Below are 144,179 nucleotides of genomic sequence, written 5' to 3'. Positions count from 1 at the left end.
CCAGAAAGAGACTAGCTTGTGGAGCAGAGGTATAATGTGTGTTCTACTAGAAACACACTGCCTGCACTGCTACATTTTGCACCAGCTGAAGCTTCTGGATACTCATCAAGTGGCCCCGTGTAAAGCGCACTATAGTAGTCAAGCAGGGAGGTGATTCGGACATGAGTAAATATTGAGTAGTGCCTCTCAATCTAGGAACCGGCACCACTGGTGCACAATACAACATTGTGCAAAGACCCTCCTAGCTACAACTGATGCCTGCTCTTCAAGTCTAGGACCCCCAAGATTGTGCAATTATAATTCCCCATTTCTAATTCCCAGGCTCTGGCGCCCCCTTGATCTTCATGTCCCTTCTTAATGTAATGCCGTAGTCCCCTTCCCATATAGAGCTACAATACAAAGGCCCTATTGTGTGCTAGATAGCCTAAAGCAGGCGTGGGAGCAAACGCCAGCTGGATCCATTACCATCAAGCAGAGCATGCAAGATTTGAACATCCCCAAAGCAGAGATTGCTATGATTCCTGCTCACTCTTGGTTGGGTGTGTGCTTGCTTGGGAAATAGGGGAGCCTTTCCTGCAGCACTCTTAATAATGAATTGAACTGAATAGGCCTTCCTCTTCTGCCCTGGACATTTGCAATTTCAACATTTTTTTCTCTTCTGCGTAGGACCTTTGATTCCCTTTTAAATATAAAAAAACGCTCATCTCTGACTCTTCTTGTGCTCAATAGACACATCAAAACAACTGGCAGATGAGGGTGGTGCAATTACTCCTTTGCCAAAGTTAGCACAGGGGTCCGTTGCTCCAATTCCACTTCCATCCTGGAAACATTCGAGACAGTCAAGAGGCAGGAACTGCAGATTCAGTGATTCACGGTGCCCCCATCTCCAATTTCCAAGGATGGTCTGGCACTCCCAGGTTGCAACAACCAGGGCTGCCTTTCCTTCCTGATGCTATTGTGGATGGAAGCGAGCAAGCAGAAGGGCTGAAAAGGAAAGGGAGGAAGCAGCTGCTGCCACTTCATTTCCTGCTCTGCTGGTATGCCTAAAGGTAAATACTTGTCCCCACCCACCCCACATGCTAACCTGGCAGTGAGGAGCATCTGAGGACAGGGCCATTGTGCATTCCTTCAACTATAATGAAGCACCTAGCTGAAAGTGTGGCTGGACCAGAGATGACCTCACTCATAACTTGTTTTTACAAGACTTTGTGTCACTTGAGCACAAGACAATTAGGCCAAACTGCTAGGAATTCTGGTTTATTGGGAAGAAGAATATATGCTGGAACATGCTGTCCAGTGGCCTTGGCAACTACAGTACACAAATCAAGAAATTAAGCTTTTTTAATACTTCTAGAATCCAGGCTCTTGACTTCCCATTTGTTTAGGAACTGGTACCAGAGGTATACAGTGAAATGCCCAAAGGAGGTGAGGATCAAGAAAGGCCACGACCATTTCAGCAGTGCAGAAAAACCTAAGACAACTAGAGGTAGTCCTCAACTTACAATCACAACTGAGCCCAAAATTTCTGTTGCAAAGTGAGACAGATGTTAAGTGAATCTTGCCCCATTTTATGACCTTTCTTGCCACAGTTGTTAAGTGAATCACTGTAGTTGTTAAGTTAGTAACATGGTTGTTAAGTGAATCTGGCCTCCCCATGGACTTTGTCAGAAGCTGAAGGTGATGACATGACCCCGAGACACTGAAACTGTCATAAATACAAGTCAGTTACCAAGCGTCTGAAGTTTGGTGACATGGCCATGGGGATGCTGCAATGGTTATGAGTGTGAAAAACAATCATAAGTCACTTTTTTCAGTGATGTAACTTCAAAGTCACTTAAATGGACTGTTGTAAGTCAAGGGCTACCTGTACCAGACAGGCAAGGTTTTGTACGAGAATTATATCTGAGAGAAGGAGATGAGGTGGCAGATTAATAGGAAGTAGGAAATAACATGCTAGAACCAGGATGATAAAAATGAAAGAATAGAACGCATTTACTTACAGTGTAAATTGATATGGGGCACTATGTAACTCCTGTTCATTTCAACGAAGTTTACACATGAAAAAAATAATGCTATTTCACCTAAGAAGGGCATACAGGAGGACCCAACCATTTAAAGGTGCACTACCTGCAATCACAGCATGCAAACTGGCCTAATTTCACAAGGTCTCTCTCTCTCTCTCTCTCTGAGATAACAATCATCTTTATGGCAAAACAAGCTCTCCCTTCTATGGTAAATTATTGGACGGGGCATGAGGAAGAGGTGGGGGAGGAAGAGTGGGCACAGAGGGAAAGAAAGCAAGCAATGATTGAGAAGGCGGCAAAAAGAAAACCGGATTGGAGAAAGAATGAAGGAGGTGATCCTGCCCATTACTGCCTTCGACCCACCTACTGCTGGAATGCAGTTCTTAATAGAAAAGGAGCTCTCCACCCAAGAAAACATTATTTCTCCCTTGAGGCAAGGGTGCTGAGGCAAAAGAATACTCCCATTCCTTGCTCTCCTGACTTATCTTGTTCAGACTTACCTAGGAGAATAAAGAAAACTCCATCCTGAGGAAAACATGTACAGTTAAAACAGTACTTTGAGGAGTATTTCCAAAAGTGTTGGATAAACACTTATTATCCCAATAAGAAGCCCAAGAAAATGTTCAAGCAGCCTAGTCAAATTTATTCTGCAGATTCAGAAACAGGCATTGGGTGCTACTGGAAGTGCTTCTTGGAGATGGCACACAAATTATTAATGATCTGTTTTGGTATGCGTTTGTGGCAGTCCGCAGCTTTTTTTGAGGTGAGATTCTTCATTTAGGTCACTTTGCTTGACTACTTTTAACATTGGCACATACTTTATCCATCCTGTATTGAGAAAAGCTGTTCTCTTTTTTCCTTAATCTGAAGAGAGCAAGTCCTGTTATGGGTGGGTGAACCCAAGCTACATTTCTGGGGGAACCATAAGTATAATACTAGGCATTATATCCTTGCACCAAAGCAAACTAGGAAGTGACTTGGAAAACAGTTTCCAAGGGTTCAGCTGAACTGTGCACTGAAGATGTTATCTAGCTGGGTAATGAAATGTCTGCAGAAAAACAGCCAAGCTCAGAGAGCACCAAGGACTCCACAAAGGTTCGACTAAAAGTCAATTTGAATAATGCAGAGTTTACTCATCACTGATTTTTTCCACTCACAAAGCTCCACACTATATTCTTCATTTTGGTTTATGAGTAATTTCAGCAGGTACTGTGGTGAGAAAACTGTTTTAGCGTAGATCCCTTTAAGTAAATAGATTGGCATGTGGGTAGGCAGGCATGTAGTATCTGGAAGCATTAATCCTCCCAGCTTTCTGAATCTCACTTAAGTGATTCCATCACATGGGGAATCCCTAAATACTGAGACATCATACTGTTTCTGATATATTCCAAAATACACTATTCATTATTATGAAGCCAAAGCAGGTGAATTGCAGAAAAGAATTAAGATTTATTTATATAAATTAACTCTTTTACAGTCACCATCTTGAAGGCTGAAAATGACTTGCTTTGTTCTTCCTTAACTTCTCAAAGATTTACAGCTATTTCTTTCCCCTCCAGAATGCTCAATATTTAATTCTAGTGGCTTCTTGAAATCAAGGAAAGAAATCTCATTTAAAATGCTCAACATATCAACATATGCTTTAAGAAATGCACCACTCTCAAGTTGTGGTTTCTGGGCGTTCATATCCTAAGTCTCATCACACTAAACATCTTCATCCAACTAATCCTATTTTTGTCTTACTCACTTGAAAGGAGAAGTGGAAAAATTCAGCCTTACCCCCATAATCTATTGCTGTTCCTATTTTCACCATGTATGGTCAAATATCCTAGAGTCAAGAATTCCAAATTACTGCAATCTGACCTAGGAATTAAGAGAATCACGTGGGACTATGTCCTACGAATTAGATGTTTGTAATTGCTCATCTGACAACCTTTTGAACATTCCAAAGTTGGTAGCTGAAATAATGATACCATCCTATCATAAGGGAAACTTTTTTTAATCTTGTGCGTTATGTTTATCTTCTGAATTTGCAGCCTAATCAGGAAAGCCACTCTACAGTTGTAGTTTGGGTGTGTTTTCAAGACAAAAGTAGGCAATGGTGTCAAATGGGAAACTCTAGGTCAAGATTGGCAAATAGTATTTGTTTAGAATAATCCCACCTTTCCTTCTTTAACACCCTGTCAGGAAGGGAAATCTTCACTCACCTTCATCTGGAACAATGGCATTCTCTATTCTCATTCTTACCTATCCAGCTATCCACTTACAGGATTTAAACTGCAAAACACTTATTGCAACTCATAACTTCTACCATGAATTGAGACACATCGTCGAGATTGATCACATCTGAGGGTCACTGACATGAATTTGTAGTCAGTGGGAGTTGGGCACAATTCAAATGGGACTTTACTTTTACTTAAAGGCATCAGTTATCTTTTACTTCTTAGGTGACTTAGATGACACCAAAAGTGTGCTCTATCTTCCTGCATCTGTGGCCTTCACCTATCCAGTTTGTCTCCAAAGGCCTTTCTCCAGCAAATAACAAAAAGTTTCCAGTTTCCTCTAGGGCACCAATTCATGGTGCGTATGTATTGCCAAGCTTATTCATTGTTAAGCCACATATTGTTTGATCTCCTTCCGCCCTTCCACTTTGAAGAACAGTCGTCAGTAGTTACTATGGATACATTGATGTCACTGTGGAGGATGGGACTTGGTGATGTTCACAAGACAAGAAATCAAGCCAGTTTCTCTGGAATCAAGTCATATCTGTGGAATAACAGAGTGCTTATTCTTGACAAGGATTTGGAGCTGGAAATGCAAGTTCTATTTGATAAAGATTTGATAAATGGAAAAAATATTCTTTATAAAGGGACTCGGGGGAAGATGGGATAAAACTCAGTTTCAGAAAGCCTAAGTAGAGTTGGGTTTGGTATTATATTTTTGTAGGATATCAAGTCCCCTTAACTATATGTACAGGATGATGGGGAGGATGGCAAAATTATAATTTAGAAGACCAGTCAATTTAGAAAATATTTCAAAGTTTAATGCTCTTTTTTTTTGCTCTGAGGTCTAGCCATGAATTCAAGAACCTATGCATAATCTGCAAGTGCCAGGTCTATATATGTACTGAAGCTAATATGCAATGTTTTAAGGAGGAGATCATTTGAATACTCATTATAGACCTTTTAGGAAATGGGAAGAGGGGAGATATAAACAAAGTGATTCAGTTTAATGGGAACAACATCTAAAATATTAGCTTTGGCTTCTCCTAGATACTGTAGCTCTGCCCAGATGCAGGCCAGGGTTGATAATGTTTTGCTGGTCAGGGGCTATATGTGGTAGAATAATACAACAAAGTAAATAAAGTGGTCATACACAATGGATAAGAGATGTTCTGGATGTTGGTCCTTGGTGTGGGTGTTGGTGGGATTACTATTATTAATAATAATTATAACTACATTAAGCAAGTTTTGTGCTTATGCCAAATATTTTATAAGGTAAGATGTTCCTTACCTCAAAAAAAGCAGCAGCCGTACAGTGGCCTCCTGAAGGCTGCAGAAATAGCATCTGGAGCACCTTCAGGCTCTAGGACATGTCAGATATCTCTTCCTGGCCTGGGATACAACTGGATAAATGGCTGTGCTCTGTCTGCTGTCCAATTTAAACCAGCAGTGAATGGCAGGCCAGTTCAGAGATTCAAAGATAGGCCATCTGTTTCTATTCTTACCTGACTGACATTTCTAGCAAACCACTTTGAATTTCTTGAATTCCAAATTCCATTCTCTTTCTAAGAGTGACATTTCAACCTCAATTCTTCAATGTTCTCTTTTGGAGAAGTGACTTGTTCACTACCACCTATCTAGTAGCTGAGGCAGGCAAAGAACATCATCTAGACTCTCCACATTTATCCTCAATATCACAACGTCTGCACCAGACAGCTGATTTTCAAACATTACTGCATAAACTAGAAGGCATTTCCACACAATAGGCTCACACAGCTATCAATTGTAACACAATTTATAGCTATTTTGCATTCCCCAGTCTCTTAATGGATCTGCTGTAGTAGAGAAAAAGAATACAAGAAACTGTGGAAGTGTTACAAATGAAAGATGACACCTGCACTCTTCATAAAATAATGTGAACAAAGCAGAAAATTTTTATATAAAAATCTTTTCTGGAACACCTGATTAAAAAAATCAGTTTTAGGATCTTTTGCAGATACATATAAATGATTATTCTTTCTTCCAAAAAAAATAGAAAATATAGACTTAAACGTGAAGTTTTACCTGCCCATTGCCCCCAGCTCCCAAGATTTTATGGAGAAAGCCACAATGTTTAAGTTGACACAAAACAACAATATGTTTACAATGGAGTTTGCTGTCTGTTAACACAGTATTATGATTCTCTAGTCTACTTGCTAAGCTATCAAAATGTCATTTGAACAGTTTCTCATGGATACTGAATGTATATATATATTATAATGTCTTAATCAACTTTAGAAAGTTTGAACAGGCACAGTATCTATCTATTATGTGGCACATACTTTAGATAACAGCCACAATGTTATTGCATGTATTGGTCCCAGAAATGAAAGATGTGCTAAAAATAAAATATAGTAACATGTCTAAGGCAAAGCGACAACATTGCTTATATAAAGGCAAGAAGAATTTAAATTTATTCCCATTAATTTTCTACATTTAATCCAAGCTTCTTCCCTGGAAGCTGAGATTTTGCTCTGAAGGCAAGTGCCAAATTCAGAAGCAGGGATAGTTGTCTGAAAGAAAAGAAATTACCTCCACATTCTTATAGATTTTGTCTATTCTAGCGATATATATCGGTATTACATGCTACATATTTGGGTATATGATATCTTATTCAGTAGGTCTCATTCAAAGAAATAATAATTAAATACAATTAAACCTGCAATGTTAAGGGACAGTCACATGGGAAAAAAGGACATTGGCAACAATAGCACTTACTTCCAAGTAAGTATATGTCTGGAGCCACTTTTTACCTCCCTACAATACCAACAGTGAAATCTGTGGGATATACACCTTGTTGAAATTTCAGTAGGGCACTAAGGATGTTGGCACATTTAATTTACTCCAGATGCAGCCACCATTTTGTACTGGTTGCCCATAGCTCCCTGTGCCTGCAATTACTACAATATTGCTTTAGGTACAGATACTGCAGAGAACACTGCACTGAAAATGTTTAGATACTTTAGCTTCAGAATTGGAGAGTGTATGGCAAATCCTACTTTGAAGACCTAGGACCATACAAATTTTATCCCCAGGATTCTAGAATATGGTCCTGCCTGTATAATTTGATCAAGGCACTGCATTTATACACTTAGTTATGGGAACCATGGAATAAAAATCTTTTTTTAAAAAGATGAAGTCATACATGAATGGAGTCGTATGTTTGTATGTACATGTGCCAAGAATAATACCCTATTTTGCCCTCCTACATGAAGGCAAGCCTAGTTCTGTCAGTGAACTGATAACTTGTGTCTGGGATTTACAAGTATGGGTTAACACATAATGGAGTTTCTCCTGCACAGAAAAAGGCAATATGTCAGAAAGAAGTCTAGACTGGAAAGGTTCTTCAAAAAAAAAATCTCTCATTTTCTATAACCAGAGATTGTTTGCTTTTGGTATTATCAGGCAAACCCTCACCTAGAGTACAAGGGCCAAAACAAACACCTTAGCGAGAAGTAGATTAATACTCTATGTATGTGCCTACGTAGGCATTTATATTCAAAAGTTGCCAATCTCCTTTTGTAGTCTCAGATCTGGAGACTTGCTATTGAGTAGCATTCTAGTCTGCGCTAGTAATTACAAAGAGAGTATCAGGTAATGTAAAGATTTCTCTGCCAGTTTAGACCAAATTAATTCAACACCATTTCCTTCTCCAACTATCATAAACACATTTTGTGGCAATGAATTCTGCTAGACAGTTAAACATTACATGGGAGACAAAAAACTTGTCCTGAACCATGCTGGTAAATTAACTCCCTTGGGCAAGCCTTGAGTTCTAGGGATAAGCACAGTTTATTAAAAGACATGATCTTACATGTTTGGCACATTCAATTTGTTCAAGAAATCAGCCTGTCATATTGTCTTCAAATGAAGAACTCATCCAGAGCTGGGTCTTTCAAACTCAGGGGTGTCAATCATATCAGTAGTTAGTGTCAAAATTGGGAATCAGGTTTTCTGCCACTATTTAGGAACTGAGCCAAAAGGACATTACATACTGGTTAGATGGACCACGTAAAACTTTGATTTTATATCATCATCATCATCAAGTTGGAAGGGACCTTCGAGGTCATCTAATCCAACCCCCTGCTCAGGCAGGGAAACCCTATACCATTTCAGACAAATGGCTTTCCAGTTTCTTCTTAAAAACTTCCAGTGTTGGAACATTCACTGCTTCTGGAGGCAGGTTGTTCCACTGGTTAATTGTTCTGTCAGGAAGCTTCTCCTTAGTTCTATGTTGCTTCTCTCCTTGATTAGTTTCCATCCATTGCTTCTTGTCCTGCCTTTGGGCGCTTTGGAGAATAGCTTGGCTCCCTCTTCTTTGTGGCAACCCCTGAGATATTGGAACACTGCTATTATGTCACCCCTCGCTCTTCTCTTCATTGAATACATACCCAATTCCAGCAACCGTTCCTTATTATGTTTTAGCCTTCAGTCCCCTAATCATCTTTGTTGCTCTTCTCTGCGCTCTTTCTAATCTCAACATCTTTTTTACATCGTGGTGACCAAAACTGGATGCAGTATTCCAAGTGTGGCCTTACCAAGGCATTGTAAAGTGGTATTAATACTTCACATGATCTTGATTCTATCCCTGTTTATGCAGCCTAGCACTGTGTTGGCTTTTTTGGCAGCTGCAGCACACTGCTGGCTCATATTTAAATGATTGTCCACTAGGACTCCGAGATCCCTCTCACAGTTACTACTATTGAGCAAGGTACCACCTATACTATACCTGTACGTTTGGTTTTTCTTCCCTAAATGTAGAACCTTACTTTTTTCACCATTGAGTTTCATTTTATTAGATAGTGCCCAGTGTTCAAGTCTGTCCAGATCCTCCTGTATCTTAAGCCTGTCTTCTGGAGTGTTGGCTGTTCCTGCCAGCTTGGTGTCGTCTGCAAATTTGATGAGTTCCCCATCTATCCCTTCGTCCAAATCGTTGATGAAGATGTTGAAGAGCACTGGGCCTAGAACAGAGCCCTGGGGCACCCCACTACACACTTCCCTCCATGTAGATGCAGTTCCATTGAGGACCACACGCTGAGTACAGCCAGTCAGCCAGATATGAATCCATCTGGTGGTGATGCTGTCTAACCCACATTTTTCTATCTTATCAAGTAGTAGGTTGTGATCTACTTTATCAAATGCCTTACTGAAGTCCAAGTAAATTATATCCACGGCATTCCTCTGGTCCACTAATTTTGTCACCTGGTCAAATAATGCAATAAGATTTGTCTGTTTTTGACAAATCCATGTTGGCTTTTAGTAATGACTTTGTTTGCCTCTAGGTGTTTGCTGATTTGTTGTTTGATTATCTTTTCCAGAATCTTCCCAGGTACTGAGGTCAGGCTAATAGGTCTGTAATTTCCTGGATCCATATTAGCCAGAATTCTTTGGGAGGGGTTGATAGATAAAATTTTCGAACCTGGTGCCACCACAGTTGTAGTGTGGGGTTTATAGGCCAACACACCTAAAAGCTTCAGAATCAGAATTCAGCACCCTCAGAATAGAATTATCACATAGCTTTGCAAGGCAGGTTTCTCCTGAAAGAAAGTGGCTGGCTTGAGATCCCCCACACAGTTCCTACAGGATTGAATCTAAAGCCTTTTAAATATGTTTGTTTGTGTATTAAATGTGTATCCACTGAATCTGTACATATGCACCTTAGTCTACAGTAAAAAAAATGTATGCACAATTGAAATGCCCAAGAGAAATTAATCACATAATACAAATTTTAAAAATCACAAATAATTGTGACAATTTTGCTTTCAGAGATGACAATCAACCAAGACCTTTCAGAATAATTCCTTTACCTGTTTCAAAGATAGCCATCACCCTGGAGGTCGGCCTTACTTCCAAATGGAGGCCAATCCATCATGTTCCATTAAGTTCCCATTCACAACTCTACCCACCTCCACTAAAGACTCTCCAGAAACGCCAGACATATTAACAAAAGCAAGGATTTAGCATGCCTCCCATAATGAAACATGTGATGGAAGCTGTAGTACACAACACCTGGAAAGCAGCTGTTCGGGGAAGATGACAGCCAATTTTTTTTTGCTTTCCTTTGGAAGCAGATCTCAGGACCGGTCTGAAGTGTGAAAGAATATTATTTTAATGTGTGGTATATGTAGTCTCCGACCAGTTTCTCCCTCTGGTTTCACCTTGACCTGCTGAACAAAGAGCAGACAGTCAGTGGCTCAGCTGAACAGTTACTAGGGTATTTCTATGCCACATCTGTCCACATGAAACTTCCAGCTCTTGTTCACATGTATCACAAACCATTATTACCCCTGGTACCCCAAAGCTCCCAGAGTTACATTTCAAGACCTCTTCCACTTGAGATCCTCTGAGGCATATCTCTGATTTGTCCCATTATTCAAGGGTATACAGCATTACCTTCTCCATTGCAAATTTTATTTTAGCCAGAAATATACGGAAAATGTAATAGGAGTGCCCTGGATTTACACTACTGAAACTGCACCCCAAGCTGGCTGTGCATCAATATTTGAACAACCTTGCAAGTCACATGCAGCTCCTAGCCACTGGGTGGGGTTTAGCACAGGGGGAACGTACTGAACAATCACTTGTTCTTACTGCAGTTTATAGCCACTGGTCATAACAGTTGCAGGTGCCAATTCCTCCCTTAAGGTTTATGCTGTAGTTGACCAAACTGTCAGAGCCCCACCCAGTGGCAAGATTTATACCTGCAGAGGAGATGGCATTTGTTAAAGGTACTGTACTGTAGTTCAATTCGATGTAATCTGTGGAAGGTAAATAAAATCATCCTGAAGTCCAGCTTGACTTCTGGTGACTTTATGGACACTTCTTTATGAGAACAGCAATTACAGTCTCCATGGATGTTTCAATCAAGCCACAACCCTGGAATTTACTGGTGGTCTCCCATCCAATATTAACCAGCCCTCACCCTGCTTGGCTTTCCAAGATCAGTTGAGATAAATAACATAAATATGAGGGAAGAGAAGATAATGGGTGCAACTATTGATCTGATCAGGAATTTGGAAGAGTCATGTAAACCTATAGACTTATCAATGTTTTTCCAGGTAGGTTGTCTCATCAAGTGCTTCTTGAACCTTCCAAAATTGCAAAAAAAAATAACCTGTAACTTGCAATGTTTGGGACAGAAGCCAGAAGGAAGCCACTTGCGCTCTCTCTCTCTCTCTCTCTCTCTCTCTCTCTCTCTCTCTCTCTCTCTCTCTCTCTCTCACACACACACACACACACACACACACACACACACACACACTGAAGTCACCATCCACCAATCTGATCAACCTAAATTATTTTAGGAGAGCACTTTTGAGAATGGAAGTTGGAAGCTACTTTGAGAAGGCAAGGTTAACCCGAACAGTGTGTGCAATTAATTAAAAATATACAATATCCCTTCTACTGCTCAAGTCTCAGTTCTCTTTTTTAAATATGCTAGTGAAGGAAGGGGCTGCAGGACAATGGCCAGTTTGATGTCATGCTTGATTAAATAGGGCTGAGCCTAGTCCATGTGCCAAGATCTGAAAGAACCCTGAATGTATTTCCTGAGCTGCATGCATGATGCCACCAGCAGCAGCTTATTTTATTCAGACCACTCCATTATCAGCATACAAAAAGTGGTAGGCACAGAAGCTCCTATAATCTAAGCAGAGCAGGGCCATATCTTACCTAGACTTAGCTAAGGCTGCTCTTGAAACTCCATTCAAGTAGGTGAAGTTGCCCGATATTGAATCAGATCATGCATACCAACAGGTAACATGTTCTGTAGGGTCAGAAGCCAGTCTTACTCCTCTTCATTAACCGTGTGTGGTTTTTAACTTGGACCTTTCCAAACACAATTTGATCTGAGTTTCTCCATATTGCAGACATCCTAGGCCGCTTCCCAGTTTGAACTGGCCCTGGAACTGGGGCAGTAACCAGACCTCAAAACTATCCTGCCAAAGAAAAGCAAGTCTTCTTAATCATTACTTCTGTCAAGCATAGGAAGGAAATTGGGTTCAGTGCATAATTTCTATTTGGGACACATGAACCCAAGAAACCTTGACACACTGGGAACAGTTTGCTGGCACAAGATCAGAAAAGATGGAGGAGATCATGACTGATAGAAGGGCAGGGAGGGAGACAACGGGTCTGCAAACCCTACTTGGCTAAGCTTCCATCTCTGGAAATTCCTCTGTTCCTCTGGTTCCCAGGTCCAGAAAGGAAAAAATAATGGTTTTCAGAAGCACATTAGAAACTCTTGAAATCTCACAAAATGCCTATCTCTGAGACGGGATCTTGGCCAATGCTGTGACTGAGAGCAGGTTCTTTGCTCAATTATTAGAATAAAGCATGAAACCAGGGGTATACAAACTTGGCGACTAGATGACTTGATTTCAACTCCCAGAATTCCCCAGCCAGTATGGTTGGCTGGAGAATTCTGGGAGCGGAAGTCCACATGCCTTCAAGTTGCCAACTTTGGATACCCCTGCATCAAAACTAAACTGTGCCGCAGAAGAAAATGGGCCAACTGAATTCATTGGCAAGGGGAAAGGTCCTTTCAACACGCTGAAGGCATGATGAAAGAATAATTATTTCTGAGGGTGCACTTTGAATTGTCTAGTGAAACAGGTTTTGCAGCTTTCTGAAGCACAGCAAAAACACTTGCAGTATCACAGTGGGCAAAGTCTCCTAAGGCCTAAAAATGGCATCTCCCCTCAGGACCTGGGCACCAAGAAAATGCCTCTCAAGAGCCAGGTTCCCTTCGACGACGGTTATCCGAGGGGTGGGGTGTTTGCCTTCCCCATCCAGGCTTACTTTTTCTCTAACAGCCGCGGTTTTAGCGCGGTTTGGCCGCCTTTGATCTGGCGCACGCCACCCAGCAAGGCTTCCTCCGCCTTCCGTCGAACCAGCCCCGCGGAGATGCCAGGAGCAGAGAGAGAGAAGTCTGCATCTGGGCACCGCTTCCTTAGGCAAGGCCGTACTGCAGGGCTCTTCAAACTTGGCCCTTTTATGACTTGTGGACTTCAACTCCCAGAATTCCTCAGCCAGCTTTGCTGGCTGAGGAATTCTGGGAGTTGAAGTCCACAAGTCATAAAAGGGCCAAGTTTGAAGAGCCCTGCCGTAGAGGCTTGTGGCTCGGGCCCAGCATCCTGAATTAAGAAAGCTGCGAGACCGGACGGAGAAGAAGCGAGCCGATTCTCCAAGAGAGAGCTAGAAGTCTCCGCTCGCTCAAACGCCCCGCCCGCCCCCCCCCTTCCTTTCTTTCCCGGATGGACGCGGTTTCCCTATTTATCCACAATGACTCAGCCCTCCACCCTCGTGATTCGACTCTCGTCTGTAACCTTAAGCAAACAGAAGCCAGGCGGCCGGAGAAAGCTGCCGTTTTGATCTGCCAGCTCTTTGTACGCGGCCCGGGGAGAGAGCGAGGCAGGGAGCCTCCCTTTTTACCCCCAGTTGCCGCCTTGGTCGATTCAGGAGACTGTTCGGCCTATCCCGGCATGGCTCGGCTGGCGATGTGATCGTTTAAAAGCAGAGATGGTGGCCGATCGCGGTTTCTTAGTGGGTTGCACCCGTTTCTCACCTTCTTGTCCGTAGAGGGCCAGCGTTAGGGCCGGCATTGGGTTTTTTTTTAATTAAAGAGTTTTACAAAAACAAAATTTTACAATATATCCCCAAATCGCTCCCACCCCAAACCCACCCACTTCCCCCCCACTTCCCAGAGCTAAATACAGGATTATAGTTACAATAATCATATTCTAAATAAAAATTATGCATAATATACAATTAACCAAATTCATAATGTGCTTTAACTCCCTTTTAACCTAACTACAAACAACGTACCAATAACAATATCCCACTAAAATCTACTCATAAGCTAAATGGAACTTTTTAGTCCCATATTTATTCTGAATATAATCTATCCATCTCCTCCAAACTGAAATATATCTTTCCTGTGAATGATCTTTCAAATAAGCAGAAATCTTAGACATTTCTGCAAGATTCGAAACTTTAAACACCCATTCTTCTACAGTGGGCAAACTATCCTTCTTCCAATATTGTCCCACCAGTAACCGTGCTGCTGTTATCATGTTCAACATCAAGTTAGTTTCTTTAACATCACAATCTACAACAATACCCAATAAGAACAATTGCGGAGAAAACTTTTATCTTTCTCTTAAAAATCTTTTGAATGTTCCACCAAATTTTAATCCAAAAAGCTTTTATATTTCTACAAGTCCACCAAGGGCCGGCATTGGTTGACCCCTTCCTTAAAACTGCGGGACGGTGCCATTCTCAAGCATTTCCAAAGGATTTAAACCCGTGCAAATTTCTAAGCGTTACTTAAGATTTGCCATTGGCCTAACGCTGCGTTTTGCTCAGAAGGCAGGATGAAAGCTACCCGAGGAAGTTGAACGTGCCCTGGGTTCTCCTTTTTAGAAAACGGGTCCTGTGCACATTGGAGTTTGTTACAACTGCTTGTGGGCAGCTGTGCAGGCTGGGTTCCCCTTTTTGTTGTTTTTATATACATAACCATTTCAGGCCTATTCAACATGGCTTGTCCCATCGTGCGTTATTGTGTGTGTGTGTGCGTGCGTGCGCTTACCTTGGTGTGGGGTAAAAAGGCAATGGGCAAGCGGGGAGACCATCCAGCATAGCTGACAGGAATGTATGGGTAGATCTTCCTTCTTGGCAGAGGAAATAAATAGGACCCCAAACCTCAAAACTGGGAACTTGGTCTTTTTTGCTAGTGGTGAAGCAGCTGGTGGGAGGGGATACTTTGGGCTAGAAAAGGAACATCTGATGTTTTCTTCAAATCTCTTTCCCAGTTCACATCCTCTTTTCTCATTCCACATCAGCACTTGTCCTATCATGCTGAGAGGTCCTGACTTTCTACCTGCTAATACCCTGGAACAGTGATAGCCACCAATAGTAGCACATTGCAATATAAAGTGAATTTGCTGACCTGCTCCGTTCAACACCTCCAGTTGTCTGGAAGGAGAAAATCACAATGTCTCCATGCTTTCATTGAAGGCAATCTAATTTAGCAGGATCAGTAATCGTAGCATTCTTGTGATATAAAAATACTTGGAGACACCTGGGAATAAATGTCCCATCCCAAGGGAATCCCTGCTTTTGGTCCTTTGTTGTAGGATGTGGAGCAGCACAATAGCTGGAAACCCTGCAGCATCCGAGAGGAGGAAAGGTAGCCTCATTTAACTGAGCCTAAAGCCTCCTCTGAGTCCATTTTAACACTTTTTGACCTTGTAGTTTTGTTGGAAGTGGTTTGGCATTGTCTTTTTTTTCAAGTTCCCTCTCTAGCCTACAGGAAACCTTTTATCTAAGTTATGATCAAGTCTAATTCTGCTTAATTTGTGAGTCACAATACTGAGGGGAAATTGCTGGCCAGCTACTCCTATAATTCTTGATTTTTAAAAAAAAACCACACATACGCTCCAGAATTAACAATATTTTTGGACTTTCTTATTTGATTGCTAATTCTAGGTGTTGGGGTTAGATTCTCTCCAGACCCTCTGGTTAGGAGAAAAGTTGCTTTCAAGGTGAAAGGGCTACTGTCAAATAAAATGTAAACAGCCCTTGAATTGACCTCAGTTCATGACCGACCAACAGCTGTAACAGCCCCCAAGGCCCTGTTAAGGAGACAATTTGCTGTTGTCTTCTGTTAGTCAAGAACTATAGAATTCCTACATGGTCCCCATCCAAGTAGTGATCAGGGGTACCCCGCTTAACTTCTGAAATGTACTAATCAAATACTAAATGCTGTTCTTCCAATAATACTCATTGTGGGAAATAATAGTGCTTTCTATTTATTCTTTTGTCTAAACGATATTTATAAGGAGCCTTGGTGGAGCAGTGGGCTAATGCCTCCTTAAGCAACACCAGCTGCCTGCAATTAGTGCAGGTTCGCGTCCCACCAGGCTCAAGGTTGACTCAGCCTTCCATCCTTCCGAGGTAGGTAAAATGAGGACCCAGATTGTTGGGGGCAATTAAGCTGACTTTGTAATAATGCCGCTTAGGGTGTGTGTGAAAGCCCCAATAAGCAGGCATATAACATAGAATGAAGGCTACTGCTAAGCACATTGGTTTGTGCTTCTTAGATTGTAAGCCGCCCTGAGTTTTCAGAGAAGGGCGGGATATAAATGGGATTAAAATAAAAAAAAATAAAAAATAAATTTCTTTAACAACACTGCCCTTCAGGCAGTTTTATATTCAGCCGCTTCATCTATGGAATTTTGGATGGGATTGAGGGAGACAAAGGGGCAGAAAACAGTATTCCATAGCTGCTCAGAGAAAAATCTAGTAGAGTTAGGCTTTCTTCATCTAGAAACTCGCTAGGACACAATGGCACTGCTTTGAAATGCACAATACAACAGGGAATAGTTCCCAGCTACTTTTGTTGTTGTTTTCTGAGTTTCTTTAATCTGCAGAGTTGTCCATGAGCTTCCTCATCTTTTGTCATCATTGCAATCCAAACTAACCAGCATTAGGAAAAGCAAAACTGTATTTTTATCCTTTAAAAGGAGATGTCTAGGATTGAATGCTGCTTCTCTGCTGCCTCCTTTAAAATGACCCCAGGGGACCCACACTGGCAACTCAGTTCTAGAGAGGGTCAGACTCCATGAGCCTGGTTTGGATACCTCCTGTTGCACATGGGATTATTCCAGCATTTTCAGTCCATCACCAGTAACCTCCTGGCTGCATCTGCACTACTGTGTATTTGGGTTCACAAATCATCATATTTGGGGGGGGGGTGGTTTCACTTACTACAAAGCGTATCTCCAGCCATTTGTGAACTCTTTTATGGCTCAGGATCACGTATGAGCCAGCCACTGTGAGTTAATCAGTAACGGTAGTTTGACAAGCCATCTTTTAATTTGTAATTATAAGGTTACTTATAATAAGAAATGTTATAATAATACATTGCACAAAATAGCTGCTTCATCGTAACACATTACATAAAATAGTGTCTATATTTCACAATCCTATAGTAAGCTGATTCAGTTTTTTATACATCCTGAATATTCAAAATGAATATTCATTTTGTCATTTATAAAAGAGACAAAATCTTGCAAATCAGAGTTTAATTATGACTTCTTACTTTTGTTTTTTTTATCAGAGACTTTCCCAAGCAGCATAATTGGTGAAATCTTACTAAACCATTTTTTAACAGAAAAGATAATAGATAATTTCCAACAACGGGTAGTTTTGCTCTAAAAAGCATTTCTTGCTTTATAACTTTTTATTCCTTCCACCAAATATATGTAATGATTCTAAAGTTGGTGAGATTTCAGTCCTTTATTTAGTTATTGGTATCATAAACGGGTTCCTTTTATTGCATTCCTACCAAAGATAGAAGAAAGGTGTTGTTTTTTCTTATTACAACCTTTAGCATGTGGTAGAACAGTTATATGGGAGAATCTTACATATAAAATGCCTGTGATGTAACAGCTTAAAATATAATTCTCGATTAGGAATTGCCACATTGCATCATCCCACTGCTTCCCTAAATCTGACTCCCAAACTTGTAGACCTCCCTCTGTCTATTTCCTTGCAACAAGTAGCACTGATTTTTTACGGACATATCTTTGGGTTGTACAAAATAATTAATTTCTTGAAATTGGACTGTGTATTAGTGAGTGAGTCTGAAAGCTTTCTGTCAAATCAACCCTTCTCAGTTTGAATTATCCCAATATGTTGGATATCTAACTCTCATATTTTAGATCAGGATGCCTAGTGGTAATGTTAACTGGGGCTTCTGAGAACTGAATCCAGGAGAGAGAAAGATTGGGGAAGTCTTCCTGGGATCCAGTAGTCGTAAGATTGAGTCAGTATGCCAAAAAATCAACTTACTCAATTTAAAAGGAAAACAATATTTTTCAAGCTATTTAATCCCTGATCCTCAGACTAAGTAGTAGTTTACAGGGACAATTTCAACAGGGAAATAAAAAGTTAAAAAAACTCCAACCATATGGAATTTTATATTGGATCAGCTATGGCTTTGCACACCGCCTTTGGCAGTATCATTTCAAATTGTGAGAACCAGTGTGACTGAAATGAATGTGATTATATTTTACCTTATTGTGATATTCTCAGCTGTCAATCCTGATTTTCTTATATTTGTTCTGCATAAATCATTCCTCCATCTTGAGTTGGCAGAAGACTTGGGGAATTGCCTTATTATTCTTGTTTTTGCTACATTCCTGAAGTCTTCAGAAGCAGCATGGCTTTTACAGAGAAATTGTACCATATTTAGAGAAAGCATACATTTAAGTCAAGATTCCTCAGGCTTAGCCCTTCCGGTGGTAGAATTCCCCAGAAAAATATCTGAAAACCAAGAGAATGTGCAGCTCTTCCAGAAAATAGCAATGCTTATCCTTTATCAATTGTGTATAAGGTTTTTAAAAATTAAATATGGGGTGGAGGGAAGAGAAATTGAGGTTTCATATTTTGCTCCCTTAGCAGTCCAGATCTGGATTCTACTCCTCCTCCCACTCTGTCTGCTGATTCCTTTTAACAAGCCATTTCCACAAATGCTCTTTGTGAGAAATGTATTTTATTAGCTTGGTGCAGCTCATTCCCAGGGTCCAGAGCAACATGAAATCAATTCTCAAATAACATAAAATAAAAATAAAATAAAATATATAAGCATTAAAGTATGCACAATTTAAGCCAAGAGGGAGACTGGCACTCCAAGATCAAAGTCCTACAGATTTATGGCTGCCCTTGTGACTTTTTGGATACTCCCCTCCTCAACAATGCTCCCCTCCTTCCCTATTTTCTTTCCTAAAACTTAGAGATGATACATAATTGTTCAACTAAGAAACCATTCAAATTTATTTGGGGGTGTCTGTATTCTCATTCACCCAACCTGAACAGCATTTGCTGTTCAAAAATGAGCCTTTTATTTTAGAAGTGTTTGGAAAAAGAAATTGCTCGATATCACATTATAATGTTCCAGACTGCCCCACACTTTCAGTGCTTTTCAAACATAAATAATACATTTTAGACGGAGAGTGGGCCCTCTGATGGAATAGCTTCCATTGCCGTAGAAAAGGGTGGGGAGAATTAAAAAAGCACTTGGAAAAGATTGTATAATTTATGGGCAGCTCTTCCTGTCTTCAGACCTATCCCAGAGGCCTTGTCAAAGGCCATTGTGCACAAAAGAAGAATAATCTTTTCCTTTATAGGATATTCCCTCACACAATTAGACGGTGCTCCTTTTCCCCCTTGTAATGTTTGAGGTATTCAGACATTAGCCTTGCCTTAGCTACTCATCCTGACAGTTTTGCAAATTTGAGGGTTGACAAGATCACAAAGCTGCAGTGGGCTTTCAGCTTTTTGCATGCTTGGAAGAAACATATAAGGCAAGGCCCTGTTAACTAGGATCAGTCCGGTTTGGATTGCAGACCAAAATAGGCAGTCAACAAAAGAATATTTCATCAACTTGGACCTCTTTCGATTGAGTGGATCCTCCATCCAACAGAAGGGGATAATAGGGCTTGGAGTTCAGTGGATACCTCTTAAGCCTAACACGTGTGGAAGAAGGCTGAGCTATCTGGACATTGAATCAAATGCAGGGCGCCCATTCAGTTGTTCACAAGGGATGGAAAATTAAATAGAATTCTGCAGGAGAACAAGGTATCAGAGAAAGGGACGACACCCACACTTGTGACATTACTCCAACCCATAAAAATGTTTTGAACTCCAGCAAAATTAAGGGGTTGCCCATTTTTGGTTTTGAGAGAAGGGCTTTTTGCCTTTATCTGAATCTGTCCCCTCTGCAAAAGGTGCTTTTGAAAAAGAATCACAGCACTATGAGATACTTGGGATGGAAACCTTATAGCTGTAGGACTGCCAGGCCTGAAGGTCCATGTTTTGCTCTTTTAAAATATCCATGAAAAAGATGGAAAGCAGCTTCTGCTTCTGTCTATATTTTCCCCCCAGACTTGAGGTCTGACTGCTACGTGGCATGTCTGCGCTTGACGGAGGTGAGCTGGAGAAGTTGTTCACGCTGCAAGGGATTATTTAAAATACAACAAGCTACAACACAGACTACAGCACTTTTTGATGTTAAGGCTCCTTGAAGAGGCTCTGTGAAGGGCTTAGATAAGCCTGCATCCTAAGTCCTTGCCAGCCATTATGTCACAGCATTGTAGTCCTCACTCTAAAATCTGATGCATTGGGTTGTGACTGCAGATCTTCTGCCTTTATGAACAGCCATTTATTCATTATGGGTTACCTGAGCATCAGTTGATCTCTATGCTAGCATTCTCCAAACTGGTGTCTTTCGGATGTATCAGTCATGCTAATTCAACATGTTTGGAGGGCAATAATTGAAAATGGTGATCCGGTGCTTGATGCTGTAGTTACTACTCTCATAAAGTAGATTCTAATTAAAAACTTTGGAAGAAGACACTGCATCAGAATGCCTCCCCACCCCCCAAACACATTCCATCTGCCCACAGCAGGATGCAATCCTAAAATCTGCAGACCGGATTAGAGATTGAGGTCCTAACTATGGAATTCTCTTGACGCAAAGCCAAAATGCCTGAGAACTGGAAAATAAATTAAGAGTGATTCTGGGCTCCATTAGAGGCGAGCAGCTCTGCCTCGGAAGTGGGGGCAGCAGGCACTGCCCGCTCATTCCACAGAGTGCACCGTCTATTTTCAGTTGATTGTGCCCTGTCGTCAATCAGAGGGTGCAATTGGTAATAGAGTCAATAAAGAGGAAGTCACAGGCAGGGATATGATGGGAAATTACACTGGAACGAGAACACTGCGTAACTTTGAAGAGGCTGTGGTTTTGCAACCTTCTTTGTGCTCCTGGCCTCATCTAGCTCAAATATCACAGAGGTTTTGGTTCAGAAAGTTCCTAGTTTAGCTGAATCAGTGAAAGCAAACCCAGTGCCTGCTCGAGCATTGCTCCCATTGATAGCCTCACTTGGAGCACTTCAGAAATAGCGACATTCCCACAATGCGTGGCACCCTGTTCAACAGACTGCTATCCCAATATATACAAGCTTTGCTCAACCCAGTTGGGGAGGCAGTTGAGAAAGCATTTTTCTCTCTCAGGTCTGCCATGCCTGGGTTGACGCACCTCTGTAACAAACCGAAGCAAGTAGCAGCTGCAGGGAGAGAGAGAAAGAGGCCTGGGAGGAAACATTCAAGCTGTTGAATGAGCTGAACCCTCTGAGCCCCACCCAGCTAGGAAGCGAGTTTCCGGTGCTGCCACACAGTCTTGGTGCTTTTGAAGCCTCTATTTTTAGGGTTGCTTTTAACTGATCAGGAATATGCTGCTTGCCCTTGACCCACTATCCGGTTAGGCTGGAGTGGTGGGTCAAGAGAGAGGCAGGGCCACCTCCCCAATTCCTGTGCTAGCCTCCCACAGCCTTGGAGACAAATTCGCAAGGGAAGAAGGGACGGAGCAAATGCTCACCTTCCCTCTTCTGCGGAGGAACTGGGCATAGGAGCAATGCTGGGCATAATATCTCAAAGCCTGAACCTGTCCCACTTCGGGTGAGTCTCATTTCACTTATTAACCTCTCCTGCTGTGTTAATTAGCATTATTGCTAAGGAACAAGGAGGGTTGAGGAAGCCCTCTGGGAGACCTTCCCGCCCCCCCATCTTCTTTGATGGTTCTCTCCTGCGGACCCCACCCCACCCCTGCTATTTTCTGTATTTCCAAGGGGGCTTTACTGCAGGCAGTTGGCTCAGCAATGATGCTCCCCCGGGAACAGCAAGGAGACATTAATTTCCTTGAGTTGTCCCTCCCGCAGTGTTGAACTGCATCAGGAGTTTTGTGGAACAGGACAATGTGGACCATCTTGTCTTAAGTGCACGGATGTAGCAATGATGTCAAGCTTGCTAAAATATTTATATGTCCCCTTGAATTCATCAGAATTTACAACACTGTATTTAGAGAGAGGTGCAGGGTGTGCTAGGTGCAAAACTTTCCTCCCTCAAAGTTTGGGAATTGGGGAAAAAAGTAATTTCCAAACTATGCTGTACCCCGATGAAGTGGTCTTTCTAATACTTAAAAGTTGCAGTTGATGTTACCCTTCTTAAATGTCATGTTGGAGTATCATGAAGAGGGTGGTCTTGCATCATTCATTCATTCATTTATTCTCTTTCTGTCCCAGCTGTATGTTAGCATTTTAATATTATTAATCAGCGAGCAGAAAAGGGGACAGATATGCAGAAAATGCTAATACAGCGTTTTCCAACCTTAGGAACTTGAAGATGCGTGGACTTCAACTCCCAGAATTCCCCAGCCAGCATAGCTGGCTGGGGAATTCTGGGAGTTGAAGTCCACGCATCTTCAAGTTCCTAAGGTTGGAAAACGCTGTGCTAATACATCAGATTTACATTTTGAAATTATCAGAAGTGGAATTGTGTGGGTTTGATCCTAGTGTGCAGATAACATTATCTACATGAGCTGGGTGCCTACACAGCCTGGTGCTTTCACTTTTCATATTTCTGTACAAGCAGGCAACCTTTATATAGTACCAGGTAGTTTTCGACTTACCGTAGTTTGTTTACTGACCATTCAAAGTTACAGCGGCACTGGAAAAAAAGGACTTATGAACATTTTTCACACTTATGACTATTGCAGCTTTCCCCATGGTCATGTGATCAAAATTCAAATGCTTGGCCATTGGTTCATATTTATGACGGTCGCAGTGTCCCAGGGTCATGTGATCACCTTTTGCGACATTCTGACAAGCAAAGTCAATGGGGAAGCCAGATTCACTTCACAACTGCAGTGGTTCATTTAACAACTGTGGCAAGAAAGAAAGGTCATAAAATGGGGCCAATTTACATAACCGTTTCACTTAGCAACAGAAACTTTAGGCTCAACAGTGGTCATTAGCCAAGAGCTATCTGTACAGCTCCAGGGCATCTACCTATCCTTTCCCTATAACAAAGAAATCCATCTTCATATGCATGTCCAAAATAATGGCTTGAAAGGATATCCAGATTGAGGATTCACCTAATGGAGACAACTGTCTTCTATGCTCGGAGAAAGCGGAAAGAGCTTCCGGAGACACAGTGGGCTGAAATTCGGAAGTATCCAGTTAATAGTCTTATTTTATAGGTCAGGAATTAGGTCTATGGAATGTTCCAGATTCAATTTAGGAAAGGTGTTTTAGAGATGCTGAGAAGGTGAGCACCGCCTTTGCATGTAGCTTGTTTAAGCAGCCCTCTCTTCTGAAGCACTTCCTCCAGATTGGATTGGGAGCATTGCACAGGCCTATTAAAAGCACCAAGGCTGAGAGAAAAGAATAAATGTAAATTAATTACCTTACTATTCCAATCATTGAAATTTCTGGATCTCTACTACAAATCTTGCCAGTAAATTATAGTCTACTTTCTGATTACTCCTGAAATAGAGAACATATAATTTAATAGGACACATAATCATTCCAATATTTAGAGCAGGCAATATATTGACTGTTTGAATACAATTCCCATAGACTTAATTGTTGACTATTCTGGAAGGGACAGGTGCTGGCCAAAATAAAGAGGGCTGATTGGAAAATCCTATTTATATTATTTTTTTTATTAAAAACCGAACAGGTCCCTAATGTAGGAAAAACTACTCTGAGATCAACAGTCTTAGAAATGTTATAACTAAGTTTTAAAAAGGACTGCTTACCATCCCTCTTCCCTAGGTGTAAACGTCTGATGATTCTCTGCTGAAAACATGGACTGCCTCCATCCAAATAATTGTATTTTGAGCTTACATCAGAGATAACATAGTGCTCTTTCTGATGGGTTTGTCAGATTGCCTAACCAATAGTGATTCTTTTCCAAGCAAGATCCTCAGAGCAAGCAAAGTCTATAGCAAACAAATCTTGTAGCAAGACGCATTGAGGTGAAAGGGATGTCAACGACAGAACCATTTCCATTTTGAACCAATGCAGCCCTCTGTACCTCAGGGTGGAGACCCTTTGATGTTATTTTTAACAGCTGCCCAGGATCCAGGGACAAGGCAGGTCTCATCACTAATCATGGGGAAGCATGTTTACATAATGGTTGCCAGGACTTTAATCAGTCTGGGAACCAACTCTTGCAGATCCCTCACGCATGCAGATCAAAGAGTTGATCAATTTTAATTTGACTTTCTGCTGTTATCATTGTTCCACTTTCTCCTAGAAAAAGATGGGCTAAGGTGGAGGCTGTTTTGCTGAGAGCACTTCGTTTTCAGAGATGGCCTAAGTCTCTTCAGGAAGCTTTCCCTGCAAGTTTATTAGGACAACTGCTTTTTCCACAGTGGGTCTGTGGGCTCACTATTGGGCTTTGGGGCACAGAGAGCCTATCTCCTCTCTTCTCTTGTTACCCAATATGTAATTTAGTCTCCCTCCAAGAAGTCCATAGTGCTCTGACAGTAACTTTCTCAGCCATTCTAAGGTGAATCAGCCCATGTTTACCCACATATGCGTACACACCCTTTCCCTCTTAGGTTAGTATGACCTCTTGGGGGAGAGGGGGAGGGTTGTTTCATAAGTTGCATCCCAGGTCACGGTCTATCAGCATCCGCTTCTAGTATGGCTTCTTGTACTTTTGTGGCTTTCTTGAATCTAGTGCTGTCCAACAGCAACCAATCAGACCAGGATAGGATATGTAGCTGTTTCTTAAACAAGAACTACCCCATGCGCATCAGAATCCAAAGAATATGAACAGGAAGGAGACAGAACCCTTTCCTGCTATGTGGTGGTTTGGGTTAAAACTTTCCCATCACATCTCATTAATGGGAGTCCCCGCAGTCCACCCCACTATTGGTTTAAATAACAGCAGGACATTGTTGTCTAGATTGCTGTATAGAGTGCTGAATTCCCTTCTAACCATCTGATGCTTATCCTGATTCCCTGACCACCAACTGTATTGGCTGTACAAAGTTTTGTTTTAAAAGAAAACCCAGCCACGGGAACACTTTTAATGTAATCTGGAAATTAAGTCTATAGAGCTGCCTAAAAGTACCCAAATTTCTTGCAGCGTACCGGTAGATGTAAAGTGATTTTCAAATGTGTATCCTGATAGGAATGTTGTTGAAGAAACTTGGGGGTCTGCAAAATGGTCTTTCCTGTTTGTTGGTGCCCCTGACTGGACTGGATTTTATTTTATTTTTTAATCCCATTTATATCCCGCCCTTCTCTGAAAACTCAGGGCGGCTTACAATCTAAGAAGCACAAACCAATGTGCTTAGCAGTAGCCTTCATTCTATGTTATATGCCTGCTTATTGGGGCTTTCACACACACCCCAAGCGGCATTATTACAAAGTCAGCTTAATTGCCCCCAACAATCTGGGTCCTCATTTTATCTACCTCGGAAGGATGGAAGGCTGAGTCAACCTTGAGCCTGGTGGGACGCGAACCTGCACTAATTGCAGGCAGCTGGTGTTACTTAAGGAGGCATTAGCCCACTGCTCCACCAAGGCTCCTTATAAATATCGTTTAGACAAAAGAATAAATAGAAAGCACTATTATTTCCCACAATGAGTATTATTGGAAGAACAGCATTTAGTATTTGATTAGTACATTTCAGAAGTTAAGCGGGGTACCCCTGATCACTACTTGGATGGGGACCATGTAGGAATTCTATAGTTGTTGACTAACAGAAGACAACAGACTCGAACCTGCACTAATTGCAGGCAGCTGGTGTTACTTAAGGAGGCATTAGCCCACTGCTCCACCAAGGCTCTTGGATTGGTGGATTCTTGTGAATGGCAGATAGCCAGTCAGTCTGGGCATCTAAGATCCCTTTCCTTTCTGCAGGTGGCAGACTGTTTTGCAAGCTACAAGCCAGACATCCATCCTACCTTAACCTCCTTTTTTCTTTCTACAGTGGTGCCACTGGTGTTCCCCGGCTTCTCCTTCCTCCTCCTGCTGCTGCCTGCTGGGGTTCCTGGTGATGTGATTTTACCTTGATGTTCAGAATCACATTGCCAGGGATTTCCAACTGTTGGCAAGCTCCTCCGCCTGGATGGAAACTCCATAAACTGAGGCTCCGGATGTCGCTCGCCAAGGGGAGTCCACCTGGAGAGTACAAGGAGACACGGCAAGCCATCAGCTGCAGAGACAAGTGTGTGTGTGTGTGTGTGTGTGTGTGTGTGTGTGTGTGTGTGTGTACAGAATTGTTGGGCAGGGAGGAGGGAATTCCTCAGACTGCATAGGGTAGGGCTTAGCTCACTTGTGAACAGCGTTTGGTTCAGCCATGTTCACAGTGGCTAAGTTCCGCCACTTGGAGTCCATTCTCTCCTCTGCTCATTCAGTCCTATCTCAGTAAGAGGGGATCCCAGGAGAACCAACTGAGCAGAAAGGAAAACACAGACATAGTCTTTCTCAGAAGATTCAAAATGGCCAAGAGTTCCTGCTTGATTCTAACAGAGAGACTGGGCCCTGCTTCCTCCATAGGGCCCAAGCCTCCCGTGCCTACTGAGCTGATACTCAGTTGTTTTAGAAAAACTGGCTCAGTTCAGCAGGAACAGGAGTCCTGCCCAAGTTTCGCCAGGAGCCCAACGCTGGGCCCATTTGCCCTTCAGGCCCTTCCGTGGAACTGGGACTGGTGGGGGGGGGGGTTCTCCACACTTAACAACTCTATAATAGACGGCCCTGTCTTCCACAGCCTATATTGGACTGGATTGCCTGTGTTTTTCCCCTACCACAGCCTGGCAAGAGGGTGGGAGGTATGGGGGGGCAGGGGGAAGACAATGGAGGCTTTTCTCCAAACCTCTAGAAGAATGTGGGGGGGAGGGGCGAATACGGAACTGGAAAAATTCCCACACCTTCCCTTGCCCACCCTGACTTCTGTGCTTTCTTCAGGTAATTCAAAACTTATGTGAAGTATTGTAAATAAAGAATAGTGGCCAGATCACTTCTTGCTGTGAGCTTTTCACTTCTATCCGTGAAATAAAAAGAAGAAAGAGGTTTGCCTGAAGATGAAAGTAGAGGATCCAGAAAGTGTGAATCTAATGTTTTAATATAATTTGTAAGGGGTGGACTTGATTTGAATCTAAACTCATGCAGTGATTTTGCTGGGCATATCTATACAACAATCTGCTACAGCTGTGGAATCTTGAAGGTTTGGCTGCAAGAAAGACATAGTTGCTTTTCAGCATATGGAATGATAAGTAGTTGGAAATCATGTTTGAGTGGGAGCTTTGGAGAAAAAGTTTAGAAAATTCAAGAGTCCACTGGGAATTTTTCTGCTGTGTTAAATGCACAGGAACAAAACAAGTAAAAAGTGGGCATCCGTAAATGTTGCCACGTTTGGATTTGCTGTGCCATTTAAACGGAGCTGTTGATAATGGCCGTGATCCCTTTGCTGTGAAAAGTATCACCTGTCACTTTCTCCAAGTTAGACTACAGTTCATAGCAGGCAACAGTTCCTAAGCTGACCTTACTGGATTTCCACAAAGCTAAGCAGGGCTGGACCTTCTTGGTTCTTGCTTGGGACACCACCAAGTCGTCCTAAAAGAACAGCTTTTTTGTTACCAAGAAAAGAAGACACAGGTGTCCATGGAGTTAACATTAAGTTCCACCCAACTTAAAGGTTTCAGCTTTTTATAGGAGGTGACCAGACTCCTTTTATTTCCTCACTGGGGAAGCAAAAGCCATTATTCATGAGAAAGCAAAATCTCCCTCCCAGAAACCAGAGTGCAGGGCCCACAGCGAAAAATCCCCTTTCCACCCCACAGCCACCCCATACTCTTCCACTGCAAGTCCAGGCTTCATGGGCAATTAAAGGATTAGCAGGGAGGAGTCATGCCAAAGACCCCACCCCTCTGAGTCATATCAGAGTCAGCACTCTACCCATGAGGCCCTGGATCCACACCCCTGCCTGTAGGTGTGAATGGCAGTGATACTGGAATGGGAATGCAGAAATGGATCTTTTGGGGAGCCAAGTGCCCTTTCCTCCTCCGCGCGCGCGCACACACACACACACACACACACACATTTAGTTGAAAGCATTAAGTGGCAGGCCAGCACCGAATGATGGTGGGCTGGGGGACTTTAAAAATAACAACACACTGGGAGGAGGTTGGCCTGCCTATTGAGATCAAGGACAGGCGCTTCAGCTTTCAGCCAGCCCAAACACTGACCAAAAAAAGTGATCTTTCCTGCCCTGTGAGGTCTTAGTTCTGTCCATGGCGAAGCTGAGAGACTCCACTCCCTCTGCCTTTTCCTCCACCCAGGAATTCAGGCAAGAGGCCTGATACAAGGTGGGGGATGATGAGTTATTTTTCTTGTTGAAATCACAAGGCAAGGGAATCTTCTGTTTTATTCAACTATGATGATTCTTTATCCCAGTTCCCTCCTATCATGCCTTCTGGTATTTCGGGAATGAATGAAAACTGGCTATTTCCTGCTCACAAGGGAAAACCCAGGGAAACAGACTGGGAGAAGCTTTAAATCCGTGTAGGTGGGTGGGTGTGGGGGAGTCCACGTGCGCTCCTGTGTGTGTGTGCGACACAGACATGCTTTCAAATCAGGCTTGATTGCTGGTGACTGGGCCAGCCCCTGCAGCATTATTCTTGGCAAGATTTCATAAGTGGTTTGCCATTGCCTCCTTCCCAGGGCTGAGAGAAAGTGAATGGCCCAAGTCACCCAGGCGGCTTAGAATGCAGGGTCCAGAATGCAGGCTCTCCCACTTTCTAGCCTGGCGCCTTCCCCACTACTCCAAACTGGCTCTCCCAGTTCAGAAATCAGAGGCTCCCAGACCATCTCCCTGGAATTTTGCAGGAGTTTCAGACAAAAGTTCTTCTACTTGGAATCCTCCTGTGCTGTCCCGTGTTGTTCACCCAACAACAACAAAATAATTTGCTGAAGTGGAAAAAGACAGCCAAAGCACATCAGGATGACTTCCATGGCAGATGGAAGTCCCCTTGATCCTGAAAAAGGGTTTCTGAAAATTTTCTCTGCAGGAGAAAGCAGGATGGAAACGTTTTAAGATGTCTTGCCCCTATGGTCCAACTTTAAGATGGCCTTCCCTCACCAGAGGTGTTGTGAATACAAACTCCCAGACCTTTTGTCAATGCATCCTGGGCTCCCGGCCACATACTTGTCTCTCATGATGTGGGCAGCAGGCTGACCCTGTTTAGCAGTTGTAATTCCATGGAGGGAGGGGGGAGGCAGGGAAGGACAGGCATCCGCCCAGCAGCTGATACAATAGCCCCCCCTTCAGAATTCTTGTCTGTTCGGAGTCCTTTGATGTATGCCTTGTCTATAAATAGGCCTGCAGAAAATGGAGCTATCCTGTAAGCAGTTTCCCCCCTCTCCAAACTGAATCTATCTGCTCTCACTACAGCAACCAGAGCAGAAATCTAGCAGAACATGGGGAGGTGGGTGGAAGAAGAAATGAGGCTTTTGACAGAAGGGGCTGAAGATCAGGGCAGAACAACAGGATCTGGAACCTTGAGGAGTTTCACAGCTTCAGGAAGTAAATCTCTCCCTGAAACGCTGTCGGAAGATGACTGTAATGAAGTCCATCTAGAAGTATTAAACTCCTAATGATACTGTACTGCCAAACAGCCAGAGGGAAACCAGGCACTTTGCATACCTCTCGGAGCACTCTTTCCTTCCACACTAATTTTTAGGCTAATCCAAACACCTCATGATCAAAACAGGTCCTGGGATGATGCCCAGCATTCAAATAAAATGTCCAGCCATATGTCAAGGGCCTGGCCCAGGAACACAGGCCAGAAAAGAGCAGGTTTGTGGGCATGCAGCTTTGAAGACAGATATTCAAGGGGCTTCCAGAGGGACCCCATATATCGTGCAGCAATTCTGCCCTTTCTCCTAGCCAGCTATCGGTAACAAAAGGGAAAGATGAAAAAGGAGGTTTACAATTGGAAGATAAGGTCATCTAGAGTAGCGGGCCCCGGCCTTTTGGGCACCAGGAGCCGGTTCCACGGAGAGATTTTTTCTGTGGACCGGAGGCGGCGTGGGTTTGCATACTATCTGCATCCACGGATGGGGCTTCTTGTTTGCACGGGCCGGTTTCTGGCATGCCGCAGACCGGGGCCAGTCCATTGACCAGGGGTTAGGGACCCTGATCTAGAGACCTGCTAAAATTCCATGAACAAGGAAGTGTAATTTCACAATAAAAACTTGGATGGGTACACATTTTTCTGGGAAATGTGGAACACTGGGGAACACAGACAGACTTGGAGAATCTTTCAGCACCCTCTTCCCCACTATTAATCCATGCTGTAGAATTTGTATTTATCAATCACTGATAAGATTATTAATCAATTTGCTTACAGGGCCTCCAGGGTTGGTATACATGAGACTAGGCTATTTTAACCTAAATAAATAAACCTATGTTACTGACACTGCTGAGCAAGAATTGACTCCAGGTCCATGCTATTCCAACATGCAAAGCTTTCTTTCTTTCTTTCTTTCTTTCTTTCTTTCTTTCTTTCTTTCTTTCTTTCTTTCTTTCTTTCTTTCTTTCTTTCTTTTTCTTTCTTTATTATTGGGACTTATATGCCGCCCTATCTCCCGAAGGACTCAGGGCGGCTAACAACAATAACATACAATAAATACAAGTTAAGATAAAATTAAAATTAAAGGCCTCTGTACAATAAATTAAAATTAAAATAAATTAAAAATTAGAGTTAAAAATTAAAAACATAATTAAAATCCCTGCCAGTCCAGCTCAGCCAGGTGGAAAAGGAGTGTTTTGAGGCCGCGGTGAAAGGACTGGAGATCTGGGACCATCCGAAGCTCATGGGGCAGCTGGTTCCACAGGGCTGGCGCTCCCACAGAGAAGGCCCTCCCCCTGGGGGTCGTCAGCCGACATTGTCTAGCCGACGGTACCCTGAGGAGGGCTTCTCTGTGTGAGCGTACTGGGCGATGGGAATTCGTTCCCGGCAGCAGATGGTCCTGCAAGTATCCTGGGCCTAAGCCATGTAGGGCTTTAAAGGTAAGTACCAGCACCTTAAATCTCACCCAGAGGACAACCGGTAACCAATGCAGCTCACGCAGGAGGGGTGTAATATGGGAGTATCGGGTTGCTCCCATCACTACCTGCGCAGCCGCACTCTGCACCAGCTGAAGCCTCCGGGTGGTCTTTAAGGGCAGCCCCATATAGAGAGCATTGCAGTAATCTATACAGGAGGTAACGAGTGCGTGGGTGACTGTGCGTAGGGCATCTTGCTCCCGAAAGGGGCACAACTGGCGTACCAGGCGAATCTGGGCAAATGCCCCCCTAGCCACGACTCCAATACGATCTTCAAAACTGAGTTGTGAATCCAGGAGGACGCTTAGATTGCGTGCTCTATCAACGGGAGGTAACATCTCTCCTCCTATAACCAAAGATGGAACCTCTTGGACTAAACGAGATGCCGGTACGTAAAGCCACTCAGTCTTGGCCGGGTTGAGCCGGAACCTGTTCTTTCCCATCCAAATCTGTATACTTCTCCATAGGTTAAAAATAGTTAACAAAACTGATCATATGATTAGCTTGACCCTTTTCTCATCAACAATGCATAAACCGCACATTCATGTTGATTTCATACCAAGTTAATCCTCCTGGTTTTCTCCCAGGATGGTGTTTGGTCTTTGGTCAGGAATGGTGGAAATGATTTCTTAGGAAATTCCCTCTCCCCATCCCAAATGCAACTGCCAGGAATCATATTCTGCAGGGATGGACTGAGAGCAAAATTTTAGAGCTCAAAGGGCAAGACAGGCTTCAAAGATAAGCAGCGCCTTTTTAGGAATGATTCATTCCCTGCTAAGACCTACACAGACTTATCCCAATATGGGCAACTCAGTTGATAGGTCAATGCCTCCTACACAAAGGCCAAGCTAGCCAGTGGACCCTTTGTTGCAAAAAATCTGAGAGGCATTTTTATTATTCAAAATAGGCTTATCTAATTTTTCAACTTGCAAGTCCCGTGACAAAGAGGGGGTTGCTTACATCTTTCCACGCAACTTCCCCTTCTGCCTCTTGTCTTTCAGGGTCATCTATAAACTGAACAGCTCTGGAAACTGTCAGGAGGAGAAAAATTAAGCTCCACACTGCACGCTCTCTACTACAAACCACTTCCTACCACAAGCGGAGGGCAATGGGAAGAGGACCTTACTGACTCTACACAACAGCTGTGCAGCATGACCTTCTGAGGCACGCAACCTGTATCCACCGCAGTGACACACTGTCCAGAGGCCCTGCGCTCACCAAGGTTGAGACACTTCTGCAAAGGGTGGTTTGAGACACGGTTGTCCCCTCCGGAGAGGAAAGGCAGCATTGCCCTCTACGGGGAGGCCCAGAGCCCCGGAGCATGGAGAAAGCCGAGGCAACCATCAGCCCACCTTAGGCTGATAAGAGAAAAAATAGGCCCTGGATGGGGAAGCGGCCGCACTTGTGCTCTAACGGGAAATATCTAAGGGAAGAGGAAGAAGAGCCCAGCCTGGCCTGCATCTCTTGCAACAGGAAGGAGCAGCTGCAAAGACGTTGCAACCCCACCTCCCCAACCCAACCCCCAGCCTTCTTTGCTCCGGGGCAAAAATGAAGGAAGTCGCCAGCTGGGGACTAAGGCAGCGTTTTCCAACCTTAGGAACTTGAAGATGCGTGGACTTCAACTCCCAGAATTCCCCAGCCAGCATAGCTGGCTGGGGAATTCTGGGAGTTAAAGTCCACGCATCTTCAAGTTCCTAAGGTTGGAAAACGCTGGACTAAGGAGGAAAGCGGCCTCCGGAAGCCAAGGTGTTTTCTGCTATCCGTCCGGCTGCTCTGAATCGAAGAGACTTTTTCCTGCCGGAGAGAGAGAGAGATCAAGGGCCACGTCGGAATAGAGAGCCTCCCTACGGCCGCGGCCGCCCACGGCCCGGGGAATCCGTACTCCTCGACCCAGCCCTGGAGTGACTTCGGTATCCATAACAATTCAACCCCCCCTACCCCCGCAGCCGTCGCCCTTGCGTGCAACTCCGGCTGCCCCGCCCCAGCGGCGGATGAGACGAGCCCAAAGCGTGGGCTGAGGGAGAGCAAAGCGGCTGCTCGGGGACAGCCGCGGGCGAAAGCAGGAACCGCCGCACGTAGCGCACGGGCTGGGAATTTGTGTGGGAGAGGCGCCCTCTGGCGGTCGATCTCCGCCACTCCTGCCAAGACACAAAGAGCCGCTCTGGCGTCGCCCGGCATCTGGCGTTGTGCGGTCTGGGGAGAGTTGGAGGGGAGGGGGGGAGAGGCGGGGGGTGGGTGGGATTTAACCAGAGGGCTCTGGGTTTAAAAAAAAAAAAAGGAGGGGGAAAGACTCCTTCTCGCGAGGACTCCGTGCCCTGCCTAGCGTGGGACCTCCGGTTCGCTCCCTTGAAGTTGAGGCGAACTAAGGAAGCGCGGAGCTGCGGGTTCCACGTCGCCTGCGCTGCCTCGCGGGAAAGAAACAAAGACTCAGCCTTGGTGGCGCAGTGGGCTAATGCCTCCTTAAGTAACACCAGCTGCCTGCAATTAGTGCAGGTTCGCGTCCCACCAGGCTCAAGGTTGACTCAGCCTTCCATCCTTCCCAGGTAGGTCAAATGAGGACCCAGATTGTTGGGGGCAATTAATAATAAACCTTTATTGTCAAAGTACAACATGTGTACATTGAGATTAGCTGAGCCTCCCCCTGTGCTCTCTCCCCCCAACACACAGTGACAGCAAACCCTCCATCCCACCACGCTATGGGTGTGTGACTTTGTAATAATGCCGCTTGGGGGTGTGTGTGAAAGCCCTAATAAGCAGGCATATACATAGAATGAAGGCTACTGCTAAGCTTGTAAGCTGCCCTGAGTCTTCGGAGAAGGGCGGGATATAAATGGAATTAAAATAAAATAAATAAAATATTAGCCTGAAACGTTCGTGGCCGTGACAGATCTTTTCCCCCCCCCTCCTCCTCCCCCTCCGCTTTCTGTGTCCCCTTCACAGCACCGGAGGAGGACCCCGGGGTGACAGAGCGAAGACGCTTAGTTGGAGGTGGCGAGGATGAGAGGAGCCCAGCGGAGACTCCTCGCCTCCAATCGGAGAAAACGATTGCACAGCGTGTGCGGGGAGGATCCAGGAAACCTCCGCCAGCCTTTCCTCAGCTTGTTGAGAATGGTCAGAACTGATCAGCGTGAAGGGAGATCGACCCCTGTCTGAAACAGAGTTCCTGGCTAACCCCAGGCCGTTTAGACCCGGGTTTGAGACCGAGCCCCGCGCAATTAAATAGTCCGAGGGGGAGGATGTCATAAATACCCGGACTATCTCTTCTAAACCCACGTGCAATTAATTGCTCTTAGATCCCCCGGCATGCAGCGAATGGGTAGGCAGATCACTGGCACGGCTACCCTCCTCCCCACCGTGCATAGACTGATGCCCTGAAGCCCTAATCTGCCCCCCTTTTGTATGACGTGCTGCTGAATTTCAAGACAAACCATTTGGAACAGTCACTGGTTTCCTCCCACAATTTTGGCTTCTGTTCAAGTGGCCCAGTTAAAAAGACAAAATGATCCAGGATCCTCAACTTTATATAGATAAATACATAGACCTGACTCCTCTCTCCATTAAATACAGGAAAAAACAAAGAGATCCTTGTCGATTTCAGAAAAGGCAGGCACAGCCACACTTCTCTGTGCATAAATGATTCACCTGTGGAGATGGTTACCAGCATCAAATTCCTGGGTGTGCAGCTAACGAGTAGGCTGGCTTGATCGCTCAACAGTGAGACACTGGTAAAGCGGGCACAGCAGCGCCTGCATTTTTTGCGTTGCATGAGAAAAGCACATCTTCCTTTCCTTGTCCTGACCACTTTCCACAGGGGGATGATCGAGAGCATCCTGTCATACAGCATCACAGTCTGGTTTGGAAGCATCACTGCTTCAGACAGGAAGGCGGTGCAGAGAATGGTGAGGATGGCTGAAAAGATCATTGGCAGTTCCCTCCCTCCCATCCAGGACATAGCACAGAAGTGTTGTTTGAACAGGGTCTGTAAGATTATCTGGGACACTACACATCCTCTTCACAACCTGTTTTCCTTGTTACCTTCTGGGAGGAGGCTTCATGGTATCCGCAGCAGAACATCCAGATTCAGCCATAGTTTCATTCCATACAGCATTAACCTTGTGAACTCTCAACCTTCCTCCTTCCGTTATATATTCAAGACAGACAATATTTAATATTTATTTGTTATGTATATGTAGGGTGTGGGTCTATACATATGTGTATATAGTATGGTTAGGTGTGTGTCATGTATGTGTTTTACTTTGAGAGCGGGCAACTAAATTTTATTTTTGATGCGTGTCATTGTGCCCACAGTAAAAAAATGACAATAAAGGTTATCTTATTCTAATCTAACAATCATAAAGGGAGTGTGGCTGTATGTGTTTGATGAAGCTAGTGAAAGCTTACTCTAATAAAATAGTTTAATTGGAAAAGATGCTACTAGAATTAATTTTTAATTGAGTGGAAGATTGGCTTTGCTCATCTTTTTAAGAGTGCGCTACTCTTCAGTATATCCTTTAACTGTTAATATGCCCTTTAACCATAAAGAAGGAAGAGCGCCTTTAACATGGGTAACTTTAGCAAGGCTTTGTGGCATGGGAGTCTCAAGCCCTTTAGAAGGTTTCTAGCACTGTGCAGGTTTTGCCCAATTGTATAAGGCATAAAAAGTGAAAAAAGGATGTGAGCTGTCCCTGTCATATGGGTTCCATGTGCTCCTCGCAACCCTACAAAAAAGATGTTGAGACCTTGGGAAAAATTCAGAGAAAAGCAACTAAGATGATCCAAGGCCTGGAGACTAAAACATATGAAAAACGGCTGCAGGACTTGGGTTTGGCTAGTCTAAACAAAAGAAGAAACAGGGATGACATGACAGCAGTGTTCCAGTATTTGAGGGGGGTCAAACTATTCTCCAAGGCACCAGAGGGCAGGACAAGAAATAATGGTTGGAAACTGACCAAATTGAGTAGCAACCTGGAATTAAGGAGAAACTTCGTAACAATGAGGACAATTAACCAGTGGAACAGCTTGCCTTCAGAGGTCGTGGGCACTCCCATCACTGGAGATTTTTAAGAAGAGGCTAGAGACAATCACTTGTCTGAAATGGTAAAGGTTCCCCTGCTTGAGCAGGGGGCTGGACTAGAAGGCCTCCATAGTTCCTTCCAGATTCTATTCTATTCTATTCTATTCTATTCTATTCTATTCTATTCTATTCTATTCTATTCTATTCATTCTATTCTATTCTATTCTATTCTATTCTATTCTATTCTATTCTATTCTATTCTATTCTATTCTATTCTATTCTATTCTATTCTATTCTATTCTATTCTATTCCTGCAGGTGATCGTGCAGCCTTCAAAATGGGAATTGGAAGGATGAACTGAATTTCCAGCCCAGTAGAAAGTTTGAACCCAAGACATTTTCTTTCACACAGCTGTTAAAACCATGCTCAGCCTTCTTCAGCGGTGTTGCAAGGAATTGAATAACCTATGTCCCATGCTTCTACATTAAGCCCAGTCTGTAGAGCCCTGGTGGCGAACCTATGGCACGTGTGCCACAGGTGGCACGCAGAGCCCTCTCTGTGGGCACACGCACCATCGCCCCAGTCCTAGGCCTTCAGATGGGTTTTATAAAACCTTTTCACTTTAGGCCTCCACTGCAGTATGCAAAAAAAAAAAGGTTCAATCAATCAATTTCAACTTCTCGCGGGGGAAAAAAGAGATCTTGCAAAGTTGGAATTTTTTGAACTTTGTAGTCTCACCCAGTCTGCCATTACCATCGCAGCCACACCCACCCAATGGGCCACGCCCACCCGACACCTGACGATACATAAGTGGGTTTTGGGTTGCAATTTGGGCACTTGGTCTCTAAAAGGTTCGCCATCACTGCTGTAGAGGATCCTCACAGCCACATCTTTTGGTAGTTGGAGTGGGGAATCTTGATCTTCCTCACTGCGGGAAGATTTATCGGATCACACTACGTGAAGGTTTTAATTGGAATAGGAAGACTTGTAGAAATACTTTTTTTTTAATCCTGATGGGAAATGGTAGTTTTTCCTTTCTACATGGCCTGATCCTAGCAAACAATCCATTTTTTTCCACCCAAGTTCAGGGAATTGTACGTATCACCTAAACAGAACTGCCCTTAGTAAAGATACGGCCATGCAAACACTTCCAAATGGAACCACAAGCTAGAATCAAGCCTGAATTGGCCAATCAGGGCATGAATCCTGTGGTGTCACAGAGCATCTAGAAAAGTGCATGGCATCCAGACTCACCTGCTCGCTTCACTTCTTTATATCTATCCAACTTCCTGGCATAGATGCAACCATGCCAGGAAGTTGGTTAGGTATAAATCTCAGAAGGAAACAGCATGAGAGAAGTTTTGCCTAAAAGATGTGTATCTTTGTTCTAAAAATTTAGAAATAATTTGGAATGGAAATGCACGTACTATGGAGGAGAGATGAACTAACTAACTTGGGATTTCAATCAACTTTTCCAGCTCTCAAATGCATAATCATATGCAAAGGTTTATCCCTCACCCCACCTCACCCCATTCAAATTGTGTTTTTCAGTGGTTCTGTAAATGAATAGAACCAAACTTCTCTATAATTCAGCGTTAATCCCCCTTACTTTTCATCAAATTTTAATGGGTATCCAGTCTATGTGCAATTGGTTGCAGATTCAAAATAAAAAATAAACAGTGAATATAAAGAAAATTCAGCTGCGTGGAGGAATGGGAAGAAAATCCACAAACAGAACCAGTTTTTAAGCAGGACTACAGGAAATATTGGATATCCTTACTTTTTGCCAGAGGAGGTATTACAAGATACTGAGCACTTGCCATATTCATTGATGTCATATTTGAACTTGTAAACAGTGGTACAAAAATAGTAAGTAGTGAAACTTGCAGGAAGTTCTTACATTTAATTTTCATCATGTAGAGGGTGTGTCAGTTTCTGTTGACTGGGCATTCGTTGTTGATTTTGCTCATCAATAACCTTTCCTATATACACGTCATCACTCAAAAAACTGTATATTCTGTGTCATAGAGGCAGCGCAATATGGCATACTTAATGGGAGCTTTGTCAACTGTACCATTTTTATTTTCTCTGTTTTAAACTTTAAAATACTTTTAATTGTCCAGGTATGTTTTTGAAAACAGACCTGCTGAAAGAGATATACTGACACTGGATTAAGTTGCACTGGATCTACCTGCCTGATTGGTCAAAGCCTGTTGCCAAAACATGGAAGAGTCATATTAATAGCAATTGTAAATGTTGTCTAAGTTGTGTAACCTTCTCCAGAAATGGTGCTTTTAAATCAATTAATTTACTATTAACTGTGGCTTCCGTAGGTGAAAGAAAATAGAATAGCTACATAATTATGATCACAATTGAGTCCAAAATTTCTGTTGCTAAATGAGACAGTTGTTGAGTGAGTTTTGCCCCATTTTACGACCTTTCTTGCCACATTTGTTAAGTGAACCACTGCAGTTGTTAAATTAGTAACAGGATTGTTAAATGAATCTGGTTTCCTCATTGACTTTGCTTGTCAGAAGGTCACATGACCCGAGGACACTGCAACCTTCGTAAACATGAACCAGTTGCCAAGCGTCCAAATTTTGATCATGTGACCATGGGGATGCTGTGACGGTTGTAAGTGTGAAAAACAGTCACAAGCCACATTTTTCAGTGCTGTTGTAACTTCAAATGGTCACTAAATGAACTGTTGTAGGTTGAGGACTACCTGTAGTGCTTTCCAACCAAAGTTATCTCAGGCAAAAAAAAAAAAGCAACACTAGGAAGTTTATAAACAGATAACAATAATATGCGAACCCCACACCAAAGTTCAGAGAATAAGCTATGGTGATTCTGCAAAATACATTTTTGCCCAAAGCAAATATTTTCAGACTGCAAAATCTGTTTTAGTGTATATATGTGTATGTGTTTGTATATATATTGACCTTGAATGAACATTTTAAATTAATTCTTTAGTGCAGACATGTCAAACACAAGGCCCGGGGGCCGGATGCGGCCCACAAAGTGGTTTCATGTGGCCCGCGAAGCCATCCTGGAAACAGTGAGGGAACGCCCCCCACTGCCTTGGCCCTGGCCCAGAGACCCTCCTCCTGCCAGAGACCCTCAGATCTGTCCCACTCCTGCCCAGGCCCCCATAGGCACCCTTGATGCAAACGATGTAGAACTGGCCACGCCCACCCAGTAGGCCATACACACTCTAGCCACGCCCACCCAGTAGGCCACGCCCACCCAGCCCCCTGAGGGCAACCGCAATGCTGATGCGGCCTTCAGTGAAATTGAGTTTGACACCCCTGCTTTAGTGCCTCACGGAAACCCATCGCAGTTCCAAGAGTCACCATTTGGAAAAAACCTGCCCCAAAGCATCAGAAATTTGCAGTAAATGTATCTATCTCACATACTATGCTCACTCATCCTCCACAGACTCACAATTTCTCTCTGCCCTTCAGCCGCATACATTTTTCTTGGTGGACTAAGAAACAGTAACATCATGGAATCATGAAGGCTTCAGGAATCTGATGCTTCATTTGGGCTGGAGACAACAGCACACAGGAGAAGAACTTGGACTGAAGAATTCATTAGTCTAAGATTCTTAAGTGTTCAGCCTTAAGAGATACTTGACAGATTTGGTTCAAAGGAAGGAAACAGCAAGACGTTGGCTCGTTTTCCTTCAACCTGTTTTCTAGGAACGGCCATATGCAGTAAGTCTTTGGAATGAAATCAACACTGGATTTATGTTTGTAAGCTAAGTTGGGATGGTAATTTTGGTGGATAAATCTCTGAAAAGGAACAAGAAATGTAGGCAGATCTGCTTGGTCTAAGCATCTCGCTTTTATAGATTGGCTTTCACTACTGTTCCATTACCCCCACATAAACACTTTGTGCATGCTGTAGGAACAGAAGAAGCCACGTCAAAAAGGTGATCAGAGTCTTAACCAAATGACTGAGAAGTAATAATATGGTGGTAAATGGGGAGGGAGAGGAGAAAGTCAAGACTTGTAATAACACCATGAAGGAGACAAGATTATTGCATTAAATAAGCCTTACTAGAAAGTAATCCTTTAATTCACAACCCGTCTACTGTTTCTTTCAAAAACCAAAAACTATTGAGAGGAAAAGAAAGAATAGTTGGGAAATGGTTAGTTCTCATCTAGAAGCAACTAAAGTCAATGTCAATTCACAAAACGAGACTTTTGAATATTCTTAGTAATGGCAAGGGAACAGGAGTTGTGTCTTAACATCGCACAAGCCCAAATATTGACTGAATTTCTTTGGGAACTTGATAACGGAATTCTCTTCCCCATTCTCACTCCAGTTCCATTTTTTGAGTTTAAGATTTATATATTTAATAAATAAAACAAGCCAATCAATAGAAGCTGTTGTGAGATGTTGAAAATAGTAGTTAGTAAAATTAGATGGTGGGACTGTTTGATTACAAGCCGTACTTGTTAGTTGGCAGACATTCCAAATTTATAGATTTAAGTGTTGATTTTACTTTGACCACGAATACAATATCCTATTGTATATTGACATCACTGCTTTTATTTAATTTTAACTTTCTAGTTTTTGCTTGTTTTTATTGTGGTTGGATCATACTCTGGGGCTGTTATTATTTTTTCTTTGATTTAAAATAGTAAATTGTTTTTTTCCCAATTGAGAGTATATGGGGTATAGCAGCCGTCACATAAAAATGGATGCACATTACTGTTTAGGAAATTATAATTATTAGATACTACCAATGCAATTAGGCAGCATTTGAAGCATCCTAAAAACCATTTTAAATGATTTTAAAGTAATGTTTTAATTAATTTAAAATAGCTGATTCACTCTTGTCCAACTGCTTGTTTTCTCTGCCCAAGCAGCTCCCGGTCCACCTAATAATTAAACTTGGGTACTAATCATTACCTGCTATATCACTGTGACTAAGGACCATGTAACTTGGAATTGTTGAGTTTCACTCAACTGGAATTGTTGAGTTTCACTCAAGAGTATTATTAGAAACAAAGAGCGTGTAGTTTCAGGACATCATTGCAGAATTGACAGAGACCTCACCCCCAACCCATTTCCAAAGGAGCCAAAATCTTGAGGTAGGCAGTTACTTAGCTGATGAAACCAGTCTGGGCCAGGTCTGGTGGGTAGACTTAACAGAGAAGACTTCGTGGTACAATCAACCCATGATCCAATACACAGGGGCAGTTTAAGTGACCCTTCACAAAGTAGCTTCTGCTTAGCTTCTTCTATGCTGACTTGTCCCAGGTGGGCTTTCTGGATGGTGATTGGAAACAATCTTCTAATTTTTTCAATGACCTGAACCAATGTTTTCAGGGCCATTGTGATAAACAAAAATGGCAGTAGCCTTCTGTGGGGTGCCCCTGACCTTGCTGCTGCCCAAGAGCCTCAAATGCAGGTTCCCACCTCTATGATCACAGCAATGATCCACGGATAGCAGTTACAATGCATTTCTTAAGGGAATTCTATACTTTCACCTATTTAGTTTCATGGTTGCCAGATCCTTCAAGATACAGGTTTGAGAGCAGACCTCAAGTTACAGGTTTGAGAGCAGAGCATGTGAGAGACAGAACTCTGTCTCATAGGTCAAGAGAGGAGGCAAATTGTGAGAACTGTCCCATAACAACCTCAAATGAGAGAATCCCATTCAATTTAACTTGGCACAGCTCTCCAGCCCAGCAGAATATAGAATCTCAGCCATAAATCTATCCCTTCACTTGGAACTTGAAGCATCTCTTCTTAAAGAAGACTTGAGCACTGTAGATTTAAGTTGCCTATGATGCAAAGGTTGACACTCAAAATTGTGGAAGCCAAAGTTTAAATAAGAAGATCCTTTTGTTTACATTCACATAAGCCTTACCATTTTAATCACCTCCTTAAAAAAAACCTTTTTCTTAGATTATATTACGGTAGGATGTGATGGGCTGATGCAAACTGAGCATTTAAACAAATAATGAAATATTTCACTATTGCAAGCCCAGCAAATGGAAAGTAGGCAGGATCTTTTCTGCTGAGGTTATGGAATATCTTCCTAAGAGATGTCCACCTGGCTTAGTAGGTTCTGGAAGGAGATGAACCTTTTAAAATTCTCCCTTTGAGGGTGCACCATTATACTGATGCTAGGTTTCCATCAATTGAGATGGGCAACTCATACAATTAATAAATAAATAAAAATAAAAGAACTACTGCTGTTGCATTTAGCATCCTACAACTTGGATAACATTGTCACTTTTGAGTATATATCCTCAGTGAAATGGTTAATATTTCTGGCAGGTAGAAGTGTGTATTCAGGGGAAATTCAGAACAGAAGGCAAGTAATCCTAATCTAAAAAAGAGGCGCAAAGGACTTTCTCCTCTGAAAAGTTCCATGGAAAGCAGCAAAAATCGTGCAGGTTTTTTCAGCAGGTCCCATTCAACTGGTGGCAGCCTGTGGAGGAGAAATTACCTCAGCAGAAGACTGCATGAACCCAGAAGCATTTCACCTGGACTTTGTGCCACACAAAGCACCTTTGTCAGCCTAGTCTCCCTTGCCCTTCGTCCCTGTCTCTCAAGAATTTTCTTATGTCTAGGGCAGGGGTAGGCAACCGTGGCTCTTTTATGTCTCGTGGACTTCAATTCCCAGAATTCCTGAGCCGCCATGCTGAGGAGAAAGGAAGAGTTTCCAAGGCTCAGGAATTCTGGGAGTTGAAGTCCACGAGTCATAAAAGAGCCGAGGTTGCCTACCCGTGGTCTAGGGTGTGTAGCAGTAGTCCCGATGTGCAAGAAGTTATTAAAATTTATTCTGTTCCAGTGGTTCCACATTAAATCTGCAGTACCTTTAAGAAGAAAAGGCTGCATGGTATCTAGATACTGTAAATACTTCTCTGGCAGGGAAAAAAAACTACCTTATCTCAAATACATACTGCACAATCTTGGATTTTCAATTGAGAGTTAATGCCTAACCCCATGAGTGTATCCAGCCTGTGTTTTCCCTGCCCATTTGTTAGGCTGAAGAAATTACACATGGGCTGACTTCGAAAAACAGACTTTCCGGTGACCTCTGAAAAGAAAGAAGCAGAAACAAAGACCACACTGTATGTCCAAAAGAGAAGCCAAAAGAAAAAAAAAAGTTGCCGTTTATGTTAAACCTTTACAAAATAATACAATAAATGATTCAATAAATAGAAAAAAATTACAAAATTACAGGATTTTTTTTTAATACAGGAAAACAAAGAAATAACCTCCCCCCACCCCCTTTTTCAACTAACTGACTAGCTGGCTCCAAAGTGGAGCTGTGCAACACACCAACATCTCCACCAACACTAAGGACTGAGAGGTGCTGAGCACAGGACGCAGCCCCACGCGCACAGAAAGGAGAGCCGCCTGGACCCCTTGCCTCTTCATATAAGATATATATATATATAGAGATAGATATATATATATTAACTTTTTAAACATAATCTTGTCTTCACAATAATCTAATTAGTAGCATGAGTTTGTTGTGGTTTGTTCCTGAGTAGGTTTTATCCAGCAGAAAACAAGTGGGATTTTGGAGCAGGATGTTTGTGGAAGTACGGAGTACCCTGCTAGTGGCCACTTAGAACTCCCCCACCCCCACCCCCACTCCACGGGGAACATCAGTCATTTGTGAAGAGGCAGGCCAACTGCATTGGCAGCCCAACCAGTTGCCTAAAGCAGCAACGTTGCAAGGATACCAATACGCAGATAACAATCCAAAAGATGCAACCAAAAGACCCTCGGCACTTCCAAGGAATATGGAAGATGCACTTCTTGGATTGCCTGGTAGAGTTACTCAACGAGTGGCAAAATGTCTCATGTCCCATGGTCTTGGCCCAAAAAGAAGGGAGAAGTTTTGAGGTATGAACTGCCTATCAACTAGCAACTCCGGAGGAACGGGTTGCTGGAGAAGACAGGATAGGAATCCTTCAGTTGTAGGAGTCTGAGGGGCATTAACTGGAAACAAAGCGAAAGAGGGACAGCTACATAATAGGACACTAGCCCCTTTGAATGTCCTGGGTCCCCCTCCCCCCAGTGCAAGCCAGGGTCTGGAGCCAGTCTGTGACCCTTGAGCACAGTTGAGAGAAAGCTGAAATACTGACAGATTTGCGAGAGGAACGAACAGTGTTCGGGAGACACATCTGGCATAATGTGGGAGAGTGGAATGGTTTCTGTCTGTACAGTCAAAACAAAAAAGTGAGTGACTGAGTCACTCGTCTGCCCTTATGTGATATTGACATCACGGTTTGGAGGGAGGGGAGGAATGTAATGTGCAACTGAGTCCATACTGAAGACTGGGTGTTCTTCTGGTCTCATCCAAAGCTACCTTCCATGAAGAACAAGAAAAGTCCCTGGCTGAGGACATCTAGTCTTATCTACCTCCTTCGTAGAATCCAGCCAGACGAATCTTAGAACGTATCCCATTTGAGCGAGCAAATATTAACTCTGCTGCTGATTCTTCCAGCAGGAAATAATGTCAGCTCGCTAGTCTCGTCTGAGGAATTCTTAAGACATGAGGGATTTGATACCAGCTGCTTGAATGCTAGGGATGCAAAAAGGCAATGGGGGGGCCTTAGGTAACATCCAGTACTGTAAAGGTATTCTAGGCTCCCAGCTTCTTCTATACAATCAGAGGTTGTTCCTTCAGGTGCACAGAGGTGTGGGACCGTAGAGAAAAGAGAGAGAAAAGAGAAAGCTTTTGGAATTTTAACTAGAAAACAGGAGGTACGATCCTACCTGTCGCCCTCTAACTTGCACACCTAAGTCAGACCTCCACCATTACTGCACTTGAAACAGAAGATCAGAACAGCAGCTGTGAAATTTCACGGGTTTTTCATGCCCACCATCTGCAAGACCATACTAAGTCCAGAGCCTTCAACCAAGGTGAGGAATTACTCCTACCATCCTACAAGTTAATACTGAAATTGGCAATCTTATAACAAGTTCAGCCTCAGATCCTTCCTGCATTACTGACAGGGCCAGTGAAAGAACTCGAGAGACCTTCTCACCAGAGTCTGTGCCCAGCACCAGAGATGCATGCCCCCCTCCCTCACTTCTGAGGCTCCTGCCTGAAGCCCAGCCCCATCCGCTCAGGTCTCCATCTGGGGACGGGAGGAGGATGCTCGTAGACAAAGAGTTCCTGAACGTAGGCAGCAAACTCAGGCTCTGCCTGGCCACAGATTCAGAACACTTGTGCCCCAAGGAAAACTGATCTTTCTGCCCCACCCCTCCAAGCCAAAGTGCTTCTGATCAAGGGGGAGAAATGTCCCTCTGATTGCTCCCCCTTAGTCAAAGCATGCTTTCCCAAAATACCCCCTAGCCAAAGCGTTCCCGTACAAGCAACATAAGTTTCTTCTTGCCCTTGTAAGTTTGTTTGAGATTGTCAAGGAACTGGCTAAAGCGTAGGTGTCCTTCGTGGGCCATCAGGAAGGTCTCACGGGCTTTTCCCAAGAACTCAATGAATTCACCATAGTGCCGTGGACTGATGTGGGTGAGGCGTGAATGGGTGGTGCTGATGTAAGCAGCCATGGCGGCCTCCAGAAGCTGGCAGAGTGGGGCCTTGTCCATGGCAAAGAGCTTCCCACCAGTACCTGTGCTGCCTGCCCCACGGCGCCCTCCGCCCATTGAAGCAAGACCTGGGGGAGGAAGGCTCCAACGGTGCAAGATGTCAGAGAGCATGGGGGCACACTGCACGCTCTTGATGACAAGCGGGACAATGGCAGCCAACTCGTTCTTCCCCAGGGACTGGCTAAGGGAGCAGGCCCACAGGACATCGTTGAGTGCTGGGTGGGTGTCCTGGTTGAAAGCAATGTTGAGGTGTGAGAAGGCCAGAGTAGCCAGCTTGTAGGCACGAACAGGCAGCCCACGATGCTCCATGTACCGGGCTATGGTGAACAGGTGGGAGTGGCCCATGCCAGCTGAGGCTGCAGAATCTAGCACAATCTGGTAGGCTGCCTCGAAGGCTGCATGGTTCTTCTCACATAGTGTCAGGGCTGGCAAGGCACAGTTTTGTGGGTCCTTCATGGCACACTGCAGTGCCAGTGTCCGGGCACAACTGCACAGTTCATCCCGTTGCCCAGTACTCAGGCTCAGCCTCAGCAGCGTGGCATGTGTGGTCCCGGTCACTGCCACAATAGTTGTAGCCTCGATAGGTGTGAAGAGTGTGTACCAATTCTGCATAATATTCATCAGGGCCTGAACTCCTAAGAGAAGAGAAAGTGAGGAGAAACCTGGGATTAGCCACAAAATCATCAAGTACTCACATTCCAAAAGGAAAACCCAAAACCAGCATGGGAGTTAGGTGGAGGTAAGCAGAAAAAAAGCCAGACTCATCCTAAATTCTGGGAAACCTCAGAACAATCTAGAAGAGGCGCATACACCCAGTAGTCCCTTTTACTCACCTATCTCAGTGGCACAGCTGACCAACCAGCGCACCATTTCCCTACGACGCCAGGTCATGGTGTTGAGCGTCATGCGCATCACCTAGGGGAGAAGCAATGGAAAATGCTAAAGTGATAAAGAAAAAACAAATCATGTAATCCCTTCTGCACTGGGTCCAAACAGTTTGCTGCTTGTGCAACCCAGCATGTGTGTCCATGGGTGGCCCTCATGTAAAACAACTTCCTCAACGTTTCTCAACCTTGGCAGTTTGTAGATATGTGGACTTCATTCCCATAATTCCCTAGCCAGCTTGCTGGAGGCTGGGGGGGGGGGGGCGGCTGATGCCGGGAGCTGAACTCTCCATATCTTCAAGCTGCCAAGATTGAAAAGCACTGCCGTAAGGTGCTATCTGGAAGGAGAAGTGGATGAATAAATGGCTATTGCCTGGTAAGAAATGGCCTGTCTTCTCCCAAGAGAAAGACACGGTAAAACGCTGCGCTTCATCTGAGTGCCAAGCAAGTACATGAACAAATAAGAACTGGAAATTCCCAGGAAAAACACAGCAAAAAGCAAACTACCAGGGATTCATTTCAATAATCATTACTTATCATAAGGCAGAAGCAGAAGCCATTAAGAACAAAGACCTTAAGAGGCACAGAGTTAACGCACCTCAAAATTCTCATTTATTTCAAAAAGGCATGAACAGAAGAACTTGCTAGAAGATTTTACCCTAGTTTATTGTGTGTGTTTGGGAGGGTGATATATTGCTGTATGAAATGGAATCTATTACAGAGCCATGTCAGATCAAAAATGGTTCTAACAAAAGAGTGCCTGTCTAGTTTTTTGTTACACATCCTCTATTGCAGTTTTTCCCAAATGTGTCCCCCAGATGTTTCGTTCTGTCACCTTCCTCAAACAACACCAAAGTAGCCCTAAGGAACCCCTCCCGAAGAATCAGAGTCCCAGATGTACCCTCACCTGCAGGCCAAGCTCCAGGGAGATATTAAGTAAGGTGGTATCTGGAGGAGTGTTGGCTGGTGTGGCCGTCTTGCAGGCATCTTGGGCCAGTTTGAACAGCAAGGCTGGTGAATGAATATTCTGCTGGATGGAGCCCAGGACCATGCGCAGCCAGTTGGGATCACCTGCAGGGAGTCATAATAAAAGTCCACAGGATGAAAAACCTGCCTCGGAGCTAAAGACAGGCCCCAATCTTCCAACTCGCTATTCTGAGGAACAAGGCCTTTTTGCTTTCAGAAGGGAAGAAGTTGTGAGCCCTAGACCTCTGACTTCAGCTCTCCTCCAGCACTGGACCTACCTTTAGCAGCTGTAAGCATAGCTGAGGCTAGCTCGCACTGTCGAGTCTCTAGGTGACCAAGGGTAAACCAGCGGGGGAAGCGATTGGCCATCATGGAGTCCAGGGGATTCTGGTGCAGGATGTCATTGGCTGGTAACACTGTCTCCAATACAGGAAGCCTGTGGAGAATGGGATGGAGACATGTTAGGCTGTCACCATCTAGAAAACAACCAACAGATGGAATGAGCAGGCTCCAGAAAGGGAAGATTAGCTCCAAGCAGATCCATGGGACAAAATGGTTAATGAGAAGGAAATGGGAGTCAGACCCAGGATATAGCCCCACAGAAGAAATTCTTTGCCAGGCAAGTGTGACTTTTAGGACTTTGATCTGCAACATTAAGAAGAAGCTGGAAATAGCAATCTGGAGGAGGAAGGCATGCAGTGGGGGAAGGCATAACCAAAGTGGTACATATGCAGCAAGGAAAGCAGAGAAAAGGAAAGCACAGCAAAAGGAGAGGAGGGGATATGAGTACCTCATGGCTCTCAATGCCAAACGGTAAGCCAGCTCGGGATCATAGGGCAGCATGGCAGTGAAGAGGTAACGGGCAAAAGTATGCATGGGAACGCTCTCTCGGAACACCACCTCGCCAAACCCACTGAAAGGCCCTCCTAGGAGGAACAGATACGTAGATGATGAACAGCGACTGTACTACAACCCAACTCAAAGCATTCAACCAGATGCCTGCGCCATAGGAGAACAGGAATTTGTCACGGTGAGTAGTAGTTCCTAAGCAGATGATGAACCTGTTGACAGTGGTTATGACCCACTGATATTCCCGGTCCTTCTGTGAATACGCCCATCCCCACAGAAAAAGCATCCCAGAAGCCCATTCATGCAGAAGGTTCTCGAAGAAGCCAACTTGTCCTCAATTACCAAACTCTTCTTTCTGCTAGATTTTCAAAATCTGGCCCTGGCCCACTGACATCAGTTATATCTTCCTGCAGTAACCAGGTCCAGGTTCAGGCCCTGCAGACAGAAGTTTACTACAAGCACACAGCCTGCTGTTTTAACACTAAGCCAAAGCAAGATGGCTTAGACCAGGGGTAGGCAACCTCGGCTCTTTTATGACTCATGGACTTCAACTCCCAGAATTCCTGAGTCAGCATAGCTGACTCAGGAATTCTGGGAGTTGAAGTCCATGAGTCATAAAAGAGCCGAGGTTGCCTACCCCTGGCTTAGACTCTGCTCTTATTGCATACAGGGAGCAGGAACTTGCTGCCTCTAGTGGCCCAGGCGCTATTTGTGTGTCCATTCCAGAACATTCTCAAGTTGTCTGGAAACTTTATTGACTGAGTCTTTTTATCCAATTCCTTTGGGGGGGGGGGGAAGAACTGGTTTTTTTCCCCCACAGTGCCTCCTTTCCTGCCTTTAGAGATAAGGCATTTCATCTCCAGGATACGTGAGCAACAGGGCCTCGGCCTACTTCACTAACCATCCAGCAACAAGGCCGCTTGCTTGCGGAGCACAGGAACCAGCCGCTCGTCCAGCTCCATCTCATCTAGAAGTCCAATTAATTGCTCCTCGCTGCGCACCACCTTGTCCTGGGCATAAAGGCCCTCTGGCATGGACCGCTGCTGCCCCAATCCCAGCAGGGCCACCTCCAAGGCCAGCATGTAATATGACTCGCCAGGACTCGAGGGCACTGAGATGTGCTGATAGAGGGCCTTCTTTGGCTCTGCTGGAGAATCTGGAGGGGGATAACAGAGAGGAGAGTTGAAGAGTTGACAGGAAACAAACTGCGACAGATCCACAGTTTCCCTTACATGTGGACATCCTCTTCTCTGGAACCAGAACTTACTCACGTGAGAAACTCTGAGAAGCTCCTACACAGATGCAGCTCAATGTGCATGAGGACACTTTCCCATACAACAATCACCCTTTTATTTTATTGTTGTTTGCATATGGTAGATTATACCCTGTATTTAGCTCTGGGAAGTCGGGGAGGGGGGAGGGGAGGGAAGAGTTGGGGAGGTTTGGGGAGAGGGGAGGGGTTTTGTCTTTTAAAAAATGTACTGTAAAACTTTTCAATTAAAAAACAAAACAATCACCCTTCCGCACTCTAGCAACCATTTCTCACAAGCAAAAGCAGTCCTTAGTAAGAAAACCATTGTCGTCTCTGGAAATCTGAGTGGCAGCTATAGTCTAGGACTGTGATACAATCAGAGCAGAGCTCTAGGGAAGAATTGACTAATTCAACCTCACACTTTGTCTCCTTCTTCCCCCCCCCCCCCACAATACCTGGAAACAGGACAAGCCCCTCATCATCCATTCGACAGGCCTCCAGAAAGGTACGACAGAGACAACCAATCGGGTCCAGAGGGTGCCCAACCCATCCTTCCAAATTGGTAATGCTTGTTGTGCCTTTGTGCAGGAGCTCTGAGGAGGAAAAAGGGGGGAAACGATTCTTCAGAAGTCAATCCACATGCTGTGACTTCACCAACCCCAGTTCTAGCATCTGACAACAATTCGCTACACTGGAAAGCCAATGGGGAAAAACCCCACACGAACGCATCCATGATCACTTGAGGAATAAAGTACGAAACTAAAGTAGAAAAACCCATCACCCGTCACTCTGAACTACTAGGAGCCACTCTTTCTTCCCAGCGTTTAAAGAACTCTGCTTCTTTATACATAAATAAGCCATGCCCATACAACCCCGGTGCTCTCCTTTGAAGCCTGACCTTGGAATGAGATACCCACACCTGCCCAAGGATGGCTCTAGGATTCCCCAGGCTCCCGGGACTTTTATCCAAAAACCTTTCTCCCTGGAGATGCTGTTAAACTGACCTCCCTACCCACCCACCCTTCTCTTTGCCTGCCGGTCTTGCCTTTCTTCTGCTGCTTGTAGCTGTCCAGCTGATGACGTCGCTGCAAGCGCATGGCGTTGACAACGGCCACTGCCAGGCGCAGGGCCTCGCGGGGGTACCCGTGGGAGCGCAAGGCATCAACCCGTGCGCAGGCCATGGGAAAGGCATCGCCCAGCCAGAGTGGATGGCCTTGGGGATCAAAGCCCAACTTGTCACCACCGCTCTTCAAAGAGACACCATAGCAGTCACTGCTCAAGATCTTCTGCAGGTGGCAGTCCCCCCAGCGAAGCTCAGCAGCCTTGATAGCACGCCCAAAGACTGTCTGTTGAGCAGCGACTGCCAGGGAAGAAAACAGTCAGAGCAGAGGTTGGAATACCTTCATTCATTGATGCAGTGTTCAAATGCATGTGTGCAGAATAATATAAAATAAACATGAGCAATTTACCATACATGAAAATAAAAAAATACACAAACATGCGCACAAGTAAACAAAAGAATAATTGACAGATATACATATTTTAATAAGTGCATGAATATAATAAATAATAAAAAACAAGTGTTACTGTTAATTAAATTTATGCGCTGCCCATCCCACTGTCAAGCAACTCTTATTAAATAAGAAATAAATAAGTCAAATTCTTATTAAAATGCATATGCCGACTCTCTTTAACTCTGGGTAGTTGTATAATTACAACTATATTCCAAGTTCACCTGATTTCATAAATCTTTGAAAAGAAAAAACTAAAACTCAACTTTCAATATTAAAAAAATATATGCCCTCAGAAAAACATTAAGTGTTTTTATTTCTCATTCTTCAGGTTTACTGGTTAGATAACAACTGTATAACGTTCTACGTACATGAAGAACCCAGGCAACGTTCTTATAGGTTAGGCCACTGCAAACTTCATCTCCCTATTACAGATAACAGCCCTGACTGAGCAACCCATTGAGCATGTTGGAGCTGGTGTTGAAGGCTTAGGAACTCTAGTGTGGGTTTCCTACCTGAGCTGCGATTTGGATTAGATGACAAACTGCTGTTGGTTCCAACACTGTCGCAGGAGTAGTTACCCTCCTCCAATGGACAAATGTCCAGCTTATTCCACTTCTTAAGAAGCTGTAACCAAACTGCCCGCTCTTCCAGCTTACAATGTGGGCTCAGAACCACACATACCCACAATGCACCTAAGACATAAAAAGGAAGTAACGTATAACGAGGTAAGCAGAAGCACAAAGTCAAATACAGAGCCAAGGTTACTGACTGAAGTCTACTGAAATAACAGTGGTGTGAAAACTCAGATCACTAACAGGCCAATTTCTGGGAGCGGGGGGGAAGCCCATTCAGGAACTCCAGCACGGAAGAAAAGCATATATGCAAGAAGTAGCATACTATTTAGTAAACAGGTTGCAGCCGGGCTCAGAAGACTGGTCATCAGAACAAAGATGCAAAAAGCTAACAAAAAAGAGAGAGAACCATGTGGTGTAATGGTTAAGCTGTTGGATTAGGACGGGCAAATTTGGTTCAGGTCCACTCTTGGATGTAATGGCTCAATGAATGACTCCAACCACTCTCACTCGGCCCAGCCTGTCCTATAGAATTGTTATGGGATAAATAGGAGGAAGGAGAATTATATATAGTACCACCCTTAATTCCTGGAGGAAAAGCAAGTATAAATCTCCCTCCCTCTTTCTCTTTTTCTCTGTCTCTCTCTCTGTCTCTCTCTCTCTCTCTCTTGTACACACCCTTTCTTTCTCTAAAGAAAGACGTTAGAATTCAGCCTCTTGGATAGGGAAAAATTCTGTCCACAAAATGGTGGCTTACACCTAGCGCAGCTATGAAATGACATGCTTTTTCTTCTCCATCCCACATAATGATATAGAAAAATAGGCTTTGGGTTTCATAGCATAAGAACCACTGGAATAGGATTTTGTTTTTAAAAATATGGCTATAAAGCTTGCATTTTACTATGGACTAGTTTTTAACACTTGATAAGACAACCATTAATAATTGTGTGATGAAAACCATCACCCTCATGTTACTGCTCCTGAAGGTTATCCAATTTGACATTTGTCTCCAGTTTTCCTGTCTGGTAAGGCAATTTCTCAGGTCAAGAGCTTAAGTGTCATACAATCATTCTCTGAAACTTTCCTACGAATCTAAAATTAAGGGGGGAGGAATTAATCCCAGTGACTGACTGAAGGAAGAAGCAGGATTTTTTTTTTCAACTGGAAAGCTTAAATGGATTTTTTATTTTATTTTATTGTAGAATTAATCAATAATGTTCTTTTTTTAAAAAAACAAGAAAAGAAAAACATGTGGTATCAGGTGAATTAAGCATCATCTGTTTAGAGGCAAAAAGCTTTTTTTGTCTTCAGGCTCTGGACCTGTATTTTCAAACTTCTTCTGCAAACTTGCATTTTAAAATAAAAATCTCAATTCTGTATCAGCTTACCGAATTCACCTAATGTCATGAAATGCTTTGGCCATCCTCTCTTTTGGGCAAGCCCTTCACCTACCAAGTTCATCCCAGAGTTGCCGGCACTTGTCAGTCATGCCTGCTCCCTGCTGCCGCCAGAGTGCCAGACGTGGATCCTGCAGAAACTGCTCTGTCATCAGGATGAGCATCCGTGCCCCATTGGAATCCCGCATTCGTAGCATTTCCCGGACCTGGGGAAAGACCGAAGTGACAATTGTAGAGGAGAGGGACACCCTACCTCCCAAAAAACCCTAAGCAAACTTTGTGGTCTATCGAAACAGCAAACCAATTTCCCCTAATTTGCTGCCTTCCAGATGTGAAGCTCCTAGCATCTCCAGAGAACAGTAATGTCGCCAGAGGTGACAGGAATTATAATCTGACACATCTGGAGGAAGCACACTGGAAAAGCCCACATAAAGTCATGATGAAACACTGGAAATCTCACCTTCCATCTACAAATGGAGCTTGACTTCTCCATTCTGATTGCACTGACGGTAAGATACTTTAGTATTTTAAAAACTTACATTTTAAACCACCTAGTAATATGCATATGGACAACTTTCAGATCATTTCCTAGTGCAGGCTGCCTTTTCATTCCAAGTCTACAAGCACCTTCAACCCAGCGTCTACAGGCAGCCCTACCATAGCTGAAACTTAGAAGAGGGACTTCCCCATCACCCTTAAAAGATAAAGCCCCAATTTACACAAATTATTTCTAGGGGAAATATTTTCCTCTTGACAGGATGGTTGTTATCTCCACAATGAGACACAGAGATCCTTGTTCCATGGTAGCAGAAGAAGAACAGTGACATAGCTCCACTAACAGAAGTGTGATGGGCTGGGTAACAAATGAATGTCAGTTTTTACCTTATTGAACATGGACTGAAGCTGCTTGCTTGCTCCATAATAACCCCCATTGGACAGTAGCTGCTTCACTTGTTCTTGGATCTGCTCCTCATCCAAGTGCCAACAGTTTGCATCTTCAATGCCAGCACCAGCTGTGGGATCTGGAGCACCTGGGAGGAGGCGGCCAAACATTAGATGCTACATACTACTAATCTTCTAATGCTCCCTAACTTTGAAGGCATTGTATTTTTGTAGAAATTAACTAAGTCTAACTTTCCTTTTAGATCTTACACACAGCAAGTATTTTCAAAATGATTCAGAAGAACTGCTTTTGTTGTTGTTGTTAGCTGCGAAGTCGTGTCCGACCCATCGCGACCCTATGGACAACATTTCTCCAGGCCTTCCTGTCCTCTACCATCTTTAAGTATCTGTTATTCATTAAGTACACATTTTTCAGGCTTCTATGGAAAAGTGACAAAAAGATGCTACTGTTTTACAGAATCAATTTGTTAAGATTAAGGCAGCAGCATGGTTTTCATACTTGCAGAACAGCCTGAAAAAGATCAAGTTCTAATAAATGGCAAAAAGGTATTTTGTTCACATGAGTTCTTATGAACATACTGTATATTACTATTCCATAATGATAATGGATGGTTATTATGCCTCTACAGAGAAGGGGAGGTATAGTAATCTATCTTTAAATTTTCATTATTAAGAGAAGATATTTGCAATACCAGTACATGATTATCTCCAAGGACAGATACATACATTTTAAGAAGTTTATTAAAGGTGAAATGGAATCAATCAAAGATAGACAACCTGTACGTAAAATTTGCTTATCATAAAAAGTTGGAACTTCTAAAAGCTCTGAGAGGGAATGATAAAAGCTACTGGAATCAGTTTGGTTTAGTGGTTAAGGCACCAGACTAGAAACCAGGAGACTGTGAATTCTAGCCCCACCTTAAACATGAAAGCCATCTAGGTGACTTTAGGCCAGTCACTCACTCTCAGCCCAATCCCCTCATAGGACTCTGGTGGGAAAAATAGAAGGAGGAAGGAATAGCATATATATTTGCTACCTTATCTATAAAAAATAATAAAGGTAGAATATTAATAAGTAAGTGAAGCCACATAAGAAGCTATCTGCATACCTTTTTCAAAGGACATCTGATTGATGACCAAAGGGTATTAGAATGTGATGGTATGCTGATTTTATATCCTACTATTCTACTAATGGCAGTATGGTATTGTTATACAATGAAAGATTGTTTCTGTTTGTAATTAAGACACTTTGCCCACTTGTTTATTGTTTCCGCAACCTGGTGCCTTCCCAGTATACTGAGATCTAGACACATTCTGGAATTTCCAGCTGGCTCTGGCTAGGATTGATTGGAATTACGAATGAGACGTGGGGCTGTTTTCCAGTTGTCAATTAGAAAGCCTAGCAATCAGTTCTCGGTTTCCTCCTCTGTTTTTTCTTGCAGTCTGATAAAACAGGGTTGGGGACATGTAACCAAGGCTGGCTGCTAGAGCCCCAACCTACAGCCATTCCCTGCCTCTCTCCAGGATCCAAGGCCAGCCCAACTTCATACCATGCACTCGGTTGATCTCAGAGCCCAGCAGCAGAATCTCATCAGCAAGCCTTTGAGCTGTCGGCAGCACTTCAGTGTGGTGGGCGCTGATCAGGTACTGCACAAACTTCTGTAGCTGATCCCGGTTCATTTGGGACAAGGTCTCCGAGATAGGCAGGCGCAGCTCCACCTGGTGGGCATGCCGGATGCGATGCAGGGACAGAGCCACCACGTGAGCACAGTAGAAGATGTCTCGATTGTCACAGGCACAGCTAACCGATGTGATTTTGCAGCGGTCAAAACTGATGGAGACATGATAACTGTGCTCTGGCTCACTGGGGCCGGGTGGTTCTGTCACAATGCCACTCAGGTGAAAACCTGTGGACTCAGGAAGGAAGATAAACAGCAGCAGTGAGCCTACAACTTGGAGCAAAGGTCCAAACAAATCTAGAAGACTGACATGCAAGAACAGTAGCCATAATTAGTTTTGCTAGTAAAGTGGACATGGATGGATTGGATTCTGAGGTATAGTGAGGACGTCAAATCTTAGGATCTTGAAGCAATAATATAAAAGCTGACCTAATGCCCATGCTGGGAGAGTCATTCACAGAAGCATTAGCACCAACTCCGCAGTGAACAGAAACTGAAAGACTGACCAGGAATCTGACCCACAAGGGACGCAGACTGCTTTCGAAACAGCTCAATCATAATACACGTCTTACTGAGACAGTACTGCCAATCCGGCGGGTTATCTAGATGGGCGCTTTAGTGTTGTGATTCAGGGTCAGCCTGTGGGTTCGGCAGTTGGGTCGGACGACTCAGAGGAGGAGGGGGGTGTTGAAGACCTTGCTGATGATAGCCCTCAGGCAGGCCCCTCCCACTTGGTCACCATGGAGACCCAGCTGTGTGAGCCTGACAGTGTGGATGAAGATGACCCACAGCTGGCCCTGTTCAAGGACGCCCGACGCAGGAGGCAGTCAAGTAGGAGTAAACAGAGGAAGGCTGTGGGGCTTCTCGGAAGGAGGGAGAGAGAAGCCACGCCCTGAACTCTATATAAAGGACTTGTGTGGGGAGGGCTGGTTTGCTGAAAGCAACCGCTCAGATAGTGTTTCAAAGCTCCGGTATCTTGGTTCGTGTCTTGTTTGTTTTTGTAATAAATTTGGCAGACGTTTTCCAGCCTCTTGCCGTCTGTAAAGGGGTTGCCTTTTCTGCAAGGCCGGTAGCAGGCTGGTACAGAACATTTAGAGTGAAGAAGATGAAATCATATCCCTCCCAAACTGGACGCTTTTTCAAAGCTCCTCTCCAATATGTCTCCAGCCCAGTACTTCTGGAAAGGGTATGGGATAAGAGTCACAGACCGAAATAACAGGGGTGGAGGCAGAGGCTTCAGAATAGGGCCATAGGAGGGGTTGCTGGATTGCACTGACCAAGCAGATGAGTCATATGTGATGAAAGTGGGCATCCTCACCAAACCAGTTGGGCACAAGGCCACACCCCCAACTCTGCTGTGTCACTCCAAAGAAAGGATACTCTGCTACTACTGCCAGCTTGATATGGGTGACTCATATTAACTGCCTGATCTGGACCTACACCCAGGTAAGCCTTGCCCGCACCTCTAGGCTAAGAGAGTCACTGGCTATATTTGGAATAACTATAAATAGAAAAGGGAACTTTCAGAGGTAAAGATACATCTGAGGTAGTCAAGTGAAACCAACCCCCTCATGATGGAAATGAAAAACGAAGATCCAAGGCTTTGCAAAATTACTTTCCTCCTCGCACAGTCCAGGTACAATTCATTATAATACACCAGACTGGGAGTTAAAAACAAAATCTAGACTGCACTTAAACATTCCAAGTAAGTTGGGGTACACGGCTCAATAGGACAGATCTGAAATATCAGACATCACATGTACTGAAATATGTAAATCTTTGATGCAATAACATGACAGGCAATGGGTATCTTTATGTAAAAGATCTTTGGACATTTTACTGCTATTTTAAAATATAAAGATAGCATATTCCTAAAAGATTCTTGTATTTAAACTGCAAAATTATATGCCATTACAATTTCTACTACCTTATTTGAGTATATGAACCCTAAGATATTTTCTGCTGAATAATACTTTTTTCAAGATGGATATGCTCAGGAATACTCATTTACACCAATAAAAAATTTGTACATTAGTTTATATTTCCAAATGTATCTCCAAAATATGTCTTGAAATACAACTTCCAACATTCTTAACTAACATACCAGTAAGTCTGTCACATCAGAAAGACATCAGGTCAACAGGAATAAAAAAGTAGCAACGAAGAAGCTGCATAGTACAGTACAAGAAAAGTCCAGCTGAAGATGTACCGTATATCCCCAAAGGAGTTCTCAAAGGGCCAGTCTTGGGGCCTATTTGACTAATATTTCATTGATGAAATATAATAAAACCTGGAGAATAGGAAATTATAGGTTTTTCTTTCCCTCTGGATTTAGGATAAGGAAGGTGAATGAATGATTTCATCAAGCAGAATGAAAGAAATGGAATGAAATCCACATATTCTGGAAATACCGCATTTTAAATGATTACTAAAGAACTGGTCATATGAAAATAATAGATGGAGAAAGAACTGAAACTTGCTCAGTCACACAGCGTCGTGTAGCTGCAAAGTATGGAGATGTCATTCTTGGTTACCCAAGGTGGAGTAATTTCAGGAAGCTTTGAGAAGCATTCATATTTTTGGTATAGGTTCTCACAAGAGCCCATCAGGAGTGCAGTTCTGGTCACCCATTTTCGAAGAAAAAGAATTTCAGCTGAAGCAGGTATAAAGAGGAACCAACTAGTACACTTAAGACTAAAGAACAATGATTCAAAGGAAGCTAAGACAATGATGATGCAAAAAGATAACAAGATAATGCAAAAAAGCATTAACTAAAATGTAATTAATAAATTTATACCAAAAACTTGGAGTTGTGAACATGAACATAAGATTGAAATACTTATTTCATAAAACTGAATATCACATTTATAAAATTTTCAGTTTTATGAAATAATTATTTCCACGTTTTGGCCTCCCTTTTATACCTGGCTCTATCTCTTTAGCTATCATTTTGTACTTCTCTGTATGGGGGATACCAGATTACATAGTTAAAACCAATCAACAGGTAGATGGCACATGACTAAGTCTGCATATCCAACACTGTGACACAGAACTAGAAACAGGAAATAGATTTTAAAATTAATAGAGATACATGACTGTTCAATTGCTCATAAAACAGTGCAATATCCATAATGCAGTTCTTATTATTTACTGAGCACAGTACTAAAGGAAACAAGATTTTAAGATCTTGTAGTAACTTACTCTGCTGCCAAACAAATAGGAGCTGAGCATTGTAGGTTCACTCTAATTAAGAGACTGATTACGGTATATTATTTGGTATAAGAGAAATATATTATAGAGATATTTGGAGAATTATGTATTTTAATTACCAAGAGTACAAACTTTTTAAAGCTTGGTTATATTTTAAAAGGGCAATTAAATCTGCAAATTCAAATTCTTAACATTTGTACCAATAACTAAAAGTCCAAATAATGAGGGTTCTTTCTGCCTTAAAAATCGCTGCCCCAAAGTTGCAGGGTTTTACTGTTGCTTTTACAGACAATGGAATGTTTAAGACGAAAGGGCATATCCCACTGGCAGTGGGGCCTTTAACAAGATTATATCCAAGTATGAAAAACTGATGCAATAAGCTGTGACAATAGGCTTATTATTTGGGCTTATACCATATCCACATTGGGGAGGGCAGTTATAATCTCTCCCTCCCTCCCCCTCTCCCCATCCCTCTCTCTCTCTCTCTCTCCTTATAGTTATTCTTTGGGGATGGGAAAGCTACAAATTAATCAAAATAATGGATCTAAAATCAGATTATGTAATTATTTAGTAGAAAAATCTGGGACTGTCATTTCAATTTTTGCAAACCTATGCTTCCCCCAAAATAAGACCGTGTCTTATGTTTTTTTTTGCCTCAAAAAGGCAAAAGAGGCATTATTTTCAGGGGATGTCTTATTTTTCCCACTGTCTCACCTCGCCTCGGAGGCACCAATGGCCCTGTCCAGCAGAAGCCTGTGTGGCCGCCACTGGCTCACTTCTTTTGCAGCTGCATGCCACCGTTCGCAGGCCTTCAGGTTGAGCACGCGTCAACCTAGGGCTCCATTCTCGGCTGCAGAGGCCTTTCCTGAAGGCCTCTGCTGACAAAACAGAGGCCGGGGGCAACATGTGTGAGCATTGATGAGCATCTGCAAAAGAAATGGGCTGGCAGCAGCCACATGGGTTCCTGTTGGACAGGGTTGTTGGTGCCATCGCCATGAAGCAAGGCTGTGAGGGCCCTGAGGTAAGCGGGTGCAGGATCCTCCTCCTGCTTTGTGGTGGCGGCACTACAAACAACCAGACAGAATAGGCGCACACATAAATATCAAGCTAGGGTTTATTTTCGGGGAGACACGGTATTTATGTTCCAGGATTTCAGTTTAAAAAGAGATGTAGTATAATAATTTGAGGAAGCATTTTGTGAAATGGCCAAATGTAGAATGGACTCTGTGAGCTGTGTACATTATAGATTAAATAAATCTAACTTTCTATAATTAGAGACAAAAAATATATAACTTTCCTGAAATCAGACCGCCATTTTCAATTGCATATTAACAACCAGTAGTTTCTCAAGTATAGTCAACAGCTGTCAAGGTTTGGTACCAGAGCAAAGTAGTATCTTTTTTTTCTTTTCCCTTTTTCAAGCAGCAACATTTACAGTATCATAATATGTTAGTGTGATTCTTTTTTTCTGTGTCATTGGACTATCAGTAATCATGTTTGGATGATACGTTTCCAGCTTGTATCAATGAACTGCATTAAGAATCCCCTGGACATATTTGAAGCTAACCCTATGCAAGTCTTGGTGTGAAAAAACAGGCCCAATAAAAACTTCTTACATTCACTGTAAAGTAGGCAGTATCAGTCTTTAATATTTTAACTTTATTTTAGGGTTTTTCCCCCCAAGATACGTTTTTTGATCTGTTTCAAAAGCACAGCGTATTCAAAACATTCAACATGTAAATAGCCTTGCAAAATTAGCTTTCCCCTCATTTAGAGTACTTGTATCATTAAGCTAAAGCTTGAATAATTTGAATGCATAATGCAAAAAGACTAGAGTTGGGGTGTGTGTGTGTGTGTGTGTGTGTGTGTGTGTGTGTGTGTGTATTCCCAGTTTAGGCTTCAGAAAGTTCCAAATTTTAAGAGAAATGCAGTATAGTAAATTATATGAAGAAACCATGATGGACCTGATGCAAAATATTTTAAACCTTATTTTTCCATTTTTTACCTAAGAATAGCTTTTGCAGCTGACAAGATCTTGTCTTTCATTAGACATGCACCATACATCACAGTTCATAATGGATAAAAGGACAATTGATAATCTGCTCTTCTTTCACTCCTACTTGTGTCAAATTCATGGCAGCTTACTTTGTTGAACATACTCCTACTTTTTTTGTAGAATAAATTTCCTTTACGATTATTTTTGGCAATTGTAAAAAAAGATTCTGTTTGGAGTGCTAGCTTGGGTGACTTGGAATTTGAGATGCAAAATATTCTGTAAAATGCACTTGCTTTTAAATGGGATTGTGTGATGGGTCCAGCATGCCTTCCCTTGAAAGCCAGTGAATGATGGGGCAAACTTTTAAAATAGATGGGATCAAACAAAAAAGTTCATATGCCAAATCAAAAGAGAGCACATCAAATTTAGCAGGTCCCTGGCATGATACTGCATTGCCAATTATTGCCCTAAAGCAGTCAGGAAACAAAAACCGTCTGCTAATGTGCTGTTAGCTCAGGGATGTCCAACTTTAAAGACATGTGTACTTCAACTCCCAGAATTCCCGACCCATGGAGAATAAACTGTGTCCACTTAAAAGAATTGTTTGTGCTACTACAACAGCTTTGCACAGTTTAAGTGGCTATAACATACAATTAAATGAAACAGGCATGGAAGAGGATTTGCAATTTGTGAGCAGCTGCAGTTGAGCTGTCACTTAACAGCCAGACACAGAGAACATCCCAATGTGGTGTCACTTGCAGAATCGGGCAGCCCCCAATATTGAGTTGCATAAAGATTCCATTCAGGAGGAAAAACTAATACATAATTCTACCATGGGCTTTGATGAAATCTGAAGGCAGAGGATCACTTTTGGCAAATAGAAGTTCTGTTACATGTTTCTTTTTGCCGATCTTGGTATTATTTTGAGCTAATTTCACTGGAGAAGTGAAAATCTCTCTCTTATCAGCTAAAGTAAAAGATTCCAAACTCTATTTGAAAGATACACCAAAGTCTTTTCCAAGCACCCCAACCTTATGGTCTCCAGGTTGGTTGTCAACTTCTCTCATTAGTAGTCAGCATGTTCATAGTTTTAAATGCTGAATTTCCTCTCCACCACCTCCCTAGTCAAACAAGATAGATATTGGTTAATGTTCTATATTTACAACTAGCTTGAGAATTTAACAATTTATTTTTTAATTGGATCTAGTGGTAATGGATAAACTCTTTGTATAACTAGTAACTTTAATTTACCAAATCCTTCAGTTCATGGCCAGGCTATAATCAGTACTAAGTAGGAGAGAAGGTCAAATACGTTTTACACAAGTCTTACATAACCGTGTAAACTTCAAATACATTGAGTCTCCCATTCTCATAATTCCTAAATTGTGTGGGCAAACCCTATGGTCTCAGGATAGAAGTAGACAAATGGATGGAGGCTAGAGCTATCAAGAGAAACTACTCTTAAATCAAATGCTGGACTGTATAAGTCTCTTTTCTTACACAGCAAGTCTTTTATTTTTTTCTTCTAACTATGATGTATACAAATTGGAAAGTACCCTGCTATGGAAAAAATCCTTAGCCTTTGCAGAGCCATCGCTACCTACTGAACCTCCTAGTCAAACTGCCTAAATTAATATTAACATAGTTATTTCAAAACACCTAATTGCCAAAGTTTCCTATGAGGCATACGGAGCTAACTTCTGAGTAAACTCATTCAGACTGCACCATAGAAAGAACACCAAGATCATAGGGCATAGGATGAGCCTTTAAAACAGTCTATCTGCTAATTTCAGTATAATATAACTTATTTATGAAGCACATTTCAAGTATTCAATATGCTGGATGCATTAAGTCAGTAATTCTTACAATCACTTTAAAGTAGGCAGTAGCAGCTTCATGTTATAAGAGGGTGGGTGAGCACAAGAGAAAAATGGATTGCTTAAAGCTACTAAACAAGTTTATGGCTGCAATGCAAGAGGAACTGGGGAGTTCCTGCTATGCTGTACATACGGCTCCCATTCTAAGCCACTTCATCAGCTTTTCACAAAATACTCTTTGTTAAACAAGTTTTGATTTATAAGTGTACTAAAATATGGCCTTGGATTTCATGATACAGTGCTATCTGTTAGGCCCTAGAAGTTTCCCAGAGCTCTGAATAATTTATAGAGTGTTGAAGTGAAGACAACAATGTCGGCCTTTCTTATTACTAGTGGAAAAAGTGTCAGCTTCAAAGTGAGGAGGGGACAAGAAAGAAAGAGCAATGTGACTCTACAATCGGGTTCTAGCCATCCAGGACTAGAAACCTGTGCCCTTACCCCACAGAGCAATCTGTTGGTTGCAGTTGGTTCTGCATCTCATGGATAGATGGATGACTAGAATTTGGGATGCTAACTCTCCATTGGATGCTTAAAAACTGCTTGCTTGTTTATGTAGGAAGAAAAGATAAGTGCTGTAACTTAAGCAGGTAGAATATAATGAGTTCAAACTGAAGCAAAAAGAATCAGTAACATGAAACAGCTAGACAGTAAATCCACAGAGAGCATGTTTGCTGTTAATATGTTTTATGGGAAAAACTGGGCCAATTCTAACGTTATATTAACTATTTTGTTACAGAGCATCACAACATTCAGCTATAAAAGTACATGCAATTTTAATAGTTATTAATGTAAACAAAGAGACCCAGTTTGGTATAATGGTTAAGGCACCAAGCTAGAAACCAGAAGACCATGAGTTCTAATTCTGAATTAGATACAAAGCCAGCTGGGTGATCTTGGGCCAGCCACTTTCTAGTAGCCCTAGAAAGAAAGAAAGCAAGGGGAAAGAAAGAAAGAAAGAAAGAAAGAAAGAAAGAAAGAAAGAAAGAAAGAAAGAAAGAAAGAAAGAAAGAAAGAAAGAAAGCTGCAGGGACTTCTCCAGGCCAGGAGTCAAGTTTGAGTCAAAGGTACCAAAAACAACAAAACAGTGCAGGTTTTGAAGCATTTGCTAGCACTTCATCCACCATAAATCATCTTTATATAAGGCATCTCTTATTGAAATGTTTACAGCACTTCCAAGCACTTCTGGAAAAGCAAACAGAGGTTTTTATACTCTCAGAGCAAGATATGTAGAATAAGTCTAATCTCCAAAGAAGTATTTTGGGGACTAGTTCATACACAGTCTGGAAATTCCAAGGAATAGTTCAGGCGTGTACTGGAGAATAAGAAATTATAGGCCAAAATGTCCAAGCTGACACAAGAGGAACAGAAATCAATGTGAATATTGATATTAATCTCACCTCTGTGTGGCCTAGAGCTGTTAGACAATCAGCAGAGAGGGACTACTTCCATATTTCTTCCTATATTCATGCAATGAACATACAGACAAAAACGAGCAGCTGCTTCGCAATGGAAAGAAAACTCATGACCCACAGATTCTACCTCTGTCAGCATTTAGAGGGCCACAGAAAAGCAGCTGAATAACATGTTCTCAAGAAATGTATGTGGGCTGGAGGGGATACCAGATACCACATACCAGAACCACTACCTTGCTGTAAAAGGAAACACTCATTAGCACACCGAGCCTGATTTACTTGCTATACGCTTCTCAAAGACATTTTTTTAAAATAAAACCAGACTGCATTTTTAGATCTGTTTTCTTCGGAGCAAACTCTTTCGAACTCAGTGGGAATTTTGAATAGGCATGCATCGGAGTGAGTTACAACCCATTTTAAGATCAGCTATGATATTTGAAACAACAAATAAATGTCCAGCTAACTATTTTTTAGAGAGGGACATGACATCTCTGAGCTAAAATGTGTAACTTTCTAGAAGAAGACTACATTTTGCTTTTGAGTGACATAGCGGGACCTGCACTCTAAAAAGTAATGGAAAGGGCCACAGCAAACACTAGATTTGATTTCACTGACAGGTAATTAAAGTTGTAATTAATTTAAGTACTCTCCAATGAGTATGGTATTTCATCTTGTTCCTTCACATTCAAAGTTTAATTTAATAACAACTTTAGGGAACCTCGAGCAGCTTTGCCTAAAGCTTTCAGGGCAGACATGTGGCTCTGCATCCTCAGGTTGCACATTTCTGCTTTAGATTCTTGGCTCCAAAATCAGAGGTCAGCTGAGGGAGTTGTAAGCAATTCCCAAATGAACTCCCATCATTATGGCAGTAGGCAAACTCAGCAACATTTGTGCTCCAACCTGCTTTAATAAATAGAAAAACTACGGAGGAGAGCAAAGACTCTTTGTTCTACGGCAGACATGTCAAACTTGCAACGTCACATGATGTCGCGCGGCCTATCGGAACTTTTTCCCCATTGCCGGCAATGGGGTGGGTGTGGTTTTGTTGTGATGCATCCGGCCCGTGGGCCGGCAGTTTGACACCCCTGTTCTACAATGTAGGTGGATATTTTGGCCATTTATAGGAGTCCAGCCCACAGAGCTCAGTTAGAGAAGCTCATAAACAGGAGGGTAGCTGAGAGATATGCAGAAACAACTTTATTTATTGTTAATACCAATGGAGCTATAGTCATCTGCAGTTAAGACACTAGAAATCGCTTAAAAGAAGCCTTTGTAAAATGAGAGAATGAAAACTTTTTTCTCAATGGACAAGAGAGCTTTTGCCCTCCCTTCAGCAGAAGACCAATTAACTGAGTCAAATAATCATTCGCCCTTTAACCTCTTCCATAATGGGTCCAATAAACAGCAACAATTCTAAAAGATCTTAGCCATTAATGTAAGTAAAGGCACTTATTTGCCAAACTAAATGAGTGTCTTGCCTGACGAAACCTCTGTATGTAATTATTAATGTCAACTGTACATGGATAAAATCTGGAATCTGGCAATATAAGGACTTCTGTTCTCATTCAAAGAAGACTGACTAAATGGTTCCTAAGATTGGGCGGAGAGGGGAGGGGGAGAAGGCAAACTTCCATGTTGTTTAGTTTTCCAAGTTTAGGAGCAAGAGTTGACTCTTTCCATGAACCATTGTGCATATTAACTGGGGCACAAGTGAGATTTATTACCTCTTCAGTGTTTCATCATAATTTTCCAGAACAATTATTCATTGCACATGGCTATGTAAAGGACACAGTGCTCTCCAGTTCAGAAATCTCAAATGCTACATTCACACATACATTAAGCCATGATTTTTTTTAATCTGAATTTGTTGAACAAGCAGCAACTGGCTGCCTGTAATTTAATTAATCTCTCTCAAATTCAAATTTAACACACATAACCACGTTACTTGGTAACAGAATGAAAAGTGTTTTGCCACTGTATTCTTGCAGGATAATTTGTGGCTTCCCAGGATTGTCTACTGCTATCGGATTCCCTAGTGGTTTCCCATCCAGGACAACTCTGCTTAGCTTTTTCAAGGTCAAGCAAAATTAGTCAAGAACCCCTAGCATGTACAATAAATCAGCATTTACATAGCTCTATATACATGTATGCCCATCCTTTTTTTTCAGCTGTCAAGGAGTTCTGATATAGGGGAATAGCTACCAAGGCACATGCATGCATTACAAGGGGCAGCCCTTGCACAACTAATGCAAAAAGCAGCTGCTAGACCATGATCTTATAGTTACTGGAAATGTAGCAGCAGCCAGGTTGAATGATTCCTTCACTCGGTTAATAACATTAACTTCCAATTTTCAGCCTTTAAAAGATAGTTTGTTCTTCTAAACCAGGGGTGTCAAACTCAATTTCATTGAGGGCCGCATCAGCATTGCGGTTGCCCTCAGGGGGCTGGGTGGGTATGGCCTGGGTGGGCGTGGCCTACTGGGTGGGTGTGGCTAGAGTGCGTATGGCCTACTGGGTGGGCGTGGCCAGATCTACATCATTCACATCAAGGGTGCCTATGGGGGCCTGGGCAGGAGTGGGACAGATCTGAGGGTCTCTGGCAGAAGGAGGGTCTCTGGGCCAGGGCCAAGGCAGTGGGGGCCGTTCCCTCACTGTTTCCAGGATGGCTTTGCGGGCCGCATGAAACCACGTTGCGGGCCGGATCCGGCCCCCGGGCCTTGTGTTTGACATGTCTGTTCTAAACTTTCAATGATATTTTCTGATTGCCTTTTTTATTATTTTTGAGGCTTTTCTGTCTGACTGCCAAGAGACATAAGGGATTTTTTTTTAATTGCATGTAAAGTACTTTGACCTCTCGATGAATTAAAGAACAGTCCAAAGGACATTCAATAAAATAAAGATTATTTCCAGCATAGTATTCAACGGTATGCAATTTGCAATCTCTATAGCTTTAGTCATTATGTCTATATATATAATACTTCAAGAACGCTAGTAAGACAGCAATAAAGCAAACTGCTGATCTCACAAAAGCAAATATAGTGTTATTTTGGACACATCATATACTGAGTTCTCATTAAAAAACAAAACAATTTTATACCTAGGTACATGCAATTAAAAATCTAAGGTCATTTAGGTATGAATGAAAGTTAGAACTGCAAAACACTTCCATTTATTTTTATTTCTTTATTCCAATTATATACCAAAGAAAAAATTCAGATGCATAATGGTTTACAAAACAATCAATAAAAACATGGATATCCTTAAAAAAACCCATTGCGGATTAGATTGACTCCTCTTATCCAAATGTGTGGAAACTTACTCATTGCTTTAGCACAGCCATAATCTAGTGTGTAAATGTGATTTTCTTTTTTTAAAAAATGAAGTTACTTACCTACTTGGAGGACACGGTCAACAGCACCTGACTGTAGCAAATTCAAGCCACGGTTAAAGGGCACACGAGAGTCTCGCTCCCCCTCTGGGGGATGATAGCCAAGGGAAGAGTACATGCATATTTCCCGTTCACTCCGTGGGAAGGACCAGAACACGATGCGCTTCTGTACAGGTTCTGGGACACGGGAAAAACGTTCTTCAACCTACACAAGAGGGTGAAGAAGGAAGAGAGGCCATTAGAAGTTCTAAACGACTTTGAGCAGGGATCTGAGGTTCAGTCTTACCCTGAATCCAAGGTAAAAAACCTTTGAGCCATATACAGTTCCACAACCCTACATTAAATAGCAACAGAACACTCCTAGACATCCTTGCCAAGTTTGGAAGTAAAACCATGACTTCGTTTCATAAAACTGAGGGGCCAAACAAATCCCCCCAAATCATAAAACAATTGAACACAGGCTTAAATATTTCTCCTGTCAACTCTGATTCTATCTACATTCTGCCTTTAGAGAGTTAAAAAGTGCACTAGTAGGCAGGTTGTCATCCCGTCCTATATGATGAACCTGTCAGCTGTTCACAGCACACTCCAGATGCATCAACTGGGATCCAACTTTTTCTTTAAGATTACTTGAATTATGATGTTTCCTTCAACAGATCTTCAAAAGAGTAGCTTTCAAGTGTCAAGTTATAGCACTGCTTCCCCATCCCAAAGCTTTTTATGATGGATTTCTTTGCTAGAATAACTTTGATTTTTCCCCCCCACTTTACTTTGATCAGTCCTGCTGTGACTATCATCATGATCAAGAATACTCCGGAGAAAACATAAAAGCATGAGATAGAAGAACAAAGAACAGCATTTCCCGGATCTCTCCTTTATAGGGATAGGCCAACCAAGTGTTCTTGTAAGGCATCCTAGGACTGGAGATAAATACTTCAGTTCCAAGATAAACTTGCACTCCCTTTCCACAGAAGCCTCCAAAATGGCTAAAATATCAGATTTCTATAAGATAAGGCCAAAGCAGGGATTTTTTTCTATGCATTATGCCGTTTTTTGCCACTCTGGCATATGATTAACAAACCACGCCGAATTGCTAGATTTAGCATCCAATCAAGCATGCAGCCAAACAGGGATTTGCAATTCAACCCTTCCTTCCCTTCCGCTCTTCTGAGAAGAAGGGCCAAATATTGAGCTACTTTTACTTCAGGTTGCGTGGGAAGAAAGAGGGAATATGACGGGAAATGGGGAGGGATACTGGAAACCACAGGCCTGTCGCAAGGCTGAAAGGGGAATGCAAACAGCCGAGTGTCCTTCACTATAGGCAAGAAACATAAAAACCACACAGTGGCTAGAGAACAGCTGGTTGCTCAGGAGGAAAAAAGGGAGCCATGCTGAGGTCTGGACTAAGCCTGTCTCCTTGAGCAGCAGTAACACTCCTGCCTCTCCAAAGCATTGCGGTTGTAGGGACAGAGAAGGGAGAAGCTGAAGAATTAAGCCCGGGGAATTTCCCTGTCCATGCTAGTCTCCCTGTCTGGGAAATCAAGGCTCCTCTTAGGTTCAGCTTCTCCTTGTGGTGATAGCTCTGTTTGGTTTAGACATTTTGATTTTAAAGAAGCTTAAATGTTATAGGAAATTGATCTCCCACTCCTTGATCCCTGAACTGTTTCCTGCATTTGGTCCAGCCACCACTCTTTGGAAAGTGACACCATCCTCTGGGGGTAGAAGAATGCCCACATGGTTCCTGTACTGCTCTTCCATGCCCTCAATTTACAAGTTGAGTTAGAGCTGACATCTTTCTTCAGCAAGGGCTCTGGGTATGAATTGCTGGAGGAATGCAGTCCTTACTGGTGTCACAAAGGTATTTACAAAAAGGGCAACAAAAGAGAGGGCAGAGGGAGAAAAATAGCAGACACCGAGAAGAGTGCAGAGGATTAAGGACCCAAGGATGAGGACATGGTCTTTTTGTAGACAGATCTAGAACATTTGGATATTTGCTCCGTTTTACCCCATTTTCCAATATTCCCTACAACTTCCTTCTATATATAATTTCATTCTGCCATGTTAGTTTCAAGTTACTACATTTTTATATATCACTCATTGTTGCACTTTGGGCCTATGAGAGCCTTTGACCACTGTCTTTCCAGCACACTTTTCTCAACTGTCGTCTCATTTCTTCAGGCTTTCATTTCTCATTCAGCCATATTCATATCCAGCAGGTTCATATCCAGCAGGTTCATATCCAACAGATAACCATCAGACTCTGGAGACTTCTGGCATGGCTCCTTGTAAGAATCTGAAAGAAGATTCTATCACTTGAAGCAAGTTGGAAAACAAAAGAATGTGCAGCTTTTATTTGCTTTGCTCCAAGGACAGCCATGCACGCAGGGCTACAAGGGGGTGACTGCAACAAGGAGAGAAGCTTACCTAGAACATCTTAGTTCCTCCATAGCACTGCTGGCTGGAAGATATTATGGGAGTTGCAGACCAGGTTGGAGAAGGATGATTTGAACAATCACAGACTTATTCGGATCGTAAGTTCTGCTAAGTCATGAATTAATTAAGCAGTTTGTGGAATAAACCAGATTGGCCGGCTTCACATAGCAGTAGGCCATAGCCCCCAGTTTTCGAAATGCAATGGCTGGATTCATACAACACAAACATCAAAACCATGAAGAGGCAAAGGAAATAACCTTGAAGAAAGCAGGAAGAGCTGCTACCAAGGCAATGATTAGGTAAGTGGGCTAGAGTCCATTCCAACAAACCTATTTGAGAAAATGTCTCGGTCTGGTCTACCTAACCATATAGAGCTGATATCATAGTCAAACCCACATTAGAATATTGGGGGAAAACAGATTCTGTATGCAAAAATGCTAAACTGGTTGCTTATTTTATCACTTGATTCAATTCAGGCGTTTGAAAGCTCTGGCAGGCTTACAGGTTCAACACAAGACGAAGGGGATTATGGATGAGGGTCACTGTTCTTGTCACCCTTAACAGAGGAAGGGTGGCCATATGTCTACCAGCAAACAAATCTCCATCTAATTTCAAATCAAAGTTCTCTGTAGGGTTCTGTCGCATTTCTATAAACTGAATCTTTGATTCAGGGAATGCCCCGAGAAGCCAACACTCTGCCAAGTCTCTTAGGTTTTACTTGATGAATTCAATCTGTGTAAAACTGGATTCTCTGGTATATCATGCCACACATAAGGCAAACATCCATTCTCAATATGTCACTGCCTTTCAGCTATCTCCTCCATGTAATCACCTTGACTTGCTGAAGTTCCTTCCTTTTCAATCAGCTCAGATATCTTAACTGAACCCGCACAACTTATCCTTGTGCTGTAATATTCTGCTATGACTCTGTCCTTCTAAAATCAGGCTTTGCCACCAGCCTTCTTTCATTTTTTTTACATGCAGCTTCCTCAGCTAATACTCTATTCTCCCAGTGCTATCCCTATCCTCTGTGCTAATACTGGAAACAAACAACTTGCCCACTAAAGCTAAGGGGAAAAAAATAATTTTCTTCCATGCTTCTGTAGAACTATATTTTACATATTTCTCTAAGAATAATATACAAGTTAAAACTAGCTTTAGATTTCCCAATATTTGATCAATACTTCTATCATCCTTTAATTATGTTCTGCTCTTATACAAGGCCCAGGTTCTATGTCTTCTAAGAAGGGAGCATATTCTTTCTACAAAGAGCACTGATAGATTGAAGTAATGGTGTCACATATTTAATATTAATGGCAAGAAGGACAGAGAGTAGGCAATCTAAATTTTAACTACAAATTCTTCTCTCATTTGGAAAAGGCACATGGAATCAAAACTGACTAATCTGAAGGTACAATCAATACTACCAAATTAGGAGAGCTTCTGCACAAACCTCAATGAAATAAACATGAATGTTATGAAAGCGGTGGCCATATCTTTCATTGGGTCTGAACAAGAGAACATCCCTGTTGATTTCAACTCATGATTTATCAAGGTCACATTCTGTATTCTAAACTGCATCTCAGCCAAAATCATCTGTTATTACAATCAGATTACTTCCCTTTTGCTAGCACAGGAATAGATTCAAAGAAAGAATATCATAAAAGGAACATTGCAGAGATTTTGTGGTTTCATAGAGATGGACACAAATAACCATATACCAGGGCTGACCTCTCACTGAACCAGAGTGCAAATGAGTTCACCTAGCTTTTTAGGCAACAAGTAAGTCCTCTTAGGATGAAACATCACTTCATAACTTTTTTTTTGCTAGAAATGTCAGGAGGGTATTACAAGAAGCTTGCTTCTAAATGTATAATGTTCTTTAAATGAGGAATGCTCTTAAATTGAAGAGTCTTCCATCATATAAACTGAATATCTGCAGCAGATAAAACCAGACACAGACACACTACTTGAGTGAGGATGGCTATTACTTTGCTAAATTCAAGTCAAAGTTGTTGCAATTATAATGACAATTTTCCTAACTAACTTAGGATGAGGCCTCAGGTTAAAAAGGTGATTTCTTGAAAGAGTTTCTGATTCAATAATATATTCAAGCACCCTACTCAAAATAAAAATTGCATTTCCAAATTGAAAAAATTATACAGAAATCAAGGGTTTCATCAGCTTTCTAATTCTGTTCCCCAACCCAATTTATTCTGTGTCATGAAGTTGTTCTGTCTGGTGGAAAAAACGATGGTGCAATGTGGGATAAAAAGAAAAACAGTCATGCTTCTATTCTTATTATAAACACATACATTGCTGGAGATGTAAAGTTATGCCAAACTGCTTAAGAACAATCATGCAATTTGGATCCCTCTGAACTGTTGAACTATCTACCTTACTATCAGAAGAATCAAGGGCTTTTTAAAACAAAGTATGAAACTTTGCCCTGGTGAAGCTTCTTTTTAAATCGCTGTGATGGAATCTTTCCCAGGCTAAATAATAGTAACAACACTTTCCAAACCAGATATCATCTGCATTCTCTCCCATTTCAGGTGTGCACATGCTTTGACTTGGGAAGTTTCACCTGCTGATGTCAGTGACAAGCGACTCTTGTTGAACTAGTTTCTCAGCCCAACACGGAAATTATGCTCTGGTGTCTCCTTGTATGAACTGTAACTGTTTATAAGGAATGTTCTGTTTGATGGAAAGAAATAACTAAATTTTGATATCCAAGAATAATGGATAAGCGTGATTCTATTCAATTTCAAAAAGGGGGCAGAGAGGGATGAAGAAACAAATGCACATGGAGCAAGCCAAACCTCTCCCCTCCCAAATGTAAGAGTATCGAGATTTCACTTTCACTTGGGTTTTGCCCAGACTAGCCCCAGATCTCCCAGCTACACCATGTCTGCTGAGTTTCAGCTATCACCTCATTCTCATGCTTTGTTCCAGAAAAGGCCTTGGGGAAAAAAAACTAGTTACCATAACCACTTCCTACAGACTGAACTGGCATCAGCTTGTCAAGGGACAGCCTGGTACAGGAAAAGAAAAATTAAGAAAACTTACGGAGGAGCACAGAGGGGGAAAACTACACATAAAAGTTGAACTGAACACATAGGCAAGTTAGTAAAACCAAAAGTTATGCATTTAAAGCATTTTCTCCCACTGTAGTCCAATCCATCAAGAGACCACCAGAACTTACATTTAGTAAAGAATCAGACCAAAAACTGTGGCAGAACAAGAACGGCCCTTCATGTTGTCAAACAGCAAGCAAGCCATTAAATTAAAGAAGAGGGGGTTCAAAGGAAAAAGTTATCAATTGGGGGAAAAATGGAGAAATCAAGCATTTGTCACTTGACAAATACAAGACTTACCACAGTCTGGATAAGCCACCTGCTCCCTTCCCTTGCAAAAGTGGTTTTATAAGGAAGTCTCCACCAAAAAAAAAGAGAGAGAGAGATCCCAAACAAAATTAGAACGGGACCCCAAGGAGAGGATGCTATAAGATTACAGAGAATGTAAAATGAACTATGAATAGCCAGCTGATAGTTTGGCAACAGGAAGAGGGGCAGGAGGGAAAAAAAGAGTGTTAGGACGCTGAGCGTGTCGATCAGAAGGTCGGCAGTTTGGCGGGTCAAATCCCGAGTGCCGCGTAACAGAGTGAGCGCCTGTTACTCGTCCCAGCTTCTGCCAACCTAGCAGTTCGAAAGCACGTAAAAATGCAAGTAGAAAAATAGGGACCACTATGGTGGGAAGGTAACAGCGTTCCGTGCGCCTTTGGCGTCTAGTCATGCCGGCCACATGACCACGGAGATGAGCACCGACCCCTAGAGTCGAAAACGACTAGCACGCATGTGCGGGGGAACCTTTACCTTTACCTAAAGAAGAAAAAGGAGAGTCCTTGAAGGAAATTTGGGGGGGGGGGAAGAGGAGAAGGAGGAGGAGGAAGAGGAATGGAAGGAAAACTACTGAAAATGTGCTAGATTTAGGCTAGGCTTTGTTCAAGCTACCAACCAACCAGGGAGAGAAAGAAACCCGGCTTTTCGGGCTCCCATGCTGCTAAAGGTTGACTCAGCCTTCCATCCTTCCGAGGTAGGTAAAATGAGGACCCAGATTGTCGGGGGGGGGGGGCAATTAAGCTGACTTTGTAATAATGCTGCTTGGGGGGGTTTGTGTGTGTGAAAGCCCTAATAAGCAGGCATATATACATAGAATGAAGGCTACTGCTAAGCTTGTAAGCCGCCCTGAGTCTTCGGAGAAGGGCGGGATAGAAATGGAATTAAAATAAAATAAATAAATAAACAAACAGCATCTTGGAGGTGCCCAAGTCAGCAGGTGAAGCAGCCTTTTCCCCCACATTGTGCGCGACCCGCTCTCGCCACCTACTAACGTTGTGCACGTCGGCCTATTGTCAGAGGGGGGCTGCTCCGGGAGCGAGTCTAGAAGCTGGCATTTTCTAGCTCAGCGTTTCCCAACCTTAGGAACTTGAAGATGCGTGGACTTCAACTCCCAGAATTCCCCAGCCAGCATAGCTGGCTGGGGAATTCTGGGAGTTGAAGTCCACGCATCTTCAAGTTCCTAAGGTTGGGAAACGCTGAGCTAGCTTAGCCCTTGAAGGAAGCGACCTTCCAACGCCAGCGCCCGGCGGACGGGGGAGAAAAAAAAAAGGAAAGGAAAGAGACGCCTTCGAGAAGGGAGTTCAAACGCAGGTCGAGAACCCTCTCCTGAGGGTGCGCGGAGTGGCTCCTCTCCCGCACCCTCCGGCAGCCCCACTGGCACTTCGGGGGAGGGGTGTGTGTGTGTGTGTGTGTGTGTGAGAGAGAGAGAGAGAGAGAGAGAGAGAGAGAGAGAGAGAGAGAGAGAGAGACTTGCAGGCAGCAGCTTTGCGCCCCGGCGGCTCCCTGGGAAAGAGGCGGCGGCGGCGGCGACGGAGCAGGCGATTTAAAAGACTCTCCGGGGCTCCAGCCGGCATCGCAGCCGCGGAACGTCAAAGGCGGCCGGCCGGGAGGGGAAAGCCCAGAGTGGCGCGCTCGCCCCGTGGGGAATCCGTCCTTCCTCTCACCTGCTCGAAGGCCCAAGTTTCGGCCACCCGCCGGGCGCTCAGGTCCAGAAGCGTCTCGACGGCAGAAGAGGTGGAAGCGGAAAGGGGGGAGGAGGAGGAGGAGGCGGCGGCGGCGCTCGGTCCCGGATCGGGCTGCTCCCCAGGGGCGCCGCACCTGCGCTTAGCGGGCGGAAGCTCCATAGGCCCGGCCGATCCCCGGCCTCTCTTGAGCACCTTTCCCGAAAACCCACCAGTGGCGGCCCGGGCCCAGCCCGGTCAGTTGGTCGTTTCTCTTTCTGTGGGCGGCGGATACGGCCCCTTTAAGGAGCTCCCACAACAATGAGCTCGACGGCCGCTCGTTCCCCGGACCTCCCTTTTCTCTTCGCCCGCTTTCTATTGGGCAGTCTGCGAGACAGAGGCTTGCGTAGATTGGCCGAGCTCGGCTGCCAATCAAGGAGGAACAATGCACGCCCCCGTGTTGTGGGGCTTTAAAAAAAAAAAAGAGAGAGAATAGGAGCTGTCTGGAAAAAAGGATGTCAATCAAAGGTCGGGAAGCCCCCCCCCCCGCAGCCAATCAGGCAAGACAAGGAGACCAAGGCCTTTAAGATAGGGTTCTACGTGGGCGTGGCCTACGCCGCGATCCTTCCATTCACAACATTCTGATGCCGGCTGGGAATGGCAACAATGTAGCGAGCTGGGGGTTGAGCCGCATTCCGGCTCAGGCTATCTCTCTGCCCCGCCCGTCACTTCCCCGGGGTTCATCTTCGATCTTCTTCATCGGAACCTAGAAAACGAGGGCGTGGGGCTGACTTGATGTGGTTATTGTATTTAAATATTTTCCGGTGAAAACAAAATCGAGACTTATGCCGAATGTAAGAAAACAAAAAAAAAATTGTCACGAGTTGTTACAGAGAGTGAAATTATGCTGAAATGCCCGAGACAGAGAAAATGTAAAAAGCGCAGTGGAAAATGTGTTCGTTCCTCAGAAGCAAACTCCTCTGAAGGGTAGCGATCTCTGAACAAAGTTTGGGTAGGATACGCTGAGTTGTCCTCTGCATAGTCAGTGAAGCATTGCTATCAATCCCTTCTCACCTCAATCCAATAAATGCTTGTTCAAATATCCCTTTGATTTTAATCAGCCAGAAGAATAGGCTGGGCTGCAATATCGAATTTGGCATTAGTCATAATGCCTTTGCTGCAATGATCTACACACTGAAATAAAAAAAAATGCAGTGTGGGTCCTTGAAAAAAGAAATATGAATCATAATTGTATTACTGTACTTATGCATTCATTAATTTCCTTTATTTATGAACTGCCAGACTCCATGTGGACTCAAACATCTAGGTTACCTGCCAAGCTTTTAAAAATTAGATTTTTTTAAAAAAAGGAAATACTTTGTGATTGCTTTGTTTAATGTGGGAACTTTCTTGTCAAAAAATGGTTTTAATTTTATTTTGTAAAATGCCTTAGGCAGGGCCTGATTGACTTACATAAAAATGATAGATAAGTCAATCATGTCAAAAAAAAAAGACACAAACCTGACTTGAGGAAGAGCAAAAAACACATACACACACCAACAGGAAATCATTATAACCTTTCAAACTGTAATTGATCTTAAAAGTGGCCATTGCTGGAAAAGGGACTTCAAAAGGAGACATCAACATGAAACTGCTGAATTTCAATACACCAAGAGGCTCAGTGTGGTCTGGTATCCAGCTAAAGGTGTTAATTAGCTTACCAATGCCAGGATGTTTACAATATCTTCAAAATTACTTTGCGAGTGGTCCCTGAAATTTTTTACACCCACCCCTTCACTACTTAATATCTTTTCTTTGTATGTGTGGTTACCGACACATACCTGCTAACTTAGGCTAACACCCTGATGTATGTAATGATTTTGATTTCTCTCCAGAAAATTCATTCATATTTAAGGTGTTGGAAATATTTCTTGTTTTTTGCAGCAACACATCATTATGCTAGAAATATTTATCATTTTTATAACACCTCACATGTCTAATAATTCCTTAGAATAGCCATGCAAGGTGGACCTGTATTTTACTGCCAATGGAAACAGGATGAGACAGAGGGTGGATTCATGGTGCATGTTAAAACAGAATGTGGCTTGTTTGGGTTTGGCTTTGTGTGCTGCCAAATAAATTCTGTGACTCCTGTAAGAGTGTGTGGTTTACCCCAGGATGCTTCTAAGTTAATAGCAATGATGACATCTCAAGCAGAGATTACCTTGTTTCACAACTCACATGGATGACCCTAGGACTCATAAACTGAACCATCTAGAGTTCCCAGTTTCATACAAATTAAAGAGTAGAACTTCAAAATTTAGTGCTTCAGCTAAAGGTCCTGTGAGCAATCATCTGACTGTTCCTAATATTGTGTGTTAATCAGTCAAGTGATCACACTGTTCCAACCCAGTTGCCAGATCACTCTTCAGGATTCATTTGATTACTGCCCTAGACTACCGTTATTCAAATCTGCTGCTACTAATCGAGGATGGGAAATGTATGCTCTGCATATCCCTTAACTGCAGTTTACATCCAGCTTCTCTACTCATGTTGCTCGTCAAGGAGAGATGGGTCAACTGCAGCTGAAGTTTAGTGTTATTTCAGGGGATGCCCACTGTCCATTTTTGCCATACATTCATCAACTGTTAATGCCCTGCAGAAATGGTCCATATGTGAGAAGTTTTTTTTCCTGCTGTCTTTGGACAAAAGGTGCTATTTTATTATGATAGATGGGATAGAAAGCGGGACATCGTTTATACTGTTAAATGCATTAGGATGCAGAATTCCAAAGACTGAAACAGAGACTAGCCTGGAAGCTGACCTACTTACCAAAAGAATGAAGTGGTCAGATTCCAATCATTTCAGATGCTAACAAAGTTCATTATTTTATACTTTGACATCTTTTCCTACGTTAAACAAAAAACTCCTATTATACTAGAGAATTTCCTTATTGTGCAGTTTATTATGACCATTTACATGCAGCAACATTCTAATAAATGATACCTACCTAGAAACAACCATTCATAATTTATTTATGTAAAAAAGAAGCAATTAGCTTCTTTTTAAATAACTGGCGTGCAGTTTCGCTATCCCATTCTGCATATAAAGACAGTTAGATTTTCATTCCTTGGAAAATAAATGGAACCTAATGCAATTCTAGAAAGAGAAGATGGCAAAATACCATTATAGGCATATAAACGTAAAGAAGGTTCCCCCGCACATGCGTGCTAGTCGTTTCCCACTCTAGGGGCCGGTGCTCAGCTCCGTTTTAAAGCCGAAGAGCCAGCACTTGTCCAAGGACGTCTCCATGGTCATGTGGCCGGCATGACTAGATGCCAAAGGCGCACGGAACGCTGTTACCTTCCCACCGTAGTGGTCCCTATTTTTCTACTTGCATTTTTACGTGCTTTCGAACTGCTAGGTTGGCAGAAGCTGGGACGAGTAACAGGCGCTCACTCTGTTACGCGGCACTCGGGATTTGACCTGCCAAACTGCCGACCTTCTGATCGACAAGCTCGGCGTCCTAACCCACTGAGCCACTGCGTCCCTATAGGCATATAGAGCTGTACCAGTAAGTGGATATCAATGGCTGTGAGTGAAGCTGGAAGGAAGAGTCAAGTAAGATGCCACTCTGGGCCCAGTAATGTCCTTCTGTACCCAATAGGATTTTTGGAGCCCAGATCAGGAACAATGGTTTGCAAAACACTGTAGGTTAGGAATTTCTCTGCCTTCCTTCATTATCATCAGGCAGACAGGGAGCAACATCTCCCCTTGCACCCAAAGGAAGTTAGAAAGAGGGTTAGTGGAATCAGGACCTTCCAATGATCTTTTCGGCCATCCTCACCACTCTCTGCACCACCTTCCTGTCTGAAGCAGTGATGCTTCCAAACCAGACTGTGATCATGGCATGGGAAGAGAAAACAGAGCTCAACAATTTGCTATATAAATGGAGATGCTGACTAGAAAAAAAGAGATTAGCAGAAGCCCAGAACCAAATGGTATGTGGCCAAGGACTGTTCCAAGAAAGTGATGAGACCCAAAGATCAAACTCCAAAACTCAAATGTTTCTACACACATACACAGAATACAGGAAAGAAAAAGGGGAAATTAGAACTCCTTACTCAGGAAGACAAAGAGGATGTGACAGAGAAGCTGATGGGATGATACATAAGATTGGGACACAGCACAGGAAGCCTACCATTTATTTTTAAAAAAGCAGGTCAAATAGAACAGTTAGGGCTGTTGTACTGTAAAGCAAAACTACACTTCCACAGAAATTCAGGAATGGAAATGGAAATCCCATTGAAAGAATTTGGGTAAGAATAAAAGCAGACAGAAACAAACCATAGTGAGAGTTACCATTGTGAGACTGTCTGGGCAGCAGAAGACATACAGTACTGTAGATTAAGTACTGTATTTTGGGATCAAATAACCAGTCTTTCAAAGAGGCATGCAATCATGATAATCAGAGATTTCAATTATTCTACCATCTGCTGGGAATTTTACTGTCAAGAGTCAACAGTGCGACAAATTCTTGTCCTCTTTTGCTGACTTCATTCGCAAGAATGGGGAAGGATGAAACAGAGAGTCTCCTATCCTTAGCGACAGAAAAGAATTGGTAAAGAATGGAAGGAGTCTGACATCTTGGAGAAAATTAATAATATTATCCTTGAATTAGTGATAGCCAAAGAGGAAGAATTGCGTACTGGACCTCAGAAGAACTGATTTTGATAAACTCCAAGAAAAGCTAAGTCAGAGCTGATGGCTTCAAATCCTTAAGGAAAAAAAATGCCCAGAAAGGATGGGAAATTCTATGAAATGAGATACTGAAGGTACAGTTGCAAACAATTCTCACAGGAAGGAAAAACGGGAGAAATCAAGAGGCCAGTAATGATACATGGAGAGTTCTCTAAAATGTGGAAGAGAAATGGGACATTTATAGGAAATGGAAGGAACAGATCGTCATCAAAGATGAATACAAGGTAGTTTCCAGAATCTCTAGAAATTATAAGACAAGCTACAACTCAGAATGACTTGAGAAGTACAAGAACTACTAAAAATAAAAAATAACCATGTAAGCCAGAAATAATAATTTTAAAAAAAATGTCAAAGGAAGCATAGGTCCGTTCAGGAAAGAAATGGTGATGGATGATGATAAGAAGGCAGAATGTCTTAACTCCTATTGCATTTTGTGTCTGTCTTTTGTAAGAAGAGACATAGATCCCTAGTTGGTCATCGTTTTGCCACTGGGGGAAAGAGGAAACAGCAGCTTAGGACTGACAAAGAGACTATAAGGAGTAATTTAAATGAATTCAAGTCTCTAGATCCAGATGTATTATATGCTAGTGAAGAAACAAGTAAAAGTGGTTGCGGGGTCACTCTAAATTATTTTCAAGATTCCTGGAGGATAGGTGAGGACCCAGAACATTAGAGTAGAGTGAATGTCAGACCCATCTTCAAAAAGCAGGAGGAGGCAGATCTTGAAATTACAACCTGTCAGCCTGATATCTATATTAGGCAAGATCTTTGAACAGATGACCAAACATCATGTGTGAGAGCACTTGGATAGACATGCTACAGTTAACAGAGCCAGTAAGGGTTGTTCCAAATGAATCATGCTAGACTAATCTTCTACTCCCTCTTTAATAGTTATTCGTCTTGTAAATCAATCGGGGGAATGCTGTAGTCATAGTGTTTGTAGACCTCAGCAATGCTTTTGTCAGAGTGTCCCATGATTTCTTCCCTCATGAAATGTAAACCACGGTCTAGATCAGAGGTCCCCAACCTTTTGGGCACCAGAGACTGGTTACGTGCAGAGAGGTTTTTCCGCGGACCGGAGGGGGCATGGTTTCGTGTGCTGCCTGCATCCCGCGGATGGGACTTTGCTTTTTTGTGCAGCCCGGTTGCTGACATGCCACGGCCCAGTACCAGTCCACGGACTGGATGTTGGGGACTCCTGGTTTAGATGTTAGGTGGATTCACAGTTGGATGAATGACAATATCCAAAGCATGTTCATTAAAATTCTTCCAGCTTGGAAGGAAGTATTGGATGCGTGATTATGGGACTCTGTTTTGAGCCCTGTGCCGTTCCACTTCTTTATCAACCACTTAGATAAGGAAGTTGAGGAGACAATTATAGATTCTGTAGCACGATTCTATGTTAAGGGGGTGTGCCTAATATAGTAGATATAAAAGAGAAAATTTGAAAAGATCTAATCAGGTTTGAGCAGTGGGCTAAAATGGAGAGTTTAAAATTTAATGTGTAGTTCTGCATTTAGATAGCAAAAATATGAGCCTCCTGTACAGAATGGAAGAGACATGGCATAGCAGCAGTACAAGTGAAACAGATCTGGCTGTCCTTGTCAACCACATATTAAACACCAGTCAGCAGTGTGATGCAGATGCTAAAAAGGCAAATAGCTATCTTGGGATGCATTAACAGGAATATAGAATCCAAATCATGGGAAGCATTTTTTCCCTCTCCGGCCTGGTCAGACTCCATTTGGAACGCTGTGTTCAGTTCCGTTTTGACCACAGTTCAAGAAGGATCGGGAAAAAACTGAAGCAAGTTCTAAGGAAGGCTACCAAGATGATGAGGTGTCTGGACTTATTTAACTGACTAAAAAAATAGCCTGGACTCCAGAAACTTGGAACACCACCCCTGTGTTTAAATATTTGACTTGTTTAATGATATGCACTCATTTTTGTGAGTTCAGTGATGTGGGAAGTTTGGAAAATGCGACGAACTTAAATTATGTATTATTAGGTCCCCACTATTGCATTGAAGTGCAAGAGTACACAAGGCTTTCTTAGGGCCAATAGAAAGGCACACAGACAGAAAACTATACTATTGTCACCATTTAATAGAGTTTTAATTTTAATATTACTCTCAGCCCAATCCACCTGGGGGGGGGGGAGAGAAAGACTAGGTAAAAGATGGATAGAATAACAATAACAACAACAAACTATTGGGACAGTTAGACAGCCTTCAGAATTACTTCTAACCTTCTCTCTGGTATCTTCATGCTGTTTAAAAATTATTTATTAATGTTCAAATCTTTAAGTTTGTGCTACAGTTTACTTCTGGAAATCAAATCAAATGCAAGCTTGACGATGAGCCATGAATAGGGATGAACTATGCTGTATGGAATACTTTTCTTCCAAATGCTATAGCACTATAAGTAGTCCTCAATTTATGACCACAATTAGGACTGGAAATTCTGTTTCTAAGCAAAGTGGCTGTTAAGTGAATCACACCTGATTTTATGACCTTTTTTGTTAAGCAAATCACTGCAATTGTTAATTGAGCCATGACGTTTTTAATCCAGCTTCCCCCATTCACTTTGCTTGTCCAGCTGCAAAGATCAAAAATGTCAATCATATGACCCTGGGATGCTGCAGTTTTTGTAAATACATGCTGGTATTCAAGCATCCAAATTTTGATCACATAATTGTGGAGACGTTGCAGTGGTTATAAGTGCAACAACCAGCCATCACCTTTTTCAGTGCTGTTGTAACTTCAAATCTCACTGAATGAATTGTTGTAACCCAAGCCCTACCTGTAGAGAGTGTAATATAGTATACTATATAGCAGGCATGTCAAACTGCTGGCCCACGGGCCGGATGCATCATACTGAAACCACGCCCACCCCATTGCCAGCAATGGGGAAAAAGTCGTGATACATCATGCAACGTCACATGACGTCGTAAGTTTGCCTGCAATATATAGTATCAATCTGCTTACCCTGAACTCTGATAGTTCATCTCTCAAGATGGGTTCAGAATCAAGCCAACCTAGGAATTCAGCCAGCAGATGTTTAGTATACATACAGTTTAGTAGCTTAACAAAAAATTGCCAGTCACTTTTTTGTGCCTCTCTTATAGATTGGAATTATAATAACCAAGTGTCAATCTTTCAGAATCTTGGTAAAATGATCTATGGCCATGAATAAGGAAGGCAGCGCAGATGCCCCTCTGTTCAAGTTATTGCATATAATTTCTTACGGCATAATCCTAATCTGGAACCTTCCTTGGTTTGTATTTTTAAAGTAGACCTTTCATTTCAGAACATGAAAATGGGGGCCATGCAGTCAAAGAGGTCATTTCTAACTCTAAATCTAGGAACAGGTGCTGTGTCTGGGCATACAAGGTAGCAAAATGTTCTTCTTAAACACCACTTGATATACGAGAAGACAGATACAAGACATTATTTGGGTGAGAGGGAGCTACCAGGCTCCAGAAAATAGCTGGATGCTTCAAATGAGCAGCTGCTATCAGTTGCTGTTATGATTCTCTTGAGGCTTCCTTCTGTTTGAATGGAGCAACTGCTACAGTCTTAATAATTTTGAGAAGGAGTAAGAAGTGTGATTTCTTTTTTTTTACTGTCTGAAAAATTGGTTCAGATCTCTCCTGAGCTTTTCACAATCATAACTCAACAGGGCTTGAGATTTACTAGCTCATGATAAGATGCAGGAATGAGATAGTTATTGTATCCCCATTTAAGTCTATGATTTTATGATGGGGTTGGGTGGTTAGAAAATATGATTATCAGCAAACATTTTAGAGGACACTATTAAGATTCAAGAACATTTTTATGAGACATAGTTGTCCAGCACTGTTCTAGAAAACAAGATTTAGAAATGGTTAAATTGTAAAGGAAGAGATTTTGATTAGACAGCAGGAAGGATTTCCAACTATTAAAGCAGTTTTAATAATGGACCAAACTGTTTGAAGAGGTGGTGGTCTATTCTTCACTGGAAGTGTTTAACAAAATAGTTATCTCTCAGGGATGCTGAAGCAGTACATTCCTGCACTTGGCAATGAGCTGAATTAGATAATTTTCAAGATCCTGTTTGTTTGTTTGTTTGTTTGAACCTGGGTCTCATTGGTCCTAGTCCAACTTCTTAACTACACATGAATGTATAAGAGCAAACTTTAAAGCTAATAAAAAGTAAGAATTGTATTTGTTGAAATTGTTCTGGTTCTATGAGAAAAACCAGAAGGCATAAGAAAAATGGCTATACTGAAAGCTGTAGATGCATGAAGATGTCATGTTTAGAGAACCTTTTTCATATATCTGACCCTGCCCATACTTCTTCCATAAAAAACATGCACATTGCAAAGGCATATTTTAGGGGTTTTTTTTCCTCCCGATACAGAGCAATTGCCTTGCCAAGCAAGCACTTCTCATCCTGCATATTATTTGCCATGTTATTTCCTCTTTCCCCATTCAAATAAATCCTTTTGAAGTTCTTTGTCAACCGAGGATTTTCCATTCTACCTTACTGCTGTGCCATTGTACTCTCTCCAACTGGGAAGGCCCACACATCTTATTAACCTATGAATAGGTGATAGACCAGACCTGCAGGGAACAGAGGCTTCTCTCTGGTTTCCACAAATGGAAGGAAAACATGACAGCAGCCTGAAAAAGAAACCGCCAACTATCTTCTTTGATTCAAACAACTGAAACCTTTGGAGGGATTTCCTGATGTAGTTAAAATAGTAATGGTGAGGTGAAGTTGGAACCCTTTACACATTTCCCCAAGGATCTTCCCACTTAACTCAGTAGAGCCGATTTCTGATTGGACCTGTATAGGATTGCTTTGTAAGATTTCAGTGCTTAGCTGGCTCCAATAAACTGAAAAACTGCTGCTCTATAAGCAGAGAAGAAGAGTTATTTTCATGGAAGAGCACTAGAAAAGACCATCCCATCACCCTTTCCAACAGTGAAGGAAAAAGAAACAACTATATCCCTGGGAAAGGGACTGGGATCTGTCTTCCCATTGGCTTTAATGAGGAGATTGTTCATTTAAAAAAAAATGAAACAGAATTCGTTCCCTCCTGCATAGAACAGATTCAGAGAAACACATTAAAGCTGATAGGACTAGAAACTAAGTCCTTTGAAGACAGATCGAAAAACCTGAGTGTTTAACATTAAGACAAGACTGAGGGGGACACAAGAGCACTGAAGGCACGTCAAAGAGAAGATTATTGAGATTCAGTCTCGGGTGTTTCAGGTGCAGGACACAGAGGAACCGATTTATGGTACTCTACAGAAAAGCTACCAACTGCATCTAGAATTGGACTTGATAACCCGCACAGCCTTTTCCAGCCTGCCTTTGATATTATTTCAGCGGGACCTAAAGAAGGAAGAAGAGAGGCCAGAGATTCTCCCATGCTTCAGTAAATTGTTGGTCCATCTGACAAAGATGCATAACACGATTTTAAGAAAAAGATCTTATTTCCCTTTCGTTAAAAATGCATACACTTTCAGAAGAATGTTCTCTGCAAATCCAATATTCTGTCTCCAACACTGACCTCTTCTGGCCATTACTGATGAAACCTGAGCAGTTTTCAGCCATCAGAGGGCAGAGCAATACCTTCCAAATTGGGCAGCTAGTCTACAATAAATTATTTTGTAATCTCAGAGGAACCTTTTGCAAAGTTAGGAAGATGTCTAATCCATCTTTGCATGATGTTCTGCTGAGATCTGGTCTCTCTCTCTCTTGGGCCACCTTAGAATTATTAGTTCTGCCTATCGCTGCATAAAGTGGGAGCATTAACTCATTCCTAACATAGAAACACATTTGAGTTTAAGAAGCCTACATCGCATCGCTGTCTGAGTCTCTTCCTTATCCATATCTCGTCCAATCAGATGACAGCAAAAGGGTAATTTTTGACAGAGTTCCCCAACCTTTCTGGCTTGCAGACCAGCTGAGGGGTGTGTATGTGGGGGGGAGGGGATGGTTCCGCTCGTGCAAATGGAGCACAAGTGGGCATGTGCACGCTTGTCCAGCACTTCTGCAACCCGGTTACAAAGGGCTCAAGGTTTGGTAGCAGGCACAGCCGGGGAGCTGGGGACCCCTGTCCTATGGGAGTAAAAAGCTAAACTTTTGCATGCAGAAAAATCCAGATTTAACCCTAGGTTTTGATCAGGCATTCAGAAGCACCCCTACTGCCCTGAAGCCTGGACAATTGCTACTAAATTAAGTAGAATATCCTGGGGCAAAAAAATAAAATGATCTGCTGGGAAATGCTTCTCCAGATCTGCTTCTGAATTTAAATCGGACAGCCTTCAGCTATTTATTTCACCTTTTTTTGTTTTTAGAAATGTAGCTAAGAACTATCTGCACAGGATATTCATTCCAAAACACACTACAGTTAGAACTTATTTGTATTTCAGGTACTGAAATATTTTAGGATGGAGAAGTGAAAAGAATTTTGGTTTTCTTCAAAAGTACATCACCTGATTCATTTTCACTACCATCTCTGAAGCCATAGAAAATTAGAGATACTTATCCCAAAAGATCCCCTACAAAAGCAGTTCTCCTTCCAGTTTTGGGAATGCACAGACAGTGTGCTCTATGTAGACTTGTATTGGAGGTTCAGAAGGAACTCAATATAAGTCTTCACTGCCAGAAGCAAATCTTGATGCAGCCATTTTCCTATGTGTCGATTTGCTGCTTTGCTCACTAAACTAGCCTCTTCAACCTACAGATTGTAAAATATGCTGAACTACAACTTTTTTTTCTATTTAAGAGTGGTAGAGACACATCTTGAGGACACCAAGATATTAGTGAAATGTTGATTGAAGTAGTTTTCCCCAATAGTATTTTTCAGATGTGTTGGGACTTCAGCTTCCAAAATTCCAGCAAGCATTGTCCCAGAGATTTAGAGCAGTATTTTTCAAACTTGGCCACTTTAGGAGAGATGGATTCCCAGAATTCCCTAGTCAGCAAGATGGGGAAGGTAAATTTCATATACTTCCCTGCTCCTGTCCTCTTTGAAACTGGTTTCTCCTTACCCCTAAACTTTTTGAAATACAAAAGAAAGAAGGATGAAAAGTTCAGATACCCTCTTGTCTTAATATCTTATTCAAAAGTAGAGAAAAAATAGTTGTATTCCTTTTTTTGCATGTGCACTTTTTTTGGATGGGTGTTTTATCCTGTTTTCCACTGTCACCAAGCAACAGTGGAGTAAAGATGCTGTATGCCTTGAGAAAACTGGGTGTGCTACATTCACCATCACATATAAACTTCTCCTTTCCCTACCATAGACAAATTTTCACCTTTACCTTATTGACAAAATCTTGATTATCTCCAGACCAAAACTGGGCGTTCTCTTTTTGTTTCCTCTCTCGTTTCATAATCTCCCTCCACTTTTTATTATGACACAAGCCTCAAATGCAAGGGAATATAAAATCCCAGGCATTACAACCATCAGCCACAAAATTCTATTTCTGTTGTTTTTTTAAAAAATGTTTTTAGCAAAACTTGCAGGATTGCTTATAGTATGCAAATGGGAGTCAGCTAATAAAATTGCTTAGTGTTTCTGTGAAGAGGTATAATCATGCCATTCCATTCCCCCATGTCACTTCTAGGTTTTCTATATCCCCCTCCCCTTTTCCAAAATCCTGTGTTCAAGAAACAACTCCTATTGCTTTATCTCCCCCCCCCTTGTTGTTTCTTTATTGGGGGAGGGGGGAGAAAGGAAACATACTTATACCCAAGCCCAACTTTTATTAAAAAAACAAAACAAAACAGGGAAACTCTGCAGGAGACAAAAGCCAAACTAGAATGGGGATGCTGCTATGATATCAAGTAGCAGTTCCAAAGGACTAAGAGAGACATATTGATAAATTCTACTTTTTACCTCCACTCCAAACTTCAATCTAAAGGAAGATGGGGGAGGGGGGGTTGTTCTTGGAATAATTTTGCCTTCAAGCACAGTGCAAACACAGTCCTATGGACTGAAGCATTGCTCTTCAGCAGGGCTTTAAAGTATTTCTGTTTTGCTCATCTCCTAAATGCTCAGTAAGCAGAAAAACCTTTTTTTGATCCAGCAACCTATTGCCTGCAATGGCTAATATCCAGAAGTGCACAAGCAGAATATTGCAGATTTATACATCATTTTAAACATCCAGGAATTTTTGATCTTTTAGACTCAATCACCTTGAATGTAGCTAATTTTTGTTATACTACCTAAAATATTAGGCAGACTTTATATCCTATCACCAATTTTAATATTTTATTGTGTTCTGTTTTTACTTTATTGTTAATGTGTTTTTGTTGCATAATGTGTTTTTATTTTGGTCAGTGGCCACGATAAAAATATTCTATTCTACTCACTTTAGGAGATTTATACATTCTTTCAGTAATCTTTTAATTTGGTAAGCATGTAATCAAAGAACAGAATAACTGACAGAACAGCTTAAATATATTTACCTAATTAAGAATGTACTTCCTATATTATTTTTAATGCAGTACAAAGGCAAAGATTAGTTATAAGCAAACATTTACAACAATTAAACTTCTTTAAAAAGGAGTGGGGGTAGATTGCTGATTAGAAAAAAACACCATAGTTCCAAATTAGTCTCTACAGTACTTTAAAGTGTGGCAAAATATGTTGAAAGATTAATAGCTTGCACTCTCGAACTAATTTGGATAACTGCAGGCAGGGGACAAAGAATGACAAGTGTCTAATGACATCATCATATCAAAATCACAATTTGTTACTTGCCTCAGACAATGTGACACAAGTACACACATGTCATCATTTTGGCCTCATTGTGGTTTATTATAGCTATCTATGCAATTTGTGGGGGCAGGAGGGTTCAACTACAATAAGCAGATGAGGGATGAGATAAATAGGACAAGAATCAGCAAGCAGAAAAGCATCACGAGTATGTTATAGTGATCAGAAGGCAACGGGTGAAAGCAGAGAGAAGAGAGCTGACAATAAGCCAAGCTACTTTCCAGAAGGAATCATGTTCCCACAATTGAGAACAATAAGCTCAAGATTGCAGTTTCTGCCCCTATGTTCAAAACTGAGCAAAGAAATGTGAATCCATGTCTGATGTAAAGACATTAAATTTTGTGGTTCCAAGAGAGCCCATATGTCAATTCCAAATACCTGTAAGACAATCTGAAAAATCTAAACCTCCATTTTGCACAATTTAGATCATATGGATAGACCTGAGGTTTTTTTCCAGCAGGGAAATGTAATCTAGTGGCTCTTCTTTGGGGTGAACTCATTCTTCCTAGTGCCACACAACCTGGGGCCAATTAGAAACATGCTGCCCTAACCCTATACTAAAGCAGACTTTCAGCTGATAATCATCAGGCAAGAACTTAGGAGCTATTATGCTCCCCCACTGGATATTCATATGAGATCCTCCTTTCTGGTCTAACACAATTAAGCCAGTTGCAAATCTGACCCAGGTCATACTAGAAAGAAAAAATAACTTTCGCTGAAATCATAAATCCGAAAACAAAGAAAACCTGAAACTAGAGTAAGTCAAGTTTGAAAGCAATTTAATACCTATTGTGTTAGGCCACAATCCAGTATCAGACAAGGAACTAGCCAGGTGGATTCTTATGTAGAAGAAAACTCTTTGTCTCTGCCAACTGACACACGTAGCACACTAGATGATCACCCAACAAAATCACAGATAGCATGGACACAGTCAAACTGAAATGTATTGCAGGCCACGATCCCCAATGTCAGTCCATGAAACATTGTTATGACTTGCTAGAGTGACCTGGATCTTTCTTTGTTTCCATTTTGGGGGCCTTCAACAAACTAAGTTTCTTGGGTAACTTAGCACTGGCCTTCATCACCACCTCATGCTCAATCTTCTTACGGATAGTAACCTCCAGATTCTGCAGAGAGACAAAGAGAGAAAGGCTCCGTTTATAGAATGATAGTTAAGCAGCTCATGACAATTAAGCAATAATTGCTTAATCCTGTAAATGTTCAAATGTCTTGCTAGATTTATGAACAAAGGTACTTTTCAATTCCCTAAAAAACAGGATTCTTTGTGTTATTTGGCTGTCCTTCATAAAATACATATTCAGTCAGCATAGAGTAACATTAAAACAGCAACCTGAATCCAAATATATATATATATATATATAATCTCCAAGGATTTTTGAAAAAGTCTTTCCTAACACCAAAAATTTAAGACAAGGAAAGCACCAGTTTATATTCCCTGGGAAGGCAGGTTTGTAGACGATGTACTTGAGTGGAATAACCCTTCACACATCATCAAATCCAACTCTGCCATTAGGCAAAGTGAGAGAGTTCTTCATACAGCTGAACTTGAATATTACACAATAGCAATATCTTATTATTTGCTGGAGTTGTGAAGTATGATTTTGAAGAGAGGCCAGACAAAAGATGCCATTTGACTTCCAGTACCTATATATTAAGAGGCTAGACTTCACCTACCAGAAGCACCAGCATATGTTTTTAACATCTATGCAAGTTACTATGGGAGTAGATACTCCTTTTCAGTAGCTATATAGGGTCTTAAAATCTACACCAGCATTTTTAATTGTACTGACAAACAAAAACAGTTAATGAAGTTCTATAATTTAGACAAAACATCTTCATAGTCAGTTGTCTAATTAAAAATTCTGCAGCCAAATTTTGTATGCACCACGTTTTGAACCCTCTTCCAGGGCTATATTTGTGCAGTAGTTATCAGACAATAGATAACTGGCTAAACTATTCAAGTTCAGAAAAGAATATAATTATGAATTATGCCACATCCATAGACTTGTAATAAAAACAAACTATGCCATTGAAATCAATTATTGGTGGACAAAGGGCTGAGAATGAGAGACAGCACACCTTTTTCACTTTCTGTTGCTGGATCACACGGGTTTTCTTGGGTGCAATTACACGACCTGTGAGAGGAACCATATAATTATAAATATATATTTTGTTCTTGCATCAATCCCTCATGAAAAAACTACACTAGATTAATTTCTATTACATTTGTTAAATTTCGCCAACAGGGTGCCTTCCAGGTATGAAAGACTTATTTCCCATATTTTGCAGCCTGCATATTTTGCAGTCTGTGAAGGAATCCAACATCTGGAAAGCACCAGATTGGGAGAGTGGCTGTTGTTTAGAGTACAATCTGTCCAACACATGTTCTTATTGCCACTCTGAAAAAGTTCTTTAGCACACTGTGTTACTCAACCACTGTTGCTGTTCAAAGTATTTTTAAAAAACCAAATGAATAATTGGAAGAGTGTTTGCAAAGGTTGTGTTTAGAAATCTTCCATAATAGCCCTAAGAATCATGCAAACTTGTACTAAACAAAGTTGGTGTCAATAAAGGACAGCATTTGTAGCTCAGAATTGAAATAAGGTGTCCTCGGTGCTCTCTGAGCTTGGTTATTTTCTTGCAGACATTTCATTATCCAAACTATGTAGCATCATCAGTGCTGGTGATGTTAGACTACCACTGATAATGTTACCTACTTTGGGTAATGAAGCGCCAAGAGCACCAAGGAACCATCAAAGCTGGTTTCAAAAATAAAGTAACTACTAGTGTTGAGTAAGCAGGCTACTTCTCTGCTTCAGCTCTGTAACACTTTGTTTTTTGTGTTACCCTTAAACAGCTTCAAGCACTGTTTTAGAGCAACTTCTAAAGTAGATGAGGCTCAGACACAGCAAGTGGATCAAAGACATTCAGGGAGCTTCATAACTGCAGGGATCTGAACCCAGTCCTACCTAAGAATATGAAGCCTGTGGGGTATGTGGATCGTCCACAACCTGCCTCATCTTTGATGCACTAAAGCAGTCTTTCTCAAACTGGGCAACTTTAAGAAGCACGGACCAAATTCCAGAATTCCCCAGCCAGGCATTCTGGGAGTTGGAAGTCCGCACCTCTTAAAAGTGGCCCAATTTTGAGAAACACTGCAGTACAGTAAAGCATATCTCGAAGCCGGGTCTGTCTGTCTTGTTTTTGTCACAAGTTTCACTCCCAAGAAGCCCTTAAACTGAAGCCTGGAGGAAGTGAAGAGACTTTCTGATGATCAGCATAGGTAGCTTATAGCTGCAACGAGCTTTCAGGCACTCCCTAAATACTGAGACGACCCCAGTGACGACTAGGGTTGTGACTGACCGCTATTCGTCAATCGATTAGGACTGGGATGGTAACATTGCTAACACCGAAGTTTAAAAGAGCCTTGGTGGAGCAGTGGGCTAATGCCTCCTTAAGTAACACCAGCTGCCTGCAATTAGTGCAGGTTCGAGTCCCACCAGGCTCAAGGTTGACTCAGCCTTCCATCCTTCCCAGGTAGGTAAAATGAGGACCCAGATTGTTGGGGGCAGCAATAAGCTGACTTTGTAATAATGCCGCTTGGGTGTGTGTGTGTGTGAAAGCCCTAACAAGCAGGCATATACATAGAATGAAGGCTACTGCTAAGCTTGTAAGCCGCCCTGGGTCTTCGGAGAAGGGCGGGATATAAATGGAATAAAAATAAAATAAAATAAATAAATAAATATTACCACCACTTATCCTACTTATCCACGCCACCCTTATCCTACCTAGATTTTGCTTAACCAGAGCGTGTAAGAAGCCCGCTCTTCTTGCGAACCAAAAGAAAGATGGGTGGGTGACTCTCAGCCTGCTTCCTCTTTGTGGACGAAGCAAGGCTAGCGCTACTAGTCCAGCCCCCGGCGCCTTTTCCCACCTATACCTCCCTTGCGAGGTCCGCGGGTAGCGGCTGGCGCCTTCTTCCCCGCAGCGGCCGTCTTGCGCGCCTTGAATTTCTGCTTGCCCTGAGCCATCGATCCCGGCGAGCTCTCAGCTTCCGGCCCGACTCCTCCGACGCTCCCAGCCGGAAGTGCCCAGGCGCTGATGGGATAGAAAGCGCCGCCGCCGCCGCACAGGGATAGGCAACCTCGGCTCTTTTATGACTCATGGACTACAACTCCCAGAATTCCTGAGTCAGCATAGCTGACTCAGGAATTCTGGGAGTTGAAGTCCATGAGTCATAAAAGAGCCGAGGTTGCCTACCTGTGGCTTAGCAGTTTAGGCGCAGCCACGAAGTTGGGAGCTAAAGCGACCCTGCTTGCATTGAGGCGTGCAAAAGCATTCGCTTTTTTGACTTGAAGACGTGGAAGGGATCGATGCCGACGGCAACAAAAGCAACCGTTAGCGGGCCACAACTATCCACCGTTTGTTCGTGGCTAACCCACAAGGGTTATAGAAGGACAACGGTTCGATTGTGGGCAACGTGACTTGCTTCTTTCCCCAAAAATGTTGCGTTATACCTCGTGGCTAAATAACCGCCTTACTACACTTGCTATTTTCATTTCCTTGGCCTTGTCGTTTCGACGGGAGAATAGGCAGGTTTGGTTTTTTTTACATGAATTGAGTTTCATTTCTTGGCAGCCTCTTTGTTTTCTAGCTGGAAAGCTTTGTCACAGCACCACTGGATTTAAGCCCTTTGGCAAGGATGAAACAATAGTGTCAACACGAGTTAGCATTACTATTTATGAAAGTTCTTGTTTTCTGCTCTGACATGATTAATTCCATGTCTGTACTAACTTATTCTAATCCAGCAATAGCAAGTGCCTCAGTTCTCTCATCCTCTTAAGAGATAGCTTACCTGCAGTGCAGAACTGTTTGCTGATCAAGAAGAGAAAAAAATACTCATCCCTCAAGGCAAGCAGACAAAATCAGATTTGTATCACTTCTATAAAATAATCAAGTGGTTTATAATTAAAGCAGAATGCTACTGAGAATACAGATGTAACATTTCCAACGTTCAAAGGTCAATGAAAAGATAAAACACTTTCCCACCTTCACTTTATGACAGAGGATGCACCAGCAGTTCCATTAAAAATGCTATTGGTATCTCCTATATTTTTAAGTATGTTTTTCCAGTGAACGAGGCTTCTTTGCTCAGCTTAAGATCACTTGAAGAAGCTAGTGTGATAATCCTGATTAATGATTCCTATGCCCATAGCAGGCATGTGACAGAATTTTTTGACATATTTTCCTTTGTTCTGTCACAGAGTATCTGCTAAGATCCAGTTATCAGACTTAAGCAATACCTTATCTGATTGACCATTAAACCATAAACCATCCTTGTCAGAATTGCAGTTCTAGTTTTGTTCAGTACTGTATTTGGCTCTTGTGAAGCTTGAATAGGAACATCAGAATCAGGAGTCTGGCAGGCCTTTTCTGACCTAACACATTTTCCTGAATTGCAGTTCATTTCATCAGATGCAACTTACAGACAGACTATCTTACTATCTCTTTCAGATCTAAATTGTTGTAATCCTAAATGAACTGTGTTTATTTACAATCAATTTCTTCAAAAACTTGGGGGAAGCTGGCCCTTATAGGTCTACAAGTGTTTTTATTAATTTGCTTAGTTTAGCAAGATGCTTTCTTTGGATTTGATTAAAAAATATGAATAGATTTATAATAAAAATATGTTATGATAAAAATGTAAATCAAGTAACTATTTATTCTTAGAAAGCTACTATAACTTCAGAATGTTTTTTACTTGTTTCCAAATAGCAGTCAATCTGGATCAGTGAGGTGGTATCTGTACTATACAGAAAGTTTTTAACCATGGTTTATAAACAATATCTCAACTGAAGTCCAACACCTTGTTGGTTTGCTGAGCTAAACAGGGTCTAGCTTGATTAGTACTTGAATGGTAATTTTCCGACATATCCCAGACATGCCAGAAGGGGAACACTTCCATAAACACATGTTCATTAAGTTACTAGTACAACTCAGCAGCAGAAGGCTGTTCTTTACAAATATGATTATGCTAAAACCAAATAAGCTTGCTATGTGAACCCAATTACGTCCCTTCCAGCTCTATTCTGATTCAGGTGATTCAGTTAAACAATTATGTGAAATTTTTAATATGGTAAATATCAATATAACCCAAACAAAAACTGGGAGCAAAGAAGTTTAAGAAACACTAATCTAGGCGATCCTTCATTTTATCTATCTTTCTCCCTTCCTGGCACACACAGTTCCTATAATTAATAGCATATAACTGCTATATTCTGGGCATAACTAAAAAAAGAAAGGCTAAGGAAGATAGCACTGTTTATTTTATGATTCTTGGGGCAAAACAGTGAGCTTATGTTTAAATAATTGGGGAACAAGTGCAGATGATATAAGACAGCAAAATGTGCGCACTCTTCTCTCTTTTTCACACACACTCACAGACACACAGACATTTCTATTCACGTATTCCAACTGCTTCATGTACCATCTGCAAAGAGTACTTTTGTTTGTTTGGAGGAAAAAAAAGACTGATTTGCACACCATTTCCGGCCGTATTTTCTCTCTACCCATAAACTCAGTTCAAAGTTCAGCTTCTGAACCAGATGCAGAGTCTGAATAATCTGCAACCAGAGAAGCAGCAAAACTGGAGGGAGGGCTTCCCTCAGCCTTTTGGGAGCCTCCTGAAGGCCTAGTGGAAGAGTCAAGGAGCATTTCACTTGCTCCACTGTCCTGCCTGTTGACTTGCGCTGGGGCATCAGAGGTGTTGCTCTCCCCTTCACTGAAAACTTGCTTGGTATCCTTGGATTTCCGACACACAACACCCAGGCTGTTTAGAGGTACAAGGAACTTGCTAGATGGAGATTTCCCAACAAATGCCAACTTTTTCAGGGTGTCATTGGTTTTGGGACTTGAGAACCATGGGCGATCCACAATCTCATTGCGTTTTTGTTTCCGTTTGTCTTCGTAGGCTGAAAAGGAAGAAGTAAGCATGCTATAATGACAGAAAACAGGACTAACCAGAGTTCTAGCTATGAAACTCGGCTCACTCTATTAGTAACATATTTCTGTATTTGGGCTATAGGGTGACCAGTTTTCCACCACTATAGGAAAAGTCCTAAAAGCCATCACTGCATGGAGGAAGATAACAGAAATTCAACAATTACTAAAAATGTCCATTCATGGCAGCAAAGGTGTGGAATCAATTTACTACCCAAATATGCAGCATATCTTGTTAAAATTAGTATTTATTTTACCCTTATATAATAAAGGAGATTAAGAAGCACTGTTTGGGAAGTCGGAGCCGCAATCCAAACCCACCTCTTAAAAGCAATTCCTTCTATAGTGCAGCCAACAAAATGCGACACTTTATCAAGGACACATTCTTGTATGAGGGAGTCCCATCCTTGAGCCCCACATCCTTCCCCCTGCAAAGACCCCTTTACATACAGTCAAGGCTCTGGTACTTGAGGAGCGCTGCCAGATGCCGATCTTCTTCAGCTTCCTGCACAAGTGGGATGCTTAGGTTTGCTCTTGCCTGCAAAGCAAGGTCTTTTCTCTCTTCTTCTTGCAGAACTTTCTTCTCTTCCTATGAGAAGGGAAAGAGGAAAGAAGCAGCACATGAGGCACACCCAGCATTGCCATGAAGCTGGAGCAAGGAAAAATAAAGCATCAGACCAAGAGAAAACTGGTTTGAAAAATATAATACAGGAGAAAAGTGACTCCTTTTTAAATACTAGCTATCCCAAAGAACCTTAAGAAAATTAAAATAAGAACAAGTCCATAACTTTAACCCAAGATTTTCCTTTTCAGGCTTTTGCTTGGTTATCTGTAGTTACTACATTATGACTTTCTATATAAAAGTTGGTTGCTATATAAACGGCTTATGTAATAGAACAATATAATAGTATAACATAAAATCCTGCTATCCTGAATTTGAAAATACTTGTATTACAAATGAAGAAAAAATAGAAAATAAAAATGTGGAGTATTTTTTAAAGGCTTTTAAAAAGAGAAACAGGATAGAGATACAGTGAGGGGGGGAAATTATTTGATCCCCTGCTGATTTTGTATGTTTGCCCACTGACAAAAAAATGATCAGTCTATAATTTTAATGGTAGGTTTATTTTAACGGTGAGAGACAGAATAACAAAAAAAAAAAAAAAAAAAAATCCAGAAAAACGCATTTCAAAAATACTTTTTCCCCTCACTGTAAAATGGAAGAATGGGAGGAGAGCAAATATGTATACAGAAACAATTTTTTTAAAAAAATGAGATATACAATCATAATGGGAAAGGACAATGTTGAAAAGTTTATCATATTTTTTTTGTAAAAAATGTATTATAACTTGAAATGCAATTGCAATTCTTTTATTCTGTTCTCATTTGCTGAACTTTAGAAACATCAATCTAGGAATATTCAAAGTAATCCTTCTCCCTTCCTCTATTGCAACTTCTCAGATTGTTGGGGGCAATTAAGACCCAGATTGTTGGGGGCAATTAAGCTGACTTTGTAATAATGCCGCTGGGGTGTGTGTGAAAGCCCTAATAAGCAGGCATATACATAGAATGAAGGCTACTGCTAAGCTTGTAAGCCGCCCTGAGTCTTCAGAGAAGGGCGGGATATAAATGGAATTAAAATAAAAAAATAAAAAATAAAAATTTACCCTGAATTTCTGCCGAAGAAGGCTGTTGAGTGCGAAATCATCCTTCCAGGCACTTTGAGCCTCCTGAATATTCTGGAGAGTAGGGAGAGCTCGCTGAAGCTTGCTCTGATCTTGTGTGCCGTGCTCCAATCGATACATAGCATCTGTCTCCAGCTTCTGCTTCTCCTCGTGGGCTAAGAATCAGACACACACATCAAGCCAGGCCCAGCTAAAGGAATGCTCAAGGATGCTGCTGGTCCCAAAACTCACCTGTGGCCACTACTTGTTCACTAGCTTCAGCATCCCAGCGCTCTTCCTTGCGCCGGGCACCACTGACAATGACGTAGTCACAAGTGGCAGGATCGGTCTGCATCTCAATGTGGTTGGGGCAAAGGTGGCACTTCATACGGAACCTATAAAGCCAAATGCAATGCAGCAAGAAAGGGAAGAAGGACACCAGATCTGAGACTATGAACGCCAGAAACCCCAAAAGCCACCCTCCTGCCTTCATGCCAAATATCTTTCTTTTCATATGCAAGCTCAATGACCCAAGAAAATCTGTCTTTGTTCTGGATTACTGACCACTCAAGTTAAAAGAATTCAGCAGCCAGAATTCAACTTTTTAAGAAATTGTGGTTTTAGGAATGGCCTAAAAGTACACTCCAGCCGTACCTTGTGACATTTTGGTTACTAGATGGAGACTGAGCAAACTGGCTCTGGGATGCAGCTTTGTGCTTCTTGTATGTTTAATAGATGTGCATTTATGTATCACAAAGCAAATCATGCAGAGTTGCATCAATTGGCTAGGTCATAAGAATTTGCCATTTCTTGGATTAACATTGGGAAAGTTAGGTGAGAAATCCTAGAACAGAATAATATAGCCTATCAGCAGTCTTTTCCATCTGCTGGACTGATCCTTTCCTACTGCCCACTAGGGCACTATCCATGAACTGATCAAAGACAATAGTCTCTTCTGTCTTCAAGCACCCACCTGAAAATAGGAGTGGTGTAATAATTACCGACCTTCTTCTTCTCCGCATTATATCGAACACCTGCAGAAACAAGGTGAAGAAAGGACAAGGTACAAACTCATCTTAGAAACCTGCAGTTACTTACAAATCATCATTGGATGTGTTTTAAACCACCATAGCCACTCTTTTAAAACATTCCATCGTAACAGGCCTTTAGGTCATCTATCATTCACCTAAGAACAAGTCCAGTTTCCTTAAATTTGGAAACATGCTAATAGGTCAGACTATAACCCCCAAGATCCTGAGCTAGCAGGCCTCATTCCATGTGGTCCAGAGGATATAGGAAGAACAAGTTTGGCCAGAACAAGTTTCAGGGAGGCTAAGTCCATCAAGTTAAGGCTAAGTTCAGATCTCCAAACCCTTGAATTCTACTCTTCCTGTTCTCACGTTTTACATTTAGTGTCATGATTATTACTGCTTTCTTATTACATAAGCCGGGATGCTACCCAATTCACTCTACGTTAATAGCCAAACTTGGGGTTTTTAAAATTTCTTTCCGAAGGAATAATTGAAAATGGATATGCATTTATTTGAATAATATCAATCAAATCTATCAGCCGAAATGCTGATAAAAAGAGAGGCTTTAGTGATTATAAAGCATTTTCATCAATTTTGGTAAACAGACTAAAACGTTTTTAGGAAAGTTTATCCAAGAAGTTCAGTGTGCATTTTGCCTAAAAGGCAGTAAAAAGATAATGTGGGAACTGTGTTGGATGTAACAGAATATATACAACAGAATGATGAAAAACAAGCTGCGTTATTTTTTTTGATGCTTTTGACAATTTGAATTGGTCCTTCTTGTCTTGGAATAAATTAGACTATGGTAAGAGTGTTCTTCATGGAATTAAACTGATATGTACAGTACATCCCCCAAAAAGCTTGAATTATAGTTAATGGTTATTTGACTAAACCACAGGTCGGCAACCTGCGGCTACGGAGCCGCATGCGGCTCTTTGAGCCGTCTCTTGCGGCTCCCAGCCGCCCGGTGCGCGCGCACCTCTTCCAACGGGCAGTGGTGCGCGCGCACCTCTCCAAATGGAGAGTGGCACCGCCCGTTTGGAGAGGTGCACGCGCACCTCCCCGAATGGGCGGAGGTGCGCGCGCACCTCCCCAAACCTTTGGAGAGGTGCGCGCGTACCTCCGCGCGAATGGGCAGCGGTGCCGCTCTTTGAGGAAGCTGCCGCGGCCCGTCTGTGAAGCTGCCGAAAGCAGCAGCTTAGCAGACGGGCCGCGGCAGCTTCCGCAAAGAGCGGCGCCCCTGCCCATTCCGAGAGGTGCGCGCGCACCTCTCCGAACGACCGGAGGTGCACGCGCACCTCCCCGCGAACGGGCAGCGGTGCCGCTCTTTCAGGAAGCTGCCGCTTTCGTAAACTGCCGTAAACTGAGCGCCCACGCAGCCTTCTCCCCCGAGGTGCGCAAATGGCGGCCGAGGCGCTCCGACGGGCCGGCGAGCGAGCGAGCGGGCGGCCTTGGGTCTCCGCCCCACTCCGGGGCTCACCTTCACGCGGCTCACGCTGGCCTCGAGCCGCAGCTGTTGCACCACTTTCTTCATAGCGGCTACGTTGGAGGCGCCGGACATGGCCCCCTCCCTCACTCACTCCCTCACGCCACTTCACTCCGAGCGACGCCGAACCCGTAAAAACGCCGCCGCTGGCAACGGGGTGGGGCGGGGGAGGTTGTGGTTTTTTTTTTTTTTTTGCTTCTCGGAACTTTCGGACAAGTTTCCGGCGCTTGGAAAACTCCCCCGCCTATAGACTCTCGAGACGGGCGGGAGTTGGGAGTGGTGGCGGGGGGGGGGGTAGGGGGGAGGAAAGACTCGTGCGCAGCAGCGCGCGCTGGCGGGCTCCCTGCGCAAACTCGGCCGGGCGCTTCCCCCCCCGAAGCGGAAGTCGAAGTTGCCCGTTGGAAATTAAGTTTGAGAAGCTGAGCGGGCGGGGCTTCCCGTCCCGTCTCGAGCGGCAGGAGAGGAGAGGAGGCCGGCGGGGGGTGGGGGGAGGGGCAGCCGCGCAAAGAACTTTCCTCAGTTTCCTCGCTAAAGTCCCTTGGGGCGTCGGCCGCGTGTCGTCGGTCCGGAAGGCAGGCTTTGTACTGCTGCAACAGTTGGGGGACGTAACTGCTGGGAAAACAACAACAACGACAACTCCACGCTTTCGGCAGCTTCCTTAAAGAGCGGCGCCGCTGCCCCTTCGCACGGAGGTACGCGCGCACCTCCCCAAAGGTTTGGGGAGGTGCGCGCGCAACTCCGGTCGTTCGGAGAGGTGCGCGCGCACCTCTCGGAATGGGCAGGGGCGCCGCTCTTTGCGGAAGCTGCTGCGGCCCGTCTGCTAAGCTGCCGCTTTCGGCAGCTTCACAGATGGGCCGCGGCGGGCTTCCTGAAAGAGCGGCACCGCTGCCCATTCGCGCGGAGGTACGCGCGCACCTCCGGTCGTTCGGAGAGGTGCGCGCGCACCTCTCGGAATGGGCAGGGGCGCCGCTCTTTGAGGAAGCTGCCACGGCCCGTCTGCAAAGCTGCCGAAAGCGGCAGCTTTGCAGACGGGCCGTCGCCATCGGGCAACCGGGAACCGGTTCCATCTCATTTTTAAAAAAATGGCAGCCGCGTGCGTCCGCGCATGCGCAAAAAACCTTTTTGCGCATGCGCGTGCATGGACACGCACGCGGCTCCCTCTTTTTTTAATTTGTGATGGAACCGGTTCCCAGTGGCTCTTTTTCTTTTTTAGGTTGCCGACCCCTGGACTAAACCATGTGATATTCAGAAGGGGACAAGGTAAGATCTGTGGCTTTTGTTGTTTACTTTGGTTTTTCAAGTTTTGAATACAGACATTAGATAAAATGAGGGATTAATAGGCCTAAAAATTAAAAAGTGAGCTTTTAAAATTGAGAGCTTTTACTGACAATTTGGTTTTGATTTTACAGGCTCCAGTGAAAGGGATCAAATCTTTGATGGAAAAATGCAAAGATTTTGGTGTGGTAGCAGGTTTTAAGATTAATAACCAGAAAACAAAGATATTTGTTAAAAATATGACACTACAAGATCAAGATGTTTTGATGAAAAAAATCTGGTTTTAAAATTGAGAAAAAAGTTAAATATTTGGAGGTTAGTTTCACTAATATGAATTGTATGTTGTTTTAAAGTAATTATGTTAAGATATGGAACAAAACTAAAGAGATATGCTGAGATGGGAAAAATTACAATTGTCATTGTTGGAAAGTTTTTCTGTTAAACTGAAAATTTTACTAGAATATTTTTCTTTTTATTTCAGAGGGTATCTATACTGATAACTGATGTACCATTTAAGCAATGGAGAAAAATGGTATTTCCAAATTTATTTGGCAAGGCAAGAAACCAAGAATTAAATATAAATTCTTGCAGGATGCTAAAGAAGGAGGAAGCCTAGGATTATCATATCTGAAATTGTATATTAAGCTCGTTGTTTAGTTTGGATGAAAGAATAGGTGACTTGTAAGAAGTAAGAGGTTATTGGAATTGGAAGGGTATGATTTAATATTTGGATGACAAAACTTTGTGGTACGGCAAAGTTAAAGTTAATGTAGATTTTAAAAGTCATTCAACATCCATATTGAGAATTTGGAATAGATATGAGGCAAATCTCATAAAATCTCTTTATAGAAGCCTTTAGAAGGAAAATTAAACAAAAATGGTTAACTTATGCTAATTCATTGATATTTTTTGTAAAGAAGAGTTTAACTTAAAAATAAGAAAATGTGGGAGTTGGGAACATTTCACATACTATTGGTTTCCTTACATTCAGCTAATGGAAAGATTTAAGTTGGATAAAAGGAATTATGAATTTGAAAAGGGTAAAACTGAATTTGATGTATAGCTCCGTACAAATGATAATTATATTATTGCTAGGATATATAAACACTTACTGATAATGGAAATAGAGGACAAACAAAGACTATATGATAAATGGGCAAAAAAATTCAAATAGAGTTGGCTAATGGAAGAGTATATGGAAGAAAGTGTTAAAATTTACACTGAATTGTAATCTTAAGAAAATTTTTATAAAATTATAGATTGCTGGTACATGACACTGGATAAAGTGTCAAAAATCTATAAGGGAATTTCAAATATTTGTTGGAAATCTAATCAAATGGAGTGTGTGTGTGTATGTGTGTGTGTGTGTGTGTGTGTGTGTATTGCTTTACATTAACTAAATGGTTGTCACACAGGCAATAGTTTTTTCGCCTGTATGTAACTCCCAATCACTACCTATATGCTAGACTGTTTGAGGGATAGATCAACACTTACCCATCCCAATGTGATTCTGGCAGCCATCACACCAGATATTATAGGGCATCTCAAATCTGGGAAAGAAGTGACATGTTTTATGCATGTTGCAGAAACAGCCAAAACTTTATTTAGTGGGAGAACAAGCCCTATCAGAATAGAAAGGGAACAGCTTACAATGTTCCCTTGCTATGGCTAGGATGTAGTCAGCATTTCTTGACTCCAGCAACCCATGAGTTCCTGCTCAAAGTACAGACGTGGTTAGATGCCTTACCTGATGATGAGGATGCCCTGGGAGAGTTTACGAGCTCTTTCCCGCAGTGGATGGCTATTGCGATATTTATTAAGGGAGCCATGCTACAAGAGAGATAAGGTCGGTGTTAAGTTTCTTGTACACAGATGTTATATTCATGAATCTTTCCACCTATATCTGTTAACAATTAACAAGTCTCAGTTTGTTGGCTGTGGTATGAGAACAAAAAAAAAAACAAACTATTTTTTTGCTTAACTTCCAACTGGAAATTAACCACATACCTGGATTACTGTTGCTAAATTTCCCCAAGTTTTTTTTCCTGGTTTGTACTCAGATACTTGAACTGGCTGCCAATTTGGGAAATCTGCATAATCTGATAATTCCACTTTATAAATAAATTTTCCTGCAACACTGATGACTTGGCTACAGAATTTAAGATAATTCTTTGGAAATACAGTGTCTCTACTGCTTTGAGATTTTTTTTTAATGCAAAGAAGTATCTAAATGTTTTAAACAAATAAATACTGCTCCCTTCCTAATTTCTTAGCGGGAGCTTTTGAGATAACTCCAGAAGGTCTATATGGCTCTATACATATTAGTAGAGACTGCAGACAAATCAAAAGATTTGGCCGGGTTTCGGTTTGCGATCGCGGCATTGGTGGACGTGTGTGGTGATCGCTCTCTCCACTGTCCAGTTTTCTCCCACCGGGGGACCCTGAAGAGGGTTGGAAGTCACCCTCTAGGGGCGACGAGCGAGAAGAGGACTGGGTGATTGTGGAAGGGTGGCAACCCTCCCGTTTGATCCGGGGCAGCTCTTCAAACTGACGGGGAAAAGATCGGCCATCAATATGGCCCATCAACAAGCTACTGACAACTGAGGCCAAATTTACCAACAAGCACCTTGAAAGCAATGTGGAGGAATTGGGTGAGATCTTACCTTCTCTGTACCCCAAGTACTTTCCTGTTAAAAGATTCTTGAAAATTTTTCCTCCTGTGAGGAGAGAGGGAAGGGAACTTTCTTCTCCCACCCTCTAAAATGATGGTGTCTGATCACCCAGGGGAAACAAAGCATTGAAACGATCAACTTAATATAATTGGATTTATATATTTTTTTCTTGGAATCTGGGGACCCAAAAAGTTCCTATTCTTACTGGGACCTATTTTATTTTACTTTCAAAAAAGAACTTAAATTGGATAAGAACCTAGCCCAGGATCTGAAAAAGACTCTAAATCAGTGATGGCGAACCTTTTAGAGACCGACTGCCTAAAAACTGCCCCCCCTGCCTGTGGAGCAACCCACCGCCTCCACAGCCCACTGCAGATCACCCATGAGGCCCAGCAGCGCCATGGCAGCCATGCCCTCTGCCCACGCCCCACAGCATCAACTGCGTGCGATGGGTACGAGGGCAAAGTCTTGTCCCTACTGCTTGGCTGCCATGTCCTTGGCTGTGCTACTCCATGCGGGCTGCGCTCAGGGGCGACTCTCCTCCGGGGGAGCTGCGGTGAGGAGGGGGCCATGGGGGGAGGCGGGTCTGGGGCAATGGCATGTGTGCCCACAGAGAGGGCTCGTGAGTGCCGCCTCTGGCACCCGTGACATAGGTTCGCCACCACTGCTTCTTGTGGCAAAGCTTGGTACAGCAATTTATTATTTCTGACAAAGAGACTTGCCCACAGCCCAGACCTGACCTTGGTATTATCTATGAGAGATTTAACACTGAGAGAGCAGCTGGACAGTGAAATTGGTCTCTAAGAACTGTGGAGTTGAACATTTATTGACTCTTGTTTAATAAATAGCCTTCACTAGAAAGACCATTTATAACTATGTCAGAAATGGACGAGGGTCAACAAAAAATCTTGGCTATGTTAAAATCCTTACTTGAAAGTATTCTTGCAAACACTGAGAAAATCAAAGCTAACCTGAAAGACAAAGGTGCCTAGATCTACAAAGCAAAACCTTGATTGCAACTAAAGAACTAACAATTCAAAAAACAACATGAGTGGAAGAAGTGAATACTAAGACAGAGGGCTTTAAAGATCAACAAGTACAGTTTACTGAAAATCCAGACAATGAAACAACAACTTCAAAACTGGAAATGATTTTCTACACAAACCAGAAGAAATCTGAGAAACAAGTAGACCAGATCGAATTGAAGACAACTATACCAGAACAAATACAGGGATCTGGGTTACCAGGGCAACAACCCAATGATTATAAATGGGCCAGATTTTTCAGGAAATTGGCAATTAGATGGTCTCTTTCAATCCAAGTAACATATACAAGAATGAAGGGAGATCTATTTGATGATTTAAAAGCATTGGTATGGAAGCCTGGTTGGCAAAAGAAGAAAGCTAGAATTAGATTGAAAAACTGGGGCCTTTTGATTTACTAGAGGGGACCCTAAACTGTTAACTATTGGGCTAAAGGGAGATTTTGAGACAAGGGGAAATTTGATTATTAGATTTAAAATAGTTGGAAAATAGTAAAAAATAAGAGATTAATCTAATACTGAGGACTTAGATTTACAAAGGAAATTATTATTATTAAGAAATAGATTTAAATTATTGATTAGCCCAAATATAGATGATGGATTTGAACTAACAAACCATACTCTATTACTAAGGTGGTGATGAATTAGGGTGAGAAATAGAGCTTGTAAGCCGCCCTGAGTCTTCGGAGAAGGGCGGGATATAAATGGAATTAAAATAAATAAATAAATAAATAAAAATGTTTATGAAATAGAATAAGAATATATTTAAGTAACTAATATGTGTATTTTAGAGATTATAATTTGTATGAAGTGAGATAAACAAAATCTGGGTTACTTGAAAGTCAAATACCATGGATATTAAAGGTTAAATTGGAATACTGTAATTAAAAATTAGGTAAAACTTAACAGGATATGGATTGTTTATTGAGATTTATTAAGATATGTATGAGAAAAAAATGTATTCATAAATGTGATGATGAAGTTTTTACTGAGTTTGATACAATTAGAAATTTACTAGCTTAAATACGAAATAGCAAATATTAAGGGAAACAGAGAAGAAATATTTGATGATGTAACCTGAGATATCTACTAAAGATTTTGTGACTGAACTATTGATTAACCCAATCACCACATTGCCTTCTAAATACTCAAATGTAAAACTGGAAAACCAATAAATTATATAAAAAAAGATTTGGCCAAAGATTCTGACAGATCTGTACAATACACATTTGCAAGTTTTCCTTCAGCCTTTGTTTGTATCTGAAACAGGTGGGAAAAAACATTGTTTTTTCTGATTAACAAGAGACTAGTGTTGCAATTCCAGATAGTTCTGAAGGTTACTGAAGACGAACTATTTCAGCCAAACATTTGGTCAGAAAATGCTGCTGCGACTTCTTTAATCTTCTTGGTGGATGACCTGTGTTACGAACCTAATGGGGAGAATGCAGCCCTCCTTGTTCCCTTGGACTTCTCAGCTGCTTTCAATAAAATTGATTATGGTACCTTTTCGGACTACTGGCAAGACTGGACTTTGCGGCACTGTTCTGCAGTACATTTGGGTCTTCCTGTCCAGTTCAGTCCAGTACTCTACAGAGAATTAATGTTTAACACCAGAATACTAAAAGAAATCATCTAGAACTGGAATTGGTGCCATGAATTTGAAGTAATACCACATAGCTTGTTTGGCCCAGATTCCCACATATTAGTATTAATTGAGGAAAAAAGGCACTGCTATGAGAGGGGAGGTGCTTGGGACTATTAAAGAAATCAGATAGAGAATATCCATTTATCCTAAAATTAAAACCTCTTTAATTACTTGTACTTTGGCTATTAAGGGACAGATCAGAAGCTGAAACAGAAACAGATCAGTGGTCACTGGCAAGAAGACATATTACTCTTCTCAGTTTCTTGTTGACTGTGTAAAAGCAAACAAGGGAACTACAAGAAATAGTTGTTCTTCCAAAGAGAAATACAATAGCCTCTGAATCATCGTACACACAAAACCAAAAAAGCCTTAAAAGCCTGAAATTCCTTTTCCAGTTACATGGATATTTCAATTATACATAAAAGCAGACTCCAGAAAGTTTAACCCTTGCATTTAATTCTATTTTATCTTATTGAGATGTTCTGACACCATTCAAATACTGACCTTGTATTTTAACTTGTAAGTAAACTATCCAATAGAAAGTTATCCTTTGTAAGCCCTACTTGTTTAAATTTTTTGTTATGACCCAATATCCCAAACTGCTCTCCCCACCACCCAAGAAAAAAATATATATCTTGAAGTATTCCAGACAGACCTCTTACCTTGGCTGGATCAAAATCGGGTGGGTAATACTTGTTGACTCCTTTCCTTTCCCCCTGTAAGAAACCAAGGGCAAAGCTTTGTTGTTTGATAGCAAACTGAGCAATTTGAAGGGCACAAACATTCTCCAGACTGAGGTAGGTTAACTTATATAAATGGTATCACCACAGATTCAGTCCCCAAACTATCACCAAATAGGAAGCAGCCCTTTAATAAATATTTCTCATTATTTCATTTATAGTCATTTCATTTATAGACCACAGACTTCTAGGGACTCTTGCAAATTAGCTCATATTTGGCAGCACAGAGCACCATGAGAGCTACCAATGGTTTTGTAGCACAGTCAAATTTCCACAGAGGTCCTTATTGTGAAATAAGATTTCTATGTGGGATTGGATAAATGCTATTAAATGTAAGCTGTAACTATATGTCATAAAAGTAGTTGAATCTATCCTCATTAAGGTCAAGAATGATGGAAGAGAAACTGCAGTTGAGGATTTGATACAAAATCCTGCATCAACTTACCATGGTGATAGTGATTTAGTCAGGTAAGAGTGATAGTCTAGGAGAAAAACAAGAGTATGTTATTTATAGTATGTTATTTATAGGATTCCCTTGAAATAAAAAATGTAAGCCATAGCCAGCTAGTCTCAGCAAACAACTTGTTTTTGATGCCACAATTCCAATATAAAACATGTAATGAATACATAATACCATGCCTCTGAGCATTGTGAAAAATCCTTTAGTATTGCTTAGCAACAGTCTATGCAACAATGAAGCTTTAAAGAAATTCTGGTAGAGGTATCACAAAAAACTAATTCTGGATCTGAATTAATTCATCTCATTTACAGCCGTGGTTTTATTTTGTCCTTATTAAATTTGCTGCCCAGCTTACCAAGATGCCTCTAAAATGCTAAAAGCTGGGAATTAAGTTGACTCTCCTTCCCTATTGTTGGCTTCCAATATTTAAATTACACTGTTTCTGAATATAACTTTTCAAACTATCCATTAAGCAATCATAGGTTAAAAAAACCCTCAAACCTCCAAGAACAATTCTCCATGACCCTGAACAGAATTCCCTTTCAAAGCTTACATCTTTTATGAAGCCTTAGGTTTTATGTCATCCTACATCAAAATTAAGCATATGACTTCAATGTATGTTTACAATATCCATATAACACTCTAGCTAGCATACACTTCGTCAGGACTAGTGTGCCATAAGGCCACTTCATATGCATGACCTTTGTTACTACACAAGCAAATAATAGAAATTAATGTCCGACATAATTTGTAAGCACCAGGTTGTGAAGGTTGTTCCAACTCCTTCACAATTTCCAAAATGTGGTCACTCATTATAGATAATACTAGGATTTTATTAAGGGATGCGGTGGCTCAGTGGGTTAGGACGCTGAGCTTGTCGATCGGAAGGTCGGCAGTTTGGCGGGTCGAATCCCGAGTGCCGCGTAGCAGAGTGAGCGCCTGTTACTTGTCCCAGCTTCTGCCAACCTAGCAGTTCGAAAGCATGTAAAAATGCAAGTAGAAAAATAGGGACCACTACAGTGGGAAGGTAACAGCGTTCCGTGAGCCTTTGGTGTCTAGTCATGCCGGCCACATGACCACGGAGACGTTCTCGGACAAGCGCTGGCTCTTTGGCTTTGAAACGGAGATGAGCACCGGCCCCTAGAGTTGGAAATGACTAGCATGCATGTGCGAGGGAACCTTTACCTTTACTAGGATTTTATTAGGAAAGGGTTTATAAACAATTTCACAATCAACAAGTTTGGCTGGTGGCTCCAATGCAGCCTCCCTACACCTTTAACTGACATGTTGAAACACATTGTGTTGTTGTGAATCCTGCCGTATGGAATATTCATCACCACTTACTTCAGGCACTTCAGAAAGGTGGGACTACAACTCCCAACATCTCCAGTTGGTTGGTAATCGGGGGGGGGGGGTACTGCAATACAAAGGACGAGGGACATCGCTTCGGGAAAAGCTCCTGCCTACACTACACGCCCACGAAGCATTTCCCACAAACAAAGCACTCCCCCCCCTCCCCTTCAACAGTCATCAGGACAGGAAACGAGCAAGAAACGCCCCCAAACGTGGAGTCTACACGCCCAACAATAAGGTGCCTACTGTCCAGAGAAGGATCCTTATTCTTATTATCCTTATTCAAGGTTGACTCAGCCTTCCATCCTTCCGAGGTAGGTAAAATGAGGACCCAGATTGTTGGGGGCAATTAAGCTGACTTTGTAATAATGCTGCTTGGGGTGTGTGTGTAAAAGCCCTAATAAGCAGGCATATACATAGAATGAAGGCTACTGCTAAGCTTGGAAGGCCCCCTGAGTCTTCGGAGAAGGGCGGGATATAAATGGAATTAAAATAAATAAAAATTCTGTCCGTCCCGAAAGAATGGGGCGATGGAGGGATGTGTGTGTGCTAAGGCCTGGTCAAGAATGGAGAGGAACTTGTCTGGTTTCTAGCCGAATATGCCCTCGCCGGGATAAGGAGGGCAATCCTAAAGGGAAACGGCTGGGCGGGGGGGGGGGTGAAGGGGTCACAGCTCCACTAACCTCTCCCTGTCCCTTCGCTTGCTCTTCCTGGCTCCACCTCCTTCGGAGTGCATCATCAAATCGCGACAGAACAGCTTGACTCCCGATCCAGCTGCCGGCGCCGGATCCAGATTCAGCGTGTCTTCTCCTCGCGAGAGTAGGTCGCTTCTTCCGGCAAGCGGGCAGACGCTTGGTCCGAGGGGAGGTAGTTCTTTGAATCCTTTGGGCTAGGGCAGGGGTAGGCAACCTCGGCTCTTTTATGACTCGTGGACTTCAACTCCCAGAATTCCTGAGTCAGCTGACTCAGGAATTCTGGGAGTTGAAGTCCACGAGTCATAAAAGAGCCGAGGTTGCCTACCCATGGGCTAGGGGACCTCAACCTTGGCAACTTTAGGACTTCTGGACTTCAGAAGTCCCAGAATTCCTCAGCCAGCAAAGTCCGTAAGTCTTAAAAGTTGCCAAGGTTGAGGACCTCTGCTTTGGGCAACAAGAAGGCGGCGACGGGTTCGAAGAGGCTGCCTAGGATTATGGGAGTTGTAGTCAAATAAACCGGGAGGAGGAGGAGTTGGGGAAGGCTTACCTTTTGGGAGTACCATAGAGCAATTCGGTACGTTGCTGTCTTCGAATCCGAAACGTTCCTCTAGTTGAGGAACTTTTATTATTTATTTATTTATTTATTTATTTAAATTCCATTTATATCCCGCCCTTCTCCGAAAACTCAGGGCGGCTTACATAGATATCTATATTTTTCGCTTTAATATCCAATTATATTGATAGTTATCCTCCGGCGTGCATTTCGTTAGGAAATAAGCCCCTGTTGGAGGTGGGTTGTTGTGGGTTCCTTTGGTGCTTTGGAGCCCTGGCTACTGCCTGGACTAACAAAAAATTAGTTTTCTTGGCAAGATTTCAGAAGAGGCTTGCCATTGCCTTCTTCCCAGAACTGAAGGAAAGTGACTGGCCCAAGGTCACTCAACTGGACTTGTACCCAGAACTCGTAGTCTCCCATGTGTCTGGTTTGGTAACTTAGCCACACCAAACTAGCTCTCTGATTGAGTTTAGGGGGTCTTTATTCCGACTCAAAATTCCTAGGCTGCATCAGGCAAGTGGGTTTAGTACTTTTTTTTAAAAAAAAATGGGTATGATAAAATTTATTGAACATATTTTGAAAGATTGTTCAGATGAAGGTTACAAACATCTAGCCGAATTTTGTTTCCAAGGGGAATTCTTTAAGTAATTGATATTTGATCATTTTTATTCATGTAGAACTGAATATTTTATGAATGATGCACATAAGATTCTTTCCTTTTTTATAAATAGTATTTTTAAAACTAACTTTGGCAGGGAGAACAAAAATTGCTCACTGCTTATCGGTTACTATTCCCTATACCATTTGTGAAAAATCATTTCAATAATATTTTTCAAACAACCTAAATCTGTTTTTAGATATGCACTGGTAGGCCAATTCAAGTTCAGTTAAAGTTAAGCAGACCTCTTTTGTCAGCTGAGGTGCAGACTTTACAAAACCTCCCTTATAGATTTTGTCCAGTGTGTGTCAGTGCAACTAACTACTGCTGTCAGTTAACAAGCCAGAGAAAACCTGCAGAGCATGGTTTCAGAAATTCTTTTCGGCCTCTTTGCCACTAATGGCTCCAAGAGGAGAGAGTATTATATTCTGTAGAAGAAAAAAAGCATGTTGCGTCTATGTGTGTATGTGAGAGCCTAATTGGGGCAGTTGCATACATATGGGTATGCAGGAGTATCTAATCAAGGTGGATGCACACATACGTGTGTTTCTCTTTTTCATGTTGCATTTGTGTGTGTGTGTGCACTGGGAAGCACAAGGCAGATGGCACATGGTTCACTCTCGGTCACATGACCAAGTGAGAAGTAGGAGGGAGCTTATAATGGTGGGACCATTTTTTCTCTGCACTCCAAGCTGGATCAGGCCTGTTTCTTTTATTATTATTATTTATTGTTTTATCACAGAGAATAAAATACATAACAATAAAATGAACAAAACAAAAACATTCAACCCTAACAAGAACAGATTATTTACAACCATCCTTCAGTGATTTCTTACTGTCTTCTGGTGAGTCTTCCTTTTAAATGCCACATTGCAAGATGATCAGTTTTGGAAAAAGCAGCAATAAGAAAAGCTTAATGTGCTGAATTTCAATATCATCTAATCATTAAAATATAAGGATGTAATATATGGGACCATTTTATAACAATACTATGGATAAAATTGGTAATTTACTTAAAAAGAAAAAAACAATTCACTGATTTAAGATTTGAATTTACATATTTCTAACTTGGAGAAAGCAGTGATTAGATCATTACTTTTCACTCTCAAAGTAACAATCCCAGATTCGTGTTCTGACTATAGCACTTGATTACTGAATTTCAGATCATTTCAAGAGAAATGCCTACTTTTCAATTACATTTTCAGAATGATTCATATGCACTTCCTTACTGAGATGTCTCTTTAAAACCAAAACAAAAGAGGTGGAAAATGCCTGTACTCCCAGTCTTAAAGTCAGACAAAAAAGATCACTGAACTATTGTTAAAACGTCTTGGTCCTACAACAGGACAACAGAAATCAGGGTGAAGACACCTTGCATCGACTTTTACTCAGCTTTGCCTATTAATTTTCTACAAATAGGATTGCATTTGCACGGATGTCCCTATCTAAAAACTGAGTTCATTTATCGTATTAACAGGCATTCCTTATTTGAGTTACAAAAATCTGTACACTAGGTGGAGCAACAAAGAGATATCTATTTCTCTTTGCTAACCATCTTGTAGTATTCCAAAGCTATGCAGCTGAGATACACTACTCCTAGCCAAGACTGGTTTGATTTGGATTACTGTACCATAATGACAGCATTTGTAAACCATGTTATCTGAGTTAAGGTGAATCAGCCAACAGTAATTTATGAAATAATATGTGATTATATAGGGACGTGGTGGCTCAGTGGGTTAGGACGCTGAGCTTGTTGATCAGAAGGTCGGCAGTTTGGCGGGTTGAATCCCGAGTGCCACGTAACAGAGTGAGTGCCTGTTACTCGTCCCAGCTTCTGCCAACCTAGCAGTTTGAAAGTACGTAAAAAAAAAGCAAGTAGAAAAATAGGGACCACTACGGTGGGAAGGTAACAGCGTTCCGTGCGCCTTTGGCGTCTAGTCATGCCGGCCACATGACCATGGAGACGTCTTCGGACAAGCACTGGCTCTTCGGCTTTGAAACAGAGATGAGCACCGGCCCCTAGAGTCGGAAACGACTAGCACGCATGTGCAGGGGAACCCTTACCTTTATATGATTATATGTTAACCTAATGCAACAAATGCAGGTATAGTCATGCACTGTTCTATCTGTATTCTGAAAACATACAGAAAATTAAAATAACAGATGGTACTACAGCAGATATAAAAAAGTGCCTCCATGTTTTACTATTCCCACATAACTGCAGTTATTTCAACAACTTAAAATTTATCATTCCATTACTGCTTTAACTTTTAACTCAAATCCAAAAACAGTAAAAATCACTTGCGTCATTTTTAATTTTCCCTGTGCGAAGAGATATTTGAATAATATGGTATAATCTCTTGTTTTTTCAATGCTTTTACAAGTGTTGTTTGAATGAGTGCTGATCCATATTTCCAGCTTGCCACACCAGGCTGATCAGGAGCACAAGGAATGGATTTTGTCATCCTCATCTGCATCTGGAGTTACATTCCTCTCGCTCCGCTGGCTCAAACAAGATAGTCCAGTCTGCTTGCTGTGCTTCATTTCATCTTAGGCAAATGCCAGAGCTGTCACAGTTGTGAATTCAAGGACCAGTTGTAAATCTAGTTTTTCAGAGTTGTAGTTTCAAACAATCACTGAACAAGGCAGTTGTTGTTAACCAAGGACTGTCTGTATGACTTACTGTTTCTGTGCTTTACCTAAAGCTGCTTACCCAAAACAAAATATTCATAATCTGTGTTATTATTTGATTATTTAGTGTTATCAGCTTTTTTATGGAAAGTGGGAATTATGATATATAATATGAGAGACTTGATAATTGTTATGTTTGTAACTGCTGCAAAGAAAATGGGAAGTAATTTTATTAGATTTTTTTTTTTGCTCTTCTTTACATTTTCTTACATCAAACTTTTCCATTAGAAGATTTTTAAAAAAAATCAATGCTTTAGGAAGTCGTGGGATTTTGAAGGTGGAAATTTTAAAAACCATGAGATCAATACATATGCATATATAATTTGATTTTAATTTACATGTCTCAAACAGGGCGGAAAACAAAAGCTTTCCTACCCTGATAAGGCAACCGTGAATTATGATAAATCTCAAGAGAGTCAAAGATTACACAGGTTGTAAAAGCAGTAGTTTATCCCCTCTCCCTTTTTCTTCCCAACCCTCCCTCCCTCTCCTGCCACTAAACCCTAGAGTCCATCTTCACCATTTCTTCTTATGCTCATCCATGGAAACTCCCCCAGGTCCTAACGCCACAACAAGCAGCAGGCCACCTATGACAGACATGGTCTGGAAAAAGTCATACTTGAGGAAATCATGAAGGGGGCTGTAGCTGGAGATGTGCCAGAAGGCATTCTGGATCAGGTTGATGATGAAAAGCCAGATGACCAGAGTAAGAGCAGCAAGCTTGGTCTTGAAGCCAATGGCTACCAAAATGATAAGAGCCATGCCAAAAATATCCTGGAAAATCTGGGAAAGGAAAGGACAAATGCAGTATATTAGCTCCGTACAGCATCTTGCCTTAATGGCAATTTTTTTCCAGATTCAAAAGATACAATTTCAGTATTTCAATTTGCCTGAAATGTATTAAAAACAAAACTAAAATATAAAATAAATCCTGTCACTCCTTATTGTTCTATATTATGCACAAAATATGTATTTTTTAAAATTTCAGATGATTTACAATGGTTTTGCTGTAAACGTTCAGAACGGCAAAGTGTAATGCAGTGGTTCTAATTTTGAAATTTAGATGCTTTAAAATACATTTATAAATATTGATATCTGTTTCATTATTTTTATAAGGTTCTGAAATTGTGTACTGGCAGCAACATGTGATGATGAATCCAGAGAACAAATAGTCCTTGGGAAGAAATAATGAATGCTAAGGATGTTTTAGCAAGAGTCATAGGATAGGACCAAAATTCAGATGGAGTTTAAGTTCTAGAACAGTGGTCCTTAGCCTTTCTGTGAGCCGTGGTGGCGCAGTGGTTAAAATGCAGTATCAGGCTAATTTTGCCAACTGCCAGGAATTCGATCCTGACCGGCTCAAGGTTGACTCAGTCTTCCATCCTTCCCAGTTGGGTAAAATGGAGACCCAGATTGTTGGGGGCAATATGCTGACTCTGTAAACTGCTTTGAGAGGGCTTTTCAACCTTTTCACCCATTGTACCACTTTTAGGATATGGCAACATCCGAGTACCACCAGTCACCTAGCAAGGTGTCAAAAATTTGATGACCCCCCCCAAAAGGAAAAAAGTGATGAAGTCCTCGACTTACAACAGTTCGTTTAGTGACTGTTCAAAGATACAATGGCAGTGAAAAAAGCCACAGCCAAGCAAGACACCTGCCTGCCTGCCTGCCTGGTGGTGCTCTTCCTCCTGTCTGAGGTTTTCACTGTTGTGAGCATTTCTGTTGAGGATTGGCAGTGGGGGTGGGGTGGGGGGTGTTTGGTTTTTATTCCCCCTGTCTGCTGGGTGGTTGCAGTAGGTTTTGGTCACTTCATATGACCCTGGGACACTGTGACCATCGTAAATATGAATCAGTTGCCAAGCATCTGAATGTAAATCACAAGACCCTGGAGACGCATTCCAGCTGATCGGCACTTCTTCTGGGCTCAGCAGAAGTGCCAGGATCAGTGCCGAGCTCCAGCTGGAGCCTTGAACTTCCACTGTGCCCTGACAGCCCAAAAGAAGCGCTGATCCTGGTGCTTCCACTGAGCCCTGACAGCCCTGCAGCTCCAGCCATCTCTCGCTCAAGCTTGTGTGGTGCTGCCACCTGTTCAGCTCAATTCCCCCCAGCTACCACTTTTCTAGGATGGTCACGTACCACCTGCCAGGTGCCAATGTACCACAGGTGGTACCTGTACCACTGGTTGAAAAGCCCTGCTGTAAAGCACTGTGAAGTGGTATGTAAGTGCTATGGCTGTTGTTTTCCGGTTTGGAAAATCAGTGAGGGAGAAGGGATGGTTCTGTGCAAGCAGCTCACGCCAATGCACAGCCTGGTTCTTAATGGGCCGTAACCCAGTAGTGGGTCGCTGCCCAGTGGTTGGGGACCCCTGTTATAAAAGTTTCTTCCATTCCATGTATTTCTTCACTACTGAAATTGCAGCAGCCTGGACTTACAAACCAGTCAGCAGTTGCAATTCATTGGCTGAGAAGACTTGTTTAAAACTGAAATACCCAATTAATTATCGGGTTTAATCTTGAGGAAGCTAAGACCATAATTGAGCCCAAAATTTATGTTGCTAAGCCGGTTGGTAAGTGAGTTTTGCCCCATTTTACAATTTTTTTTGCTACGATACTTATACGATTCACTGCGGCTATTAAGTAAATCACGTGGTCATTAAGCAAATCTGGATTCCCCCATTGGCTTTGCTTGTTGGAAGCCATCTGGGAAAGTTACAAATGGTGATCACATGACCCCAGGATGCTGCAACCATTGTAACACATGCCAGGTGCCCAAATTTTGCTCGTGACCATAGGGATGCTGCAATGGTTGTGTGAAAAATGGTCATAAGTCACTTTTTTCAGTGCTGTTGTAACTCTGAATGATCACTCAACAAACAGTTGTAAGTTCTGGATTGCCAGCACGGGTCATCCTCAAGTTATGATGGCAACTGGGGCCAGGATTGTCCTCACTAAGTGATGTGGTAATGAAGTGTGACATCACGTGACTGCATTGCTTAGCAATGGCAACCTAGAAAATCCCGACATGTGGGTCATTAAGCAGGAAGTGAAAGGAGCCTCAGATGAGGGTTGGGTTGAGGCCCTGGGAGGCTTGGCGCAGGCTGCGTACTCCAGTGAGCTAAGAGCATGGGGAAGCCAGAGAAAGAGGGTGTGGAGTGCATGTCTGTGCGTGCGTGCGTGCAAATGCAGGGAAGACAGGGAAAGAGTCTAGGATGTGTTGGTGTGATTGCAGGGACGGCAGGGAAAGAGACCCTGAGGTACGCATGTTTAAATCCAGGGGAGACCACAAAAGGAGGGAGCTGATGGGTGAGAGCGAGTAAAGGGGAAGAAGAGCGCAATGCCTGTGAATGAGGAAAAAATGGGATGAGGGGAGTTTTATCCAAGCAAAGATGGATACTGCAAGTGTCTGAATTTCGTTCACATGATCACCGGGAGGGAGGAATTGCAACTTTTGAGGACCGGTAAGTCCCTTTGGCCATGTTATTTGGCTGAACAAATGATTGTAACCACATACTTGAAGCATAAACTACCTGACAATTCCTTAGACAGAAAATGAAAAAAATTACATGCCACTCACAGTGAAAGGACTGAGTTCAAAATGCAGGAGAGTCATGAACATGAGAACAAGGAGTAACCGGCCACCAAGTTGCATGTACTGCCGTGGTGAGATATCATCCACCGTAGGAACTCCAGCAAACATAGATTTCCCCTCAGAGCGAGATTCTGCAAGTAACAAAAGCAATCCACCCCCAAGAGCCAAATTCCTACAAACAGGAAAGGGGGTGGGGGGAGAGAGAGACCTAGTATCATTCTGCAGGCCAGAATGGAAATATCAAATGTCATAATTTTTGTCGAAGTAATATCTGGCATCTAGACTTTCCCTAGTAACTTTTTATTACTTCCCAACCTTGTAATATTTAGTGCGAAGGATTTGACTTTTTTTTTTTGCTATGTAGCACATATCATTAAGTAAAATGTATAATTCTGGCCTAGATGGTATAAAGAAAAAGGTAAAGGAGCTCCTGCAGATTTTACTCCGCTTGTCGTTGCCGAATATAGGGGGCAGTGCTCATGTCTGCTTGAAAGCCATTGAGCGAGCACTGTCCAAAAACATTTCCACAATCATGTGGCCAGCATGCTAGATGGTATTACGGCTAAGAATTCCGTTCTGGGAATCAGCAAAACTATCACATACTTAATACGTAAATATTTCTTGAAAGCTGGACAAGAAGATCTAGCTCTCTTCCTTTTTCTTTCTCCCTGAGTGTTAGATGCCCATTCACTTCTAAGTCTGCTGAAGCATTATGGGTATCCCCACTTTCTAACTATAGAAATCCAAGGAGAATACGTTCTTTTCTGGCAACCACTGACTTGATTTAGCCAAGCAATGGGGAAACTTTTCAATAATGGATGCCTCCGATTAATCACTTACAAGTCCTTAGAAGGATGCTTATTGGGATTCTGATGTTTCTGAATAGCCCTGGACATTTATTATGATGGCCCTGAAGACTATTGTGTCAAAAGACTCTGGTTAGCAAATCTCCTGCCATCCTGGCTTACAACTGACTCAGATGGTTTCATTTGGACCAGTCACCATAACAGAAAGCAGAATGGGAAACCATAACATAGCCTTTCAGGAGTTTGGTCAATAATCTCCTTCATGCAGGGGTCTCCAACCTGGGCAACTTTTAGACTGGTGGATTTCAACTCCCAGAATTCCTCAGCCAACTTTACTGGCTGAGGCTCTTAAAGGCAGGGCTCATAAAGACAAATTTAATTCAAGAGTGCTAAATGAAGGATACTGAAGCAGAATTTAGCTAGGAGCTTCTAGAGCAGACATGTCAAACTCGGGACGTCGTGTAACGTATCGGAGCTTTTTCTCCATTGCCGGCAATGGGGTGGGCATGACTTTTATGTGACACATCCAGCCCACGGGCCAGCAGTTTGACACCCCTGTTCTAGAGGAAATCTTTTGAAGAGCAAAAATCACAATCTGTTATTGAGCTGTGTATCACTAAACTGCTATCTTGGGGCTAGGCCAGGGGTCGGCAACCTCGGCTCTTTTATGACTCGTGGACTTCAACTCCCTATGCTGGCTCAGGAATTCTGGGAGTTGAAGTCCACGAGTCATAAAAGAGCCGAGGTTGCCGACCCCTGGGCTAGGCCAATCCATCTCTCCTCCCATTCAGTTCACAGTAATTTGTTTCTGACACCAGTCTGGCAACAAGGGTCTTCTCGGGCATAAGTTTAAAATACATTTAAATACATTTTTTTAACATTAATTAAAATTAGCACCCTTGCTTTATATGAATACATGGATGGGGAATCTTTGCCAAAATATCTAGCTTGTTTTCCTTGGGAAGATATAACAGATAGTGCGTTAGGGCTTCACTTACCTCATTAAGAACTTGAGGTCCCATAAAATACTGTAGGCAATTGTCTGAAAAACAAACAGATGCTGGGAGATAGTATGTGGACATCAATTACCATTTTGGCTGAATAACCACGAACTATTATTGCAGGTTTTCAGCTATTCACTTTTGGGATAGGAACCATTTTTCCTTGTTAAAGTAACAGTATGCATGTAAACTGGACACATTCGTACAACATATCTGTGATTTAGGTTTGGTTCTTTCATCTTCAGCTGGGGACTCAGTCATCCTTGGAATGACTAATAAACTGGCATCCCCCTATTTTTTCTAAATAATCAGAAAAAGCACAGTAGCTCAATCAAAAGCCGTTGGGAGAGCTACTCCTTAAATAACCCTGCCACAATGGGAGGTAACTGAGTGGGAGATTTTCAATTTGTAGCCACCTTAAATGAGGAGAAGTGATAGCTAACATGGTTTCATTCCTCCATCTAGGTTTGGACAGTAGAACCCAGGTTCCCAAACAGCTGGTGCAACACCATCACCGTTACACTACATTTTTTTTTTAGGAAATCATTTTTAATACATTATTAAAGTGTTGAAATACAAAGAGTATGAAAAAGCAAACTGAATGCAAAAAAGCAGAGAGAAAAAAGGAGGATGACACAAAAATACTGTTTAAATGAAAAAACAAAAAAATCATAGAAAGAAAAAGTGAATTGCATCTTCCCTTCTCTTCCCTTTTTCCTGCCAACTATCATACTTTGTTTAGATATTTGAACTTTATATATCAAGCATTAGTAATTGTTTTTAGATCCTGTTTAAATCCTAAAAAAGGTATTCCAGATATTTAAGTCTGCTTTGCTCTGTAAAGTATCTGTAAACTTATATTGTGGATATATAATGGCAATTTTGCCATTGCAGCATATTCTCCAACGTTAGTATCCCAATCCAATACCATAGCCAAGATATCTGTTTTCCAATATTATGCTAGGCTTATTCTTTCTGTGGTCAAAATATATCTTGCTAAATAATTTTATGTATGTTTTTTAGGATTATGCTAGTAGAAACATCTGTTTTTTTACTATTTTTTCATGCATTACTTTCCAATACTTTTTGGTATTTTTTTTGCATGACTGTCTCATGTGATAAAACAATCTGTTGTATTATGGCATTTCCAACATTTGTGGCTTTCTGCTTTATCTATGTTGGCAATCACTGACAATATTACAAACTATCTGTAGAACATTTTGTGCCAATTTTCCCTTAAATTGTAGGTTGGAATAAATTTTAATATTTTTTCCATAGCTCTTCCTATTGGTCCATTGTAATTATTTCTCTCAAATTTTGCATCCATTTTATGATAGTTTTTAATTTGTTCTCCCTCTGTATCATACTTCAGCAATGATTTATAAATACATCCCAGTATGAGACATTGGTTTTATACAAGCATTGTTTTCAGTTAACAGAATTTGAAATTTCTGAAGTGCTTTCCTGGGAAATTTAAAATTAGACTAAAAGACTAGTGCAAAAAACTACATTAGTATCAAGGTATGAGAAATTCAAAAAGGCTGTGATAATAATCTGCTAATAATAGTGAGCCTGATGCTGTCCTAAAGATAATGGGATTTATTCGATTCTGGTAAATTTTCATGGGACAAAGAACAATGAAACATAAGAGCTAGCAAGCATCATCCTAAATGGTACGTGCAGATCAAATGTGTGCAAGGTAAGAACAAAATGCTCTGTTCACAAAAGCAATTGCAGGTGGTACCATCTTCAAGACACTGCTTTTTCTAGCTACTGCTATTGTACAAGAGACCCTTCTGTTTTTACCTTACATATTTTAACTTAGCATACAAACACTGTACCCCATGCTCTCCTTTGCAATCAGTGGCCTTTTATTTCCACAACTTAGAAATCCTCTTCTTTTTGAGCTGTGTACTCATAAAAAGAGGACTAGCAAAGTTATATCCAGTTTCTAGCAGCATATTGCTTTGCACAATATTTCTGACATTACTTTATTATTTCTCAGATAAATCTGTGATGAAAGCAGAATAGCTCAGAATAACGTGGTGACAATCACTAGAATCCTGCCTGAGCAGGGGGTTGGACTAGACGACCTCCAAGGTCCCTTCCAACTTCTAATTATTATTATTATTATTATTGTTATTATTGTTGTTGTTGTTATTATTATTAATTATTATTATTATTATTATTATTATTATTATTATTATTATTATTATTATTATTATTATTATATTATCATCATCATCATTAAAAGACATTCTCCCCCCAAAAAATACCCAGAAGCTTGAAGGAAAAAACATTGTCAGTTGCTTATTTAATATGTATTAACCAAAGTTAGTTGGTAATGTTCCAACACTGGAAGTTTTTAAGAAGAGACTGGACAGCCATTTGTCTGAAATGGTATAGGGTTTCCTGCCTGAGCAGGGGATTGGACTAGATGACCTCCAAGGTCCCTTCCAACATCATCGTCATCATCATCATCATCATCATTATTATATGTTTCTAGTAATAATTATACAGACAGCTGTAATATTATAGTTTTTCACAATACATATAAAAATCTTTATGAGTCCTGTATATATTAAACTAATATGATTATGAAATATAGACTAAATTCTTTGAATGAATTGCAGCATACATTCTGGCTGTGGGATTTGGATATTATTCTGTGTAATTTTCAACTTACCTGCATAAAAATAATTCCAAATAGGCCAAAGCATGCATAAGGAACAAACTTTCTTGCTAGGACAAGCACACACCCAGCTAAAAGAGAAAAAGGATTAACTTTGGTAACAGGAAACAAAGGCTCCATGAAAATAAAATACAGAAACTATCTTTGTCATGCTACTTTCCAATATTTAGCCTTAAATAGCTCTATTAATATTTTTGCCTTTAAAAATATACAAATAATTTATCTTCTCACATTGATTTTGTTTCATATTGACTTATGAACCATCTACAGATAGTCCTCAACTTACAACCACTGTTGGGAGAACTTCCATTGTTAAGGGATGGCACGGTTTGGTGATTCGCACCTGATGTTACAAGCTTTTTTTGCTGTGGTCATTAAGTGAATCACATGGTTACTAAGGAAACACAGTTGTCCAACTGACTTTGTTTGTTAGAAGCCCCTAAGGGCGGTTTTAAATGGAAATCAGGTTACACCGGGACTCTGCAACCATCATAAATACATGAAGGTTGCCAAGCACCCAAATTTTGATCACATGATCCTGAGGACACAACAGTTTTAAGCCTGAGGATCAGTTGTAAGTCACTTTTTTCATCATCATCATAACTTTGAATGGTCATTAAACAATTGTAAAACAAGGACTGCCTGTACTATATGTACCGTAGTAAGTACACACAGATACATCAGGGGTTCTTCTTTTTCTATTTTTTAGATGATATTAGAGACTATTATAGCAGCACCTACCAGATCTAGAAAACTACATAATCAGTGCTTAAGTACTAATCAATCTGACTATGATTAGGACTTGGAAGGGGTGCGTTAGAGAACTTGACTACACTAGGAAAAACATCCTAGAAGGCAAAGGCAAACAGCTCCTACAAGAGCATGGATTCAGAATTATATGTGACTCAAGGAAATTTTGATCTCTTTTACTATTCTTTTTTTGCTGAAAATTCAAGAATAAATATGGAGTTATCCTTAGTTTATTAACCTTCAAAGAAACCCGTATGATTTTTTTTAACCTAGGGACAACTTAATTTAATCCAACTTTCTGCAATAAAACTTCATGCTGGAGTACAGTTTTGAGTTCAATTAAAGACTGCAGTCTTGTTCTGATATTTTGGAGTAATTCACTTAGTGATACTAAGTGTGAACAATACAGATAGTCCTTCTTAACAACCATTTATTCAGTGACCACTAAAAGCTACGGTGGCTCTGAACAAACGGCAGTTATGCCCAGTCCCCAAAGTATTGCCATTGCAGTGTCCCTGCAGTCACACGATCAAAATTCAGGCATTTGGCAGTAGGCAGGGTTGTTTTAACACCTCTATCTGTGTATCTCCTCCCTCACTTCTGCCCTCCACTCTGATGCCCCCAGTTAACCGTCACCATCTTTTTGCTCCCTCTGCTGACTAACCACACCGGTCCTGGCCCTTCATGAGGCAGTGGCTGGTCTCACAAGGCCTTCTTCCCAAGCGGGGTTTCCTCACAAGACCTTGGAAGGAAAGCATGGCCAGCAGCTGCCTTGTGAAGAGCAGGTTGGGTGTGTCTCAACAGCAGAGAGAGCAAGAAGCCTGGAAGGTCAGCTGGGGTGACGGAGCACAGGGTGTCAGGGACCTGAGTGCAAGGTGGTGAGGATGGCTGCATCTTCATGCTGCACTGGGCTCGAATGGCTGGGGCAGGGGTCGGCAACCTTGGCTCTTTTATGACTCGCGGACTTCAACTCCCAGAATCCCTGAGCCAGCTATGCTGGCTCAGGAATTCTGGGAATTGAAGTCCGCGAGTCATAAAAGAGCCAAGGTTGCCGATCCCTGGGCTGGGGCTTCTCACCACTGTCTTGAGCTGTGGTTGCTGCACTGCTGGGCTGGGGCAGCTGGGGCTTCATGCTTTCCTGCTGTGTGCAGAGTTAGCAGAGGGCCTGTGGGCAGGTTTTCTCATATCCACACCTCATACCCACACCTCATCAAAGCCTCAGAGGCCAGTTCTCCAATGTGAACTGCAGAGCGTGCAGCGAAAGGGGTCTTTGAGAATAGGGCAGCAGGCTTTGAAAGCTGCTGACCCTTTCTGAGGCTTTACAGGAGGAGGGAGGCAATGAGACACATCTGGTGTGTAGAGCTCTGGCAGGCAGACCAAGTGCACACGTGAAAATGTGTGGTAGGTTGAGACTGCTGTAATGAGGCAAGCCCGCCAGGAGTCTGGTGCCTAGGGGGCGGGGCAGGGAGTGATGGCAGGCTAAAGATCAGCTGTGGATGGTCGGGGTAGTTGGCAGAGTAGCCAAAAAGGAAGAGATGGGGGGAGGCAGGCAGGTGGAAGTTAACTGAAGTAGAGGTGAGTGCAGCAGGAAAAAAGTACCCTAACCCTAAAAATGGCATTATCCTGGCTTAATGATTGCAACTGAGAATAAGGGATTTGTCGTCATGAAATGGTGCCATCATGCAATGTTCAGTCTAAGGACCACTTCACTTAGCAATGGAAATTCATCCCCGTTAGGGTGGTTAAGCTAGGACTATCTGCATGCAGAGTTACAAATTTTCTAGCCAGGACAAGCACACACTAAGTTAAAATGGAAAAAAGTACCTTTGCTAACAGTAACAGAAATGAATGAAAAATATAACATACAGAGGTTATTTACAGCAGAGGTCCCCAACCTTTTGGGCACCAGGGACTGTGGACAGAGGTTTTTCCACGGATCGGAGGGTGCATGGTTTTGTGTGCTGCCTGCATCCCGCGGATGGGGCTTTGCTTGTTTGTGCGGACCGGTTGTTGGCATGCCGCAGCCTGGTACCAGTGCACAGACTGGGGGTTGGAGACCCCTGATTTATAGTGTCTCATTTTTTTTCTCATACCCATCACTCTATCCATCACTTTAGTGTTTTTCTAACATTTTAAATGAATCATGTAAATATTCTATTACAGTAAAATACTGATTTATTTTAGCAAACTGGGTTTTTCTGAATGCAGCCTCAAGGCAGGGGAGGGTAAATTCATTCCTCTAACTGTTATTCCCAGTACAATTTTTCCAAGCCTTCTTGTTTCATCCTGTTGTCTCACAAATAAAGATATGAAAATTCACCAGCGATAAGATAGAACAGTCTAGTGTACATTCAGGGAGATGTTCTTGGACACAAGCAAAATACATTCTAAAAAAATCAGAAAAACAATTCAAACCTGGCTCCAATTTCTTCATTAAATCTATGGAGGATACCAGCTCACTGTCAGTGTTCTTCCTAAACCTCCACCCCCCACCCCAAAGAGGACTTCTTACCCAGCTGTCCACACATATTGATTAACACAAAAAGTGTGGCTAAAAGTACACCACTTCCCCAAGACACATTGATGTAGTCCCGCTGCTCATTCCATTGGAACCACATTCGGATGCCATCTTCCAAAAATGTGCTGATTAGGCAGAGGTGAGCCAGATGAGGTAGTACATGCTTTGTCACACGCAAAAACTAGGAAGAATAGAGGAGAGGGGAATAGCATTAGAAAGTCATAAAAAGAGAAGTCAATTTTAACAAAACGTTGGTCAAGGGATCTTTGGATATTTGAGGATTAAAAAACAGTTACACTGGTTTAATTTATACATGCAGAAAATACAGTTTTACTCTTGATGCAAGGTCACTTAGTATTAAGATTAGAAAAAGGTCACAACACCTCAGCTGAATGAAGCAAGCTAAAGCTAAGCTACCAACTACTCTTCTTCTTTTTTAATTTCACCTGAATATGTTTTTGTCTCTTCTAAAATGTGTGCTTAAAATGAGGTGGCGTAACAGAGAGCAAATGAATAGAAACAAGATCAAAATCTACTGGCAGTGTTTTGGCTCATTTTCACAATCAGCAAGATGATGATGATGATATTTATTTATTAAATTTATAATCTACCTGATACTGGATGGTTAAAAATTATTACAAACCTTTAGAACAAGAAACCAACACCAAAGAAAAAGGAGCAAAGATTGCAGAGATATCAAATTTGGATGGAAAGAAAAAAAAGCCGATCCATCAAAAGCTAGAAGCCAGATCTTAAGTATCAGCTGGGTGGAGGTATTTCAAATCTGGAGGGGGAAAAATTCATTACAGAGGGCAGGTGCTGCTACGGAGAAAGCGCACTTCCAGAGCACCAATAGGTGGCATTATTTAACTGAAGGAACCCAGAGTACTCCTACCCTGCCAGGTTGGATCAGCCAGGCAAATACTGTGAGTTCAACCTCCATCAAGTTTAATGTTTCCAACTAAAGTTGCCAATTAATAAAACAATGCCCTCTAGCTGATTTTTGCTATTTCTTTTTCATCTTGTTTCAGTATTTCTTTCCTACAAAATATGAGCACTAATTAACCTAATGTCTTTATTTAGACCTAAATGCAATTCTGCATGCTGGTTTATAGTATTGATTTAATATCCCCCAAGTGTAGTAACTCAGATACAGATTTGTAGCTGTATATGCAGATCAGATCAATCTATTGGATATAAGTTGCAATACATAATTGGCTCTAATACTGAGTATTATATTGCTCTTAGATCCAGTTGATAGACATGTATATCCAATACAAAAAGCATGTAAGTCCTGGAAGCTTGACCTTTGGAATCGATGGCTGTCTAATTAATAATTAGACTACTTTAAATCTTGATTTTTTTACTGCTTTCTAAATTCAGTGTTTTCAGATTAGCTTCTTCCAATTACTGATTAACATGGTCTGTTTTGTTCTATCAAGGATCTCAAAAGTAATTATCCATAATGTGAGTATGAACTCAGTGCAGAATATAGTTTTAATAGCACTATAAATATCTTTGTGCATGGTATTTGCCATCTGCCTTGGTTAGCATAAATCATCAAGGATATTTATACTTTAAATTCCTTACTCTAATTAACAAGGAATACCTGTACTCTACCTATATGCTAGTCTTACATTAGTATTGTGTATGCTTATTTTTTTAAAGAGGGGCCTATATTATATGCTTTAAAACAACATAGAGAACTTGTAATTGTTCATATTCAAAATGTGCTGATTGCCAGAAGACTCCAAGGCAGGACATAGCATGTTTTGTTCATGCTGCTGACTAAATGCATCTGTCTTCCAAGCTAGGTTCACCCCAAAGATTAAGAGAACAACTCTTGCACTGTGAAAATACCTTATGTGCATATCTATAAAGATATTATTTAATGATATATTTTAAAAAAACTGAGAGTAGATTGACATATCTAATTTAAAGCAGATTTATATAAACATTAGTATCACATTCTTTAGTTGCAGATTCATCTGGAAGAACTGAAACCACCTTACATGGCTCCATATTCATAATCAATGATGTAAATAAGCATTCCAGTCTATGCTTACCTATGCAATTTACTTTCCTATGCCCACTGTAATTAAAGTGGAAAAACACAGTGGGTGCCTGCCACTGAGCACACACTTTAAAGTAAATTTATGAAATAACCTGCAGTTGTGGTATATGGAATTACTTCTGCACAGATGAGTTTAGTATTGTCTAAACTCAAATGCAGAAGACAAGGATAGATGATCCTGGTGCAGCTTGAACTCAACCTTGTGCGGTAGCTCCTTTGCTACACTTATATGTATGCACATGTACGCTTTCAAGTCAGTGTTATTCCTGGTGATTGCTTAGACCAGTTCTTGCAGTTGACAAGCTTTTGGAAGTTGTTTGCCATTGGCTTCTTCCCACGGCTCAGTGTGTGTGACTGGTCCAAGGTCACCCACTTCAAAGCAGGACTAGAATTCAGTCTCCCCGTATCTAGCCTGATGTCATAGCCACTACACCAAAATGGCTCTCGCTCATATCATGAAGGCCATGAAAAAAGGTAAAAGTCAGAATGAAAAATATAAGGATATATTGCTTTAACTTAAGATGCTCTGTAGTTCTTAAGTGTCACAGAACCTGTTTTTTTTTACTGCTGAGCACAAGACTGCAACTCTTTGACAGTATCAGTTAGTCCCAGCACTGAATTTCATAAACAGCTGAAACAAAATGCCTAAATAAGGTATCGAGTGCATTCCTTGCAAAATCTCAGCATCTATCTCAAAAGAGGACAAATGCATAGGCTAGACCACAAGAGCTGTCAAGGAGACACCGTAACAGCTGGGTGAGGTACAAGCTAGAAAGTCTCACCTCTGTTGTGCATTTAGCTTTAGGAAGGCAGTAATTTTTTTTAAGTCCCCTGTGCACCCTACTGCATCAATGTTCTGCCTTACTCTGCAGTTGTAAGACAACCAAAATAATGGTCCTAATACACTTTGAAATCTACTCATTTTGGAATAATTTTATTTATTTTTATTTAAAAGATTTGCATACAACTCTGGGCAGCTCACAACAATAAAACCCAATAACTTCAAAATCATAAACCATAAAATAAAAAAAAAAATCCCAGCACCACAGTCACCCGTTGAGGTGTCCCACAATCAGCTGTAGATATCCTTATTCTATCCCAGGGCCTGGGTAAAAAGCCAGGTCTTGATGGCCTGCTGAACAATGGAGGGAAAGGTGATCTGTAAGGTAAGGACCACAGAAAAGGCACACTTCCCAGGCCCCACTATATGGCAAGATTTCAGGGAAGGGACTTGGAGACAGCAAGTTCTAGTCCTGCCTTAACCATGAAAGCCAGCTGGGTGACTTTGGGCCAGTCATCTCCGCCCAACCCACCTCACAAGGTTGTTGTAATGGAGAAAATAGGAGGAGGAACGGGTGTTTAGCGCTTTGAGTTACTTGAAAAATTAATAAAGGCGGGATACAAACAAATCAAATAAACGCATCCGCCCTATCTGATCTGGCAGGACGGGCATATACTCTCGGGAGAGTAAATAACCGAGCGTTGCTACGTAGGACTTTAAAGGAGATAAGCAGCTCCTGAAATTACACCCGGAAGGAAACCGGGGACTCGGTGCGGGCTCGCGCCGCAGAGCATTGGTGGGACTCGATCCCGACTGGGCGAACTTGTTCTCGGCCTTTCCGATAAGAGTGATCCAGAAGCTCCACACCTACATCTGCCTCGCCAAGGGATTACGACCTGTGACTCCGAAAAAAAAAGGAAGGAGACTTGGAAGGAAGGAAGGGACTCTCAAATGAGGGATGCCCGCTTCAACAGCCAAGATCGCGCGCTTCGTCTCATCAGACAGGCAGCCAGTTAAGTAAGCTAACCCAGCGTTTCCCAACCTTAGGAACTTGAAGATGCGTGGACTTCAACTCCCAGAATTCCCCAGCCAGCATAGCTGGCTGGGGAATTCTGGGAGTTGAAGTCCACGCATCTTCAAGTTCCTAAGGTTGGAAAACGCTGCGCTAACCTACACACAGAAAGCGTCTGCACCGCTCCCATCCCCGCTGCCGGCAAGCGTGGCACACCGCGGCCCGTCAGTCTCGAGGCGGGCAAGAAGCGACGGGGAGGGTCAGCGAAATGGGCGTGATGCAACCACTCCCTCCTACTCCGAGGAAAGATGGTACGGTTCCCCTCGCTGTGGCTCGTTCGCGGAAGAAGTACCGGGCCAGACCATTCAACCTCGGGGTGGGGGAGGTCCTCACCTGATCAGCAACATCCTCAGCGGTGCCCATTAAATCGCCGCTGGGCGCCATTGTGGGAAAGCCGCGACCCAGGTACCCACGCGGGCTCAATCACTTTTGGTCTCTTCGCTTGAAGGGCTGTGCGAGAAAGCGGGAGGGGGATAGCGCGCAACCAATCACGTCCAGGACCTGCTTGTGCCCGCCCCTCCCCGGACCACGTGGATGGAGCCTCCGTTACCCCCGAGACGAGACTGGGTTGGTTGTTGCCGTATAAGATAGATATAGGAAAAGGGTAGATAATAAGAGTGCCTCTCGTAGACTTCCGAAGCACACAAACTATCTGTGAAGTCCCGAGCGGGATTCGCCTCTTCAACCCTACCCGTTTTCAAATCAGTGCAAATTACGAAAGAAATTTTCTCAGAGATATGGTAGTAGATAGAGCAACGTACCTCTGGTACGGAGAGAAATAGGACCCTCGCGCCACTCTGACTTCGTTTTTATCGATCCCGTTCCCGTTGCCATGGCAACATTGCAAAATGGGTGCTTCGGCCTTTTCTCAGAACCGAGAGTATTTCTCAAGAGCCAGGAGTAGAGCCAAAGACATGGAAGAGTAGTGCCACGCGTACAAGGCCACACCTCCCATAAGTGACAAACGTTAGTACTTTTAATGCCTTATATTTAAAACTTGATGTTGCATCCTTAGGGTGGAATGAACTTTCTAGGCAATATGTCTGTCGCCATATTCATATGGTATATTAAAAGCATATCCCAAAAGTGTCTCAACCTTCTGCACAGGCCTCCTACTTGGTGGGAGTAAGCAGTCTCTTTGTCTAAAAGTAGTTTCAAATTCTGAATTGCACAGAATAGCAGGAGGATGCTTAAAGCACAATTAGGCATTGATTGCATCTGTGACATATTGCCCCCAATATGCCCAAACTGATCAGTTCTCCGTAGCATATGATATGGAAACAACTCTTCCTTCTATCTTGCTAAAAAAAAAATACTATGTAAAAGCCTCAATTGGTCATGCCAGATGATGCAAGTCAATATGAGGCCACCAATTGATGACTATAGTAAGGCATATGGAAGATTATGATTTGGAATGCCAGATGAGTCAATAGTAAAGGACCAGATCTTTGAGTCTGTGAAACTAAGAATAAAGGAAGGATGTAAAATATGAGTGAAAGCGTAATGGTCTGATACATGGAGTGTAGTCTCTGTGTTTTAGATTCTGGGCACAATTTAAGGTCCTGGTTATCATCTGAAAAGCCCTAGATGGCATAGGACTCCAGAGTATTTGTAGGACTCCTTACTCCAAGGGTACCTGCCTGTCCTAAAGGCTCCCCAACAGGGAGGGTGCACTCCAGTTCACCTTTTGGGACCTTGGCAGTATGGTTTCTCAGTGCTGGGATATGCCTTTTGGAACAATCTTCCCCCAATATATGTTTGGGCCTGAACCTTCTTGCCTTTGGAAGCTATGGCCTGGCTCTTTCTCCAGGTCTTTTGGTCATAATGAATAGACTTCCAATTGAATGAGTTACAGTATATTTTAGTTGTAGCCACTATTTTGTTATTTTAATTGGTTTCTAATGTGGTGTGTTGTTTTCCACTGTTTTGTGTTTGTTGTAGAAGATATTTGTATGCCATCTGGAGTCACACTATTTGATTTGGTGGCTAACTAAATGCTCTGGATAAATATCTAAACAACATTGGTCAAAATTATTAGGCTGTCAAATTGGGGAGTATTTGAAAAACTTGAAATGTTCTTTACCTTATTCACATCATATTTTATTTTCAGATAGACAAAAAGGTATATACTGAAATATTGTAATTGTGTCTTTCAGACAGTGGGTGACATTTGATGTTTCTAGTTAGGTAGCAAAACATTTTGCTACGCACAATAATGGAAATGTCAAAGCATGGTTGAAGTAACCAAATTTATATATACACCCACAACACAACGAGTTGGCTTCAATTTATAGGCTTCAATTTATGAAAGCAGGATATAGCCATGTTATTGTTTCTCCCTCTGGCTTTAGAGAAAGCCAGAAATATTCCCAGAAATATGAACATGTGTATTTAAATCAACTAAACAAATGTGCTAATTGATACCTGTTAATACCAGGTTATTTTTTAAAAAATATTTTTTCTCTAATACATCTTTAATATATGAACAAATTTCAACCACAGAGTTTTGGTTCTGTATATATTATGGACCACACTTAGACTACTGCAATTCACAGTTAGCAACAGACTCCTAATCCAGAGGTCCCCAGCTTTTGGGCACCAGAGACTGGTTACGTAGAGAGAGGTTTTTCCACAGACCTGAGGGGACATGGTTTGGTGTACTGCCCGCATCCTGTGGATGGGGCTTTCTTTGTTTGTGTGGACTGGTTTGCTGGCATGCTGCGGCCCAGTACTGGTCCACAGCCCTGGGGTTGGGGAACCCTCTCCTAATCAATTCACAAGTATGACTTAATGGCATTATATGGTCTTTGATAAAAACGTAGATTTATTTCCAATTTAGCTTTATAAAAGATGTATGTAATGAAAATAACCAATTAAACCAATTAGTTTCATATGATTTCACAATATGTTTTGACAAATACTCTTGATCGTTGCTACAGTCATATAAATTAGCATGTACACACTAAAATACAGAAGACCAAACCTCTTAACTAGCAAATTGCCTGTTGAAAAAATGGTCATGAAAGGTTGCATACTTCTGTTTGAAGAGCATATGGTGGGCATGGCTAGGAGAGCCTTTTGCCCAACTTCGGTTTGTGCACCAGCTGCAGCCTTTCCTGGATCAGGACTCCCTGCACTCAGTCACTCAAGCCCTAGTCATCTTTCGTCTGGACTACTGCAATGTGCTCTACATGGGGCTAGCCCTGAAGTGCATTCAGAAGCTTCAGCTAATGCAGAGTGTGGCAGTGTGAGCAGTCTTTGGGGCCCCTAAAGTGTCCTATGTTCCACTGCTACACTATGAGCTGCACTGGCTGCCAGTTTGCTTCCAGGTCAGTTCAAGGTGTTGGTTATGACCTTTAAAGCCCACCATGGCATGAGTCCAGATTACTTGATGAACCGTCTCATCCTACTAGGACAGGCCCATCCCGCTCGTGCCAGCAAAGGAGGCTTGCTGTGTATCCCTGGCAGGCAGAATCAAGGAGAAGAGCATCTTCTCTGCCTTAGCACCCGCCTTCTGGACACCCTGCCTCCTGGGGTAAGGCCTGCCTCCATCTTCCTGTTTCTCCATAAGAGCCTGGCTCTGCCCATTGGCCTGGGGACCCAATAAGGGAGTACCACACAGGAGGTGGCTATGTAGACCAATAGCAGACCCCACCTCCCCGCCTTGCTCATCCTGCTCTCTCCCGGCTCATTTTTTAATTCATATTGCTGTACTTTCATTATTTATTTTTATTGTTTCATTGTTTTACAGTAGTTCTATTTACATTTTTTATAATTTTATATTCTACTTGTGTAAGCTGCCCAGAGTAGCCCCACAGAGAGATGGGCAGCAAATAAAGGTAATTGTCAAATTTAATAATAAATAAATAAAATATTGAAAAATCTCAGTCATGTCATGCAGCCACACGTTGCAGCCACACTTTGTAGATTCTAAAATGAATTCTCTAAGTGGGCCTTTCGATCTACATTATTTTATGGTTCCTTAAATACAGTTCATCCATGTTATTTCTTTTGTAATACTAAAGAAAGTATTGCATTTGGGGCTTGGTTCCTGTGGTATTCAAATTTCATTTTATCTAGGGTTGGGAGAACTTTGCCCCTTCCTCAGCAGCTTTCCCACTTCCCCATTAATAAAGCATAAATAAATAAGCTAACATTAGAATTTAGAATTCAAGTTCCATATAAATATCAGGGTCATCTTTAATTAATTTCTATGGCAAAAATGCCTAATGAGGGCCTTCTAGAGAGGACATGGCTAATCAGCACTGACATTACGATTATATGATTTTGCAAATAGAAATTGTGTGATGCCAGAAGAAAGGAAGGACAAATAAATAATGTGCCTATTTTGCTCCATTGCATTTCTTAAAATGAAGCTCTTTTCTTTTTACAGTGCATGAGCAAAGGGGAAAGCTACAGTTATACAAAAGAAACTCAACTATTAGAATCACTACTAGGCCATTCCCCACTCACTACAGTTCTAGTTTGGCTTGCTTTCCTCTGGGTCTTTCTGTATCCATAAATATTTCCTAGGTGGATTTTAAATTTTTTAAATGTGTTTTTATATGAATCTGCATTACTGGGGAAAGCATAATTATTCTGTTAAGTATTACACGTAGAGCGTTGGTCTATAAAACAGTATATGCATCTCCAGTATTTTGCACAGCACTAACTTCTATCCCCTTTCCAGGTCTACTGGATAACCCAGCAATCCCCCTCTCTAGTTGACTTGGCTATGAGCAGCTAATCCCAGTGCAGAGAGCGAGGACAGGCAGGAAGAAGTAACAAACACTATAAATAACCACCTGGGAACATTAAGTTCTATGCTGATGCATGTTATAAAATGAATGCACTGCTGTGACCTCCCAGCCCGCTATACACACACGAGTTCACCCTCCTTGCTTGTCCTTTCGTTTTTATATTTTACAAATCGTATCATTTTTTATCCTTCATCCTTCATCCTTTTTACTTTTTCCTAGAGCGGCATAAAACATTCTGAGCAGAAAAAAACACTCTAGCTTTCTCACTGTTTTGGAGGGTGCTTTTAGTGCATTTCAATGGAGTGCGGAGCAACCACACAAACAACAACAAAAAAAGAAATCAGATGGATCTGCTCATAATGATTAGGATACCTTTCCTTACTTTTCAGGCTGCCCTTGTCTCAACCAGCTATCCACAGCATTGTGCTTGGCTCCATGCTTTAATTCAAAAGCAGGCTTCTCCCTAATTCTGAAGGACCTCTTCAGAATTATATTGTTCTTTGTTTCATATTCATAATTATTTCTTTGGATAGAGTCATCACATCTGGAAATTCATCAAAACTTTTTAGACTGAATTTTGGCTACCCATTCACAAGTCAGATAAGAGAGTGAGAGGAACCAAGAGTTATTAAGCATACTGTATGTATCCAGCCTAATGGCACGGCACCTTTGCTTATGTTCTTCCTGGACAATAATAAGTTGTTTCTGTTTTCTCCCTACATCACCATCTGTGTTTTGTTTGCTGATGTTTTTCGGCCATAAAAAACAGAATAGAAACACAAGTTAAGATAGGCAAGAAAATGGTAAGTGAGCACCTGTCCGCCTACACGAGTTCAAATCACCAGGACCCAGATGCATTACACCCCAAGATTCTCAAGGAACTGGCAGATGTGATCTCAGAACCACTGAACTATATTTTTTAAAGATCCTGGAGCACTGGGGAACTACCAGAGGACTGGAAAAGAGCTGATGTAGTTCTCATCTTCAAAAAAGGAAAAAAATGGATCCAGGAAATTACAGACCTATCAGCCTGACCTCAATACCTGGGAAGATTCTGGAAAAGATAATCAAACGACTCAGCGAGCACCTAGAGGCAAACTAAGATTACTAAAAGCCAACGTGGGTTTGTCAAAAACAGATCATGCCAGACAAAATCTTATTGCATTATTTGACCAAGTGACAAAATTAGTGCATCAGAGGAATGCTGTGGATATAATTTACTTGTACTTCAGTAAGGCATTTGATAAAGTAGATCACAACCTACTACATGATAAAATAAAAAAATGTGGGTTAGACAGCATCACCACCAGTTGGATTCGTAGCTGGCTGACCGGCCATACTCAGCGTGTAGTCCTCAATGGAACTACATCTACATGTAGTGTGTAGTGTGTAGTGGGGTGCCCCAGGGCTCTATTCTGGGCTCAGTGCTCTTCAACATCATCAACGATTTGGACGAGGGGATAGATGGGGAACCCATCAAATTTGCAGACGACACCAAGCCAGCAGTGTGCTGCAGCTGCCAAAAAAGCCAACACAGTGCTAGGCTGCATTAACAGAGGGATAGAATCAAGATCACGTGAAGTATTAATACCACTTTACAAAGCCTTGGTAAGGCCACACTTGGAGTACTGCATCCAGTTGGTCACCACAATGTAAAAAAGATGTTGAGACTCTAGAAAGAGTACAGAGAAGAGCAACAAAGATGATTGGGGGACTGGAGGCTAAGACATATAAGGAACAGTTACTGGAATTGGGTATGTCTAGTTTAATGAAGAGAGACCAGGGGTGACAGGATAGCAGTGTTCCAATATCTCAGGGGCTGCCACAAAGAAGAGGGAGGCAAGCTATTCTCCAAAGCGCCTGAAGGCAGGACAAGAAACAACGGATGGAAACTAACCAAAGAGAGAAGCAACCTAGAACTAAGGAGAAACTTCCTGACAGATTAATTAATCAGTGGAACAACCTGCCTCCAAAAGTGGTGAATGCTCCAACTCTGGAAGTTTTTAAGAAGACACTGGACAGCCATTTGTCTCAAATGGTATAGGGTTTCCTCCCTGAGCAGCGGGTTGGACTAGATGACCTCCAAGGTCCCTTCCAACTTTCCTGTTATGATTATGATTATAAATGATCTGGGATATGCTACATTACAAGGTATACTGGTTTGATGCCAGTCCCTTACATAACAGTAATGAGGTCTTGTGTAACCTATGGAGTGTGCAGAAAGATGCTGGGAAAGAGGTGGATTACATTGAGTGCACTTGCACACAGTTATGGCAGTTTGCCCGTCTGTTTGAAGTACATTCTACCTGGCAAAAAAGTATACCACATACCAGATCAGGAGTGCTTATGTAACTAGGACAAGACTAAGCTAGAATCAAAATCTTGATTTTACTGGAATAGCACTGCCAAAACAAACATAAGTTCGGGCGTGCAAGTAGATACTTAGGATATAAGGCATTTACTGTAAACTTTATATCTCCAACTCCATTCTTTGTGTTCTCCTTTGGGTGATATGGACTCACAAGTTGGACTCATGCTGTAATACTGCATAATAGAAAATATTTTTTGAGGTTCTCACGTATTTCACTTTCAGATGCTGCTTTTGAACAATTTCCAGCACTACAAATCAAAAGACATTGTAAAACTAGCTACTTCGTTTTGTTTACTTATTTTATATGGTTGCCTATCTCAAACAATGATCCTAGGTGGCTCAGAACAATCAATAAAAATAGGAATAAACACAAACCCAACCTTCCTATCAGCGCTTCCTTTAACAGATGTAGTACAGTGAAAAAAGAAACCGAAAAAAGTGAGGGTTGCAAGCAGAAGATGGCATTGCCTCGACTGAATGTTAAGAGCAAGTGAGTGTGACTACATAATGCTAAATCTCATCTGAGTGGAATGAATTCACAATAAAAGCTCCCCTGACTCCTGGCCGGTGCAAATGAATTACCACCATTGCCCAAACCGACAGGATATGTAGACTAAAACAAGGATAAGAAAGTCACTGGCCAACCTTGCAATTTGGAGAGAGCCTGTTATGGTGCTTTCTGAAAATGGCTGCCAGAGGTGAAGTTGCACATTCACCCTAAGGCTGCTATGTAAAATATTTTAAGATATTGATTTAATAAAAAACATAATTGGAAAACTGGTTTCCTCACTACACTACACTACACCACATCACATCCTAACCTTTTGATGATGCTATCCCTTATCACCAGACCAAATATGCATTTCCAGATTGCAGACATTTATTTATTTTTATTGAAAAGTTTTATAAAAATTACAATATAATCCCCAAAACCAACCCACCCTAACCCCCCCTCCCCCACTTCCCAGAGTACAGGGTTACAAATATAATAAACATAATCTAACTAACATTAACCAACTATATTAACCGTCCTGTGCGCTCCCACAGAGAGGGCCTCCTCAGGGTGCCACCGCTCAAGGAATGTCGGCTGGTGGCCTCCAGGGGGAGGGCATTCTCAGTGGGTGCGCCAGCCCTCTGGAACACCTTACCAACAGAAATCCGGATGGCCCCTGACCTCCGTACCTTCCGTCGCGACTTAAAAACTTTCCTGTTTCAGCAGGCTGGCCTGGCATGATAGCGTTAATTGGGGTCCCAGTTTGTGTTCATTAGTGTTTCTTATTATCTTTATTGTTCAATCTGTATACCTTCCTTCCTCTGTACACCGCCCCGAGTCCCTCGGGAGAAGGGCGGTTTATAAAAACTAATAAATAAATAAATAAATAAATAAATATACAAATAACCAAGTTTATAATGCACTTTAACTCCCTTTTAACATAAATACAAGCAAATTAAAAGTAAACATAATAATAAAAACATAAACAAATTAATATCCTAGTTATTAAACAATACAATATCAAAGTTATTAAACAATACTAATACTAAAAATAATAATACCATATAATTAAAACAAATAAAATTCCCCTATAATAAACTATTAATAATAATTACTCATAGGCTAAATGGAACTTTTTAGTCCCATATTTATTCTGAATATAATCTATCCATCTTCTCCAGACCGAAATGTATCTTTCTTGTGAATGATCCTTCAAATAAGCAGAAATCTTGGCCATTTCTGCTAAATTTGACACTTTACGCGTCCATTCTTCTATAGTAGGCAAGCAATCCTTCTTCCAATATTCCCCTACCAATAACCTTGCAGCTGGTATCAAGTTCAACATCAAATTAATTTCTTTAGTATCACAATGTGTGATAACACCCAATAAAAATAATTGTGGAGTGAACTTTATCTTTCTCTTGAAAATCTTTTGAATGTTCCACCAAATTTTAATCCAAAAAGCTTTTATATTTCTACAAGTCCACCAAACATGAAAATAAGTAGCATCTAAACTGCCACATCTCCAACACTTGGGCTGTAAATTAGGATACATACAAGACAACTTTTTAGGATCCAGATGCCATCTATAAAACATTTGATAAAAATTTTCTCTTAAATTTTGGGCCTGGGTAAATTTTACATTTCTAACCCAAATTACCTCCCATATATCCAATGGGATCGGTTCTTGAATATTTTGGGCCCACTTTACCATACAATCTTTAACTAATTCCGTTTCCGAATCCAATTCTATTAAAGCATTATAAATCCTCTTTATATGCGCTCGATTTTGATCTTTAAACTGTTTTACCAAATTTTCATCCATTAATGTAATACCAACCTTTTGATCTAACTTCCACCTAGCTTGCAATTGAGTATACTGAAACCAGGACTGTACAGTATTTTCTTGTTTTAACTCAGCTAATGACTTTAATTTAATTTCCAATCATCCCCTACCAATCTATTTCTTATAAGAAATCATATCCAAATTCACACCCATAGATATACCTTCTATCGCGTGTCCAGGAATCCCCCAAATTGGTATTTTATAATTTAGCTTATAATAATACTTTTTCCAGACACGCAATAAAGCACTTCTTAAAATATGAGATTTAAAAACCTTGTCAACTTTTTTATCATAAATCAAATATGCATGCCACCCATATAATAAGTCCCAACCCTCAAGATGAAGTATACTTTTATTTGTTAAATTAAGCCAATCACTAACCAGTGTTAAAACCACTTATAATAATACTTTTTCCAGACACGCAGTAAAGCACTTCTTAAAATATGAGATTTAAAAACCTTGTCAACTTTTTTATCATAAATCAAATATGCATGCCACCCATATAATAAGTCCCAACCCTCAAGATGAAGTATACTTTTATTTGTTAAATTAAGCCAATCACTAACCAGTGTTAAAACCACTGCATCATAATATTTCAAATTAGGTGCCTTAAGTCCTCCTCTTTCCCTTGCGCCTTGTAAAATCTTAAGTTTAACTCTTGGTTTTTTCTCCGCCCAAATAAATTTATTAGTACCCTTCTGCCAATCGTCCAAATTAGCATCTTTTTTCAAAATAGGTATCATTTGAAACAAGAAGAGAAACTTTGGTAAAACATTCATTTTAACAGCTGCAATTTTCCCCAACAAAGATAATTGTAATGTTTCCCAATTATTTAAGTCCTTTTGTACTTTTAACCATGTCTCATTATTATTCTTATATAATTTTACATTAGAGGCTGTAATATATACTCCCAGATATTTAAGCTTTTTCACTATTTCAAAACCTGTCAATTTAACATTTCCTTTTCCTTCATAGTCATGTTTTTAGATAATATTTTAGTCTTATTGTTATTTACCATAAAACCAGAAACTTTCCCATATTGATTTATAATTTCCATCAAGTCTATAACCGATTGAGTTGGCTGAGATAATGTCACAACCAAGTCATCCGCAAAGGCTCTTAACCTATAATCATTCTGTTTTATTTTTATTCCTTTTATTATAGTTGATTCGCGAATTTTGATCAGTAAAATCTCCAATGTTAAAACAAACAACAATGGTGATAGTGGACATCCCTGTCTTGTGCCTTTTTCAATTTTAAATGTCTCTGTTAATTCCCCATTAATTATAATTTGTGCCGATTGTTGTTGATATATAGCCCTAAGAGAATATAAAAATTTGTCCCCAAAATTCATTTTATCAACAACTTTCAATAAAAATTGCCAATTCAACTGGTCAAAAGCTTTTTCAGCATCCAAAAATATCAATGCTGCAGGGACTTGGTTGTTCTTATCCAAATACTCAATTAAATTAACAATTTGTCTTACATTATATTTCATATATCTTCCAGTTATAAATCCAGACTGATCACTATGAATCATTTGCTTCAAAACTTGCATTAATCTACTTGCCAATATTTTTGAGAAAATCTTATAATCTGTATTCAAAAGCGATATAGGTCTATAATTCTTAGGCTGGGTAAGGTCTTGATCCTCCTTTGGAATCAGCGATATAAAAGCCCTTCTCCAAGATGGAGGCACTTCTCCTCCAATCTGGATATTATTAAAAAGTTCCTTTAATGGTTCTATCATCTCTGTAGATAATATTTTATTATAAATTGCTGATAATCCATCTGTACCAGGAGCCTTACCCACTTTTAACTGCTTAATTGCTAAAATAATTTCCTCAGAAGTAATTAAACAATTCATCTCCTTTCGTTGTTCATTTGAAAGTCTAGGGAAAAGTGCTGCCTGTAGGTACTTATCTATATCTAAAGCTTGTATATTTTCACTAACATATAATTTTGTATAAAAATCTAAAGAACTCTTTAATCAACTTTTGTTGATATACCTCTTTACCTTTATATTCTATTTTCTCTATAATACAAGATTTCTGTTTCTTCCTTAATTGATAAGCCAACCACCTACCAGGCTTGTTTGCATTACAAAACGTATTATGTTTCGCATAACGCAAATTAGTTGCAACCTGATCAGCCATTAACATATTAAATTGCTCTTTCAACATATTTATGGAAACCCTTAATCTATTATCTTATGGGTTCAAAATAAAAGCTTTCTCCTTCAATTTAATCTCTTCTTCAAGCTCTTTACGTTTTTGCATCTGCTTACACCTATATCCATTATTCATGTGAATCAAAACCCCTCTCATATAAGCTTTACTAGCATCCCAAACCATTGCCATCAATGTGCCTTTATGCATATTCAAAGCAAAAAATTCTTTCAAATGTTCTCTACATTTCTGTGAAAGCACCTCATATCTAAATAAATTTTCGTTCAATCTCCAAGATCTTCTGTTCTCATCTTCAGCAAATCAACCATGCAGGGCTATGATCCGACAATGTTCTAGGAAAGATCTTAACATTCTTGACCCTGGAGAAAAAATCAGTAATAATTTAAAAAAAAATTCTGGAAAACGATTGGTGCCTATCCGAAAAAAAAGTAAAGTCTCTATCTTCCACATTCCGTTCTCGCCAAATATCTCTTAATTCCAAATCATCTTTCAAATCAAAAAAGGCTTTAGGCAATTTAGAATGATTAGGAGTTTTTGAAAGATCCCTTGTCTTTACTTGAGTCCAAAACACCATTCCAGTCACCCATCATAATAACAGATTTATAATCCAATTGAGTTAGTTTGTGATGTAAAAACTTATAAAACTTTTGCTGCTGTTGATTAGGGGCATATAATCCAATAATAAGAACTTTCTTGACTTGTAGCACTAATTCAATAATAACATCTTCCTTGTATATCAGATTCAATTAATCTAGCCGATAAATCTCTTCTTACATAAATAACCACTCCCCCCCTTTTTATCTGGGGCAGAAGCTATACAGTAAAATGTGATCCCAACTGAGAACTACTTTTGATCTTTCGCAGCAATATGAGTCTCCTGTAAGAAAACCATTTTTATGTTGTTTCAAGTAATGAAATCCTTTCTTTCTTTTCTGTGGTGAATTCAGGCCATTAACATTCCATGTCAGAAGCTTTGCCATCCTTAGTGGCCTGGAGCCTCTGGAACACTGCTTGAAGATCAGCCGTTGATCTCTTCAGTCGTGCCCCTCCCACAGGCTCTGTAGTAATCGGGCCTTGTATTGTTGGTCCAGAATTAGCCTTCTGCTTCTGCTCCTTTTCTTTACGTCTATATGCAGCCCGAGTCATCCTCTGTTCCTTTGGATCATCCTTTACCTCCAAACTCTGTTCAATAGGCTCAGCCTGCAGTAAATCTCCTACAACCAGTGAAATTGTACCCTCAGGGGGAGGGCCTTCTCTGTGGGCGCCCCGGCTCTGTGGAATCAACTGCCGGTTGAGCTCCGGATGGCACCGGATCTCCGCTCCTTCCGGCGCGGGTTAAAGACCCACTTATTCAAACAAGCTGGCCTGGCCTGATGGGGAGTTAATTTAGGGTTTTAAATATTTGTATATTTTATTGTTTTATTTTGGGCATTAATTTAATACTATTTTAACTTTTGTATTTTTGTATTTTTATTATATGCCCTGTTCACCGCCCTGAGTCCTTCGGGAGAAGGGCGGTATAAAAATTTAATAAAACTTAATAAACTTAAACTTAAACTCAAGTGGTTGTTTATCTTCCAGCCTTTCTTCTATTCGCTTAAGTCGTGAAGATGGTGGTGAACCTTCTTTCAGGACATAAGTATAAAAATCTTTTGCCTTTGAAATTGTATTAAGTCTATATCGTGCCTGCATAATTCACCACTATTCCAATAGGTTGTTGTTGTTGTTAGTTGCGAAGTCGTGTCCGACCCATTGCGACCCTATGGACAACGTTCCTCCAGGCCTTCCTGTCCTCTACCATCTTCTGGAGTCCATTTAAGCTCACGCCTACTGCTTCAGTGACTCCATCCAGCCACCTCATTCTCTGTCATCCCCTTCTTCTATTGCCCTCAATCTTTCCCAGCATAAGGCTCTTCTCCAGTGAGTCCTTCCTTCTCATTAGGTGGCCAAAGTATTTGAGTTTTAGCTTCAGGATCTGGCCTTCTAAAGAGCAGTCAGGGTTGATCTCCTCTAGGACTGACCGGTTTGATCGCCTTGCAGTCCAATAGGTATCTCCCATCTAAACTGGACCTGTCAGTTTTTGAGCTCCTCAGACAGAAAGGCGAAATCTTTTCTTTTTCTAAGAATTTTTGGAGGTATTTCTTTTAAGATTATAATGTTTTGGTCTGCAATTTGTAATCTCTGTTTGTAAAAAGCCTGAATAATTGCATTTCGAAGTGATCTCCTGGAAAAATAAATAACCACATCTCTGGGTAAATTTTTCTGCCTCGCAATCCAGGAATTGACCCTAAATATCTTATCCATCTCTCTTGATAACTCCTCAGGTTCACATCCCAAAGATTGCAAACATTTATGAAGTTTAATTGCTAACAATGTGTGTGGGATCAATGCAAAGCCCAATGGCATTATTGAAAATAATCTTCCCTGATGCCTTGCTTTGCAGTGGGCCAGCTTCCCATATTTTAAAGGAAAAGAATGTAATAAATAAAATGAAATAATGTGAGGCAAGGAACCTGCTGGGCAACGACTGAACAAGGGTGTAACTGAAATTTACAGCATAGTTCAACAAAGAGATTAAAGAAAAAGATTCAGTCATGTAAGATTTCTGCAATGCATTATGGACCAGCTACCACAAATAACTGTCATTTTATTTTTATTTTTTCCATATATTTTATTGATTTTTTAAAACATAAATCACTTAATAGTGTGTAAACAGTGTGTTTAACAGTGTCATTAACAATTGGTTTCTATAATCCATAATCCACATAGTACATTTAGTTGATTTCCCCTTTTCCCCAAAAATGTCTTCTTGGCAAACCTTGAAATAATACAGTTCTTATTATTTTGATAAATAACAGTTACATATATGATTTTTCCCAATATTCCTAGAAATGATCACATCAGTATAATATTTCTTTTCTATCTAATCATCCTGGTTGCCTCATCTTATATCCTGTTACAGTCCTTATTTAGATTTGTTTCTCCCATAAAGTTCAAAGTATTATTGCTGGTTAAGATTTTCTCAACAGTTAATTACATTTAAAGATTTAAATCCATTTTTCCCATATAAACCATTTCTACATTTTTACATTTCTTAAAGAAATGTAAAGAAAAGGAAAGGAAAAGGAAAAGAGAGCGAGAGTAAAGAAACATAAAAAGTAAAATAGCACTTAAAATATATATTCCTCCTAAGCTAATATATATTCATTCCCAAAATTTCTTATTCTTAACCATGATTAAAAATATTTTTAAACTTTAAATATTCCATTTAATGTGCCTAGTCATCTAATCTTTAACTCTTATTCAAAACATTTTTTTCTTTTTTATACATTATAATTTCCCTAAATTCAGGCACATTTAATTATCTAAAACATTTCCTTCATCTAGGCCATTTCAGCAGTATTATATTACTTATATCAAGAAATAAAATAAAAAGGGGGGAAAAGCATACAGTATTATTTAAGG

At 41.6% G+C, this 144,179-nt stretch overlaps 4 protein-coding genes across 6 annotated transcripts; all 4 read right to left on the bottom strand.

Annotated features, from left to right (window-relative positions):
* Nucleotides 1-43,089: 43,089 nt before the first annotated feature.
* Nucleotides 43,090-75,722, bottom strand: ZSWIM4 (zinc finger SWIM-type containing 4). 2 transcript variants are annotated; one of them, XM_083357129.1, is made up of 14 exons: nt 75,253-75,722; nt 67,758-67,959; nt 55,743-56,099; nt 54,172-54,320; nt 53,345-53,495; nt 51,833-52,012; nt 50,852-51,166; nt 50,262-50,399; nt 49,456-49,710; nt 48,496-48,631; nt 47,984-48,141; nt 47,647-47,810; nt 46,689-46,770; nt 43,090-46,490 (listed from the first exon to the last, which is right to left on the bottom strand). In XM_083357129.1, the coding sequence occupies exons 1-14, from the start codon at nt 75,430-75,432 to the stop codon at nt 45,604-45,606; spliced, it is 3,354 nt and encodes a 1,117-aa protein (XP_083213255.1). In that variant the 5' UTR covers nt 75,433-75,722; the 3' UTR covers nt 43,090-45,603. The 2 variants fall into 2 exon arrangements, with proteins under 2 accessions (XP_083213255.1, XP_083213256.1); XM_083357130.1 differs by lacking the exons at nt 67,758-67,959; nt 75,253-75,722 and adding an exon at nt 56,961-57,701 and having other exon boundaries at nt 55,743-56,484.
* A 13,825-nt stretch (nt 75,723-89,547) lies between these two features.
* LOC310636946 (leydig cell tumor 10 kDa protein homolog) lies at nt 89,548-92,906 on the bottom strand. The gene is made up of 3 exons (XM_083357137.1): nt 92,747-92,906; nt 90,886-90,941; nt 89,548-89,912 (listed from the first exon to the last, which is right to left on the bottom strand). The coding sequence occupies exons 1-3, from the start codon at nt 92,835-92,837 to the stop codon at nt 89,772-89,774; spliced, it is 288 nt and encodes a 95-aa protein (XP_083213263.1). The 5' UTR covers nt 92,838-92,906; the 3' UTR covers nt 89,548-89,771.
* A 2,208-nt stretch (nt 92,907-95,114) lies between these two features.
* YJU2B (YJU2 splicing factor homolog B) lies at nt 95,115-109,910 on the bottom strand. 2 transcript variants are annotated; one of them, XM_083350963.1, is made up of 10 exons: nt 109,857-109,910; nt 107,806-107,842; nt 107,283-107,336; nt 103,009-103,091; nt 102,756-102,811; nt 98,443-98,503; nt 97,722-97,864; nt 97,473-97,645; nt 96,256-96,394; nt 95,115-95,777 (listed from the first exon to the last, which is right to left on the bottom strand). In XM_083350963.1, exons 2-10 carry the CDS (start codon nt 107,806-107,808, stop codon nt 95,389-95,391), a joined length of 1,101 nt encoding a protein of 366 aa, XP_083207089.1. In that variant the 5' UTR covers nt 107,809-107,842; nt 109,857-109,910; the 3' UTR covers nt 95,115-95,388. The 2 variants fall into 2 exon arrangements, with proteins under 2 accessions (XP_083207089.1, XP_083207088.1); XM_083350962.1 differs by lacking the exon at nt 109,857-109,910 and adding an exon at nt 109,165-109,283.
* Nucleotides 109,911-113,897: 3,987 nt separating this feature from the next.
* LOC310636574 (surfeit locus protein 4-like) lies at nt 113,898-129,527 on the bottom strand. The gene is made up of 6 exons (XM_083356521.1): nt 129,389-129,527; nt 125,123-125,309; nt 121,855-121,931; nt 119,166-119,209; nt 117,347-117,533; nt 113,898-114,553 (listed from the first exon to the last, which is right to left on the bottom strand). Exons 1-6 carry the CDS (start codon nt 129,437-129,439, stop codon nt 114,287-114,289), a joined length of 813 nt encoding a protein of 270 aa, XP_083212647.1. The 5' UTR covers nt 129,440-129,527; the 3' UTR covers nt 113,898-114,286.
* Between the last annotated feature and the right edge of the window lie 14,652 nt (nt 129,528-144,179).

Source organism: Vipera ursinii, assembly GCF_947247035.1.
Source record: "Vipera ursinii genome assembly, chromosome: 2".
Lineage (NCBI taxonomy): Eukaryota > Metazoa > Chordata > Lepidosauria > Squamata > Viperidae > Vipera > Vipera ursinii.
This window is presented reverse-complemented; position numbering and strand designations above follow the sequence as displayed.

What these genes read in the sequence shown, in the direction of transcription:
- ZSWIM4 (XM_083357129.1), bottom strand. Translation starts at nt 75,432, where the DNA reads ATGGAGCTTCCGCCCGCTAAGCGCAGGTGCGGCGCCCCTGGGGAGCAG. An exon ending in CTACAAGCAGCAGAAGAAAG is followed by an intron (nt 50,400 to 50,851) that starts GCAAGACCGGCA and finishes TTTCCTCCTCAG; the next exon opens with AGCTCCTGCACAAAGGCACA. An exon ending in TTGGCATTGAGAGCCATGAG is followed by an intron (nt 48,142 to 48,495) that starts GTACTCATATCC and finishes CATTCTCCACAG; the next exon opens with GCTTCCTGTATTGGAGACAG.
- LOC310636946 (XM_083357137.1), bottom strand. Translation starts at nt 92,837, where the DNA reads ATGGCTCAGGGCAAGCAGAAATTCAAGGCGCGCAAGACGGCCGCTGCG. An exon ending in CCGCGGACCTCGCAAGGGAG is followed by an intron (nt 90,942 to 92,746) that starts GTATAGGTGGGA and finishes TTCCTCTCACAG; the next exon opens with GTCGTGTAATTGCACCCAAG. An exon ending in AGCAACAGAAAGTGAAAAAG is followed by an intron (nt 89,913 to 90,885) that starts GTGTGCTGTCTC and finishes GTCTCTCTGCAG; the next exon opens with AATCTGGAGGTTACTATCCG.
- YJU2B (XM_083350963.1), bottom strand. An exon ending in TACACCACTCCTATTTTCAG is followed by an intron (nt 97,865 to 98,442) that starts GTGGGTGCTTGA and finishes TTGGCTTTATAG; the next exon opens with GTTCCGTATGAAGTGCCACC. An exon ending in TGAACAAGTAGTGGCCACAG is followed by an intron (nt 97,646 to 97,721) that starts GTGAGTTTTGGG and finishes TCTGATTCTTAG; the next exon opens with CCCACGAGGAGAAGCAGAAG.
- LOC310636574 (XM_083356521.1), bottom strand. Translation starts at nt 129,439, where the DNA reads ATGGCGCCCAGCGGCGATTTAATGGGCACCGCTGAGGATGTTGCTGAT. An exon ending in CAATATGTGTGGACAGCTGG is followed by an intron (nt 121,932 to 125,122) that starts GTAAGAAGTCCT and finishes TTTCTCTTTTAG; the next exon opens with CTGGGTGTGTGCTTGTCCTA. An exon ending in TTGAACTCAGTCCTTTCACT is followed by an intron (nt 114,554 to 117,346) that starts GTGAGTGGCATG and finishes TTCCTTTCCCAG; the next exon opens with ATTTTCCAGGATATTTTTGG.